We start from the raw sequence: 144,179 nt of genomic DNA, 5'->3' as shown, positions 1-144,179 counted from the left end.
AGAGAAAAGAGGAAAATTACTTAGGTTAATATACAAAGCATCTACCATTTAAAGAGAAGTATGATTTTAGGCCCTGCTAAGGCAAGTATAAAAAAGAAATTTCCTTTTTTTAGAGAGACTGCTTCATAAACAAAACATGAGCTTACGCAGAACTGCCCAGGCGCCAGACAACTGTCACTGCACAGCTGTCACCTCAGTAACTCACCCAAACAATGCTGCTCCTCTCCAGCCCACAAGCCCAGTGAGCCCACACTGATGAATCTGCCTTAGTGTCTGGGGAAAGTCTTCGCGGCCCAAAAGTCAGAACAGTAATTACAATTTACCTAAGAGTAAGTTTTTTGTTTTGTTTTTGTTTTTTGTTTTTTTCCTAACTGGCTTTTTCCATGTGCTTCCCAATGTTCCTTTATGAATTTGATATATGATTCTACAAATAATGGTTACATATTTGAGACTTCAAAAGTAAATTATGGTAGCAGAACCTGAGTGAGGTTTGTGTCGTAATACATTTGCAATTTTGTGAAACCTTTCCTTTGTCACCTTTTGGGTTCACAGGGTCATACCTCTAACATCCAAGACAATAATTAGCTACCTTTTAAATCACAAGAAGCTGAGCTAGTTAATCACGTACAAAGGAAACAATGCCCCACATCATTGTAAGTCTTTGAAGCAATGGACTTGACTCACAAAGCAAACTGAAGGCAGCATATAGGAAAAAGCAATTCAGCTCGTACAATGCTTTTCTCAGCTCATTTGTAGTTATGTCAGATACTTTTATCTTTTAGAAAAGAAAATATATTTCCATAGGTGATCCTACAGTGATAACAGTTCTCTGAATACTGCTGCCTTTTAAGTTTCTGGAAGCAAGAAGATGCAGTTGTGAGTGTAAAAGTGTGTAGCTTGATTCTCTATGCACTATAAATATTAATCGGAAATTAGATTACGAGAAAATTAAATATGAATATGTGCATGGACTCAAGTGCATAAAGAAAATGTATTTGGATAAAGATACCCGTGACTAAAAAAATATATTTCTGTCTATATATTTATAGACATGTTTTTATACGTGCATGCTATTGCCAGTTTAAGAATATGAACAAGCGTTGTAAATCTTGTTCCTTTAGGATAAACATTTGGAGCTCCAACCTCCAGACCTCAGTTCCCAGCTAGAACGGGAAATCCTGAAGGCACTGGCCAAGTTTCATCTCTTTTTGTCCCTGATGGCTATGAGTTCCCAACAATCTAGTAGGAAAGAATAAGGGACTTTCTAAAGAGCTGAGTCAGAGCAAAAGTAAAGCTTTTTCAGCTCTAATCAGTTTCTTTCTTTTTTAAAAAGATGTTTATTAAAATATAGCTAACATACAATATTATATTAGTTTCAGGTGTACTTTATAGTTATTTAACAGTACTCACTTGGCACTATCCAGAGTTATACTACATTATTGATTATATTCCTTATGCTAAAGAAGTGATCACCATGATAAGTCCAGCAACCATCTGACACTGTACATTCTATCACATTATTGATCTTCCTTTCCCTTTCTAAATTTTTCAATTAGAGTTGACATTCAATATTATTTTGTATTAATTTCAGGTGTACAGCATAGTGGTCAGACATTTATATAATTTAAGATAATTTATATAATTATAAATAATTTATATAATTTAGTCTAGTACCTACCTGGCACTACGCACAGTGATTACGATGTTATTGATTATAATCCCTACACTTTATGTTGCCATTTTGTAACTACCAATTTGTATTTCTTAATCCTTTCACTTTGTTCACACTGCCCCCCAAACCCCCCATCTATTACCCCGATAGATCTAGTACCCATCTGACACCATACCGAGGTATTACAACATTACTGACTGTAGTCTTATGCTATACCTTACCTCCCCATGACTAATGTGAAACAACCGATTTGAACTTCTTAATCCCTTTTCCCTTTTCACCCATCCCCAACCCCCTTCCATCTGGCAACCATTAAAATGTTCTGTGTATCTATGTGTTTGTTTCTGTTTCATTTGTTTGTTTATTGTGTTCTTTAGATTCCACTTATAAGTGAAATCATACGACACTTGTCTTTCACTGCCTGACTTACTGCACTCAGAACACTACCCTCTAGGTCCACCCATGTTATTGCAGATGCCAAGGTTTCGTTCTTTGTTATGGCTGAGTAATATTGCATTGTACCACCTCTTCTTTATGTACCACCTCTTCTTTATCCATTCATCCATTCATGGACATCCAGGCTGCCTTCATATCTTGGCTTGGGTAAATAATGCTGCAATGAACACATGCATGAGAACGTCCCCTGAAGTAGCGTTTTGGGTTTGTTTGGATAAATACCCAGAAGTGAAATTACTGGGCCCTTCAATGTCTCTTCTTTTAGCCTTTGTTCTAAAGTCTATTTTGTCTGGTGTAAGTATGGCTATGTCAACTTTTGGCTTTTTTTTTGTTTGTTTGTTTCCATTTTCATGTAATATCTTTTTTCATCCCTTTACTTTTAGTCTGTGTGTGTGTCTTTCAATCTGAAGTGTGTTCTCTTGTAGGCAGCTCTAACCAGTTTCTTGTATTAGACTTTTAAAACCCAAATTTACAGTTCTTCAGTTTTTACCTTGCACATTATTTTACCCAAACTAGAGAAGAGTTAGTTGGAGGTACTGAGATAGGGACCCCAGCATCCTTTACACTGTACATGTTGCCCCGCGTTTTGCAGAAGGAACTTTGTGCTGTGCCCTTGACTTGCTCTGTGTGAAGATTCTCACAGATGGTGAAGACAAGTCTGGGAGCCTGACTCATGGGCATTTAAGCAGATGAACAGGTGGTAGCTGTGTGTTTCAGACTTCCAATATATGGAGCTGCTTCGCCTTGGAATGGCTTGGTCAATTTCTTCCTTTCTTTTTGTTTCTTTTCTTTTCTTTTTTTTTTTTTTTTTAACCAGAGCTCTTAAAACCAACTATCAAACTCCCCCCAACCCAAGCAGAAATCATGTACTTATTTTCCCATGACTTCCAACTTTTCAATATTCTGGGCTGCTTGTCTTGAAAATGAGTTTACACGGTATAATAGGTATTTTACCTTTGGACATTCTCTCAGCCCTGTCCTACATATAACATGTTTAGTTATGCTTCTCTTTTGACATTATCTCAGAAAGCTGAAGAGATGATTAAGGGGTTAGAATCAAATAGAGACATAGACAGATAAATATTCATGAACATACTGGCCAAATTTTTAAATGATCATCACCTTATATAATTAATAATCCATATATGAGTAACTACAGAATTCTGTTGCAGAAAAAGGATGAGATGAGAAAAGAGGTTTCTAACAGTAAGTTTTATCATAGAAAAAACTTCCCTTTTCATGACCAATACCTACACAGATATTTTGATAAGAAATCTCCACTGGAAACTAGTAGAGACACATTGTGAATTACCCATCTGTTTCATCTTTTCAGGCCTATTAATGTGTAAGTATTATCTAATATTCACACTGTGCATACTATATGGTTAAGAGATAAAGACTAAAACTTGGGGAAAGTCCTAAATTGTAACATTTAGAAAATAATTAATAATAAATGTATTTGATTCCACCACAAATTATTTTTGGAATCATTATAAATCAATTAATCAATGCTTTTAAAACTATTATTTTATTAATATTTCTTATCAATACAGCAAGACTTGAGGTTATATATATTTAGAGAGAGGTAATTTATTTAAATCACCAAAGCATTAATAGGGTAATTATACTTACAAATAAATAAAATCTTAAAATTTCCTGGAGTGTTTGATATTTACTTACATAGGTATTCCCCACTTTTCAAAAGTTTGTTTTACACCACTTTGCTTTTATGAAAGACTTACATTTGTACCTATTTTCACTAACCCCCAAAAATAATTCTGTATATCTGTTAGCACCACATGTGCTGACATAATTGCTTCTTTGCTTTCCATCATTTGGGCTTATGAAAGTTTTCATAGGAACACTTTACTTTCGCATAGCAGGGAAACCTGTACTTGATTTCATATTAGGAACTTAAACTAAATCAGCCCTTGCTTATTATGATATGCATCAATTAAGGAATGTGATTAACTTCTCAACAGGAAATAGTTGCTTTTCTTTCTCTATTACAATTGACCCTCGAACAAAATGGGTTTGAATTATAGGAGTCCACTTCTATGTAAATTTTTTTCAACAAACACATACAGTACTGTAAATGTATTATCTCTTCCTTATGATTTTCTCGATAATATTTTATTTTCTCTAGTTTACTTTGTTGTAAGAATACAGCATATAGTACATATAACATATAAAATATGTTTTAATTGACTGTTTATGTTATTGATAAGGCTTCTAGTCAACAGTAGGCTATTAGTAGTCAAGTTTTGAGGGAGTCAAAAGTCACATGGATTTTTGATTGCGTGGGAGATGGTGCTTCTAATCCCCGTGTTATGCAAGAGTCAACTGTACTTATACATAGTCTGCCTGTTCACATTATAAATTCAATACCAACAAAATTAATTTCAAGGTAATGTCTTATTTATTGCTATATTTCTCCAATACCTAACAGAATTTTGCACACATTTTGCGCATGATATACTTTTTTCATTGAGTTAAATTATGTAGACTATATTTCTGCATTGTTCTAATCAATAGTTATTCAAGGGGAAAAACACTGAAATCATGATTTCTAATAATTATCTACTGAGTTATGGCTGTTTTTTACTTCTAGAGGGAAGTGTAGAACATCTGGTTATTGCCAGATGCGTCTGTTATAAATAGTGTTAAAGGTTTTAGGCATCTGAAAATTATGTGATTATCTCTTTGGGGAGTCTAATTTTATTGTAATCACTCCACAGTTCATTTTAATGAGTATTCATATTCACTATCAAGACTTGTTCTTTATCACTAAACAACTGTTTAGTTGTATAAATGTCCACGTAACAGAGGAATTTAGGAGAAAGTCAAGGTCCAAATCCCACATTCCTTCCCTCTCCATGTAGATATCTAGGCCAGGATGCTACAACAGGAGCACTATAAATGGCATGGTTTAAATAACAGACCTTTATTTCTCATGGTCCCGGAGGCTGAGAAATCCAAGATCAAGATTGTGGCAGATTTAGTGTCAGGTAAGGGCTCGCTTCCTGGTTTGTCGATGGTTTATCCTCTTCTTGTACCTTCACATGGTGGAGGAGAGAGAGAGCTGGCTCTCTTGCTTTTCTGATAAGGAAACTCATCTCCATCATGGAAGCTCCACTTTCATGAACTAATTACCTTACAAAGACCCAGTCTCCAAATAAATCACATTAGTGTTTCAACATACGAATTTGGGAGGAAATAATACATTCAGTCCATAGCAGTAGATTAGAAGGAGATATTTGAGCGTTTTGTCCATTTTAAAGTCTACTATCAAAAGCAAAATGTAGTACAGCTTTCTTCTAATGTTACAGTTTTTAAAATAAGCAGGAAAACTATTTTGGTAAATTATTATTTTAGAAAGGCATCTTTCATCAAGTGCCTATATGTGTCTATCAGCCTAATATATCTTATTAATCCATTTAGCCATTAAGTTTCTGTTCTTTGTTTCAGTCTTTCATGACTGATTGGCAATATCTAACTTCATTAATCAAAATGACAACTTACTGCTGATGTAATTTCAGATGATTTTAATGAAATATAAAAAATACATAGAGTCAACAAAAACAAAATCTATTCAGCTAATACCTTTGTAAAATGATATTTTGTATCATATCATTTAATTTTTAATGAAGTACTAGGAGTATTTTTAAGAAATTCATAAATTTTTTAATGCCTGCAAGGGAGTAGCTAAGTTATAATTCAACTAATTTATATATGAGGTTGGTGCAAAATTTATTGCAGTTTTTGCAATTATTTTTAACCTTTTTAAAACAGCAATTACTTTTGCACCAACCTAATAAATTACCTTATTTTAAAAATATTTTTATTCCGTCCCTTAGTTCCATTTCAAGAAACTCAGCAGCTTGATGTGACAAAATTGGAAGGAGATATTTTAGCATTTTATACATTTTAAAATCTACTATCAACAGCAAAATATAGTACAGCTTTCTTCTAATGTTACAGTTTTTAAAATAAGCAAGAAAACTATTTTGGTAAATTATTATTTTAGAAAGGTATCTTGCATCAAGGTGCCATTCCAATTTTTTCTCTGAATTAAGAAAACATTGAATCAATTTTAAAGGATTTTCCTCCAGAGACTCAGGAGAAATAATACCACCAAATTAGATAATTGCTCCTTGAAATGTTATGAGCATTATTATTATTTTTTTTTATCACTGGCATTTTTTTCTGTGTGATTAACGCATTTAACATTATCCACAGTTTGCAATACATCACTGGACAAAGAGTAAATGTAATTGACATGGAGCATCCCTACAAAATCACCTCCACATTTTGAAACACAATGGCGACAATCACCAGAGGAGACATTGGACATTCCGAAAGGCAGGCAGGCGTAACTGACTTTGGGAGCGAGTATTAAAATCGCATGTATAACTCTGACTTGCCCATTCTACGTAATTCTTATATGTCTTTCTTAGCTTAGCTGGGGTAAGGACAGGGGAGAAGATGCTCCGAGAGTTTCCCTTCTGCTTCAAATCGTGTCTTGGAAAGAACTTTCTGGCTATGGCATACCTCTCCCCAAGCATCAGGGTGCTCATCTACAAAATGGCACGAGTATCTCCCCTGCCTCGTGTGCACAAAGTTACTGTAAAGCCCCAATAAGATCTGCATCACTCACTATGTGTCAGGAGTCAGTTTAAGAGCTTTACGAACTCAGGGCCTCTGAAATGTTTACCTCTGGTGGGCTTCGGGTGTATGCAAAGACCACAATCTTCAAGCAGCCCTCAGGGTAGTCAGGGGGTCCTGGGACAATCAGAAACCTCAGGCTGGACCCTCTGGACTGGACCTACCATGAACTACCTCATCATTTCACCTCAGAGCTTAGAAATAGTGAATTATTTTCCTTATACCATAAAAGGAACTAAAATAAAAATGGGAAGCACTGATTCATTCATTTAATTCTCACAATAACCTTACAAAATGCATACGATCATTATCCATATTTTACAGACATATAACTTGAAGCTCAAGAATATATAAGGCTAAGTAAATGATAATGTTTAGAAAGACAATTTTATAAAAACATTTTGAAAAAAGGGAAATAAAGTTATTGCTATGTTCTTTTTATTAATAGATACATTATTCCAATATCAAAACTTCTTCAAAACACAAGGCAAACAAAAGTTCGGCTTACACCAATGTCTGTTAAAGCTATGTGATACATGACCACCCTTCCCAAGGGGCTAGATTTGATGACTTCTTTAATGTCTCCTTTAATCCTCTGCATTATTGAAATGTGATCTACAATAACCTAGCCAATATGGTGGTGATTCCGCCAAGTAATATAATTATGAATCCCAAGATCTATAGTTGACTGTCAACTATAGAGAACTCTGTAGATAAAATGCAAACAAGCAATTCAATTTGGGGAACTATAAGGGAATGATACTAACCTATCATTTTTCCAAGACAAGTTTACATTTTAATTATTCTTTTTCAAGTTGACAAGTTACAATTCTAGTGTTACCTGAAGAATATCTTGATGCTTCAAAACCAACCTCATTGACCTGGTTTCAAGACCTTAGATAATCTGATTACAAACTGCCTTTCTGCCTTAATTTACCTTCTCATTCTTGAGCATTCATTAAATTTAAAGAAATGATAGCACAGTGAGAGTTTTTTTTGACTTCTTGCTGAGAGGGGTAGGGAGTGTAGTTTTCTTTTCCTATTTCAATTATAAACTCCTAGAAAGGGGGCACATCCATTTAGCTTTATAGGTTTGCGCCTTATAAAACAAAATATAACAGACTTTCAATAATTTTTACATACTCAATTATGTGTTGATGCAACAAAAATGTGTGACATAGGTCCTGTGCTAGTGACTAGGGAAATAATGGTAATCGAGTCAGATAAAATCACTACTCTCATGGAGGTGAGATGAGATGAAATTCCATATAGTGTGGTATGTGTGGAAAAGTATAGCTCTCAGTTATCTCAAAAACAAGAGGGAAGAGAATTTACATGGAATGGTGTGCGGGGGAGGGAGGTGAACATGTGTCAGAAAAGCCTTTATAGCACAATGATATATTTAAGTTGAGTCATAAAATGGAAGTTAGCTAGGTAAAGCGTTTGAGGAAGAAGTAAGGGACGAGAAAATAGGAACAGTAGTCAAAATCCTGGACCTTAAAGAGGACAAAGACTTTAAATAAAGAAAATTAATTCAGTATGATTAAAAGATGAAGAATGGGGACAAGGAGAAGGGTAAATATAGCAAAAGGAAGCTTTGTAAGCCACAGACAGGAGTTTTAACACTCTCATAGTAGCACTAAGAAGACACTGAAAATTTAAAGTAAGGTATGGGCATAGTCAGACATTTAGATTTTGGAAACATTGCTAGTTGTAGCATGGAAAAATGACTGATGACAAGAAAGGCCATTGTTAAGTTTTAATGAAAGAACAATCTCACACTGAACTAGAGCTAGTGGGCAAGATTGAATGATATTCAAGAAGTAGAATCAACAGATCTTGGTAACTGATTTCTTCAGAGAGGGAGGATGAAAGAGTGCTAAGTGACTCTGGGTAGTGAACACACAATGTAATAGATAAATGATGTATTACAGAATTGTACACCTGAAACCTAGGTAATTTTACTAACAATTGTCACCCCAATAAACTTTAATTAAAAAAAAAAAAAAGAGTGCTAAGATTCCCATATTGCAGGTGTGGGCAACTTGGTGGATAGTAATCCTGTTCTCTTAAATGTATACTCCAGGGAAAGCAAGTGTTCCATAGTGGATAATAAGTTCAATTTTGGATGAATTCATTTGAAAGTACCAATACAAATTGCTATTAAAAATGTCCAATAGGTGGATGGATACACAGATCTGGAGCTCAGGAAAAAGATCTCAATCAGACGTATAGATTTGGGAGATGTCAGTATCAATTTTGTCTTTGACGCCATGGGAGTCATTAACCTCATTAGGAAAAGCAAGATGAGAAAAGGCCTAGTATTTAAGAGACAGATTACATCATTGGCACCTGCAGAGACTATGAAGGAGCAGCGAGAACAACAGGCTAAAATTCAGACAAGGATATTGCCCTAGAAATCCTGAAAAAGGAGTGTTTTAAGAAGAAAGACGTGATGAACTGTGTTAAATGTTGCCAATGGGCCCAAGTTATGACAACAGCACATTATATTATCAAAAAGATGCCACTGGTGACTGTGAGAAAAAGAAAAGTTTCAGAGAAATGATGGGAGATAAGAAAATCATCAGCAAGTGTGACATCTCTTTTATGAAATTTTCCTGTGAAGGAGGCGGATAAAGATTAAGTATAGATGAAAGAGAATATGGGGCAGAAATACTATCTTTCTAAGACAGAAGGGACTTGGAGATGCTTAAATCTCATAGAGAATGTGCAGGCCAGAGGGAACATTTCAACGTACAGAGAGAAGGAACATAATCAATAGATCAGTGTTCCAGAGAAAGCAGAATAAAATGGGATCCATAGATCAGATGGAGGCACTGGCCTGGAACAGAAGGAGGAGTAACCCTTTCCACCAGAGAAGGTGGAAAGAATGGGTACAGATATGAGTGAGCCTGTGTCTTTCACGGCAAGAGTCTGAGGGACTCCCATCAGATGTGAGTTGATGCTGGCACAGAATAGAGCACGAGGAGAGAAGTGAACACTGAAGAGGTACACGAAAAGAGAGAAAAATATATAAGAGCTAGGAACCAGGGGTTCCCAAATTATTTAAGAATAAGAGAATTGGACAAACTGAGAAAGATGTTAGGGAGGAGGCTATGGTCACAGAGTTGAATGAACGGATTTCCTATTTCAGAGTGAGATTGTGCAGGTGATATCAAGGAGCGGGATCTGACAGTGACAGTGGATTCATAAAATGACAGGGTCACTGAGGTTAGGGGAGAAGAACTGAGCATCCAGGGTTTTAGATGGTTTATTCCGTAAATGACAATACCACCCAGAATTATTGTGAGGACTGGGAGAACACACCCAGAAATTTAAGAATGCGTGTAGAAGAGAAGGTGGATGCTGTTATGCCACTGGCCAAAGATCAAGGAATTAAAGATGGGAGCCTCATTCAGTTCAGCTGGCCCTCAGGGACCACCGTTCCCTGATAGAGGAGTGTCTCTGAGAAGCAATGAGCGATGGCCACTTTGACTAGGTTTGTAAGTCCTAGCTTAATTGAGCAAAGAATTGTTCTGTCTTCAAACTAGTAGGAGCTTCTGGTGGTTAAGAGAATGCTCTAGAAAAAATCAGTTATGATCTGCTTTGATTATGTAGTGGGTTTAATACAGAATCATACTGGTTCTCTGAGAAGGTGATCCAGCCTGCAGACTCCTGGTGAAAAAGGCTGAAGCCCAGAAGGTTACCGCCTAGTCTTTTGAGGACAAAGGTTTCTACATCAAAGGGAAATACAATGGAGTTTCAGCCATGGATTTAAGAATTTTTAGCTTTTACAAATTTAAATCATTCCAAACTAGTCTATGTCTACATGTACAATGGATTTAAACCATTTGTGTTTGGACTAACGATAAATCAAGAGAGTAAACATGCTTCCAAAGGATGAGAGAAATCATTAACATGGAAGACGTCCCTCATGCATCATTCAGTATCACGTACAAACAATAATCTGATGCCACTTGGAAGAAACCCACTATTTTCTCCTTTGTCAGAAAAATAACGTTAAATTTGAATTCGAATTTTTTTTAATGTCCTTTTCTTTCCCAAAGCAAGCTAAAATACCATGAATATAATCGAATCTTGTTAGCTTTCTCAAAGTATTTGTCATTTTTTCCCCCTTTATACTGGATGTGCTAAAATATAGGGCAGAATACCTTCTTTGGTGTTTCAGAGGGGAAATCTGGTGTTAAACTGGAGAGGGCAGCTAAATTTGCTCAGTGTGAAATAAAAACGTTTTGTTTCTCGCCACATTTTTTTTTTCTTTTCTGCCCCTACTGGGTTTATCGCATAAGGATTTGTTAAGTAGAGTGTCATGTGAACATTACTTTACACTTACAGCTTCTTTGTGAATTCGTAAGTTATACACATTCTGCTTCTGACTCCAAATGAACTTACTAAACATTGAGAAAGTTATCACCTTATCTTATTTTAAGCTTTTATCTCTCCAGGCAGGAACTTTGGCTTTATAAACGTGTGATTCCTTTTTCAGCCTGAAAAATGGTCTTATAAATGCTTTGCTCAATTAAAGGAATCGGTGTCATAGTTTATATATTTAAGTGGTGTGTCTTTATTAAAAAATTACACGAGAATGTCTTGATGTTCCAAATTAAAATGCTCTTCAATTTTTATAATCTTCAGCTGTGTAATCAATGTGCATTTTCAATATCATCTGGAGAAACTCTGAAATGAAGACTGGTCCGGAATTACAAGAATTAATAAAAATAGAGTTGTTAAACTCTGCCAGTCTCCAGAAGGTTTTGCCAATCACAGATATACAGAAGTGTGATAACTTCATGCTTATCTTTGGGTTATATACTTCTCACTTCAAACTAATTTTAAGAAATGCTTCTTATTTAAAAAGTGTTCACCAAGGATACTTTCTCAAAAATCCGTTCACCCTTTGGAAGGCCATGTCTTAAAGGAAATGCCCTAGGCCATAATATGTATCCGAATCCATGCACCCAAGTCACAAACCAGAAGCATAGAAAAATTAGTGTCTTAAACGTTAGCAGAGCAAGTGGAGGTACTTCAATAGTGCCTCATATTTGGTATTCTCAGTACCCCAAAGCCAATCTGCTGAGAGGATGGAAGCATCATGGCTCTTTCAAAAGAATGCCGATCTCTATAATTCACGTTTTATAGCCCCAGAATTTGCCTGGACCAGGTAAACGGTTTTCATCTAGCAGAGTCAAGATCATTCTCTTGGAAAATAACAAAGTAGAATTTTAAAAAATATTTCTATCTATCTTTTTTTTTTTTTTTTTTTTTTTTTTTTTTTTTTTTTTTTTGAGGGGAAGGTTAAGGGGCATATTTACTCATTAGCCAGTGTCCTCTTCCTCTACTGGTAGAGTCATGTTGTATTTCCTTCCTTTTCCAAATATACATGTTACTTGTATCTGACATCAGTAGTACATATTTCAACTTGAGTTTGAGTTTATAAGTAAACTTTCCTAAGACTTTGGCAATGGAGACACAACCTCCAGATTTCTATTGTGGTCCAAAATTTACAGAATTAATACATTTTCACTTCTTTTGTGAATATTTTAAATATAATTAGCATATAACAAAAGCATACAACAGTAAAAATTAATAACTTTCCTTAGATTGCTCCCTAATATTAACAAGTAAAATTTTAGAATGTCAAGTCACATTCAGGTAAGTAGCAGGCAAGTTAGTAGATAATTCTGTCCACAGATTTCATCTAGAGGCAAAGTAATTCTTCTTAGGCAAAGCAAGACGTGGCAATCAATGGCAGGATTTCATACAGTTTTGCCATGCGATGTTTATGCTCAATAAATTGTACCATTATAATCAACATTATTATATAATATTAACATTTTCCCTAAGAAAAAAGTTGTTCCAGAAAAATGGACCATAGCAAGCAAGCATTTAATTCCTTGTGTGGTAACTTGCTTAGGAAATCTTCTTGTTTTTAGTTATTTATTTGTCCCCTCAGGCAAGAGACAGTAATTTTTTTTTAAATGAAAACTAATAACATCTCAACTTACAATTATGTATTTCTGTCCTGGTATGATTCTATTTGCATGTAAAATCGCATTTCTACAGGAGAACTGCTTAGTTCATGTCTTAGGCCTCTGATAATGCTATTCATACCTGTAGACATGTGATACAAACGGTCCTTGACTTTCCTCTGATGCCCTTAAATATATTAAACACAAATTAGCAACTGCACCTGCTAAGTCACCCATATAACCCTGGACAAGTTACGCAACCTCTTTGTGCCTCAGTTTCTTCATCTATTAAATGAAGATTATAATAAATACCCACACTACATAATCATTATAAAGGTTAAAACAGTTGCATACAAAAGGCTTAGAAAAATGCTTAGTAAATAGTTAGGCTCAATAAATATTAGTTATATAATCATAAAAAAATTATTATGCTTCTTTATTCTTCCTCTCCTTCTTTCCATCTCAAAGCTGGGAAGACTGTGAAGGTACTAGTATTAGGGTCATACAGAGGAGGACCCAGATGATGGGTGGAGAGGAAAGGACAAGTCCCTGCCACACTTACTCAAGCAGTGGGAGCTACCCCACATTCTTATTTCTCCTCTTCAGCAGCATCCCTGGCCCTGGTACTCACTCTTGTTCCTCCTTTCACTTTCTAGCCTTGGGCTAAGCTCTTTATACATTGTAGGCTGGCAGCTACAACTGGCAGAAGTAAATGACAAAAGGGAAAGGAAACCTGGTTAGCTAATTCCTCCCACATGATCTCACCACTTTTATTCCTAACATCCTGGTATTAGTTTCTTCATCTTAGCAAGGCAAGTGGGGAGAGAAGAGCAAGAGAAACCTGTCCAGAAGGCTGCTGGAACTGCTGCTTCTCTCTCTGCCCACTCCTACAAGTGCTCCCAGCCAAACAAGACTCACTGAGCAGTGGTGAAAACAAAGAAATGAGGATGAAGAAAGATGATCCACCCAGCCATTGCTCCACTGGAGTCCCCAAGCCCACTCCTCTGGTTCTCACCCCTTTCCAATTCCTGGGACTGAGTTCTCTCATTCTTATACCATCCAGGCTCCTCAGCCCCTACTCCAGAACTCTTTGTTCTTGTCCAGGAGGTGTCAGGAAAGCTGGAGCACTTAGAAGCCTTCCTATCCCCAGTAGCGAGAGCTAGAGAAAAGAGATGACCCTACCACTCTGCTTACAGGATGGAAGAGAAGCAGGTGCAGGGTAATATTCCACACTGGAACTCTAAAGTGCTTTTCTTTTATGGAAACACGGCTAATATGTGGTTTGAGCTTACAATTTATTAGCATTTTTCTCCAAAGAGATGTGAGTATGTTTGTTTGGTATTGATACATAGAAAATTATAATGGAATTAGACCACCTATGCAAAATCAATTCTTAAAGGGAAAACACATTTCATGTTCCAATCAATTGAAGTATTAGTAAACTTTGTGACAAAGCCAATTTTTGAAATGAGACTATGTATACATAATAAGATACGTCATGACCCTCTTCTTAGGGGCCATGACATAAGACTGCATAATACAAAGGCTTCTGTGACATTTGTTTTGTTTTTTATAATTTTAGTAATTATTTTTTTTGCACAGAATTCAATATGTACACACCAGCAACTGAGTTCATCAAAAATATATTGACAACTTTTTTTAAGTAATCCAATTGCCTCACAAAAATTCAAACAGTATAAATACGCATGAAATTAAAATTCTTCTTCCTCTAAAACTCTAAGCTCCCTATTTGCAGAAGTAATCTCTGCTAATAGTTGCTTTAGCAGTGGACTTCTTTAATACATTTTAGGACACATCCCTCTAATATTTTTAGTAAGGCCTTTTAGAGATGCCCAGATATACCTGCAAACTGTAGCTCCCCAAAACTCCTCCAGAAAATATAAGCTTTCCAATTTAGTTTTCTTCTCTCTTAATCAGTACATCCCTCGGCAAAATACTGCCTACTATAGAGGTTTCTCTATGAATATGGGGCTTGGTCATGTCAATTAAGGTCTTCAGCATTTCTCTCTGAGTCCCTGGTGCAGGCCTGTCCATGACCCAAATTATTGTCAGGCTTATCAGCAGTCAATAGCACAGTGCTGATACAGCAGAGCTGATACTCTCTCCATAGCTGTCTTACGGGTGTACTTCAAGCAAGTAAATCAGCACATGGAAAGGTCATCAGCACACAGCACTAGCTGAAGGACATTTGAACGTTTTCAAGACGATGGAATTAAAAGCGTTCCCATTAGGGAACAAGCATATTTAACACTGGCTGGATTTTAATCATCCCTTCGTAAGACAGCTGACAAGAAGCTAAGCCTGCTGCAGTCCGTTTGCGTTCTCCACAGTGGGGGAGTGCGTGAGATGAAGTCGGTAGATGATGCTATCACAAACTCAGAATCTAAATTCATTCCCAGCCAGAGTTGTCCAAGAGGCTCTCAACAGGCTAAGGGCAACGCAATTCCTTCACCTTCTGTATTTTCCTTCTCAGCCACTGCCCACATTTCTGAGGCATCCATGGCTTCTATACCTTGCTGGTAGTTTCCTGCCCTTCACAGATGAATCTCATTATCCATTCATTCTAGAAGTATGATTTGTTACTTACCCCATGCTAGGTGCGTTTTAAGTGTTTAGGGTACATTCCTACCCCAACTAACAAAAATCTCTGCCCTCATGGGATCCACATTCTGTTAGGAGGAAACAACAAATAAATCATACACATAATAAATAAGAAAATTGTTTAAATGGAAAAGATTTAAAAAGTAGAGCAGGGTAAGGGCCTTTCAGAGTGATAACGGTGGTTAGAATTTTAAAGAAAAAAAAAGTAGTGTGGGTAAGTCTCAGAGAGAAAGCAACATGTAAATAAAATCATAAAAGAAGCATGGAGCTAGCCATGAGGGTATCTGGAGAAACAGCAGAGAGGAAACAATGATGCTGATATCCTAAGGCATGTTTGAAAGTACGAAAGCATGGTGAGCAGGAGAAAGTATAGAAAATAAAGTCAGAAGGAGATGCAGGAGATGAAGGTTAGGAGATGAAGTCACAGGTCACACAGGGCTGTGTAGGCCATGGCACAGACTCAGGCGTTTAACATGAGGGAAATGAGGAGCCGCTGGGGACTTTGAGTAAAGACGACCCATAATTCACTGTAATTTTAAAAGGATGATGTTGGTGTTATGCTAAGAGCAGACATAAGAGTAGAAGCAGAGAACACAGTCAGAATGATAGTCCAATAATCCAGGGAGTGGATGTCTCCGGCTTGGATCAAGCAATTAACAGGAAAATGGAAAGGAACAATCTCATTAAGATGTTAGGCATGGAATGTGTTACTCTTCCGAAATGTGTTTGAACATTATAAGGTAGTATGCCACCTCCCCGCAAAAAGGGCATTTAGTGAAAAACAAAAAGGAAGAGAAGTAGGATGAGCAAGGAAAGAAAAAGACCACTAAGAGTTTAACTTTAGGCATTGTTTAAGAAGATATTCCAGAGGGCACTCTCCATGGGCCTCTCACATTGCTCCGCAAGCAAAATCTGATTCAAGCACAAAGCAATGTTTGTGTGACTTGATTCTAGACATTACGACGATAAGAAATATTAAACAAAGGAGTTTCACTAATAATTTAATGATTGAAGTAGATGAGACTATATTGCTTATAACCTTTTTATTATCATTTCTCTTGAAAATCTTATGTCTGTACCATGTTTGAAATCTCATATAATTCACTATCAAACAAAAGAGTTAATATGGCATAGTTCCTGATACAGTTGATTATAATTATTATATTTTCTTTCCTTTTTCAGTACTATATATATTTATGAAATAACTATAAAAGAATATAAATCAGAATAAATGTTCTAATTCCAAAATGATTTTCTACCTGCTTTATATCAGGCTCATTGTTACATAAATTGAAAATGTAATTAAATTGTTTTAAAACATAGAAATTGTTCCAATGACAATAAAAGAAATTATGCTACTTTTCAAAATGTGGCTTATATTGTAGTTAAGCCAGTCTGACTGGAACCTATCAGATAATTTTGTGATGAACTTCACCTTTTCAGCTGACTTTATGTGCCACCATGTTTATTATCCAGGATAATAATTATCTTTAATATGTCACAAATCTGATCCACTATGACATTTGTTCCCCAAATTTAGCAAACTATATTAACAAGGTTTAGGCTTTATGAAGAAAGAAGTTGTCTAGGTGATTATGAGAGATTTCTTTTCCATTTTTCTTAAACTAGAAATCAAATTCCAAGGTCACAAAATGCTGACCTATGACGTAGAATCTTCTTCCAGGTGAAATTGTACAGCAGAACTTTAAGAGCCGTTATTTCTCAAAACAGAAGTTTAAAAGGAAAAGTGGTGTCTATGGACAAATGAAATGAGGGACGTCGGTTTTATACACCACTGCCAGGCTCCTCTGTAAGATTTCAGAGATTTCAACTAAACGTTATCTCAGGACACTGATATAATTAGCAATACTCTTCAGCAAGCTGTTTTTCATAGGATCATTCATTTTGTAGAAAAACTTATTCCCAAGAAACAGTTCTTGGGAAAACCGTATTAAAGACCGGAAGTAGGAATAATACAGATTCATAAACACTATACCAGGTGCTAGCCACTTCGCTCACTACATTTTTATCACCTCTGTGTGTCTGTCGGAACTCCTTTGTCCGCGCGCACGGAAATCCAATTGACACTGGTTTAAGCCTCCCAAAAGAGTTCCCTGCCCAATGGAAGTGGAAGTACAGGGCTAGAACCGGCTTCAGGGTCACCGCCACACCCGTGCCTCCTCACCTGGTGGTCCTGGTTCTCGTCCTCCTTGGGCAGCTTCTCTTCAGAAGGCAGCCGCTCCGTGAACTTGGACTCCCCCCCGCACCCCCAGCCTCCTAGTTTAGCAGAAAAATACTTTTCCTCCTATGTTATTCAACGAAAGGCCTGTCTGTCTTTGCTTGGGTGAGGCGCCTATTCCGGTCAGGAGGATGGGCTTCTCTGATCCGAGTCTGAGTCCGGCATCCAACCCAGAAACAACGCGGAGGGGAAAATCAAGTTCACCGCCTCCCCGTGGTCTGACAGCAGGAAGGACAGTGCCTCAGAGTGCACTGGAAGTGGACATAAAGGACTGGCAAGGAAAAAGGAAAGAAAAGGCCACAATTTTAACTTTAATACTATCCGAGGAAGAAGGGAAAATGAACTGTACCTTTCCTAAGAAAAAGTTGATGTTTTAAAAACATTGGTTAATCCCTCACTCAGCATATAACTTTACTCGAGTATTTGATAGTCTGTACTTACCTGTGTAAGGACTCCGACACATCCCTCTGACTCAAGAGCACTATGTGGAATTGTAAGGACTACTGGCTGCTGACCATCTCTTCTATAGAGATCGCCTCAAAGAAAGGGATCTTGTCTTACTCATCTCTGAACACAGTGCCTGGCATACTGTGGGCATCAATGTCTACTGTACTAAATAGAATTCTGCAGGCAGGGAGTATGTCTTACTCACTTTTTTTCCTAGGCTGGCAAACAAATGCTAAAAAAGTAGAAGACAGTAATTTAAAAATAGTCTCAGCACTTTGGTAAATAAATTTCATTTAATATGCTCATCTGAAAACATAACTTGAGCATCATTGCAATGAGAGACCACTGCTAAGAGAGTGGGAAATCCATGACTTTTAGGTTCCCAGAAGAAACTAAATGTGAGTAATCTATTTGAAATTGTAATCTTAATTCTGCTTTGCTCAATTAAAGTGTGTGAAAGGAATAAAAGAAATAAAAATGCATTTTAATATTAGTCTAAATTTTAAAAATATACATGCAAATATATTGTAAAATGACTTGGAAAACTAAATGCCAGTGGCTCAAATGATTGTGACAACCCACCAAAGTCTATGTTCCCTTCTTCCTCAGTAATAAGAATCCCAAATTTCAGCTGGGCACATGGCAACATCAAATACAAATTATACTTTCTAGTTGATCATTCAACTAAGAATATCCCAATGACTAAGTCTGGAAAATGATGTGTACGTATATGTGGTGTACATATTCTTGGAAATCTCTTTAAAGCATGGGGCTAGGGCCCATCCATTTCCTGCTCTCTCCCATTGTCTGGGATAAACTTTACCACTGGGGTCAGAGTGGCCACATTGGACCATGCAGTGCTTGACCACACGTGGCAACGCAACAAGGCAGGAGCCCAACTCCCTGATATCAGGGACCATAATAGCCACACCAGCCCTGGACCCCACCTGTGGACTTTTATGTGGGAGGAAAATAAACTTCTATGCTCAACACACTTTTATGTTGGGTTTCTTGTCATTTTCAGCCAAACATCATAATTCTATTCCATTGAGGAGAATAAACAAAATCTCTCTATATACCAGCAAATCCCTTGGTTACTTGGTTAGCCTTTCTTTTCTTTATTCTTTTTTTTCTTTTTTTTTTTTTTTCTGGACAGTTTTCTTTCTAAGTCTTTTACTGTTGAAGCAGTAAGGTCAACAATAGTGCTTCACCCAGAGCCAAAATATTTCTCAGGGGAGTCTAGAGCAACATGGACTGGATATCAGCCTTTAGCGCCAAACCGCATGAGCCAGATTAATTGATTTTTCCTTCCTCTTACTGAAAAGATTTTAAATAGTTCTGTCACACCATTATCAACCCACCACTTTATCTGACATGTGTCTTTTCCTTGAGTCCCTGTTCAAACTCTAGCTCTCTTTTTCCTTAGCCCAGCCTGAGGTGACCCAGCCCTCCCTCATTTTCCATGCCATTTTTAAAGAGAGAAGTGGGACTGCCTCCTCCTTTCTACCGTCAACCATTTTAGAATCATAGAGTTTCACTGTTTATTTATAGTCTTCAGAATACGTTAGAAAGTGAATAAATATGAAGAGGAAGGTTTCTCAAATTACATATTTCCGCTAATTACAAAACAGAGTATTTTTAAAGCCCGTTCCTCCTTTGATGGCAGAATTGAAGTTGATTTAATCAACAGGATACTGTGTTGTAGTGTTTCGTTTTAAGAACTTACACCATTAGGTATGCACCAGACTCATTGCCTTCGCAGTAAGAACACTCCACATTCAGAATCTAGAATCTAGCATCATATCCATTCTGAGTATTTCCCCAAATATTTATTAACAATACAATGAAAGATAAATACATAATCTAGAGAAATTAGACTTAAAAGGTGCTTGAACCTCTAATCACAGGTAATAAGAATGACATCGAACAGTATTTTCAGCCATTTTCCCTTACCTCAAAAAGTGTTCTTTGAAATAGATGAAAAAATGGAGACTCATATTTTTGTCCCAATGTCTCCCTTGATAACAGCAAAGTAAAAATAATAGCTCTCATGCCATGGTTCCTGGCCAGAGTAGTCCCAGCAACAAGCCACCAAGTCCCCACAAATGCAGAGCCCTTGTCACCAATACTAATCTTCTTTCCCACCAAGGTTATGTCGGCCTCCTCTGAGAACAAAGGTCGCCCTCTGGCAGTGCCTCCACCAGGGCCCCTGAGGCAGGCACCCCAGCAGCTCCACTGTCCATGTCTGACTCGACCTGACATCTGAGGCTCTGGCTTCCCCAGCACCCACCTGGAAGGGCCAGTTAAGACGAGTCAGAAGTGGGGAGAAGAGAGTACCCCAAAGTGAGAAGTTGGGCTAATAAGAGACAGTAGGTAACAGAAAGACAGCAGTAATTGCTCCCATCCTGCGCATTACAGATTTTCCTATGATTGTGGAACCAGCTGTTTTCTTGTGAAACTGTGTTTGACTCAGAAACACACCACTTTGTATTTGTTTTTCCTCCTTTTTAGTCTCACTTTCCATTTTACTCGTGCTCCTGCCATAATAACTTTGTACCTAAGTGTGCCTTGGTCCACATAGGCTACTCATCTACCAGGCATCGAATCTGCAATCCAAGCAACAGAAGCAGGAAGAAAGAAATTCAGCCCCTCCTTTAGAAAGTCACCCAGAAATTACAAGCGGCATTTCTCCCTAATCTCATTAAGTAATTTAGATAAAGAATCATAACTAGCTGCAAAGAACGCTGCCATATTCCAGAAGACAATATGTCTAGCTAAAAATTAGAGAACTGTAACAAAAGAAAAACAAGAGTATGATTTTGTTGGTGGGCAGAGAGGTTTTATATGCTACCCACAGCTTGACTGGAGCAGACCTACTCCTATGTGACTATCTCATTTATTTTCCTCTAGTTGCAAACCTCTAATACATATACATGTAATACCGTTCCCCATACAAATTTTTCATAAATGACCTTGATTCCTTTTTCAATGAAAACTGGAATCATTCAGAAGAACAATTCCACAAGCTTTTACGGCCACATGTACTGGTCTGCTTGCAACCGTTTCCATATTCTCTCCGTATGACCTTGCCCCTAGCCAAAGCTAATCCTCCACAGGTTAGTTAAATGCTATTCCTTCTCACTTACTCAAAGACATCACTCCACCTATTTTTTCCTCTGTCTCCTGCAACATCAGTTTTTTCTGTCTTGTGGTTCATTCTCCTAAACATACTAACTTGTTGTAATTTCCTGTATCTCAGAAAAGTCTCCCTTTATCATTTTCCCATTGCAGTTAATGTCCTATATCTCTATTCTTTGAAGCAACACTCCTTAAAAGAATCATCAACATTTTGTTTCCAAGTTTTCTCATCAAATTCCTGAATTCACTGCAGTGAATATGCTCCTCCACCTCGTCACAAAAACTGCTCTTATCAAAATCATCAGTTAACTCCGTGCTGCAGAAGACAATGGTTGATTCTCATTTCTCATCTTATTTGACTTTTCAGTAGCATTTTCCTCCTCTTGGATGCAACTGCCTCTTAGCTTAGAATGAAAATACCTGACTGATTTTTCTTCTACCTTTCTGGTACCTTCTTCTCAATCTTTTTGCTGAACTATCCTCTTTCTCTTCACTTCTAAAATGTTAGAATGTTTCAGATGGTCTCAGATGTTGATTATCTTCTCTTAGACCTATACTCACTTGCTAGGTGATCTCCAACTTCATGGTTTTGAGCACCATCTATATTTTGATGGTTCCCACCTCTTTATCAGTTTTCCTGGTCCCTAACACCCACACTTGACAACCACTAACTCAGTATCTGCTTGATTTCTGGTAGGTATTTCTTAAATAACATGTCAAAAACTGAGCTCCTGACCACCATCCCTGCCAAAATCTTCTTCCGTAGTAGTCACCATTTAACAGATGTTCACACAGAAAAGCAATGGTGTCATGCCTGACTCCTCTGTTTCTTTCACACCCCATGTTAGTTCAGTCAGCAAATCTTTCCAGTTGTATTTTCAAAATAACTCAAGTATTTATTGCTTCCTACCACCCTCACTGCCATCTTTTACCTAGATCACAGCTACCACTCTTTAGTCTATTCTCAACCCAGAACCAAAAAACAAACAAACAAACAAAAAATTAAACCATATCATATCACTTCAATACTCTGCTAAAAACTCTCTTGAGACTTTCCACCTCACGTGGATTAATGATGAACCTTATTATTATAGGTAAATACAGCTTATTATATGAACTTTTTTCTTTTATTTATGATCTATTTCTCATCTTTTATTAATGCCCATCTTCTCTTTATATGGTACCCGAAACGTCAGCCCATCCCATGTTATCTTCCTTCTGTTTTATTTTTCTCCTCAGTTTTAGTACTGCATAACATGATATATATATCATGTGTGTATATATATATATATATATATATATATATATATATATATATATTTTATTTCTCTTGACTATTGTCTGTCTCTTTTACTTGAATAAAAACTAAACAAAGCCAAGGGGTTTTTGTTGTTGTTGCCATCTGTTCTCTTTACTATAGTATCCTAGAGCAGTGTCTGGCACTTAATAATAAGCATTCAGTACATTTCTGTAAAAGGACTAAATGGCAGGTTGCCCTGGCATCTCACAATGGTTCAGCACTTTCCACATTGCCCAGAACAGGTTCACCTGTTCTTGGCTGTGCTTCAAGCACATTTGGACCTAAGTCTCCTTAGAGACTTCCTAAAGATTGCTTCCTGGAGTCTATAATACCAAACTGCTGCATGTGGAAAATCTTATTGCAAAACTAATAATAGCTATATAGAATCTTGGAATGAATTCAATAACAATGACAAAAGTGAGGCATCATGAGAAAAAAACTTATCAGGTACATAAAACAAGACCTAAATAAATGGAAAGATGGTCCGTGCCCCTAAATTAGAAAATGAAATATAAATATAAATATATCAAAAGTTAATGTATAAATCTAATAAATCTTTAATCAGAATTTCAATGAAATCATTTTGGAGCTTTATAATACTATTTTTAATTTCATGTGGAAGAAGCAATCTGCCAAGATTTTCAAAGACACATGGAAACATATTAAAGAGTAGGGATAGCCAAACAAATATAAAAATGGTATGATATAAAAGTAACAATAGAAGAGAGAAATAAGAATCTAGAAACAGAAACACATACACTGAAATATATGATAATTGTGTTAGTACATATCTTTGGGCAAATAATAGATTTTAAAATAAATGGGACTGAGAACACTGGTAATCAATTTAAAAGAAAAAATATGTAGTTAAACCTCCTACTGACTTTGGTATGTAGAAAAATATAAAAATAAAAGCATAAGAAGACCTAGGAGAATAGCAGTACAATATAGGTGAAGAAAAAGCTGTCTTAAACAGGAAGAGAGAAGTCAGAATCTATAAAGGTAAATAATTAATATATAGGATTATGCTAAAATCGTACATAACAAAGTTAAAGGAATTAATTAGAAACTTCTAGTCCTAATATCATAGAAGGAGGGCAGAGATATGTTAAAGCTATAATGATAAGTACTAAATAATATAAATATAATACTTTAATTAGAATACCAATCAAACAGAATTCATGGGACATAACCAGATCTATACTGTGGGATAATTTGTTTCACGACATTTCTAATCTCACAGAAGTAGCACAAATTTCCATGTCTAGGCAGAGTCCCATTTTACACATAGAATGCCTAATCCAGTATAATAATGTTTAAGGTGTCCAACTTTTTTAAAAGGCAGTGCTTCTCCCTTTCTTTAGCTAGGGCCTGCTGCACTGGGGTTGCTGGTCTTCAGGGAGAGAATGCAGTTGGCATCTTGTTTGTCCTTGCCTATTCTCTCCCTACCATGATAATCAACTTTGTCAGATTGCCCCCACCACTTGCCAGAAGGGTATTGAAGTTAGATGAAGAAATCAGAGCTTTTCTTTTTAAAAGATACCGTGTGTGAAGTAAATGTCACACAAGCACTTCAGTGGCTTCTTTAGAGATTCCAGTCCTTGGGACCTCCTGACCTCCAGTTTCCTTGAAGTGACAGCTGCTAAGAACCCAATGATTTGATTTCAGCCACTTTTTGAGAGATTTAATGCTTACAGTCAGACCTGTCTGATAGGATCTAAGACAACACTCACAGCAGCTCCTTTTCATACATGACCTACATGTGGTTCAAAGGAAACCCACATCTCTTCTCTCCCCACACTGCCACAAGGATTGACTTCCCTCTGCCACTGGCTGCCCCACCTCTTATCCTGCACTTATCCCAAACAGAATGCAAACGACTTCCTCCTATCTCCCCTTAAATCAGAGGAACAGATCAAGCTGTATTGGTCCTGCTGAAGCTTCTCTCACTAGATTGGAAGTAAGAAGTACATTCCCCACTCCTTTGGGTGGGCATGACAGCAACAGCACACTGACAGTTCTTTCTAACACCATTCTCTTCATAAATCCTCTTCTCATTTGTCTTCAACATCCTCAATGTAGGCCTGTTTTATTTATTTTTTTTAAGTTCTGAATCAAATTGTAAGATAGTCCTTTAAAATGTGCATATTGGACTAGCACCTCCCTTTGCAATTACATTATATATTTTATTTTTGTGTTTTAGTCAACACTATCAATTAAATATACTAATAAAAAATATGTAACTTTCAACCTGATAGACAAAAGATTTTAAAATAGTAAATAACATCCAATTTATCCAATAGAAGCTAAGAAAGAGGGAAAATAAAGCCAAGGAGAAACATGATCTTAGGGACTTCCATAAACTATAGAAAAAAACAAATCCCAGCACACAGTACTAATTCTAATAATCATTTAGATTGAAGCTTTAGGACTAAACGACAAAGATTTTCAAAATAGAACAAAAATCTAGCTATGTGTTCTAAATAAATATTATTTTGATACAATATTTCCCAAATTCAGAAAAAAAATGCTACCAATTCGGATTATATGACTATTATGGCACTCATTCAAAACTATATGAAAACAGTACATGAAAGAAATATTATAAACCAATCCTACTTGTGAATATAAGTGTAACAATTCTCAATAAGTTATTACCTAAAATGTGCAGCAGTTTATATTTAATTACAACAAATAGAGATTATCGTGGGAATTCAAAACCATTTACCATTGGAAAAATCTATCAACAAATTTATCTGTGTCAACACATTATCTATGAAAAACACCATAGTATTATGTCATTAGATGTAGAAAAAAATAGATGCAACAAATCCATCATCCATGTAGGGTAAAAATTAATAGAAGAGAACTTGCTTCACTTTATAAAGGTCACATTAGAAAAAAAAAGTTCAGCAATCATATATAATAATTACATTTTAAAAGAATTCCCTTTAAATTTAGGAATAAGACATGGTTGGCCACTGTCATCATTTCTTTTCAACATTTTAGTGAAGGTTTAAGTCAGTACAATAAAGGCAATAAAAATTAAAAAGTATATAAATGTTATGTAAAAACTCTATTTAAAATTTTCAATTTCAGAAGCAAGAAAAATTTCATTATTCGTGAACTTGACAAAATCTTCAGTTTAAAATGTTGAAATATTGACTGAAAAATTGGGAGAATGGCAATAGTAATAATTTTAACCTTTGACAACCCACATTACAACAACCAAAATCATGTGCATGGTTAAGAAGTTAAGGAGCAGGATGCTTGAGAGAAGACACTTAAAAACACAGATATTAATTTTAGCACACTGGGACTCCAAATTCCTATCCAATGAAACACTAGAGTTTCAAGGCTCTTGTTCTTCCTGAAAGGGTCCTGTTCCAGCCGTGTGCCCTGCTCCATGTCTGTTATTCTCCTAGTTCATTAATTCGGTCATCGGTGCTCCCTGCACCTCTCCTGTTATTGTTGCCTCTCTCTCTGCTGCTTCTACCTACATGGAGAAAGCCTGGTTCTTGCAAACTATACAAACTTCCCTGTTGAAGATATATATCCCCTTTATGTTTCCTCTCCTTTTTTTAAATTTTTTTCCAATTACAGTTGACATTCAATATTATTTTATATTAATTTCAAGTGTACAGCATAGCAGTTAGATAGTTATATAACTTACAAAGCGCTCCCCCTGACTAGTACCCACCCTGCACTACACATAGTTATTACCATATTATTGACTACATTCCCTATGCTTCACTTTGAGGTTCAAAGTTTCAGGTATAAAACAAATGAATCTTAGGGATATAAGGTACAGCACAGAGAATATAGTCAATAATACTGTGATAGCGTGGTACAGTGTCAGATGGTTGCTGGACTTATCATGGTGATCACTTCTTTAGCATAGGAAATATAATCAAAATGTGGTAATAACTAGGTATAGTGCCAGGTGGGTACTATTGAATAACTATGGTGTACACCTGAAACTAACACAATATTGTACGTCAGTTATATTTTAATAAACATCTTTAAAAACAGAGCATAAATCCCATTCTTCAGTGCATGCATATAAACAATCTTTAAATGATGCCATGGAGCTTGCTTTCCTCTTTAAAAAACACAAATCAGCCCCTCACAAAAAAATCCTGGCACTTTATCCTCCTGTCCCCAATATGAGCTTCCTGGATTCTTGGGACATACTGATCTTCCAATATTTTTTCTCTAAAATTTGCATGTTTTTGCTAACCCAGAATGTTAGTACTAACTATAAATATATCATTATTATTTCTTCTTTCAGGTGATTTATTGGCTTCTTCTCTCACATCATGGGATTACTAAAGTGAGTTTAAAGAACTGATTTTTTTCACACTTCTCCCCAAACTTACAACCTTGCCTATTTCTTAAATACACCCAAACCAACCAATACACACACACACACATACACACACACACCACCTAAGATTTATACAGTCATGTGCTTTCTGGATCATCTCACATTGATTTGTGATAATCTATTTGACAGTGTTATACTTATTTAAAGGAATGTGGAAATATTAATGGTATAGTTATCTAAGTGATAGATGCAATAGTAATGATTGATATCATGAGGTAATTAAACATAATCATGTGGTAAACTGCCTAAGAATTTAAAAGCAGTAGAAATGTGAAACTAATGTCTTCCACTTATTTGACATGGCTCTCAATACTAACTAGCATGGATATTGGCACACCTTAGTGACTCTGTTACCAACATAGTCAGTAAGAACACAAAATATTAATATGGTAATAGTTCTTTAAAATGTTTAAAAACTAATTATAAGAAGCGAAACTTAACAAAAAGCACACACAGAAACCTTAAATTCAAATGCACATTAAATTCTTGTTTTTCAATATTATTTTATATTAATTTCAGGTGTACAGCATAGTGTTCAGATATTCATATAATTTGAAAAATGATCTCCTTGACTATATCAATACCCACCTGACACTATACATAGTTATTATCATATTATTGACTATATTCAATATGCTGTAGTTTACATCCTTATGACTATTTCGTAACTTCCAACTTGTACTTCTTAATACCTTCACCTTTTCCAACCCATCCCCCAAACTCCCTCCCATCTATCACTGGGAAAAATCTAGTACCCATCTGACACCGTACATAGTTATTACAATATTATTGAGTTTATTGTTTATGCTGTACCTTATATCCCCATGACTACTATGTACCAACCAATTTGTACTTGTAATCCCTTCCCTTTTTCCACCTCCCCAACACCGCTCCCATCTGGCAACCATAAATATGTTCTCTGTATCTATGAGTTTATTTCTGTTTTGTTTGTTCATTTTGTTCTTTAGATTCCACATATAAGTGAAATCACATTGCATCTGTCTTTCTCTGTCTGACATACTCCACTCAGCACAATTTCCTCCACGTCCATCCATGCTGCTGCAGATGGCAAGAACCCACTCCCTTCCGTGGACAAGCAATATTCCATTGTATTTATGTCCCACCTCATCTTTATCTATTATTTCATCGACAGACACCCAGGCTGCCTCCACAACTTGGCCATTGTAAACAATGCTGCAATGAACAAATGGATGCACACATTCCCTTGAAGTAGCATTTTGGGCTTCTTTGAATAAATACTGTGAATTGGAATACTAGGTCCTTCATTGTCTCTTATAGCCTTTGTTTATAAGTCTATTTTGTGGTAAAAATATTGTCCCAGCTTTTTTTGTTTGTTTCCATTTTCATGAAATATCTCTTTCTGTCCCTTTATTTTTAGTCCATCTGTGTCTTATGATCTGAAGTGAGTCTCTTGCAGGTAGCATATATAAGGTTCTTGTTTTCTTATCCATTCATCCACCATATCTTTTGATTAGAACATTTAATCCATTTACATTGAAAGTAACTGTTAACACATATGTAGTTGTTACCATTTTATTATTCATATTTTGATCCTTTCTTTCTTTCTTGTTTTTGTTTGTTTGTTTGTTTGCTTTTTTTTGCTTTTGTTTTTGATTTTTTTTTTTTTTCACCTTAATGAAGTTCCTTTAACATTCCTTGTAAAACTGTTTTGGTAGTGATGAACTCCTTTAGCTTTTCCTTATCTGAGGATCTCTTTGTCTGTCCTTCCACTTTAAATGATAGCTGTGCTGGGTAGAGTAATCTTGGTTGTAGATCCTAGCTTTTCATCTCTTTGAATATTTCATGACAATTATTCTGGCCTCCAAAGTTTCTGTTGAGAAATCAGCTGACAGTCTTAATGGGAGCTCTCTTGTAGGTAACTAACTGCTTTTCTCATGCTGCTTTTAAGATTCTTTCTTCATCATTAAACTTTGCCATTTTAATTATAATGTGTCTTGGTGTGGGCCTGTTTGGGTTCCTCTATTTTGGGACTCTGTGTTTTCTGGGCTTGTATGTTTATTTCCTTCACTAGGTTAGGAAAGTTTTCCATCACTATTTCTTGAAATAGATTTTCAATTCCTTGCTCTCTATCTTTTTTTTCTGGTACGCCTGTGATGTGAATGTTGGTAAACTTGATGTTGTCTCAGAGGTCCCTTAAACTGCCCTCATTTTTTTGGATTCTTTTTTTTTTTTTTCTGTACTGATTGGGTGTCTTCTGCTACCTTATCTTCTAAATCTCTGATTCAATCCTCTTCTTCATCTCATTTACTGTTGATTTCCTCTAATGTATTCTTCATTTCAGTTCTTGTATTCTTTATTTCTGACTGGTTCTGTTTTCTATCTCCATTTTTATGTTTCTTATCTCTTTGTTGAAGTTCTCACTGAGATCATTGAGCATCCTTATAACCAGTGTTTTCAACTCTGCATTTGGTACGTGCTTGTCTCCATTTTGTTTAGTTTATTTTCCGGAGCTTTGTTCTGTTCTTTTATTTGGGACACATTTCTTTGTCTCCCTATTTTGGCTGCCTCCCTGTGTTTCTTTCTCTGTATTAGGTTGGGCTGCTATGTACCCCAGAGTGGTCTTATTAGTAGATGTCCTATGGGGCCCACTAGCACAATCTCTTTAGTCACCTGAGCTGGGTGTTCCAGGTGTGTCCCTTGCGTGGGTTGTGTGTGCCCTCCTGTTGTAGTTGAGCCTTGATTGCTGTTTGCACATCAGTGGGAGGGATTAGACCTCGGGCTGATTTGTTGTGAGGACTATCCATAACAAAAATGGAGCAGCTGTTATGCAGAGTCTGATCCTACAGAGCAGGATTTACTTTAGCAGGGCTCTGGTGCCTGCCCAGTCTGCTCTTTGGGTGTGTCATCCTTTGAGGGAGCTCAGTGATGTCTCAGTTCAGTCAAAGCTGGCCACTAGGTGTGCAAGTCCTGAGGCCTCCTGGGAGGGGCCCTACCATAGGCCAAATTCAGCCAAAGGCTTTACCCTGCCCAGGGCCACCTGGCATGAGCCACAAAACCTGCTGTCTGCAGATGGTTGCCACCTGTTGGAGATGCCTCAAGTGGCCAAGTTGCAAACCAAGGCTGGCTGGCACTAGTGCCAGACTTGGAGCTGCTCAGCCAGAGATACAGGACACAACAAAGCCAGATGCTGCTTGTTTGAGTTTTGGAACCTTTGAGAGATAGTAGGAATGTCCTCAGCATGGACCAAGACAGGTCATTTACACAGAAAAGCCTCTAGAAGTGGCTTGGGTGTGCCCAAAATTTGGGTGGGGTGATGTCCCAGTGAATCACCAGGACAGGGCAAACTATTGGTGTTAGCCAGGTTGATGGAGAATCAGATATAGTAGCCACCTGAGTCTGCACACCTGGAAGGGGGATGGCTCAACAAAAAAAAAAATGATGGCATCCACCAGCTCCTCCCTCCTGGAGAAAGCTGTCAGTACAGCCCAAGCACTAAAGCCATACAATTTATTTCCTCTCCATATGTCCCTGTTACCTTTTGAGCTCCTGCTCCAGAGCTGCAGTTCAGAGCAAGTGAGTCCATCAGTAAGTAAGTCCATTGCTGGTCTTTTAAGAGTAATGCCTGGGAGTGCAGTCACATGTTTCTCATTCAGCCACGATCTCCAAAAGTGTACACAGCCAAAAGTTATGGGAACTTTTCTGCCTGGCTCTGGAACCATAGTTGGGAGCCTTGGAGTGGGGGGAATGTCCACAGCTGAGATATACCTTTCAATTTTTAATGGTCACATGCAGGCATAGGATTAGCCCATTCCATGCCTCTGCCCCTCCTACCAGTCTCGAGGTGGCTTCTTCTATATGTCCTCAGTTGTAAGGCTTCAGTTCAGCAAGACTTTAGGTGATTATCAGCAATGGTTCTTCTGTAGTTTAATTGTAATTTTGATGTGGTTGTGAGAAGAGGCAAACATAGCATTTACACTCCACCACCTTGACTGGAAACCACACCCTAAGCTTTTACAGTATAAAAATTAAACACTTCCTTGTATTAAACTCTTCACCTGAGTATCTTCAATTTACTTCTTTTCATTAATGTGATTGTAAATCATTTTCAGTTTGTGAAAAATCCTTTAAAAAATGTAATTCTTTAAACCCTTTATCAAGAAAATATATGAAGCCAATTTAATAAATGGCTCTGAATCCATTAAATTGGTATTGGAGCCCAGGTCTATAGTCATAGATTATAATAAATATGTATACATTATAAATGTGGATATCATTTAGTCTTCCAATTGCAACCTCCAGCTAATGGATATGCTGAGTAGTACATTGCACTGTAGAAGCTTCAAATAATTATCTGGCTCTCTTCATCTCTGTTCCACTGATGCTGAAAAATTAAGGAATTCATTTTTATGGCCTCTGCAAGGATAGTACAGATTCAAGGAAGAGGGCATTGCAACTGAGTGCTTGAGTTAAAAGAAAAAACAAAACAAAAACCTGAGATAATAAGTGGCAGAGACCAAATTAGTGTTCAAATGCCCAGTTCTCATCTCTTTCTCCCCATTGTATTTCAGATATGTCTCATTCAAGGTCAACAAGGGATTTGTGGGCAGAAAAACAAGTGGGAAAGCAAAAGAGTAACAGTCCAGGTCCCGAGTCCCCTGGGCTTCAAAATTTGACTCAACCTCTCAGAACTCACCTTTGTCATACACTGACATTGTTAAAAGGCTGTAAACACATTCAGCAGTCAATTTTAAAATCTCATTATCGAAAGCATTTAAGGAATGCCAATCATTTGTCTAGTAACTCGATGGCGATGGGGGTGGTTGTGGTGGTACATATAACAAAGCAGATATCTTCTTTAAGACACTTCTCATTCATTTTTGACACTTCAAAATCCCCACATCACTTTATTTCAAAGCAGTGTGGTCCCTCTGAGACTGAGTAACCTAGAAACTTAAGGATCTTAGCCAATTTTTATGACTGGAGCATAGGCCCTTGACATGGTTGGTATGATAAAGCAGTACTGGTGAGTAACTTAAATTAAAAACAAACAAAAAAAAAAAAAAAAAAAAACTTGTCATAACTCTGCCTCAAATTAGTAGAGCTGTCCTAATTAATTCAACTAGCAGCTCTGATTTCCAAATTTATGAGAGCCAAGTACATTTGCTCCTGAATGCTAGTTTTCTATGACAGTGCAAAAGCCTCACATGAGATCTGAATATTATTACAAAGAGAATTTTAATTTATGTTTTAAGTGACTATGAGAGCAAGAAAATCATACCCTCACATAGTTTCCTTTACCTTCTAAAACTGCAAGTAAACATTGTTGTTGCTATCTTTTTTCTATTTGAGTTTACAGTTTATAAAGCAATCTTTCCTTCTCTAGGTGATGTATAAACTTTTCAGTATAAAAATTTATGGTTTAATCAAAATGAGTTTAAAAAAAAGAGTTTAGCCAAGAATTTTCAATCTTTCATCAAAAGTAGCACTGTTGAGTTTGAAAGAAAGCACTAATAATCTAATTTTCTGTTCTCAGTCCTAAGGCTTTTTTCCCTGAAGTCTGCATGTTTATGTCGGTTTGAGCACTCTTGCAATCAAATCCCTGTGAGGGAAAGTATGATGCATCCAAGACATGGGATGGAATGACAGTCATAACTTCACAAATGGAGAGCTTGAAAGAAGTAAAGTCTGTTTCTTTTTTTGGTATATAAAAAGACCAAAAATTGTACAATAGAATTTTAAAAAGATACGCTGATATGTATATCAGATGGAAAAATGAGAAAGGTGTGTTCATGTTAAAATGCAGGTATATTTGGTACTGGCAGTTGTTTTTATTATTTTAATTTCATAAAATTTCAGATAGCAAAGTCTGTCATTTACAATCAAATTATACGAAGGTCTGACAATTAAGTTTGTGAACTTGTTGTAATGGAGTTGCTAACCTTTTTTGATATCAAAGGGATTATTCATCATGAATTTGTACCAACTGGACAAACAGTTAACAAACTTTACTATTTGGCAGTGCTGAAAAGGTTGCATGAAAAAGTTAAATGACACGAACTTTTCATCAATAATCCGTGGCTCTTGCATCACAATAATGCAGCAGCTCACAAGGCACTGTCTTTGAGGGAGTTTATAGCCAGTAAACAAATAACTGTATTGGAACACCCTCCCTAATCACCTGATCTTGTCCCCAATGACTTCTTTCTTTACCCAAAGATAAAAACAATGATTGAAAGGAAGATATTTTGATGACATTCAGGACATCAAGGGTAATATGATGACAGCTCTGATGGCCATTCCAGAAAAGGAGCTCCAAAATTGCCTTGAAGGGTGGACTAGGCACTGGCATCAGTACATAGCTTCCCAAAGGGAATACTTCGAAGGTGACCACAGTGCTATTCAGCAATAAGGTATGTAGCACTTTTTCTAGGATGAGTTTGTGAACTTAATTGTCACACCTTGTATATGGTGTTCCTGATGGTGCAACTTTGTCCAAATGTAGTAACCAGGCAGGTAGTGTCAATGCCCTCAACAATAGCCTTCTCTTATTAAGTAAAAAAAAACTTAATAAATTTGGTTGGCAATGTTTCTCAGAGTATCCTGAGTCTGCACAAGCCTTCCAGCTTGGCCATTCACTTGAAGTTATAAGATGTACTGGTGACAACCTAAATAAGATTTCTGTCTATAATTTCCTTATCCTCAACAAAGCTAGCCTAGCCCATTATCAAAAAATAAACCTTGTGTTAGAAGAAATGAAAAACGAGTTAGAGCTGGGGAAAACATAATTGAAAAGGAACTAGAAAATTATCCAAGCATTTTTGGGGAATGTACATATCAATGACAAAAGAAGGTGCCACCGAAAATAAAAAGATACCCCTTTCCAAATGGTCCTGAAAAACTCTACAGGGAGCTTTGGGTAAAACGTTTTTTATTCTTTTCCTCAAAAACATAAGTTTTTTTCACCACTTATATTGAGTAGCCTGACGTGCTAAAACCCTTTTATAAATTGTCAATATTCAATTAATGTACAGGCAAGTAGACATGGTTCCTAGATTTTACCTCCATGCCACCATTGCAGAATGGGCTCTTCTTACTGTGTCCCACTCTAAGCAAAAACATTGTTGAGAAAACTATATGCAATTTTTTCTTCCTTACTGGAAGAAAATTCAAGCTAGCTTTTAATGACTAAATTAATTTTTCCCTTTATATTTATACCCAATTTAGGATGAAATCCAAAATCGAATTCTTACTTTTTTCTTCCCTTCCTCCCTAGCTTCCTCCTTTCCTTTCTTCCTTCTTTCCTTCTTTCCTTCCATCTTCTACAAATGTTTATGGATCACTGCTATGTATAAGGTATTTTTCTAGCTGGCAGAGATTCAAAAGTGAACAAAACACAAAAATTCTTACCTTACAGGGGAAAAACAAACAAATTAAAAAAAAATGAGTAAAATGAAGTAAACATGAGGAGAAAAAGAAGGTAAATAGGAAGCATTAGATGAGAGTTGAAGTTTAAATTGAATGGCCAAAGGTTTTATTGAGTAGGTAATAGTTATATAAGAACCTATGGCATGGAAGTAGGTAAAATATATTTGAGGAAAGAATGTAGAGGTAGTAGGGGTAATAGCAAGTGGAAATGTGCCAAAGCATGGGCATGCCAAGTCTTCTTAAGGCAGACTGAGAATGTCAGACGGCTGGAACAGAATGAAAAAGGTGGAAGCAGAGGAGATAAAGTCTGAGAAATGTATGAGGAAGGCGAGATCATGTTGGCCTTCCAGGTCATTGTAGATACTGCCACTTTCCTTCTAAGTGTGGTGGGAACCACTGGACGATTGTGATCAGAGAAATGACATGATCTGATTTACAATTTAACAGGATCAATCTGACTGCTCATTGAGTACAGAAGGAAAGGGGTAACAGCAGAAGCAAGGAGACCAGTGGGGAGACTATTGAAATAGTCCAGGTGGGATACAGGTTTTGGTAAGAGAGGTAGCAATTAAGGCAACAAAAAATGTTTGAACTATGTATATAATCTGAAACATATATAGAGAATTTAACGTGATAACCTGCCTCTAGTAGAATGGAAAAGCTACTTGGAAATTTCAGTAACTGCAAAATATTGTTTTCACACGTAGGCAAAATTCTTGTACTTGCTTCAATATAGAAAAGAAAAAAATTAAAATATAGAAAGAAAAAAATAACTGTATATAAATGCAGGAATCTGAAAGACTGAGACAAAATCTCCTAAATGTGCCATTTAGGCATCATATTCTAAAGCATTGTCACTGCTTAGTCTTAGGTAGAGATGAAATTCAGTCACATACCATTACTCAATAATAGAGAGCAAATTTAGTCTATTTTCATTTACCTTCAAAGCTGGACTAAATCACATTTTCAGTCATTTTTGTCAGGGTGGCAGTCATCATCCCCCCCGTGAACTTCTACCACCCCCAAACTTCTGAGTCAAGTCACACCATAAATCGCAAAAGCACTAAGTTACAGAAAATAAAGGAATAGCAAAACTATATTTATTGCTGTTATATATAAAAATCCTCTGATTCATATGTGTGTGTGTGTGTATATATATATATATATATATATATATATATATATAGAGAGAGAGAGAGAGAGAGAGAGAGAGAGAGAGGGCATAGCTTCTAGATAATGTGATATTGAGAGTCGCACAGAAAAACAAAACAAAACAAAAAACCCTGCTCTGTGACTCCTGGATCAAGATGGCAGACCGAGCACATGCCTTTCTCACTGTTCTGGCCTAAATCAATTGAAATTAAGTAAGGAAATATGGATGGAAATAAACTTATATATATGTATATATAGTGCTGATGGTAACCCACTTTGAGCACCTCTTGTAATTGCAAAAGTCAAACGTGACTTGTATTCATCTTTTGTTATAGGTATATATTGAGTATTACAATTTTAATACAGTATTTTCTTTTCTTAAAATGTGTATACTTTTTTTGATATACACACACATATATTACATACATATATTTCTGGTGGTCACTTGCCCCTGAGCTCCTTGCAGTACTTCTGCTATTGTTGCTGCTGCTGCTTTCTGCTAAATTCTTCTTACCTCATTGGGCAGCTCTATTGGAAAGGGCTCAAGAAAACCCTACATCAGTTATTTTCCCTCATTTTTCCATTTGTCTACAGCTGGTTTATAGGAAATGCTGCATCCTTTGTTCTAGCAAAGTTTTCAAATGCATGGAGATGCATCTGAAATGTATTTCAAATGTAACAGAGCTCTCCTGTCACCTTCTGCTAAAAATAGAAAATTCTCTCTGCTTAATTTACCACCTCCACCTCATGGCCCGGGGCTGAGCAAATGCGCTGACTAGAAGAGACACACAACAAACTTCATTCATTCAAAAAGTTGACTGCAAGATACATTATCAATCTTATAAACTCAAATGTTCTTTCATTTCTACAAAAGATTTGGCCATTGGCTTATCATTAGTATAACTTATTTTCTAATAGTCAATTTTTATACTAATTAATAGTCACATTTTTAGTTGTGTGGAATGGCCATCTGTAGTTGACATTAGTTTGTGATAGGCATCTGAAATATCATTTGACATCATGTGTCAAAATGGAGCTCATTTTGGCTATTTGGAGATAAAATCCATAAACTTGATCTAATTTGAATCAAACTTTCCCACAAATTGGTCAAAGAAAATGGATAAAAAATCTTATTATTTTTATATGTTTTTCTCCCATATTTAATTCTATTTTATATCACAGTTATCTATAATTTAAAGGACTATAGAATAACGGTTCTAAAAGCTACTTAGAGAAATTAATGCCAAAAGAAATACTGGCATATAGAAAGTCAGATAGTAGTTAGTAGAAGTGGAAAAACAGCTGTTTCAACTTCAGTCCAGTTTTCTTATTACAGTGTCTCCTGATTAATATGTCAAACAAACACATACCGATATTTACTTGGAAAATTTCTCAGAAAATAAAATATAATTTTGCAACATTAATTAGATGGAAGCTAGAGGACCTCAGCAATAATTAAAGATGCCCAATTCTAGAAACCAAAAAGGACAAAGAATCCAATGGTCAAAAGCAAACAGATGATGAATCATGGTTGAGGTGGTGATCAAGAAAATAGTTGTGGATCATGGAAAAGAAATAGCTTTAAATGGAAGTCAAAAGAGAAAAGAATGGAGGATAAAAGGGTAGAGAAATCTTATAAGCTCTATCTCCAGATATTTAAACAAAGAAAGAAAACTTTGAGGGGAAAAAAAGAGTTAAGAAAGAAGATATTAGACTGTTCTAGCTCTATTTTCTGTATAATAAAATATATAAATAACTACTATACAAGTTTTTGAGTTTTTTTAACCCTTTCTAATTTTTCCCTAATATTTTATTATTTTTCTTGTTCCCTATTGCCCTACAGTAAAAGTTTAAGAATATATAGGCCTATGTGCATGTTTCAGTACCAGCAAAATAAGTCTATGCTGGGGTTTTATTCCACAGTTAACCTTGAAAAGAAGGAAACTTACAAATGTTTTAACAAGTAGGGGAGGGCTATGAAAACAATAGGAAGCAAAAACTTACTACAGAAAATCAAGGCCAGAAACTAGAAGATCTGCATTCTAATCTTAATCTGCTGATAAATATGTCTGACTTAGAGTAATTATAGCATCTCTGTTCCTCAATTTATTCAATAATAGACAAAGGTTCTGGCATAAATGAAATTTAAGGCCCCCTCTGGTTGTATCTTTCAATGGTTTTACTCATTGTAACTGAAGTAATGTATGGCATATTAGATGATGTTAAAATTTATTAACAAAAGAGTCATTCCACCTTTCTGAACGACAGTTTTATGTATATGTATTTGAAGTATTTAACACTTTTCCCCAATATATTTCCTACATTTGCAAAATTTATTGTGCTAGAAACTTCCATGTTGAAAAGAGCTCACTGTGACTTGATACGTCCGAGGTAACTTTGCCCTTTTCATTTTTAATTCTCCTTTGTTCTCACCATTCTTTACTTCATCTTCATTTGCCTTGACAAAGAGCTTAACTTCTATCTCATATAGCTGATATATTTGCTCCTTCCACAAAGATTTCCTTAATATATTTTTTTCAAAGTTCTGGTATTATTTTTAAAGTATTGAAATGTCCAGTTAAGTTTTTAAAAAGTGGAAAAAGGTCATAAATTATAAGTATCAGGAATTTAATGCCCATTTTCCAACTTGTAAAATGGCACTGGATAGGACATATATCACTGGCCAATTTTGAGGATTAAATGTATATGCATGAAAAAGAACATAGCACAATGAATAATACTCAGTAGACTTTGATTTTTCCTATTCTTTAAACAATCAGACAGAAATCCAGGTCTAAAATATGGGATTAGTCCCATATTACTGAAGTCCCAAAAATTCTGGAAGAGAGCTAATATTATATCAGTTGTTCTACAAGACGATTCACTGGACCTATTAAGTAACAATTCTCTTAACTTTTCGTATTATTATCTTTTCCGTGAGAAGTTTTCATTTGACCTTAGTCTTTCACATAAAGAAGGACTAGCAGTAGGGGGAAACAACTTGCCTGTCTCTGTGCTAATTATGAAAGAAAGTTTCTGCATTATCAATCTGGTCTTCAATAACAAAGGAAGACAAGTCTTGAGCTAATTACCAAACATCCCTTCTTTTTGCTCTTGCTCAGAGGGGAGCAGTAATCGGAACACAGGGCATTTACTTTCCCTTGGCAGCACTTCCAGCCATGCCAGCTACTAATTGACAAGCGTGAGACTGGAAGAGAAAGGATTTTACTTGACTAGTTGAGCTGAGTCTCCAGACTTCTTAAAAACAAGTTCTGATATTTAACCAAAAAGCAGGTCTGGTATTTAACGAAAATACTGGAGACTGTCACTCACAGGGACTGTAAAAAGGTTTAGAAAGCTGGGAATTTTCTACTCTGTTGCCTGTGCATGTGACAGTGTTCTGAGTTGCCTACAGCTTACCAATATTCATAATTAATATTTCAGCTATGGTTAACTTAAAAGAAATTTAAGCACAAAATGAAAAACTGATTAGCATGATACTGGGGAACCAACCTGCTCATGAGTAAAGAAAATTTCGTTCGATGTTTTTGGATAAAGAAATGAAAGCATTCCCAGCCTCCAAAATAGCACTAGAAACAGCACATGCAAATGAAGGTATAAAAGAGTCCACAGCGATAATTTGCATTTTACACACTTTCACACAAATGTCCCAAAGGCCTCCAAAAACATAAATTTAATTTCATAGATCTCCTCTGACACATTTATTATTGTTTATGAAAACATAATGGGAAATTTAGACATAAATTGGTAGTGAAAAAAAATTCGTTGAGTCGATGGGGAGCATGAAAGCTGGAATTCAGTTTTAAGCTCTAAGCACTAAACCACAAAAACATCTCACATGATAAAAAGGAAAACATATATTATAGTAGTTCAGCCTTACCCATGGGAGATATGTTCCAAGACCCCCAGTGGATGTCTGAAAGCACAGATAATGCCAAACCCTATATATACTATGATTTTTTTCCTATGCATACAGAGCTACGATAGTTTAATTCATAACTTAGGCACCGTAAAGATTAAATAAAATAACTAATAATAAAATAAAACTATTATAACAATATACTGTAATAAAAGCTATATGAATGTGGTTTCTCTCTCCCTTTCTCTGATAACTACTCTGATACCCGAGACAGCTATAAGTGACTAATGGGGAAGGAGTGTACACAGGGTGAAAGCATAGGACAAAAGGATGATTAACATCCTAGGCAGGACAGAGCAGAATGGAATGAGATACTTCACACTACTCAGAAAGGTGTGCAATTTAAAACTTAAGAATTATTTGTTTCTGAAATTTTCCATTTAATATTTTCAGTCCACAGTTGAACAAGGGTCACTGAAACTTCAGAAAGCAAAACCACACATAATGGGGGACTACTGTAAGTTCATTTGTACATTTTTATTTTAAGATGCAAGCCTACATTTCAAAGCCTGTCACGCTAAAGCTATGTAATTTATAAAACAAAATCAAACAGAAAAAAACTGGTTGTTAACAGTGTGATAATATATATTTTTTTCTATTTCTCCTACAGTTTCATTCAACAGATGGCAATTGTGCCATCACCATACATAAAACACTAAGCTATAATGATACAAAGCATAAAATCCAATACATACTCTTGAAGACTTTGCCACACATTTGTATAGAATGACACTCAAGCCTGGGAGAAAACAAAACAAAACAAAATAAAACAAACAAACAAAAAAAAAACCTTTAAGGGTGGCTGAATGGATAAGGAAACAAGAACCTTACATATGCTGCCTACAAGAGACACACTTCAGATTGAAAGACACACACAGACTGAAAGTAAAGGGTGGAAAAGTATTTCATGCAAATGGAAACTGAAAGAAAGCTGAGGTAGCAATATTTAGACAAATAACCTTTAAAACAAGGGCTATGGCAAGAGACAAAGAAAGACATTTCATAATAATAAAGAGGTCAATCCAGCAAATGGATGTACCCCTTGTAAACCTAAAATAGGAGCTCTTAAATATATAAAGCTAATATTGATGTACATAAAGAGAGAAATCAACAGTAATAGTAGGGGACTTTAACACCACCCATACATCAATGGATAGATCATCCAGACAAAAAAATTCAGCAAGGAAATAGCAGCCTTAAATGACACATTAGAGAAGATAAATTTAATTGATATTTTCACAACATTTCATACCAAGCAGCAGAATATATATTCTTTGCAAGCACACATGGAATATTTTCCATGATAGACTACTTATTAGGCCATAAAATAAGTCTGAACAACTTTAAGAAGATTGAAATCATATCGAGTATCTTCCTCAATCACAATAACATGAAAGAAGGAATAAATTACAAGAAGAAAATTTAAAAAAACCCACAAACACACAGTGGCTAACTAACATGCTACTAAACAATGATTGGGCTAATAACAAGATCACGAAGAAATCAAAAGATACCTTAAGACAAATGAAATTTCAAACACAATGATCCAAAATGACGGACACAGTGAAAGCAGTCCTCAGAGAGAAATTCATAGCAACAGGCCTACTTCAAAAAACAAGAAAAATCTCACATAAGTAATCTAACCTTACACCTAAAGGAACTAGAAAAGGAGAACGAGCAAAGGCCAAAGTGAGTAGAAGGAAGAAATAATAAAGACTGGAACAGAAATAAAAAAAATAGAGTCTAAAAAACAATACAAAAGATCTATGAAACATAGAGTTGGTTCTTTGAAAAGATAATCACAATTGATAAACCTTTAAACAGACTAATCAAGAAAAAAAGAGAACCCAAATAAATAAAATCAGAAATGAAAGAGGAGTAGTGACAACTGACACTATAGAAATACTAAGAATTATAAGGAAATGCTACAAAAAATATGTCAACAAATTGGACAATCTGGAAGAAATGGATAAATTACTAGAAACATACAATCTTCCATTATTGGGTAAAGAAGAAACATAAAATTTGAACAGTTCGATAACCATTAATAAAATGAAATCAGTAATCAAAAACCTCCCAACAAACAAAAGTCCTGGACCAGACTGCTTTACAGGTGAATTTTACTAAACATTCAAAGAAGAATTAACACCTATTCTTCTCAAAAAATTCAAGGAGGGAAAGCTTCCAAAGCTCATTTTATGAGGCCAGCATTACCCTGATTTCAAAAACAGACAAAGACCATATATATATATATATATAGTCAGCATGATATTAAAAACAAAATTCAGCAATACATTAAAAAGTTAATACAGTACCATGATATTCCTGGGATGCAAGATGCAAGTTTGGTTCAATATGCTCAAATCAATTAATGTGATACATCACTTAAAATTAAGGATAAAAATAATATGATCATATCAATAGATGCACAAAATTCATTTAACAAAACCTATCAGTCATTTATGATTAAAAAAAAATTCTCAGCAAAGTGGGAATAGAGCGAACATTTCGTAACATAATAAAGACCATATTTGACAAACCCAAGCTAACATCATACTCAATGGTGAAAAACTAAAAGCATTTTCCTTAAGATCAAGAACAAGATAAGGATGTCCAATTTCACCAGTTTTATTCAGCATAATATTTGAAGTTCTAGACACAGCAATCACACAAGAAAAAGAAATAAGAGCTATCCAAATTAGAATGGAAGAATAAAACTGTCATTATTTGCAGATGACATGATACAATATATAGAGAACCCTAAAGAGTCCACCACAAAAATTTTAGAACTGATAAATACATTCAGTAATGTAACAGATACAAAATTAATATTCAGAAATCAGTTGCGTTTTTATACACCAAAGAGAAATTAAGGAAAAAAAATCCCACTTACAATTGCATTAAAAACATAAAATATCTAGGAATAAATTTAACCAACGAGGTAAAAGGCCTAATCAGAAAATTGTAAGACATTGGAAAAAGAAACTGAAGAAGATAAAAATAAATGGAAGCATATATGTGCTCATGGGTAAGAAGAATTAACATCACTAAAATGTCCATATTACCCAAAACAATCTATGGATTGATTGCAATCCCTATGAAAATACCAAGGGAATTTTTCACAAAACTAGAAGAAATACTCTTAAAATTTATATGGAACCACAAAAAACCCCAAATAGCCACAGCAATTTTGAGAAAGAAGAACAAAGTTGGAGGTATGGTACCTGATACCAAACTATACTGCAAGGCTATAGTAATCAAAACAACATGATGCTGCCATAAAAACAGACACATAGATCAACGGAACAGAATAGAGAACCCAGATATAAATCCACACCTATATGGTCATTTAATCTATGACAAAGGAGACAAGAATATACACTGTTGTAAAGATAGCCTCTTTTACTAAATGGTATTGGGAAAACTAGACAGACTCATGCAAAAAAATGAAAATGGATCACTCTCTTATATACAAAAATAAACTCAAAATGGATGAAAGCCTTAAATCTAGGACCCAGAACCATAAAACTCCTCTAAAAAAACATAGAACGTAAACTCTGTGACATTTCTCTTAGCAATATTTTTTTGGATATGTCTCCTCTGGCAAGGGAGACAATAAATAAATAAATAAATAAATAAATAAACAAGACTACATCAAACTAAAGAGTTTTAGTGCAGTGAATGAAACTGCCAACAAGATGAAAAGGCAACATACTGAATGGGAGACGATATTAGCCAATGATATATTGATAAGGGGTTAATATGCAAAAAATATAAGGAACTCATAAAAGTTAACACCAGAAAAACAGCCTAATTAAAAAATGAGCAGAGGACATAAGTAGACATTTCTCCAAAGAGGACATACAGATGGCCAATAGACATATGAAAAGATGCTCAACAACACCAATCATCAGGGAAATGCAAATCAAAACCACAATGATAGGGGCCGACTAGGTGACTCAGGCAGTTGGAGCTCTGTGCTCCTAACCCAGGAGGCTGCCAGTTCAATTCCCACATGGGCCAGTAAGTCTCAACCACAAGGTTGACAGTTCGACTCCTCAACTCCCACAAGGGATGGTGGGCTCTGCCTCCTGCAACTAAGCTTGAACACGACACCTTGAGCTAGGCTGCTGCTGAGCTCCTGGATGGCTCAGTTGGTTGGAGCGCATCCTCTCAACCACAAGGTTGCCAGTTTGACTCCCACAAGGGATGGTGGACTGTGCCCTCTGCAACTAGCAACGGCAACTGGACCTGGAGCTGAGCTGCTCCCTCCACAACTAAGATTGAAAGGACAACAACTTGACTTGGGAAAAAAAATCCTGGAAGTACACACTATTCCCCAATAAAGTCCTGTTCCCCTTCCCCTAATAAAATCTAAAAAAAAACAAACCACAAAAACACAATGAGATATCAATGAGATTCTCACACCTGTCAGAATGGCCATCATCAATAAATCAAAAAACAAGTGTTGGTGAGGATGGACGGAAAGAGAACCCTCATGCACTGTTGTTGATAGGATTATAAACTGGTGCAGCCACTACGGAGATTCCTCAAAAATGAAGAAGAGAGCTACCGTATGACCCAGCAATCCCACTTATGGGTGGGCATTTATTTGAAGAAATCCAGAACACTAATTTGAAAAGACATGTGCACCTGTATATTTATTGTATCATTGCTTACAATAGCCAAGATATAGAAGCAGCTAAGTGTCCATCAATAGAGGAATGGATAAAGAAGTGGTACATACATGCAATGGAATATTACTCAGCCCTAAAAAAGAATGAAATCTTGCCGTGTGCAACAACATGGATGAACCTAGATGGTATTATGCTAAGTGAAATAACAGACAGAAAAAGCAAAATGCCATATGATTTAATTTATATGTAGAATCTAGAAAACCAACAAAATATGAACACGCAAAACAGAAATAAACTCATAGATGCAGAGAACATTTTGATACTTGTCAGATAAGAGGGGGTTGGGAGAATGGGTGAAAAAGGGAAAGGGATTGAAATGTATAGATTGTTATAAAAAGCAGTCATGGAATGTAAAGTACAGCACAAGGAATATAGCTTATAGCATTGTAATAACTATGCCTGGTATCAGGTGGGTAGTAGACTTATTGGGGTGATAGCTTCGCAAGTTATATAAATGTTTAATCGCTATGTTGTACACCTGAAACTAATATAATATTGTACGTCAACTGTAATTGAAAATTGGGGAAAAAAAGTGTAAAAAAATAAACAATGAAAAGAGAATCTCTATATTAGACTGTGATTAAATGTGAAATATGTATAATGATTAGTGTTTCACTTTTCAAAAGACTCCTGGGGTTGAAGGCATTTCAGAAAGGGTTCTGTGAAGTAAGGGGGATTTGAACAGGCCTTTGCTGACCATGAAAAGAGATAGAGCCAGGAGAGGGCTCCTCTTAAGTAGTAAAACCTAAGCTCAGTTAGAAATGAACAATGCAGTCTCATGAGACAAAAAGACCAGCTTGGAAGTTTTGTAAAATCAGCTTAGCCATTTAGAGTCTGATTATGCCAGGAACTTGAATTTTACATTATAAAATATAGTTTCCCAATTGCCGAAATCTCAGAGTTGTGAAACAAATCCTTGCTTTTACAAGTGTTTTTAAATCAAATAGCCTAAAGGTTCAAACTCTTCCCTTGACTGTTTTTATACAGAATACAATATTTCAAATCAATTGTTTCTTCACCTGTTTGTGGGTTTTGTAAGGAGGTCATTTCATTTCTCACCATACCTCATTCAAGAAAGTCAGGAAAACTAGTTAAATCTTAGGTGTCCTAAGATGTTAAATCCAAGAATGTACTTGAAAAGTCCATAATGCATATTTTCTGTAGGTTCTAGGCCCAAATAGGCCATAAACAAAGGCTGCCCTTCACAGTGATATGGCAGGATTCCGTAGTCACACACCTGAAGTGACTCCATACTGTCAATCATTACCTGGATGACCTCAGGCAAATCACTTAACCTTTTCCAGCCTCAGTGTCACAATCTATAAAATGGGGATATAATAGTTCTTCGTTCTTAAAGTTGTTCTTGCATTTATTATTTTCTTCAACAAATATTTATTGAACTCCTATTCTGTGTTAGGGACTCTCGTAGGTGCTGGAGATACCATAGTGAATAAGACAGACAAGGATATTTAGCTTTAAATAGGACATATTATAAATAGTTATAGTGCATTTGACAAAACACCTAGAAAATAATGAACAATCAATAAATGTTAGCTGTTAAAACTATTATGAATACTTTGCCACTCACCTGATGAATTTGAGCAAATCTTTCTGCCCCAAATCTTAGATTTCGTATTCTTAAAACAAAAAAATAGAATGTAAGACTTCTAAAACACTTGTCTAACATCCATATGCAGTGAATCTATAGCTGATAACCTCTTCTGAGTCTTCTGGGAGACACCAGAGAAAGAACAGAAAAAGAAAAAGATAAAGAAACAATCCTGCATGCATAGAGGCACGAAGTAATAAAAGTCAATGCTATGGTGTTCTATACTTATTTCATTTTATATTAAAAAAGAAAGGAGCATACTACTATTAAACAGAATATCCACAAAGATTGAGTGTGATGAATAGTGCAGGCAATGCAATCACATTTGGTAGGGATGTTTAATTATTATTTTGTTTTTGTTTAAAAATATGAGTGGACAAAAAATAATTTCTTGAAAGTATCTATGTAACAAATAAATTGTTTGTGGGACAGTTGGTCCAATGGTAGGTTCTAGAATAGCAGCAAATTCATATCATATGTATAGAAAACAGTGCCAAATGAATTCTAATGTTACCATCTTGGTGGTCTTGCACGGAGACTGTCTTCATTTGAAGTCTCAGGTACACAGGACTTCGTGGAGAGTGGTCTTTTCTTCTGCAGGTGGAGGTTTAGTGACACATTCAGAAAACCTGTTTCGACCAAAACAGTTCATTGATGCATCACTTGGTGAAAATGTCGTTATTCATTCAGCATTAGACCTTGAGTCAGTAACATAAACATTACTTTATGATCCCTCCACCCGCCAAAAAAAGAAAGAATGAATCAAGAGGACTGCATGCAAGACTCATTTTTCTTTTAAAATGCAAAGTAAGTGTGATTAAAAAAAAAAAGAGTAATAGTAGAAATTACTTTTCCCGAGGGAATGTTAAATCAGCAAATTTACTTATATGATTTCAGTTAATCCTCACAATTATCCAATGAGCTAAGTATTATTTTTTCTATATTACAGAAGAGAAAATAGCTCAGAGAATTTTAGTAACTTTCCCAAGGTCACATAGCCTGTAAGCATCAGATGGGATGTGGAAATTGTCATTCCTCTTTGTTAGTGACGGGTGCCAGATAACTACGCTGAAAGTCTTTACGTAGAAAAGCAATTCAAGAGCATATAAGTGAGTCACTCCGGACTTCTTAGCATAGAGATCTTCATTTTTTGCATTTACATTTCAAAAGACTACATGATAAAGAAATCATTTACTATTGCTAGATAAGTGCTTCTTCAGGAGGAAATTCAGAGCCCATTAAACAAAGAAAGAAAGAAAGAAAAGGCACCAGCTCTAATTTCCTCTCGTGTTAGACAGCCACCACAGACCCTTGACGTTCTGGCATAAGCAGCAGCCTGCCCAGCCTCCCTGCAATCACAGAGTTTGCATCTTAAGTGGCACAGTTGCCTCTTTCACGTAAATCAAGATAGTCCATAAATGTATACAAATGGAAGGCCTGGCTTTATTTGTGTCCATGCTGTTAATAATTTTCTGGTATATGCTAAAATGTACATATAGCTTTCTTTTCTATCCCCCCCAGCCCAGAATTTATCTCTCTTGGAGTAGAGATTTTTATCTTTTTTCTTCAGTAAAGGAAGTGCCCAGAAGACGGCTTGGCACAGTAGGTACTCACTGTATCTTTGTTAATTAATAAATAAATGAATACATTAATATGACTGAAAGTGGCTTAAAGAAAACTGCTATCCAATTTTTTTTAGTGTCTTGAAACTCACACAATTCAGTAGCCAAATTCCTCTGAACCAGTCATTTCACCCGTCTGAAGTTTATATTTTCATAATATCTAGGACAAGTGTAATAATATTTCAAATATTTAATTCATTACGAAATCAGAGGAACAAGCAGTCTGAAATGATTACTAGTAACTATATTACATCAAGAGAAAAATTCCTCCAAGTCTCATATTTCTTACTTTGAAACTTTCTTTTTATACGTTTGTATATAATATATGCTCTACCTGTTTTAAAAAACAAGTGGCAACAGCTTAGCACCCAAATAGCTTAATCAATCCCTGGGAAGATTTCTTAGTTTTCAACTTATGCTGTTGCTTTTCTTGAGAAGTCTTCAGAATAGTGTGAGAGCTGCAGGAACTCCCTTAAACTACTCTCTGAAGAGGGCTACCAAGATGATTGATGTGGCAACCTGCTTATTTGTCTTCCTGTCTTCCAAGAGGATAAACTTTAACTGCTAAAGTAACTTAGTCCCTTTGGAACTTGGGGACTTATAATAAGGGAACCTATGTTTTTCCTGTCCCCTAATATTTGCGTCTGCCTTTTTAATAAGAACTTTCAGCTTGTTAGAATTATTAGGAAAGACTATACAGTTCCTTCTCTCCCTGTTATCCTAGAAAAGAGGAGTGACTGTGCAAATGAAGGTAATGTGAGCTGCTGTAACAAACACATTCAACTGTCAGTGGCTTAGCACAACAGAAATATCTATTTCACTCCCATGACAGTTCAATGATGTTAGTTCTGGCTGGAAGGCAATTGTCTTTCATCCATTGTTTAAAGACCTATTGTCACCCCAATAAACTTTAATTAAAACACAAAAACAAAACAAAACAAGAACCCCCCAAAAAAACACCAGTAATAATAAGATAATAATCATAGAAATAAACATTCTTTGAAGGCTTAAAAAACAAAAACAATCAAACAAACAAGCAAACCAAAAAGACCTGGACTTCATGTGTGGTTCCACCATTTATTAGAATTTTGGAACCTCTGCATCCAATTAGCTCATGAACCTCTGCATCCAATTAGTCAATGAGCAAAAGAAAGAGACGGTGAGGAAGGCTCACCAGAATTGACATACATCTTTTCCACGAATATTGTATTAGTAAAAAAATAATCATATGACCACACCTGAAGGCAAGGTAGATTGAAACATATAGCCTTTGACTGGGAAACTTTAGAGTAAAAAACTCCACAATAGGGAAGGGGTACAAAATTATTCTGATTGTGTGTCTAATTTCTGGCGCATGGCATGCCCTCTACCACAGTGAAACTCCATGGGATGCTGCCTTCCTCTGTGGAGGGTGGATGGTTGGCTGTAGATGTCTGTTTGCAGCTGCCATGTCTCTCTCCCTCTTCGATATTATGTTGTTGGTACCATCCACTCTGAGTTCTCTTCTATCTGTGGTAAGCCTTCAGGGCAGACATTCCCCTGCAGGGTGGCCTACAGCTGCCTCGTCATCCTATCCATGACTGGGTGAATCAGTGCAATTCACAGGGAAGGTGGAATTGGAAGCCCATTTTGGCTGCAAATGCAAGCTCTTTCTCCCATCCAGCTTTACCAATAATACACCTGATATTTTTCTAAGTTTCTATTTGACAGATGCATAGAAAAACAGATAAATAGATGATAGAAAGATAGATAGATAAAAGACATATATCATGCATATTGGCTCAAAACTAGGAGGAGAAAAGGGGCAATAGCTCCACAAAACCTCACAATTTTGTTAAGGAATACTCAAATTTATCTTAAGGTAATTTCCTGAAAATAGCGGTTTTTGTTAGAGCTGGCTGAAATGTCTTAAAGGAATTAACCACACACACACACACACACACACACACACACACAAATTGTGAACATTTTTAAGAAAACAAAACTATTAAATCCTTAAGCTTCCAAATAACATGAATTCTTGAAATTTAAATAGGCAATCCAAGATAAACCTAAAGGCTCAAATAGAAGGTAAATATTTAATGAGCAAATATTTTGACTCCTTTGAACTTCATGCTACCCACTGCTCAGTCTGTTTGGTGGGTTTTTTAACAGGCCTCATCCCTGCTCTCCAAACTTGAAGGACCTGCCTCTCCAGAGGGCATTAGTTCCTACCTATGTGTGGATCAAGCACTCAGTTTCTCATTCTGTCATGGTTCAATATCAAAGTCAGTCCTGGGTAATCACTGAAAGTGTCCTGGGTGGGAGTTCAAAGAGAAAAAGGCAAAGCTCTCTAAGGAAACACTTGGGTGGCCTGGCATCGAAGACGGAGACAGATTGCAGAGAGAACCAAGCAACCAATATTTTCTAGTGATCCATTTAACATAGCCATAGTGTTAGTACAATCAGCCTTAGCCGCAGTGGCACAGGGAGTCGGCAGGCTGGCACACAAGCTGCTTTTAGTTGGCTGAGGAAGAGCTGGGTAGCTCCAACCCAAATATGAATGAAAGATTATGTGTGAAGTAGGAAAAGCATTTTAAGGCATGTGTGGCCTCTCCTCTCTCCTGGCTGTTGTGGAGTCAATGTTTCATTCATGGAAATAGAATCACACGTAAAATCTTACTTGCTGATTTTTAACTTCTTTGTCAATATGGAGCCGTTTTTGACATAATCATTTAGCGGCTATTTTCTGTTTTTTTTTTGTTGTTGTTGTTGTTGTTTTGCAATAACAATGCTTAAAAAATTAAAGTATAAAATACAATCCCACTCTATTTCATTCTGGCAGGAGAATCTTCAAATGTAATATAAAAGCAATATCTATACACATAAGGTTGAATAGAATGTAGTCAGTAACATTGAATTATGGGTTTTTCGAGAACATTAATTACAAACATGTACTGATAATTAGTGGTTATTTGAAGAATAGGACACTAGTGAAGAAAGATAAAAGGAGGAATATAATGTATTGCCTATATTCCAACCTAATTTTTATATTTTATAATTTGTACATTTCAAATAAAGAATCTAAACAACTCAACAACTGACTGGTTAATTGATCTCATCAAGTCTTCATATCCAAAAAATTTAGTGCATAACTGCATGAAACCTTAGTATATCATGGAGTCCTCTAAATCCCTAAATTTTTAAATGGTGGTAAGATTTTAAAGTATCTCTTTTCTGGTTTGCAAATGCCTGTGTAATACAATCATGTGAAAGGTCAAGTAAGGTTTTTCTTGTATTTCTAGAACTGATTGTGAAAGTCTACTGCTGGGAAACAAAAACTTACTATGGAACACATATTCTAAGTTTAAAGACCCTACCCTTATTGTGGTCAGCCACCTCTGGTCACAGCATACACGAGGACTGTTACAGCTGCCACACCCTGGCCCTCTGGTCTCTTGGAGAGGATGAAAGTGGGAAACTTTGAGGAATAGCAACAGTTTCTCCCCAAAACTTCCCAATGCCTGACATGGGAAAAGAGAGATAATTTTAGACTTGGGGTCCAGTACCCCATTCCTACAATATTGGAGGCCAGATCATCTGGCCTCCCATCAGAAACTCAGAAAATAGCAACTGTCTTTGGTTTAAAAGTTCCATAGTATCTAAACAAGCAGAGTCCCTACACTTGCTGGAGTTCGGGGGCAGGAGCAGGAGGGAGAGGCTGTAGCTGAGAGAAGTGCTCAGGGGTGGGAAGAAGTCAGCCTGCATCCCAACTACGTTGTTTGCTAAGAATAAATGAATGTCTCATGATGCCAGTGAACAGTGGCCGAACCTAAATCACCCTGCCATTAACTAACCCAAGAAGACTGACCACTAGACAAGATTCCATGAGCAAGAGCCTGTAGGGGTGCACAGCTAAAGCAGGGAGAGGGAAGGAAGCTGGAAAAGGCATGTGGCAGACCCTGATACCCTATTCCAGAGGTCACTGAAGAGAAGCCTTCATAGGGTCCTTGGAAGAAACTGCAATGTGCCTCCAAATAAGGAGCATTTGGATGCTGGTCACACAGGACCAAAGAGCTGTCAGTCACTGTGCAGTAACAACCAGAGTGGAGGAGGGAAGCCATCTTGTTAGGAGTAATTGCAGAGGAAGCAGTGTCTGTTTTCCTCTCATGGCTTCCCACCCTGTCTCCGGAGGAACAAGTGGAGAAGGCCGGGGTGTGAGGGAGTAGGACATGCCCTCAATCTCATTACAAGCCACTGGATCCTCTGATCCAACACCCGTGGAGTGGATCAGGGCATGAAGAAGAACTGGGGTCGACGTTAAGATGGAAATGTTAAACTGACTAGCACAAATATCACTGAAAAAGCTAACCTCTAGTATATAAAGAGCTCTTAAGAGGAAAAAAAATCTAAAAATTGAAAAAATGGGCCCTTGAACTTATGAAAAGATAAAATTATAATAAAATTTGGTTCCTTGCCCATCACATTGACAAAAATATTACAGCTAAACAATACACTCATTAGCAAGGCTATGGGAAAAGAGGCACTCTCACACATTGCTGGGGGGACTGCAGAATGGTATCACTTTTTATAGGAGGAAATTTGGGAATATCTAAAATGTCTATCTATGCTTGCCCTCAGCCCCCAGTTGTAAGAAATCACCCTAAAGATAGATACCCACGCATATTAAACAAATTATACACTAGGTTATTCACTCTGGCATTATTTATAATGGCAAAATATTGGAAGCAACCCAAACATCCATCCATAGGAAACTAGTTAAATAAACTAGTTATCTGCACAATACAGGCATAAAAAAGAATGAGGGGACAGAGATGGGACAAAATGCAAGAATGATGGCACTCCAAGGGCAGAGTCAAGGATGCAGAAGTCAGAGAAAGTAGGGCGGAAGCCAAAGGCTAAGTGGGCGGGTCCCACCCTATTAGCCCAGAGGACAGAGCATCAAGCCACATAGGATCATTCTCAGGCCCTGAAATCTAACGGGATTGGCCCTGATGGGTTGTGAATTTGCTTTAGACCAGTAGCCCTTTTAGTCCTTCCATTTCCTACCTTTCAGAATAAGAATGTCCACCCGAAGCCTGTCCCATCATTGAACTATGGAAGCGGATAACTTGTTTTCTAGTTTCATAGGTCCATAGATGGAAAGACATTTTGCTCCATGATGGATGTCTTAGTCAGTTCAAGCTGCTATAATAGAATATCACAGACATTAATTTCTCACAGTTCCAGAGGCTGAGAAGAGCAGGGTCAAGGTGCCAGCGGCTCTGATATCTGGTGAAAACCCTCCCTCAGGTTGCATACTGCCAACTTCTCCTTTTATCCTCACATGGCAGAAGGGATGAGGGAGCTCTCTGGGGTCCCTGTCATAAGGACACTAATCCTATTCATGAGGGCTCCGCTTTCGTGATCTAATTACTTCCCAAACACCCTGCCGCCTAATACCATCACATTGGCGGGCAGGATGTCAGCATATGCTGTTTGGGGACACACGTTCGGTTCACTGCAATGGGCTATACCCAGAGTCTTGCCCATACCTGACTTAGGTGATTTAAAAGATGACATTTGGAACTTTTTGAGTTGATTATGTATAAGTGAGACTGTAGACTTAGAGTGGATGCTATAATGGATTAGACATTTTGGGATATGGGATGAAGAGAATGTATTTTGCACATTGCAAGGACATGAATATTGGTGAGCTAGAGCAGATTACTGTGGGCTGAACAGTGTCAACTGAAAAGTCACGTCCAACTGAAGCCGCAGAATGAGATCTTATTTGGGAATAGGGACTTTGCAGATGTAATTAGTTCATTTAAGATGAGGCCATAATGGATTAAGGTGGGCTCCAAATCCAACATGGTGTGCAGACACAACAGGAAGAAAGTCACTTGAGGACAGTGGGAGTGATCAGAGCAATGCAGGGAATGGCAAGGATGGCTGGAAACTACCAGAAGCACAGAAGGAGCCAAGGATTATCCTCTTGATCCTTCAGAGGGAGCACGGCCCTGCTGATTCTTTGATTTCATGATTCTACCCTCCAGAACTGTGAAAAATATATATTGTTGTTGTTCTGTTTTTATAGAAAGAGGACTATCTCTATGATTGTATTTTCAAGTCAAAAAAAGCAATATGCAAAAGAATATAGTAGTTCTACCTTGGATGTTAAAAAAGGGGGGTAATTAGATATACACACACATGCTTGTGTGCACATGACCATATGTATGAAACATAAACCATAAAGTAAAGAAATTATAATCTGCACAGAGTTAGTAAAAATAAGATGGAAGGAACAGGGATGGGAGTGAGGTTTCTCTGGATATATCTTTTGATATAGTTTTGATCTTTGATCCATGTGAATGTTTTAAATATTCAATAAATAGAATTAAATAAAAAAATGAAAACAAATTTCCTAAACTTTACTTTAAATAAAATAAAGTGAATCTGACTTTTATCAAAGTGATAACCAAACCAGGAAGAAAAATAATTAACTCAAGTAACTTTTGGATACAGTATCTGGCCATGTATCAAAAAAACCACAAAACTGGCCAAGTGAGAGAGTTTAATAAGGGCTAAATATTAGACAATGTTAGAAATTATTTTTAACTTTCTGTATCTCTATTAAAAATCATAATTTCCATAAAATTTTCAAAAAATGTAATTATTCATTTTCTTAGAGTGATAATGATATGTGGTATTCTTATTTTTAAGAGATGCATTTTGTTTTTTAGGAAAACAATGGAATGATGCCTACAACTTACCTTTAAATATTCAGCCAATACACACACACACATGCATATACATATATATGTATATATATATATGTATATACATATACACATATATGACACACATGCAAAAAAGGGAATTATGTATATTTATATATAATTAGTATATATAATTAAAGGTACATGGTGGTCACTGTATTTTTTATATTTCTTTATCCTTTCTATTCTTTATAGTTTTAACATTTTCAAGATAGAGATTTGGAAAAAAATAATCGGCTAAATTTATAACCTGGAATGACACTATTTAACAATAGAACGTTTCAGAAGAATTTTGGAATCAAGCCGAAATCATCATGGAGCTAGATACTGAGAGGAAAAAACGATTCTATCAACTGGGAAGAGTTAGTGGTGGTTACCAGAAAAATAAAACTAATCCATGTACCCCAAAGAGTCAGGCTGTTCACCATATTCATTACACGTGGACTAACAACCCTTCAAAGGAACTCTTTGGCATCAATTAAAAAATGTACTAAATAATTTTTTGCTTCCAGGATCATCCTCCTCCCTGCGACTAAAGGATCCTAGAGAAGGTGAGGGTGGTGGGGTGGCGGGTGGGCTCTTCACTGTTCTCAGCAGCCAAGTCTAAGTCATCAGCAGAAGAAAAGCCGACGCAGTGTCACCAAGCAATAAAAACTGTCACCATATCTCATTCTCTGATAAAGCCAGCAGAGTGGAAATGATTATCAAGGAAAATGAGAACGAAGGAAATAGAAGGTAAAATGCTGTTCTGAGACCTGCACTCGGACCATCTTACCTTCCTCTGAGCTCTAACTCAGTGGCAGGGCTGGTGCCTGCAGGCTGCCTTTCCCAGGCTCCTACGACCATGGGTTTACTGCAGGCTTCAGCCAATGAAAGACTTTGGAAAGAAAGTAGAGAGTAGGAGAGAGGCAGGGGAAGCCTGAGTATGTATACCCTCCTTCTCTGGCTGGGTGGGTTCTTCCCCGATAGCTGAGTCTCCTCCATGGACCCAGCCTCCACCAGACAGGCATCCGTGGTTCCAGTCCCCACTGAACGAGCAGAGCCTGGGCTCTGCTCAAACCTTCTCTTCCCTTTTCCCCTGTAGCCTGGGGGAAACTTCTCCCAGTTTCAAGGCTATCTCCCCTTCCTCTTCTGGCATATCAGTTCTTTGAATTCCTGTTTTAATAATCCACTCATAAATTTCCCGTGTTTTAAATATACAAAATTATTTTTTCCTTTGTGAATCCCGATTCAGGATTTTGATAGTGTATCCATTTTTCATAAACTGTAAGTTTAATCTGAACAATTACTAATGTCATTTGTTGTTTATTTTCAATGATCCAATGTCAAAAATCAAACCACATTCGTTAATCAGGCAGCTGCGTTATACTGATTTGCCTTTTGTTACCATATTGACATAAAATATACATTAGTCTAAAAAAAGAAAAAAGATTTTGAACAATGAATTATCAGACTATCAGTCTTTTCTTATGTTTTTTTCTTGAATGACTTCTGTCATAAAAAACAAACATAAATGTGCATATATGCAAGATCAAAGGCAAAATTTGGAGATTTTTCAAACTGGACCATACGAATACAACACATTTCTTTGTTATATTTGCCCTAAATGCACCCAAATTATTAAGTGAAGGCTCTCTGAACCTTTCAGATATAGGACATCTGAAGCCTTATAAAAGCTGACATTTATGATGCGGAATAATTCATTTAGCTACTGAAGGGATTTAATGCCGGGCCAGACACCATTAAATGAATAGAAAAAGGTAAAACATACTATCTAGAAAGAAGTACATCATAAAACTGATTGCTATCAGTGGGAAAAAAGGTAGTATTAATGAGTTCAACTTAGAGAAGGAGGATATACAGACTGATGAGTGGAACTTAGCGTCACTCCATGCAACCCTGGCAGAAAAGAACTATCATACAATATCCTGCTGCATTAATGTGCAAACAGAAGTTATTCTTGAGGTTTCAAGTAATTGTCAGAAGTTTTATGATACTGGTCAAAAATAAACTTCTTTAAATTTAAGGACAGAATGTGCAAACAGCACTTTGAGAGCGTATATAGAATATACATGTGCCATGGGAATTTCCATGAATTACTAATAAGTATCCTAATGCAAGGTGATGATAATCCTAGTGAATCTCAGTGTATGATGAGGATCCTGAGTCATAGTTATACAGAATGATCAGCAGAAACTGAATGATTCAATAAGCAAAAAAAATTGCCCTGGACCAGAATAGATTACATTCTCAAACTCTCCCAGCTAAGGATTTTCACAACCCTGAGAAGTGACTTAGGGAAATATTTTCAGACCGCTGACTTTGTTGATGTCTAAATCTGTCTCTATCTATATAGCTAGATGGTTAGCTATTTTTTATTTGTTTTAAATATGCTTCATCTAACAGTACAGCAATCTAAATATCTCATTTCATCACATCTATTTCTCATTTTAGAAGACAGCCATTTCCGCGTTCAGATCAAGTTATTGTACTAAACATTCTGGAAGAGACAACTACTCATACTATGATGTTCCTGTTCTGCCTCCGCCGTGCGCAATGCCCCTGCCACCACTCTAATAACTACCTCATACCCCAGGTGGACAGACTATCCAACTGAGTGGATCCAAATGTGTTTCTCTGGATTTAAAAACCAAACCAAATTTCACATCTGGCTAATATAGAGTAACAGGGACCAGATTTACCCACCCACCTGAAACAACTAAAAATATGGAGGAAAAAAAGTTTTCAAGACATGAACATCAGGTGATAAAGGACAATGAACCCTGATTCCTAGGAAAAAATGAGGTGAGACCTACACTCAACCCTTTTTTTTTTGTTTTAATTAAAGTTCATAGGGGTGACAATGGTTAATAAAGTTACATAGGTTTCAGGTGTACAATTCTGTAATACATTATCTATATCTCACATTGTGTGTTAATCATCCAGGTCAGTTCTCCTTCCATCACCATATATTTGATCCCTTTTACCCTCATCTACCACCCCCCTGCACCCCTTCTTACTGCCTGTTGACATGCTATGCTGCGACACAGAATGAAGGAAGCTACACAGAGCACACTTAAACTCCCTGAGTTGAAAACATACAGGTGGAACTCCAGGAAGGGAGCTACAGAAAGAAATACCTGAAAGAATTAACAGGAACACTACCCGCAGTTCACACAGATCCTCAAATAGTTGCTGCTCCCATCAGACAGAGTTGAAACTTTCTAATTCATGGGGCATCAAAGTTCCTTGCCCTTCAGAATGGTTTGGCCTCAGTCGTGAGGAAAATTAACCCTAGATATTACGATTCTCTGGTCTTGTTTAGCGAAGCTTAAAAGCATGGCCCCAAAAGATCAAACGTTTTTGAGTAACTGAAATATCTCCTAGTAGAAAGCTCAAAAATATTCACAGGTTTGCAAAATTATCTAGCAGCCACCAAGGCAATTTCACAATGAATATCTGGCATATTATTAACATTTTCTATACCAGGGAACCGAAGAATATGCCTAGTGAAGAAAAAAGTAAATCAATTGAAACTGACCTAGAAATAACACAAATAATAGAATGAGTAAACAAGGACATAAAAATTTATTACAAGTATAGTTCATGTGTTTAAACAGCTAGAGGAAAGATTGAGAATGTGAAGTAGAGCCATAGAAGATTTTACATGACCATAATTTAAATTCTGGAAATGAAGACTAAAATATTAGAAGTGAAAATACCCAGGATGGAGTTAGGGGCATATTAGATATAGTAGGATATAAGATTAATAAACTTGAAGACATAACAACAAAAACTATTAAATATGAAGAATACAAAAAAAACAAAAAACAAAAAAACAACACTTACATGAGCTGGGAGACAACTAAAATGTCCTAATATTTGTGCAATTAAAGTTTCCCAAAAGGAGGATAAGATGAAAAATAGGTGACGTAAAGTAGGCAAATTTTCCAAATTTAATTAAAACTCTAATCCCACAAATCCAAGAAGTTCAACAAACCTCAATCAACCATAAGAAACATGAAGAAAATTATACCACAGCAAATTGTCTTCAAATATCTTAGAGCCAGTGATAAAAGAAAAAAAAAAAAATAAAGCAGTTAGAGAGGAAAAAAACACAGTATGTGTAGAGAAACAAAGATTGAGAGATTTTTCATTAGAAATAATCAAACCAGAAGACAGTAAAGCAACACACTGAAAGTACTGAAAGAATAGGGAAATTGTGAACCTAGATTATTTGCACAGTAAGATACTTTGCAAAAATAAAGGTTACATAATTTTTTTCAGATATATTAAAGCTAAAAGAATGTATTACCAGCAGATGCACACTACAAAAAAATGTTAAGGAAAGCCATCAGTAAGAAGGAAATAGCAAACAAGTATCTACACAAAAGGATGAAGAACACCAAAAATAATAACTACATGGACAGATATAATATAAATATTTAAATCATTTCAGTCTCTTGAAATATAATTGTGCTTAATTAACAAAATAACCCTTTACTGTGTCTATTTTATTACACAGGTAGAAGTAATAATGCCAAGACAATATGTATGACATATTATCGTGTATGTCTTGTATTGTCTAGTATGACAATAATAATGCCACGCATGGGAAGGGAAAAAGACAACTGTAGTACTGGAAGGATCTTACACTAGTCACGAAGTAGTAAACTATCACCTGAAGGCAGACTGTGATAAGGTAAAGATGAAGCACTTTAAAACACAAAGCAACTCCTAATGCACAAGCCAAGGAGGGCAGCGGGGGATGAAATCATAAAGAATAGTTAAGTGATCCAAAAGAAAACAGGGGAAAAATGAAATAAATTGAAAACAAAAAGCAAGAGTGTAAATTTAAACCAAACCGTATCAATAAACACATAAAATGTAAATAACTTATTCTATAACGTGGGTGGCCTGACTAGAACAAAAAGGCTGACCCTCCTTAAGTAAGATAGAATTACTGTTTGAAAACAACAAATGAGCTTAGCAAGTTTCCAGAATTCAAGATCAGAATACAAAAAGAAATTATATTTCTATGTACTAGAAATAACCATTTAGAACTTACATTTTAAAAATAGTATTTACAATAATATCTAGAAATATAAATTATCTATGGATATATCTAACTAAAATGTGCAAGAATTATACGTGAGCCCAATGAATAATAACATGATAAAAGAAGACTTAAGCAAATGAAAAGATGTACATGTTCATGGATTAGAAGACAATGAGATTAAAATGCCAAACATCCAAAAATTGATGTATAGATTCAATGCAATGTCAGTTAAAATTCTAACAGATTTTCTTAAAAATTGAGGATCAAATTCTAAAATTCAGATGGAAATGCAAAGTACATAGTATAGTCAAAACTCCTTTGAAAAAAAAAAAAAAACATTGGAGGACTAACCTGGTTTATGGATGTCAAGACAGTGCAGTATTAGTGCCAAAGTAGACGAGTAGATCAATGGAAGACATTAAGATGAGTCTAGAAATAGAGTCACATATATACAGTCAATTGATTTTCAAGAAAAGAGCAAAAGTATAACAATGGAAAAGAGTAGTCTTTTTTAAATATTGGTCTGTAACAATTGGATATCCATATGCAAACAAACAAACAAAACACAAAACAAAAAAAAAGAAAAACCTTCAATCCATCATCACACTAAATAAAATTATTAATATAAAATGATTCATGTTCCCAAAGGTAAACTTAAAATCATTAAAGTTTTGAAAGAAAGCATAAAGGAAAATGTTTGTGGTCTTGTGTTAGAAACAAATAATTCTTAGATAATCCAACAAAATTATGATCCACGAAGGAAAAAATGATAAACTGGACTTTATTAGAATTAAGACCATCTAATTTTTGCAAAACACAGGTAAGAGAAAGAAAAGGCAAGCCATGGAGTAGAATAAAATATTTGCAAATCATCACTCTGATAAAGAATGTGTGTAGAGACGATACAAAGAATTCTCAAAACTCAAGTTTATACAGCCACATAATAAAGGAATAAAGACTGTTACATGCTACAACTTAGATGAATTTTGAAAACATTATTCTGAGTGGAAAAAAAACACAGAAAAAAATGGCATATATGTTATGATTCCATTTATACGAACTGTCTAGAATATGTAAATCTATAGAAACACAAAGTGGATTAATGAGTGCCACAAGATGAAGGGAGGAAATTGAGAGTGACTGCTAATAGATATGGAGTTTCTTTATGGGGTAAAGAAATGTTCTGGAATAGATCATGGGAATAGTTGCACAACATTGTGAATATACTAAAAACCACTGAGTTATGCACTTTGTGTGAGTTATATCTTAGTATTATAATTTGTAAAAAAAAAAAAAAAAAAAAAAAAAAAGAACAACTCAATAATAAGAAAGCAATCGACCCAACAGGAAAAAAAATTAGACAAAAAAATTTAATAGACACTTTCCAAAGTATATGTATAGCAAATAAGCACAGGAACAGTTGCTCAACATAATAAGTAATTAGGGAACTGCAAATTAAAACCACAATGAGATACCATACATATTAGAGTGCCTAAAATAAAAAACACCTGACCTTACGAGGTCTGACAATTAAGTTTGTGAACTTGTTGCAACAATGTTGCTAACCTTGTTTGATCTCAGAGAGATTATTCCTTATGAATTTGTACCAACTGGACAAACAGTTAACCAACTTTACTATTTGGAAGTGCTGAAAAGGCTGTGTGAAAAAGTTAGATGACCTGAACCTTTCGCCAACACTTCATGGCTCTTGCATCACAAAATGAACCAGCTCACACGGCACTGTCTGTGAGGAAGTTTTTAGATAGTAGACAAATAACTGTATTGGAACACCCTCCCTACTCACCTGATCTGACACCCAATGACTTCTTTCTTTATCCGAAGATAAAGGAAATATTGAAAGGAAGACATTTTGATGACATTCAGGACATCAAGGGTAATACGATGACAGCTCAGATGGCCATTCCATAAAAAGAGTTCCAAATATCTCTGAAGGGTGGACTAGGCACTGGTATCAGTGCATAGCTTCCCAAGGAGAATACTTCGAAGTTGACCATAGTGATATTCAGCAATGAGGTATGCAGCACTTTTTCTAGGATGAGTTCGTGAACTTAATTGTCTGACCTCATACCTAATGTTGTCTCTACAAAGCAATTGAAATGCTCATACACTGCATGTGAGAATGTTAAATGCTATAGCTGCTGTGCAGAAAAGTTTAGTAATTTCTTAAAAAGTCAAATATACACATACGTAATCTTAAGTATTCCATTCTTAAGTATTTACCCAAGTCAAGTTAAAACATGTATGTCCATAAAAATACTTGTACAAAAATGTCCACAGTAACATTATTTTTAATTATCCAAAACAGAAACAGTTCAAATGCCCCAAATGTCCAACTGTCCAATGTGAGTGAATCATAAGTGGTGGTATCTATATAAAATAGAATATTACTCAATAATCAAAAAAGCATAAACTATTGATACACATGATAATATGGACAAATCTCAGAATAATTACACAAAATGAAAGAAGCCAGGCAAAAATAAGTATATTAAGAGTATATATTGTATAATTCCATTTATATAAAATTAATAGTAAATTCAGACTCATCTGTGAGTAGAGCAGATCAAGGATTGCCTGAGGACAGGGGACCGGAGAGGCGAGGTTTGAAGCAAGAGATTAAAAGGGGTATGAGAAAACTTTTAAGGGTAATGTATAGGTTCATCATCTTGAGTGTGGTGGTAATTTTATTGATGTACAAATATATCAAATTCTATCAAATTGTTCTCTATAAATATAGACAGTTTATATGTACTCAAAAACTGTTATTAATAAAATAAATTAACTGACCCAATAGATTAATTTAGTCTCTGGAGATAATAATATCATGGATGCTTGGGGCCAGAGTTGGTGTCATCTCAATCAAGTACCATGTATAAACAAGCATTAAGCGGGGGCCGATTCTCAGATTCTCGTTTTTGAAGTCAAGCTGCAGCAAAGAAAATGGGAGCAATTTGCAAAAATAAATGAAAGTCGACTCAGTCATAAAAGAGCACAGAATGCAAGATAAGATATTGAGTGATTTGAGTTTAAGAGTGGCCCAGCTAAATTTGGTTTCCCAAGATTCTGTCTTTTTGCTTGAGCTCCTCTGGGTGGGTCTTATCCCTTGAAACAAAACTATCCATGATGGAAACGGTCATTTTCTACTGATCATTTATTCTTTCAAGTCTGGAAGAAAATAACAAACAAAACTGTTCTTGGTATTGCTATAGATAAATAAGTAGGTAACAGGACTAGTAGATAACTTTGACTAGTTTGGCCAAGATTTTACTAACCAATGCCTTATTTTGAGTTTGTTAAGAGAGACCCTGAGACTACAATTCAAGTAAAAGTGATTTATTTAATAGGTCATCCTAGGAAAGGGACTCTAGGTATGGGAAGAGGGGAGTGAGATAGAGAAGAAAATGTAGCTAACAAAGGATGTTATCAAGACAGTTACCTCAGTGACACTAGGACTCAATACCTCTAACAAATTCTCGGTGTTAGAGTAGAACATGAACCTCAGTAACAGCCCAATCCAGGGGCAAGAGAACTGGGGGACTTATGGACTGACTCCCACTGGTAATTGGTTGAAAAATGCTTAGGGGCGAGTACCACTGTTTTTTCTGACACCCCTTCATTATGATCATAGATAGAATGGTCTCTGGCTCCAAGAGATAAACCTCATATAATCAAAAGGAGGGTCGGAGTGCCTTACAATGACAAGGTGCAAGGTTATAGTCAAAGCACAAATGTCATCTGCCACGCTCACGTAGGTCGAAGCAGGCAAATATCACACTTACAGAGTTTTGCTTGAAGAAAACACATTCTCATTTAGCTCTGTTGTATGTTACACCTTCCCTAGCTCCATCCACTGAACAAATCTGGCTCTGTATTGCTTGTAGGGTAAGATCCAAAGTGTCTGGTATGGCACAGCAGGACACTAATTAGATAATCATTGCCTCCTTCATCAGTCATCTCCATGGTTCTGCCATATATAACATATTGAACCACTTGCAGTGCCACAAATACACCATAAATTTGCCTAACAATATGACTTTAAATATGCTATTCCCAGCAACTAGAAATAACCTTTGCTCTGTGGTGACCTCTTATATTTCAACATGCAATATAAGCATTGTCTTCTCTATACAACTATTACTTGAAGACTCCAAATGTCTGCCTCCTCTGTGTGTCTGTGCATATTCCTGAGATAGCACTTACAGTGTACTATGATTATGGATTCATTGCTCTATTACACTAGATCGTGAGCAACCTGGAGGCAGATTATTGTATTCATCACCTTAGCTCCAGTGGTTGGCATAACGCTGTGCATAGTGCAAATGTTCCATAACTTTTATTAAATTTTTATGATTCCAATAATTGGAAATAACACCAACTAGTTAAATAAATGGCAATACACTTAAAGAGTAGAATATTTTGCAGTTTTTAAATAGAATCAACTAGTGTTATGAGTACTAGTATACAAGGATAACCAAAATATATAACAAATGTTTAAACATAATGTTAAGTGAAAATAGCAAGTTAGAGAATGCTATATATTATAGTGTGATCCATTTTTGTAATATTTAGGTATATATATAGATATATAGATATATCACTAAATGTACAAGGAAAACATACACTTATGTAAGAGCCAAGAGAAACAACAGACAGCAGCAGAATCAGATCAACAATACTTTGTATACTAGAATTGTGAGGTATGGAACATGAAATAAGTACAATAAGTATATATACATATATATATATATGTGTATATATATATATATACCAAAAAATATATACACATTTTTAAAAAGGAAAAAAAAAGTATTAAAATTATGCTTTAACCACTTTGAGCACCTCTTATAATTGCAGAAGTCAAACGTGACTTGTATTCATCTTTTGTCATCAGTATATATTGAGTATTACACTTTCAATAGTTTTTTCCTTTCTTAAAATGTGTATATATATTTTGGCACCTCCTGTATATATATGAATATATATATATATATATATATATATATATATATATATATATATAACATATATATATACACATATATATTGCATATTATATAAATACTAAAAATATTCTGAAAACCATATATACTAAACTGTTAGAAATGATTATCCCCGAAGGTTACGGAAAAGGTAATTAGTTTTATAAAAAGAAAATAGCAATAAGGATAAACATATGCAAAAATTGATATTCATCAAAATGTTTAGAAACAATAATGTGAGAGTCCACTCAATTTTTCAAATCAGTCTTAGAAGCAAGAGTTCCACTTAATAGAGTATCCTTATAGATGAAAAAAGAAAGATGGTGGTGAAAAACATATTAAGTGGCATGTAACTCTCACCTGAAAGCATTTTTCATATTTTAAGCTGAAATAGGGAAGATTTGGGTGGGGAGCATAAGCTGCCTTCAAATTCTTGAAGGGCTATTTTATGGAAGATGTATTAAATATGTGTTTTGTTTTTTTTTTGCCCTTGGGGTGCTACTAAGGTCAGTGTGTGAAACTTGTAGAGAGAGAAATTTAGATATGCTATAAAAGGAGACCTTTTCTATGGTCATAATTCTGCAAAATAGAAAGAACCGGCTCCATGGTTTCCTCAGTTTCACAATTGCTGAAGTTATTCAAATACAATCTGGAAAAACACATGTTAGGGAATTTGTGCAGAAACTCATGGTCAGCTTGGAAGGCAGGTTAAATACCCTCTAGGCTGCCTTCCAGCACTGAGGTTATGATATTGCGAAATCAGAAGTTTCCAAGAGTTTAAAATTATTAGGACATGAAAAGCATTTCTCCAAAAAGTTATTCTTTTTATGAAATTTGGTTCAGATTACACAGCAAACAGCAAATTGAAAGGAAGTCTGGAGACATAGTTCTGTTCCAAAATTTCCAAAAAATTAATTGATTCATAAATTTAAAATTTATTGAGTGTCTGCTATGTGTCAAGAACTTACATGAGAATAAAAAGGGCATAGTTCAAGTAGTTTGTACTCTGATGAGGGAAAAACTTAACTATTATAATAAAATGCAACATGTAAATTGATAGAGGCACATATTCGATTCAGTGTAATACAGAGGAAAGGAAAGAGCCTGTCAAGGAGGTACATGGGCAGAGGTAAACAGAGGCGTGCAAGTGTGTGAAAAAACATGGATTTGAGGAATTGTAAATAGTTTAATTTGCTAAAACTTAGAATCCTTGTAGTAGAAGACACAACTGAACAAGTCAAAGAGATATTGAAGAGGATTTTGAGTACCATCCTAAGAAATGAGGGCTTTTCTTTGAAGATGTTTGGGAACCATAGAAAGGACTATAATCAAGGGAATAATATCAGGTTTGCATTTTAGAAACTATCACCCATCAGCTACACGAAGGAAGAGATCCTGGAAATTTAGATTAAAAAAGAAAGCCAGCTGAGAGAAATTAAATGGTTTTCCAAGGAGTGGCCAAGGGATGGAGACAAAAGAACAAAAAGGAGAATCCATAAGAAAATAGAATTAACAGGATTTAGTGATTAATTTAATGTTGCATGGAGGAAAGTATTAAAATGAAATAGGATTACAACAAGTCTTGATTTTACAACTGGTTAGGTTATCCAAGATAAGGAAGGCAGAAAGAAAAGCTCTTTCTCAGGGAAAAATTTAAAAATAAATACAAAACTGAAAATATTAACACAAAAACTTCCATTGGCATTATTAAAAGAACTAATAAAGATGTCCTGGACAGACTGAGAGAGATGGTTCCGGAACTCGATTTAAAGATCTGAGCTGGAGGCACATCCCTGGTAGTCTACAGAACATAGATGTTAGAGGAATCTATGAATATGAATAATATTGCCAGAAAAGGAAAATGTAATTAAAAAAAGGAGGAAGAATTAAAACCTGTAGACTTCATATCTTTTGGAGAAAGCAGCAAAGTCAACATAATGGCGAATAGGTCCGACTAAACCTAGAACTGAAAGTAATCTGCAAGGCTAGTAAATCATAAACAGCACATTTTTTTAAGAACTTCCATGAGATAGAAAGAAGCATTCATTAGCTAAAATGAAGCAAAAATGGGAATCTAAATGGTACATAGAAGACTGAAGTTATCTGCACTCCAAGAGTATTTGCTTAATGCAGATGATATGGCACTTATTTTTGACATCCTCGCAAGAGTTAGGGGACAAAAGACAAAACGTAGGGATAGCCCAATTTGGGCATTCTAGTAGACACCCATATAAAGCTGAATTCTCTAAAGTATTCCAATCCTCAGAATAAGGATAGACAAAAATAATTTATCTCCTTCTGTAGAAGGAGGAAAAAAGGAAATTTGCCCCCTCAAACATGGATACTAAGTGGAGAGAGAAAAATCAAAAACGAAAAGACTCCCTTAAAAATTCAAAAGCACTAGATAAGGCAGACTCATAATACCTAGGTGTTCCAGAAAGCCTCATGCTGAAAATTTAGTTTCAAGTGGTTCCCACCCCCAGTGGATCAGGAGATGCAAGCACAATCCTCTCTGGTGGAATCCACTCATCTGGGCCTTAAAGGAACCCTACTGATAAATTCCAAGAGATATAAGATTACCAACAAAAACCACAAAATCAGATCAACAATATTTTGTATATTAGAATTGCGAGGCTTGGAGTAGAAAATAAGTACAATGAAATGTTTAAATAAATAAAACAGGAATTTTTAAATACAATAAAAGAATAAAACATAATTAAAATATTTAACAAAATAGGGTCAAATAGACCTTCCAGAAGTTAAAGACTTAATAAAATAAAAAAATCAATGGACAACTTCAAATAAAGTCAGCAGATTGAATAAATGCATCTAATATCTCTCCCTTCTGAAACTCTGAGACAAGGTCAAAAAACTGACAAGGAGGGTACAAGAGCAGAAATGGTATCAAGATTTTGGAAAATAGCGAGACAAGTCGTAACAGCTGAGCCAAGAGAGCTGACTCCTAAACTGGACGTGGGAAGAGAGGAGAACTAATTAATCCATTTTATACTTCAGAATTCCCCAAAGGCTCAAAGAACTGGCTATACTAGTTACCCATGGAAGTGGGGTGTTGGTGGGGAAATAAAACAAGGAGGATTTGTTGACATGTGTTAATTAAATTCTCCGGATTCTCTTTCCTATTCCATGTAGTGCCTTCCTGTATGAGACTGCTGAGCCTGTTATCTTAGGATATTAGACACTATTGAAGGTAAGCAGTATTTTTTTTTCAATCAAAACAAAAACTCAGAGAAATTAAAAGTGAATTTAAACATAGCATTTATCAAGAGACAGCTCTCCTCCCAAACCCTATACCTCTTACCCCACCTGGCTCCCAGAATGCTGGTAATTAGGTCTTCATCATCCAGAGAAATCTGGAAAAATCTAACAGCCTCCAATGAAAGACGTAAGATTCTGATATCAGAAGTCCCCCAAATGAAATTCTCAACAACACCATCCTCCAATGAAGCTTGTAGTCAGAGGTACTCAGAGACTTTTCACTGTTTTTAGCCCTGTGCAAACAACCAAAACTTAGCACACATCCTGGGAAAGCCACTAACACAAGAGGTAGCGACAAAAGCATGCATACAGGAAAGAGTGTCCCGATGGAACAGAGAGGATGCATGGAAAGAAAACTCTTTAGTATAATAATTAATATCCTTAAATAAATAGGAAAGATGATAAAACATAAGATAAAAATACAATGCTATAAAAAAGAGTGGTCAGGGGAATAAAAAGAGAAGCTCTTGGTGAGTAAACATATAATAGCAAAAATGAACAATTTTATAGAATTGCTGAAAGATGGAGTCAAAGAAATGTCCGAACAAAAAGGAAAAGATAAAGAATATTAGAAGACCAATCCACAAAATGTAACTTCCAGAGAATGGAAGTTCCAAAACGAGAGAACAGAGAAAACTGAGGAGAGGTAAGCATCAAAGAATTAAATTCCAAAATATTTCCCAAAACTGCAATATAAGAGCTTATACATGGAAAGGACCCTTTATCAGCTAATTCTCAACTTTTATCATAAGAAGCCAATAAATTCTTCCTAAATTGACTGATGATAAAGATGCATGATAATCCTATTATTTAGAAATACAGGGACAAATGATAAAGAATCAGATAAAAGAATAAAAACAATTGTTTTGAGAATAAGGAAATGAAAAGAAAGAGAACCCAGGGGTTGCTATTTTCCATAGTTTGTAGAATTATTAGATTCTTTATGCACACTTATTAATTAGATGAAATAAAAATGTAAAATAATCCTGAAAGGGTAGGTTTAATAGCAGATTCAACCAATACAGATGAAAAAAGAACTAATTAACAAGAAAAAATTATTAGAACATAACGCAGAGAGATAAAGAGCTAGAAAATAAGAGAGGGAGGTTAAGAGACAAGAATGACATAAGCAAAGGTCTATCGTATACCTGATTGGAGCCCCAGAAATCGAACAGATTGTAAGGAAGAAGCAATATGTGAAGCAGTAATGACTGAGTTTTCTAAAAGTAATGGAAGACTCCAATGCTTGGCTTTAGTAATCTCAAAGAAAGTTCAGAGATAAACCAAGAGGTGAAGGTGTCATGGAATCTAAAGAATTACATATTAGGATAAGCCCTTGATCCAAAATTCTGGTTATTTGTCTATCCTGTCAGTGTTTCTTGACTAAAACGTATAAATGTATTTGGTCAGACTTTTAAAAAATATTTGGTCTGGGCAAAATATCTCACTGTTGGTAAATAATATACTCTTTGTAGACTATTTTGAGAGCTAATGTTACTGGTAAACTCAACCAGAATGACCAAATTATTTTCTGAATGTAGACATTTCTTCACAGCTTAAGAGAAAAATACTTTCCCTTTTAGCAGTCTCCCTAGGAAATGTTGCCTGAAATACAAAGACAAAGCAGCTTGAAGCAAATTTCGATTATGTCTATATAATGCCACCATAACTAATTGAAAAATGAAAGCATGAGGGAATCAGTCCTTTGTTTTGCTTACATGATAAAAACCAGTCCAACTCACTCAATGTATCAAATTAGTTACTATAGCATTATATACACAAAAAATCTTGGTAATCTAATTAAGGAGTTAATTTCTTTTTCTCTTTCCTTAGCAACCAGGTTGCTGTCTGTTTATTATCCAATCATTATTAGTTTTTTTTGTTTGTTTGTTTATTTTTTTCATTTTTAGTTTCTACTTGGAAAACCAGGTATAATTTAGGCAGTTATAAGTGTCATTTCAAAGTGGTTAACCCTGCATCATACTGTAATGAAATTCTTTTGCCCTCAAAATTTTATGTAACTTAAAATGTTAATGGGCATGGCAATTGGAATTGCATAAAAGCCACAGGCCTTGAAGAAGCCTGGATTTAAAAAAAAAAAAAAAAAAACACTGATTTTTTTTTTTTGTTAGTTAATTTAAAGCAGTTCTCTGGTGGTTGCCACATGTGAATAAAACAGTGCTTTAATTGATAGCAAATGCTGCTTGTTAAAACTAACATAAACCAAAGTGAAATGTAAAACATAATAATACCTTTAACTAATACATTGGATGTAGGGTGGGGATGGGAAGTGGGAATAAGACCTGTGAACAAGTGACAAGGCTTTCTTGGAAGGAAGCTGCTAATTAAACACTGTGACACTGTTACTTGACAATATGTTAGTACAGCTAACACTTACTTAGAGGACATTCTATAAGGGGCAAGAGCTGATACACTGCCATTATTTCACAACTTTTGGATCATCAAATCTAGGCGGATCATTGGCAGAACAGTATTGTAATCAACTTTCTCTTGTACAGTTTCTTCCAGGCTGACCTCAGTATTACCTTGGATAATGCAAATATGTCTCGTGACTCTTTTAGTACAGCATTTGGTGATTGCTTTTCTTCTCAGATGTTGAAAAAGGCACACAATTTCCTTCTGGTGTCTCTTTGCTTATTTCTCCTTCTTCAAATTAACATTTTAAGTGTGAATGGAAAAAGAAAACCACCTTATTTCTTTCTGCCTCAGCCAGGTTCCTCCATGATGCAGAAGAGATGGCTAAATTGCTCTAAAGTTAAAGTGACGAAGCACACAGCACTCTGTCCGAGGAAAGCCACACGATATTCCCTGAGGACTTGGCAATAGACATGAATAATGTCCATTCATTCGGAAGCTGCAGTTAAAGTTAATGGATTGTTAATGAATTTTGCTATTACCTTTGTTTTGTTTTAGCCTAAATCGATGAAGATAAGCAGTCAAGATGATGAGCAGTGGGTCTTGGCTGATTCTATTGAAAATCTAATTAAAAGGTTCTTCTCATCTTAGATTATATTGGAATTCTAAAACATAAGAATACTCCCATTAGTTAGGACAACCACACTTCAAAGCAGTGCTGGGAAAAGAAGTGATGTTTAATTGCTTGTCAATAGGCTACTGTTAATGCTATTCACCTCGAATCAAACTTGCTCAAAGACAAATGTTCTTGCTTTTATTAGCTGTACTCTGTGACATGGTATTCAAATAAACTAAGAGCTAATAAATCAAAGTGAAAGGATTTCAACCACAACATCTCCTCTTTCTAGGCATCCGTGATTTGCAAATGAATACTTTATATTAAAATCCTCAATAAATAAAATAGCATTGCTTGAAGGCATGAAAATAAATTGTTTGCAATTACTCTGAATACACCACCATTTTTAGTATTATTTTGCATGTGGAAAACAAGAACTCCTTTTTACTTTCATAATTTCCAGCATTTATACGTTATATCAGGTGTGTTATAATTAGCAGGCATCTTTTATACAAATCCACTCCCTTAGACAGAAATTATGTTTATTTATTTTTTTATTTCCATTCAAAACTAAGTGTTACATAAAGCAGTTACTTCCTAATGTGTGGAGACTGAGTGAACGAATGAACAAGTAGGTCAGTGGAAATGTGTTATCAGAGTGGACCCTTCTCGATGAGAAGTCTAGGCTTCTACACCCAGGGGGGTCGAACCTGGACCTTAGGGCAGAGCACTGGGAAGCTTAGCCTCTACGTTACCGGAGGGTGGGCCCACCTTGATGCAGTGTCCAGGTTCTTAGCATCTCGAGCAAAGAATTGAATGAAATACTGAGGTAAAATAGTGAAAGAGCAGTTTATTAGAAGAAAAAAGTACACTTCAGAGAAATAGAAACAGGTCCCGGCAGAAAGCAGTGGCTCAAGAGCCATTATTAAAAGGGACAGTACAGTCCAAAGAGTTTGGAGTGAGCCCCAAGGAAAGACAAGGCAAAAAGGGGGCAAAGGCCAAAAGGCCCAAAGGTGGCATTATTAGGAGAAAAAAGTACACTCCAAAGGGTTTGGAGCAGGCCTCCAAGCAAAAGCAAGGCTCAAAAAGGCGTGGCTCTCTCAGGAGCCTGTGGGTTTTATCTGGGATGGGCCGCTCCTCTCCAGGTGTGGGACCATTTGATTGACACTTGTGATTGACAAGGGGCTATTACCTTATCTCTTCTGACTGCGCATGTTCTCTGCAGTTTGAAATTGTTAATTACAAGCTTATTGGTCCTTCCCTATACCTGGGCAGTTAATCTTGGCAGGCTCTATAACTTGAATGGCTTTGTTACAAACTAAATAGCCCTTCCCTGCTACACCTGAGCCAATTGCTCTGGCTGGTCCTGCAGTTTGAATTAAGTTATTTCCTCTGGCTTTGTTATGGTCTCAGCCTTAATTCCTTCCACTGTGGCCGTGTCCCTGACTGCCTATGATTTTTCTGTCTCAGTTGGAGGTTTGCCTCTCACTGTCAGAAAAAGTCTGGCTGGATATATCAGCAGTAGTTCCTGGCTACTGACACAGCACCTCACTTTAATTCTTACTGTCCCTCTTATTTTGATGCCCCATTCGCCTCCTCCTTGTTTCCTCAGGAAACAAATTAGGGAGCACCAATTCTGTGTCTAGCAATTTAGGGATGCACTAATTGTACTCACGGTTTCTCCCCTCAATAAATCGCCTGTCTGGTGTAGAAGATAAGACAATAAAAACATGAATAATTTAAAGTTAAAAAGTTGTATCATAAGAATGATGCAAACAAAGTTGTAAGGCAGCCTCTATCTTTTCAATGATGCCATTAATTTACCATATTTCCTTAATCCTAAAACAGTGTTGATTTTTACAACATATCAATTTAGGAATAGCACAGTGAGAAAAGACATTATATTAAAATGTAAACATTTTTAAAACTACACACTTATCGGTAAAATTCCATGTCGCATTGTCCATCAATATCAGCATTTAAGACATAACACATATCAAGTTCAGAGCTTGATCTAATTTATTTTGACCATCAGTGGTTAAGCATAGCATCACAGTGATAGCCAGTGCACATGATACTAATTTCTTTAGCAATTTTAGGAACAGTATAATTTTAAAACAGATAATCCTAGAGTTTCTTCTCCATTCACTACTTGGCTAAACTCATAGTTGCTTGATTTATTTATTTTTTTTTTTTTGTATGACTTAATTAAAACAGGACTCAAAAATTGGTTCCAGAAACCTCCTCTAGTTCTGAAAAGTCTATGATGAGTTCCTGGAGTCTTGGCAGTGCTATTGTCCTGAATTATACTGGATGGCAAAGACAAGTGATCATGGTAAGTAGGTTCATGGTAACTTTTCATTCCAATGCTCCCTGAGGGTATAATCTCTTTTGAGGACATTTTAAATAACAAATGCAGATCAAAATTTAAAATTCAACCAGCTCTGGTGGTACGGAGGCAAATAACTTCTCATGTGGTGGTCTGATGAAACAGCAATCAGATGAGAAGATGCTTTTAGTTCTTGGCTACGTTACCATGAGTGCAGAAATGACAATGACTTTATAACTTACTTAACTGCCCAGCAGGATATGAGCTTCTTTTGACATCAATTATGTTTCCCAATTTCAGAATTAAAAGTAAAATTAAAAGTACTTTTAAATTAAAATTAAAAGTAAATCGAATGTTTTAGAGTTGAAAAAATATAGCCCATAACTTGGATTACCCTCCTACTCCTCTCTGATTTTTTTCTGACCACCCCAAAGTAGAATATGAAATTATACTGCATTTTAAACTAATCAATTATTAACTGATTATTATAGGTTGGAAAAAGGGGAAAATATATACATGTGGAATATATATGTATGTGTGTGTAGATATATACATATATATAAAGGATGAATACAAGTCACGTTTGACTTCTGCAATTACAAGAGGTGCGTCAATGTAATTTTAATACAGTTTTTCCCTTTCTCAAAATGTATATACAATTTTGTGTGTGTGTATATATATATATATATATATATATATATATATATATATATATTTACAAGTCAAACATGACTTGTATTCATCTTTTGTCATTGGTATATATTGAGTATTACAATTTTAATATAGTTCTTTTCTGTTCTTAAACTGTGTATACTTTTTTTGGCACCCTCTGTCTATAAGATCAATCACTTGAATGGTCTTGAAGTTAAGTTTCAGGGGAAAGGCCTACAATTGAGTACAAAGAAAAATTTCATCCACATGAAAAGAATATAAAAGAAATGTATCGGAAATAGACCAAAGGGTAGATAAGATTATAGCAGGCCAAAAACGATGGAATATCATGCTTATCAGAGGGAACAACAGAAATAAGGAGGCTTATGTTTAGGAAATAGCCATTTAGCCCTCCACAATGTTTGAGAATTGCATGCCAGATACAGCCAATATTCTATAGTTAGATGTAATAACTGTCTAACTTCCCAATAAGATTATGAGAATATTAGTATTAACATCACCACCATTTTAACAGGTGAAGAAATTAAGGCACAAAGTGTTCCCATGACTTACCTCAGACAGTACAACTAACAAACATAGGAGTTAGAATTTGGACTGAGGTAGAGTGATTGTCAAGCCCACATTCCTAACCACCGTTTGTACTATCTATTGAGCAAACAGAACTTAAACCCACTACATAGATTAAGGCTATTTTGTGGGGTCCTTCCTTACCTCCTAGACTGAAGAATTTGTACAAGCATTTCTCTTACTGTGTAAGCTTTCAAAATATGAATTGGAAAAAACATAACGCAATAATTAAGGAGCAAGACAAGCACTACTACAGCAGCTGTTAGATAAAATGTCACTGTGAGTGGGATGAAGCACCTCGCTCAGTGGGCAAATGCTACTGGGATTGAGTAAACCATGTAGGAGCCACAGCTGCTTGGAGTGTAGTGAGTGGATGCTCAGCTGGCACTCTTTCTTCTGTTTCCTGCTGGAGGTTATACACAGCACTAGTACTCATTTTGGATGTACAGAGTTTATTGATTCTTGTCTGATCTTACATGCTCTTCAGAATTTTCCCAGGGATGATTCGGTTTATTTTTGACAGTTTGATTAATCAGTTTATTATTTTCAGTTTTCACCAAATATTACTATGGTCATTCTAAAGATTTTCAATATTTAAATTCCTGACGAAAATATTTGGTTATTGCCGCTATTACTTACTTCCTCCCTTACCTGCCCTCACATCCCATTCACACCCATTTAAACCACTGGTTTTATGACACAATTTTTGAAAATGTGAATTTTCTTACTGATATTACTGTCATGTAATAGCAAAAGAGGTTTAATTCAAAACTCAGTGTGCGATGTGGAAACCTTAATGATATCTGAGCAGGTAAGTGTTACATTAGAAACCATGAATTAGAAAGATTAAAAATACTGTGTAGATGAGATGTTTTTCAGTGGGGAAAAGAGAAAAAAAATGAAGGAAAATAAGATTGAGTCAAACATGCCTGCATTTGGAGTCTATGTGTCTGCAGAATAACATTAATAACCCCAGTAACATTAATAACCCCAGTGACTAAGACGTAAGGAAAAATGTGATAAAAGCAATATCTCAACTGACCATTTTTTTAGAAATACACGTAATTCTCCTGTCATGAAATGTAGTCGTGTATAACAAATTCAAATGTCACATCGTTTCCCCAAAGTGACACCTAGCTTAAGGAATTAGTTATAAGGAACAATTAAAATCAGCCTTTTAATAATTTAGCTTTTTCCATATGCACCCGGATTGCAGTTGGCAGGAGAGTAGTAGAGAAGTGGATGGCGGGTTTCGGATAGTGTGACTCCTGCTTCCTGTGTCTCCAACCCAGCCGCCAGCGAGAATATAGTGGTGTGACTCCCCTACCTATGGCTCCGTGGGTGTTCCTTTTTGGCCTCACCATATCCTGTGTTCTTATGTGGGGAGTGGGACTAGAGACCCCGCGTGACACCCTGCATGACAAAATGATGCAGCGAGCAGGATCTCCTGCACGACACATGGCGCAGCGAGCAGGGTACGGTGCCGGCCAAAGCTCTCCAAAGGACAGTGGAGCAGTTTGTGCCTATGAACACTCAGTCTCAGGAAGACCAGGAGCAGTAGCTGCAGGAGAGCTGGACCCCCGTGGAGGGGTGGGAAGACGTGGACGGTTCCCCAACCAGCAGAGGCCAGAGGAAGCGAAGGTCTTTGTGGCCCTGTGGGTTGGGAAGTGCTTGCTGAGGCCCTCACCCCCAGGTTGGGGAGGACTTGGAACCCTCACACTGCAGAGAGGGCACACATTGTGAGGCTAACTCACAGCCCTGGCGAGTGACGGTGGACTATGGGGAATTGCCTTCCATCCCTAATTTAATGGACCACTTGACTGTTTATTTGGGAACATACCACCATGTAGTGGAACCGGTGGATGTTTGCTTTTGTGTCTTGACCGGCCACCATTGAGAATATGTAAGCACCTTGACTGTGAGCCGCTGTTGTTCCAGCACGGTACCCTGAGAGGCCCAGAGAGAGTGGCAATGCCCTGAGAGCCCTGGCTGTGTCCAGGAAGTCTGGCTGAGCCCAGAGAGAGTGGCAGTGCCCTGAGAGCCCTCGCTGAGCCCAGGAAGTCGGGCTGTGCCCAGAAAGAGTGGCAGTGCCCTGAGAGCCCTGGCTGAGCCCAGGAAGTCTAGTTGTGCCCAGAGAGAGTGGCAGTGCCCTGAGAGGCCCTGGCTGAGCCCAGGAAGTCTGGCTGTGCCCAGAGAGAGTGGCAGTGCCCTGAGAGGCCCTGGCTGAGCCCAGGAAGTCTGGCTGTGCCCAGAGAGAGTGGCAGTGCCCTGAGAACCCTGGCTGAGCCCAGGAAGTCGGGCTGTGCCCAGAGAGAGTGGCAGTGCCCTGAGAACCTTGGCTGAGTCCAGGAAGTCTGGTTGTGCCCAAAGAGAGTGGCAGTGCCCTGAGAGGCCCTGGCTGTGTCCAGGAAGTCTGGCTGTGCCCAGAGAGAGTGGCAATGCCCTGAGAGGCCCAAGCTGTGTCCAGGAAGTCTGGCTGAGCCCAGAGAGAGTGGCAGTGCCCTGAGAGCCCTCGCTGAGCCCAGGAAGTCGGGCTGTGCCCAGAAAGAGTGGCAGTGCCCTGAGAACCCTGGCTGAGCCCAGAAAGTCTAGTTGTACCCAGAGAGAGTGGCAGTGCCCTGAGAGGCCCTGGCTGAGCCCAGGAAGTCTGGCTGTGCCCAGAGAGAGTGGCAGTGCCCTGAGAGGCCCTGGCTGAGCCCAGGAAGTCTGGCTGTGCCCAGAGAGAGTGGCAGTGCCCTGAGAACCCTGGCTGAGCCCAGGAAGTCGGGCTGTGCCCAGAGAGAGTGGCAGTGCCCTGAGAACCTTGGCTGAGTCCAGGAAGTCTGGTTGTGCCCAGAGGGAGTGGCAGTGCCCTGAGAGGCCCTGGCTGTGTCCAGGAAGTCTGGCTGCGCCCAGAGGGAGTGGCAGTGCCCTGACAGGCCCTGGCTGTGTCCAGGAAGTCTGGCTGCGCCCAGAGGGAGTGGCAGTGCCCTGAGAGGCCCTGGCTGTGCCCAGGAAGTCTGGCTGTGCCCAGAGAGAGTGGCAGTGCCTTGAGAACCCTGGCTGAGCCCAGGAAGTCGGGCTGTGCCCAGGAAGTCTGGCTGTGCCCAGAGAGAGTAGCAATGCCCTGAGAGGCCCTGGCTGTGTTCAGGAAGTCTGGCTGTGCCCAGAGAGAGTGGCAGTGCCCTGAGAGGCCCTGGCTGAGCCCAGGAAGTCTGGCTGTGCCCAGAGAGAGTAGCAATGCCCTGAGAGGCCCTGGCTGTGTTCAGGAAGTCTGGCTGTGCCCAGAGAGAGTGGCAGTGCCCTGAGAGGCCCTGGCTGAGCCCAGGAAGTCTGGCTGTGCCCAGAGAGAGTGGCAGTGCCCTGAGAACCCTGGCTGAGCCCAGGAAGTCGGGCTGTGCCCAGAGAGAGTGGCAGTGCCCTGAGAACCTTGGCTGAGTCCAGGAAGTCTGGTTGTGCCCAGAGAGAGTGGCAGTGCCCTGAGAGGCCCTGGCTGTGTCCAGGAAGTCTGGCTGTGCCCAGAGAGAGTGGCAATGCCCTGAGAGGCCCTGGCTGTGTCCAGGAAGTCTGGCTGTGCCCAGAGAGAGTGGCAGTGCCCTGAGAGGCCCTGGCTGAGCCCAGGAAGTCTGGCTGTGCCCAGAGAGAGTGGCAGTGCCTTGAGAACCCTGGCTGAGCCCAGGAAGTCAGGCTGTGCCCAGGAAGTCTGGCTGTGCCCAGAGTGAGTGGCAGTGCCCTGAGAGGCCCTGGCTGAGCCCAGGAAGTCTGGCTGTGCCCAGAGAGAGTGGCAGTGCCCTGAGAGGCCCTGGCTGAGCCCAGGAAGTCTGGCTGTGCCCAGAGAGAGTGGCAGTGCCCTGAGAACCCTGGCTGAGCCCAGGAAGTCGGGCTGTGCCCAGAGAGAGTGGCAGTGCCCTGAGAACCTTGGCTGAGTCCAGGAAGTCTGGTTGTGCCCAAAGAGAGTGGCAGTGCCCTGAGAGGCCCTGGCTGTGTCCAGGAAGTCTGGCTGTGCCCAGAGAGAGTGGCAATGCCCTGAGAGGCCCTGGCTGTGTCCAGGAAGTCTGGCTGAGCCCAGAGAGAGTGGCAGTGCCCTGAGAGCCCTCGCTGAGCCCAGGAAGTCGGGCTGTGCCCAGAAAGAGTGGCAGTGCCCTGAGAACCCTGGCTGAGCCCAGGAAGTCTAGTTGTACCCAGAGAGAGTGGCAGTGCCCTGAGAGGCCCTGGCTGAGCCCAGGAAGTCTGGCTGTGCCCAGAGAGAGTGGCAGTGCCCTGAGAGGCCCTGGCTGAGCCCAGGAAGTCTGGCTGTGCCCAGAGAGAGTGGCAGTGCCCTGAGAACCCTGGCTGAGCCCAGGAAGTCGGGCTGTGCCCAGAGAGAGTGGCAGTGCCCTGAGAACCTTGGCTGAGTCCAGGAAGTCTGGTTGGGCCCAGAGAGAGTGGCAGTGCCCTGAGAGGCCCTGGCTGTGTCCAGGAAGTCTGGCTGTGCCCAGAGAGAGTGGCAATGCCCTGAGAGGCCCTGGCTGTGTCCAGGAAGTCTGGCTGTGCCCAGAGAGAGTGGCAGTGCCCTGAGAGGCCCTGGCTGAGCCCAGGAAGTCTGGCTGTGCCCAGAGAGAGTGGCAGTGCCTTGAGAACCCTGGCTGAGCCCAGGAAGTCGGGCTGTGCCCAGGAAGTCTGGCTGTGCCCAGAGAGAGTAGCAATGCCCTGAGAGGCCCTGGCTGTGTTCAGGAAGTCTGGCTGTGCCCAGAGAGAGTGGCAGTGCCCTGAGAGGCCCTGGCTGAGCCCAGGAAGTCTGGCTGTGCCCAGAGAGAGTAGCAATGCCCTGAGAGGCCCTGGCTGTGTTCAGGAGGTCTGGCTGTGCCCAGAGAGAGTGGCAGTGCCCTGAGAGGCCCTGGCTGAGCCCAGGAAGTCTGGCTGTGCCCAGAGAGAGTGGCAGTGCCCTGAGAACCCTGGCTGAGCCCAGGAAGTCGGGCTGTGCCCAGAGAGAGTGGCAGTGCCCTGAGAACCTTGGCTGAGTCCAGGAAGTCTGGCTGCGCCCAGAGGGAGTGGCAGTGCCCTGACAGGCCCTGGCTGTGTCCAGGAAGTCTGGCTGCGCCCAGAGGGAGTGGCAGTGCCCTGAGAGGCCCTGGCTGTGTCCAGGAAGTCTGGCTGCGCCCAGAGGGAGTGGCAGTGCCCTGAGAGGCCCTGGCTGAGCCCAGGAAGTCTGGCTGTGCCCAGAGAGAGTGGCAGTGCCTTGAGAACCCTGGCTGAGCCCAGGAAGTCGGGCTGTGCCCAGGAAGTCTGGCTGTGCCCAGAGAGAGTAGCAATGCCCTGAGAGGCCCTGGCTGTGTTCAGGAAGTCTGGCTGTGCCCAGAGAGAGTGGCAGTGCCCTGAGAGGCCCTGGCTGAGCCCAGGAAGTCTGGCTGTGCCCAGAGAGGGTAGCAATGCCCTGAGAGGCCCTGGCTGTGTTCAGGAAGTCTGGCTGTGCCCAGAGAGAGTGGCAGTGCCCTGAGAGGCCCTGGCTGAGCCCAGGAAGTCTGGCTGTGCCCAGAGAGAGTGGCAGTGCCCTGAGAACCCTGGCTGAGCCCAGGAAGTCGGGCTGTGCCCAGAGAGAGTGGCAGTGCCCTGAGAACCTTGGCTGAGTCCAGGAAGTCTGGTTGTGCCCAGAGAGAGTGGCAGTGCCCTGAGAGGCCCTGGCTGTGTCCAGGAAGTCTGGCTGTGCCCAGAGAGAGTGGCAATGCCCTGAGAGGCCCTGGCTGTGTCCAGGAAGTCTGGCTGTGCCCAGAGAGAGTGGCAGTGCCCTGAGAGGCCCTGGCTGAGCCCAGGAAGTCTGGCTGTGCCCAGAGAGAGTGGCAGTGCCTTGAGAACCCTGGCTGAGCCCAGGAAGTCGGGCTGTGCCCAGGAAGTCTGGCTGTGCCCAGAGAGAGTAGCAATGCCCTGAGAGGCCCTGGCTGTGTTCAGGAAGTCTGGCTGTGCCCAGAGAGAGTGGCAGTGCCCTGAGAGGCCCTGGCTGAGCCCAGGAAGTCTGGCTGTGCCCAGAGAGAGTGGCAGTGCCCTGAGAGGCCCTGGCTGAGCCCAGGAAGTCTGGCTGTGCCCAGAGAGAGTGGCAGTGCCCTGAGAACCCTGGCTGAGCCCAGGAAGTCGGGCTGTGCCCAGAGAGAGTGGCAGTGCCCTGAGAGCCCTCGCTGAGCCCAGGAAGTCGGGCTGTGCCCAGAAAGAGTGGCAGTGCCCTGAGAACCCTGGCTGAGCCCAGGAAGTCTAGTTGTACCCAGAGAGAGTGGCAGTGCCCTGAGAGGCCCTGGCTGAGCCCAGGAAGTCTGGCTGTGCCCAGAGAGGGTGGCAGTGCCCTGAGAGGCCCTGGCTGAGCCCAGGAAGTCTGGCTGTGCCCAGAGAGAGTGGCAGTGCCCTGAGAACCCTGGCTGAGCCCAGGAAGTCGGGCTGTGCCCAGAGAGAGTGGCAGTGCCCTGAGAACCTTGGCTGAGTCCAGGAAGTCTGGTTGTGCCCAGAGAGAGTGGCAGTGCCCTGAGAGGCCCTGGCTGTGTCCAGGAAGTCTGGCTGTGCCCAGAGAGAGTGGCAATGCCCTGAGAGGCCCTGGCTGTGTCCAGGAAGTCTGGCTGCGCCCAGAGGGAGTGGCAGTGCCCTGAGAGGCCCTGGCTGAGCCCAGGAAGTCTGGCTGTGCCCAGAGAGAGTGGCAGTGCCTTGAGAACCCTGGCTGAGCCCAGGAAGTCGGGCTGTGCCCAGGAAGTCTGGCTGTGCCCAGAGAGAGTAGCAATGCCCTGAGAGGCCCTGGCTGTGTTCAGGAAGTCTGGCTGTGCCCAGAGAGAGTGGCAGTGCCCTGAGAGGCCCTGGCTGGGCCCAGGAAGTCTGGCTGTGCCCAGAGAGAGTAGCAATGCCCTGAGAGGCCCTGGCTGTGTTCAGGAAGTCTGGCTGTGCCCAGAGAGAGTGGCAGTGCCCTGAGAGGCCCTGGCTGAGCCCAGGAAGTCTGGCTGTGCCCAGAGAGAGTGGCAGTGCCCTGAGAACCCTGGCTGAGCCCAGGAAGTCGGGCTGTGCCCAGAGAGAGTGGCAGTGCCCTGAGAACCTTGGCTGAGTCCAGGAAGTCTGGTTGTGCCCAGAGAGAGTGGCAGTGCCCTGAGAGGCCCTGGCTGTGTCCAGGAAGTCTGGCTGTGCCCAGAGAGAGTAGCAATGCCCTGAGAGGCCCTGGCTGTGTTCAGGAAGTCTGGCTGTGCCCAGAGAGAGTGGCAGTGCCCTGAGAGGCCCTGGCTGAGCCCAGGAAGTCTGGCTGTGCCCAGAGAGAGTGGCAGTGCCCTTAGAACCCTGGCTGTGTCCAGGAAGTCGGGCTGTGCCCAGAAGTACTGGTGGTGCCCTGAGAAACCCTGGCTGTGCCAGAGAGCCTGTCTGTGTCCAGGATATTGCATTCACCTCCAGGCTCCTCGCACAGGGCCCCTTGCAGAAGACGCTTGTTGTGTAGATTGTGACATGAGACCCTGTAGGTGTGGAGTGTGGGGACAGAGCCAGTAGTGCAGTTTCCAGGCTCTCGGCCTCACGTGGAAAGGTGCTGGCTCAGGTAGTAAATGGCCATCAACTGTGATTGGATGGCCATCAGCTGTGACTAGTTGGCCATCAGCTGTAACCAGTGAGCCATTGGCCACGAATATAACTGCTGTGGCTACGCTAGCAGAAAATGGGAGCTAGCAAGAAGATGGTGGCTGAGCTAGCAAGAGCGGATTGCAGTTAGCACGGCGGATTGCAGCTAGCAAGTGAGGTTGATTGGCAGAGAAGCAGACGGCAGGTTGCGAATAGTGTGCCTTCTGTTTCCTATGTCTCCTATCCAGCTGCCAGTGAGAATATAGTGGTATGACTCCCCTATCTGTAGCTCCGTGGGTGTTCCTTTTTGGCCTAGCCACATTCTGCGTTCTTATGTGAGGAGCGGGAGCAGAGACCCCGCAGGCCACCCTGCATGACATATGGCGCAGAGAGCAGGGTCCCCCGCATGACAGCTAGCAAGTGGAATTAGTTGGTTGGCAGAGAGAAGTGGACAGAGAGTTGCGGATAGTGTGGCTCCTGCCTCCTGTGTCTCCAACCCAGCTGTCAGCGAGAATATAGTGGTATGACTCCCCTATCCATGGCTCCATTGGTGTTCCTTTTTGGCCTCACCATATCCTGCATTCTTATATGGGGAGCGGGACTAGAGACCCCAGAAGAGACCCCACCTGTCACCAGGCATGACACATACGCTTTTGAAAATTAAAATTAATTATCTGTTTACATCAGCAACAAATCAGACGTAAAGTTTTACATTATCAAAAGAGGGTCTTTGGAGAGATCCAAGATGACAAGGTGTCATGTCCAGCGCAACACAGGCCGTGAGAGAACGAGAAAGGGCTGCGTAGGGTTAGGAAAGAAACAGAAATTAAGAAAGTTATGAAATAGGGGGCCAAGGGTCTCCCAGCCTCAAAGGACTGAGAGCCCCGAATCGGGTCGCCTTCTGGCTTTTATTGATATACACACAAGGAAGTAGCATTGTTTTCTCCACGGTCTGTGAGTCTCATACATTGTACCAGAAAATGGATTCAAATCAATCACATTTGCCTGCAAACAGCTGGAATCAAAAGTCCCATGATATTTTAACAATTATGATATGTGCCTCCCCAGGAACAAATCCTTTATACTAAAACTTATTGTTAAGAATGGAAGGAGAACTGATGTTATTCACTTCCCAAGCAGGTTGTGGAAAGGAATATAGCCACATAGCCAGAAGCTCTCCTTAGCCGGGGGAAGGTGGGGGCTGTGCCCACCTCTATCGACCCCGTGAGTTCTCCTGGTGGTCCCCACACGGTTCTGCCTGTCTTGGGTTGTTCCTCCCATGAGGAATCGTACCCGTCATTGGCTGACCAACCATCTTTTGGGGGCCAAACAGAGAGACTTAAAGTGTAAGCACAAAGGTGAAGCTAAGTCCCTGAAAGGAACAGTCTCACAGACTCTTCTTTCTTTAGGGGTAGGCACAAGGGTCAGACAATTAGGCTGCTGCGTGACAACAGCAAGGTAGATAAACACTGTGCTTACATCCTTCTGTAAACACATTAAAATTACAACTACATTATAGAACAGTCAACCTGGAGAACCATCTGAAGTCTAGCTGAATGGAAGTCCTATGACTAAAAATATAAAGGAGAAGCCACATGGAGACTGGTAGGAGGGGTAGAAACACAGAACAGGCTCCAAACATCAAGGTGATAGTTGAGAACAGGCAGAGTTATCTCAACCAAGGAGGTTCCCCCTAGAGGAGCAACGGATCCCACCACCCCACAGCAAGTTCCCCAGCCTGGAGTACTAGTGCCGGGAAGAGGAGAACTGCAACATCTGGCTGTGAAAAACAGTGGGAATTCCAACCCTTCTAATAGCCCGGAAGGCTGCGGAAAACCCAGGTGTTCTCTTAAACGGCCCACGCACAGACTCACTGGCTTGCAGGCACTCACCTTGGGATCCAGAGGAGAGACGGTGACTCAGAGGTTGTGGGAGACATACGGGGGGTGGACTGAAGTGTGTGGCTTCACAGGGGAGAACTAGAGGACAGTCAAAAGTTTCCCTCTAAAGAGAGGGTCTTCTTTTCCTGCAGCCAGCAGGAAGGTGTTGTCTTTAAGGTGTTGAGCCCGGACTGACAGGCCAAATCAGGATTTTATTGGCCTGGTGAGCTCTGCTGCTCCACTGGACTGAGTCACTGGGACCCTGCTACACCTGATTCCCCAATGCTGGAGGTACTTTCTCTGCAGCCAACCCTGACACATTGTGTTCTTCCTTGGAATCTTCAGGTCCCAGGCAGGTGGTGACTGGCCTCGGTGTCCTCTGAGACTTTTGCTGAGTAGCTCCAGGCTCAGCACTGGCAATAAACAAGAATTTACATTAACCTGGTGACCAGAACTCTTCTCACTCTAGTGACTCCCTGAGACCCTGCCTCGCCCAACTCATGTACCGCATGAGGCTCTATCACTGGCTGAACCTTAAGGGAGCTGGCACGTGGCATCAGTCCTTAGGGTGTCCTAGCTTTCTGTGGAACTACCCCAGTCCCAGTATTGGTGGCAGACATCCTCAGTTTGTATCGTGCCCTCTCCCACGTGCCTACAGGTTTAGCAAAGGCAGCAAACAACATTGGATTGCTTTGTAGCTCCTACCAGATAGTCCCTAATGGGTCACAGACAGAGGGTGACCCTGGCCTGCACTGGAGTCCGTCCCAAGAGGCCTCAGGACAAACATACTTGGAGGTTGGCTTCAGACCACAGCACAGCACTGCCAATTAGCTCCAAAAGTGGCACATACAAAGGGTGGTCTCAACAGGCACCTAAGACTGCTGGGGTGAAACCACTCAGTGGTATAAGCTCTCTGCAGCCTGTAAGCTGTGGATGTGGCCAAACCCCACAGTAAGTCAACCTAAAGGTCAATCGCACCCATTAATGTGCCAACAGCAGTCGAGGCTCAATTATAACAGGAGTGCAAATAAAACCCATGCAAGGGACACTCCTGAAACACCCAGAGCAGGTGACCAGGAAGATTGTGCCACTGGACCCCATAGGACACCTACTACATAGGCCACCCAGCCAAGACCTGGAGACATTGCAGCCCTACCTAATACACAGAAACAAGCACAGAGAAGCAGCCAAAATGAGGAAACAAAGAAATGCATCCCAAATGAAGAAATAGGAGAAAAATCCAGAAAAAGAACTAAATGTAATGGAGCTAAACAACCTACCAGAGAGAGAGTTCAAAGCAATGGTTATAAGGATTCTCAAGGAACTTAGTGAGAACTTCAACAAACAGATAGCAGGCATAAAAAGGACATAGACACCATAAAAAAAAGAACCAGTCAGATGTGAAGAATACAATAACTGAAACGAAGAATGCACTAGAAGGAATCACCAGCAGACTAGATGAAAGCAGAGGATCAAATCAGGGATTGGAAGATGATGTAGTAGATAACACTCAATTGGAACAGATAAAAGAAAAAAGAATCCAAAAATGGGGATAGTTTAAGAGACCTTTGGACAACGTCAAGTGTAACAACATTCGCATCATAGGGGTACCCGAAGGAGAAGAGAGACAGCAAAGTATTGAAAACCTATTTGAAGAAATAATGATGGAAAATTTCCCTAACCTGGCAAAGGAAATAGACATACAAGTCCAGGAAACACAGAGAGTCCCAAACAGGATGAATCCGTAGAGGCCCACACATAGACACATTATAATTAAAGTGGCAAAAGTTAAAGACAAAGAGAGAATCCTAAAAGCAGCAAGAGAAAGGCAACTAGTATCTTATAAAGGAGCTCGCATAAAAGTGTCAGCTGATTTCTCAACAGAAATTTTGCAGGCCAGAACGGATTGTCACAAAATATTCAACGTGATCAAAAGCAAGGACCTACAACCAAGTCTAATCTACCCAGCAAGGCTATCATTTAAAATCTAAGGTCAAATAAAGAACCTCTCAGACAAGAAAAAGCTAAAGTAGTTCACCACCACCAAACCAGTATTACAAGGAATGTTAGAGGGTCTTCTTTAAGATGGAAAAAAAATAAAATAAAATTATGAATAACAAAATGGCAAAAGCTATATGTCTCTCAACAATTACTTTCAGTGTAAATAGATTAAACCCCCTCCTGAAAAGACATAAGAAGGCTGAATGGATAGGAAAGCAAAATCTTTACATATGCTGTCTACAAGAGAATCACTTCAGATCATAAAATGTACACAGATGGAAAGTAAAGGGATGGAAAAATATGTTTCATGGGAACAGAAAAAACAACAACAACAAAATAAAAACAGTAAAAGCTGTGGAGCAATACTTATACCAGATGAAATAGACTTTCAGAAAAAGTCTATAAAGGACCCAGTAATCCCACTTCAGGGTATTTTTTGGAAGAAACACAAAAATGCTCTTTTAGGGTGACATGTGCATTCCTACTATGTTCACTGCAGCATTGTTTACGATGGCCAAGATGTGGAGGCAGCCTGGGTGTCTGTTGATGGATGAATGGATAAAGAGGAGGTGGTACATATATACAAAGGAATATTGCTCAGCCATGGAACGGAATGGGTTCTTGCCATCTGTGGCAGCATGGATGGACCTGGAGGGTGTGCACTGAGTAGAGTATATCAGAAAGAGAAAGACACATGCAATGTGATTTCACTTATATGTGGAATCTAAGAACAAGATTAACAAACAAAACAGAAGCAAACTCGTAGATATAGAAAACATTTTGATTGTTGCCAGAAGGGAGGGGGTTTGGGGATGAGTGAAAAATAGGAAGGGGCTAAGAAGTTGTTACAAATTGGTTGTTACAAAGTAGTTATGGAGATGTAGGGTATAGCATAAGAAATATTGTCAGTAACATTTAATAATTATGTATGGTGTCAGATGGCCACTAGATTTGTTGGGGTAATAGATGGGAGGGGGTTGGAGGGCAGGGTGAAAAGTGGAAATGTTGAAGAAGTACAAATGGCTAGTTACAAAATAGGCATGGGGATGCAAAGTAAAGCATAGGGAACATATTCAATAATATGGTAATAACTATGTTAGTGCCAGGTGGGTACTAGACTAGTCAGGGGGATCACTTCTTAAATTATATAAATGTCTAACTACTATGTTGTACACCTGAAATTAATATAAAATAATATTGAATGTCAACTGTAATTGAAAAATTTTCAAAGTGGGGGAAAGGTGAAGGAGAATAAGAGGTCCAAATTCCAGGTATAAAACAAATAAGTCATGAGGATGTAGTGCACAGCATGGGGAATATAGTCAATAATATTGTGATAACATGGTACAGTGTCAGATGGTTGCTAGACTTATCATGGTGATCACTTCTTTAGGTTTATAAATATTGAGTAACTATGGTATACCCCTGAAACTAATATAGCATTGTATGTTAGCTATATTTTTAATACAAATGTTAAAAACAAACAAAAACAGGGGCCTTTGGAGTTAAGATCGAATTAATAATATGTTTTCTACTGCTATAAAAGCAAACTTAGTTATGTATAAATGTCCTTCTGAATATTTTTCAGTGGCATTGAGAAAGTATAGATTAGCCTCAACTCACGTTCCTTGGATCAACAAATGTCTAGAAATCCTCCAAATGCAATAATCAATTGGAATATGTCTGAGCAGTCCGACATTATCTCTTGACAAATTCCTTTGTTCTCTTCTGTCAGTATGAAGTATGCAGCTTCGGTTTGTCTATTGCCGAGATTTCCTATGAGGTGACAATAGATTGCAGCATAAATGCATTATCCAAGTTTATTTGAATTCTGCATCATAATTCTTAACAAAGGTGTTACATTTGGTAAGGTTAATTTTATTATTTTCCAAGGAAGAAATAAATTGGTTTACTCTGATAAATCTCAACTGAGAGACAACACAGATTTGTCTGGTTCTCTTGGCTGCCACTGAGCTTACTTTTGGAAACAACACTTGATAAATAAGCAGGAATCTACCTGTTATGCCTCTTTGCCTTAAACAGAACTTAACTTTCTAAGACAATGATTTTCTACATTAGATGCATATTAAATACCTAGGGAGATTTAAAGGTGTATTTTGGTCTCAGATGTATCCCAAACCAATCTTAGATTGGGAGTTGGAGCAGAATTTGGTGTTTTGTAGGAGCTCTCTGTGGTTGAGAATCACTGCCCTAAGACATGTGGTCACATGCATTCCCTTCTCCTGCTCCTACTCACTTCACAAGTCTCAACCCTGCTTCAGTGGCATGCCCACGGCCAGCCCAAATCACCTGCTGCCTGAAGCCCACGTCTCAAGCTCCACCCCTACTGTGGCCTGCTGTTCCCAAGATAAGGTTGTGTTTTGATACATGCTTGTTAAACTCAAAAATGGAGAATTTAGGGGAAGAATGAAAGCATAGCCACAGCATAGGAGGACTAAAAATAGTTCATTCTGAAACAAAGAAAGCAAACAAATGGTGAATAGTTCTTACATAATGTTGTACAAAAGAGTAGAAATAAGGCTTATTAAAGCAACATATACAGAGTATAGAAACCAAAATCTTTACCCAACTGTGAGGCTCCCCAGAACCACATATCCAACTTTAAAAATCCCTGAAGAGGTTATTTAATACAAAAATTTATAAAGACAGATATTGATTGACAGTGACTGAATGTGTTCAGTGGGATGAGCATAATAGTCTGCTCCAAGTAAGCACACACAATCTACTCGTGCGATACAATTTTGCTAGTAACTCTTAGTTTCTCTAATTAGTGAACCCCTTAACCTCATGAAAGTAAAGTAGTTGCCTCTCATGGGCCAGCATTCATAGGTAGATCAGAAATGGCAACCTCGAGCGTAGCTGAGAAGGATTGTTGAGGCGCACTGGTGCTCAGCAGGAAACAAATGCCCTGTTCTATCAGCAGTGCTGGTTGTGGGCGCGGGAGGCTGGCCGCATGCTGGCACACATAACGTGCTTGCTAGCCCTGTTACCCTCAGCCATGTGTGGGTAGCCGCCAGCCTTGTTCCAGACCTCATCCTGCTGCACTGACCTCTCTTCCCCCCTTTATTGGGTTCTGCATAATTTGCTGATCCTTCTTCTGTATTCAAGAGTTCCGATACTGTACAACATTGTCTTTTATACTAATTGAAAAATTCATAGTTTCTCTTTCTTATTGCTAAGATTTTAGATATTAAGTAGAGTCCTTAATGACTTTTGTTTCCTCTGATGGCAGGGGGGATGACCTGTAGGGGAGGCTGAGTTGTAAGCATTTCTAATCCTAATTTTAAAGACCTGAAGAGTTTCTGTTTCTCTCTTGTCCTAATATATTCTGGAAAATGGCATCAATAACACATTTTCCAGAAATAACCTTGTTTTTCTTTTAGCAAAGTGCTGTCTCTCTCTTTTTATCTCTCTACTTGGAGCTGATCTGCAGTGGTGGGGAGGGATTTCTCTTCTGCCCTGGGTCTGAGTGAGAAAAAGCAACCTCCAATTCAAGACTAAGTGACAAACATGCCTGCACCAGAAGCCATGGACCCCATGCAGCTTTATGTCTAAAGCAAATTACTTTAACTTTAATGCTTTCATGCCACTTTTATTTAGACTACACTAAAATTATTGTAGAAATTATGACCTAAATTCCTCCAACATGTTTATTCAGCTATTTCATAAGTAGTAGTTTCATACAACATAATTTCTTGTCAGTATTAGCATATTTCTCGGCACCACACATAAAACCTATAAGATGGAAAAGCTGATTAAATATAGAACAAAATGGTTGAATTTCAGAAAATGTTTGTAAATTCAGTATAGAAACCTAAAATGAGAAACCAGGGCATACTCTTTGGTATTTAAAAATTCTGGTTCCTATTTCATATGAGCCCAGTGTTATGAGACTCATACAAACATACTGTCTAAGTAGAGAATTTCAGTCTTCCATATTCTGGGTAAAATTTAGAATAGTTTTAAGTAAATTTATGATGTGACATGAAGTCTATCTTGATTAATTAAGATAGTACAATGATGTAAATGTTTTACAGATGTGAATTTATTTCAAAAACAGACAAAAGTGTGACAGTGTTTAGCAAGGAAGAAAGACAGAATAGTTACAATTAAACAGTATTAAAAATAAAAGGGCTCATAACTATAGATTAAGTAGTTTTTCAAAAGATATAAATAGTAGTAAAAGCAACTTTATGTCAATGAATTTGAAAAATTAAACTATAGAAACAATTTCCTGATAAATTATAACTTACCATAATAGACTCAAGAAGAAAGAGAAAATTTTAATTGACAGAGAATCATTTGTTGGTTAAAAATGTGTTCATCATGATTTTCTGTTTAATAAAACGCACCATTAAGAGACAAAAAGACAATGTATAAATGTCTAATCACTATGTTGTATACCTGAAACTAGTATAATATTGTATGTCAACTATAACTGAAAAATAAAAAAGAAAAGGACAAGGCATGAAAAAAGCAAAAGAATGAAAATGCAAGCCATCAAATAGACAATATAAATATAAATATGCAGACTTTAAACTAGGAACATATATGTGTATATATGTACATGTGTATATGTATGTATATATATGTGTGTACAGTGTTGTATATGCCTGTAATTTTTTGAGGGAAATAGAAACACCTGATAAGAAATAGACAAAACATTTGAACAAGTATCTCACAAAAGAGGATATCCAAATGATCAATAAACATACTTATAAATATTTAATAAACATATTTATAAATGTTCATTTTTACTAACTATAAGGGAAATGCAAACTAAAACTTCCATAAGATAACACTACACATTCATTGAGATAGCTAAAATTAAGACTGATCATACTAAGTGTTTCCAAGGTTGTAAAGCAACCGTAAAGCATCCTTTACTGCTGATGGGACTGTAAATTAATTCAACTTCTATGAAAACTGTCAGTGTCCACTAAAGTTGCCGTACATATTCCCCATGACTCAGAAATTCTACTCCTGGGCAAATGCCCAACTGAAGTGTGTGTATTTGTGTGTGTGTGTGTGTGTGTGTGTATGTGTGTGTGTGTGTGTGTGATATGCATAAAAATATTAGAAGAAAGTTCATAGTAGACAATTTGTAAGAACCAGACACTGGAACAATCAAAATATCCATTAACAATAAAATAGATGAATACATTATAATAAATTCACATACGAGAATATATACAATCATGAGAATGAATGAACTAAGTCACTCATGCTATAACATGGATGAATCACATAAATGCAACATTGAACCAAAAACAAACAAACACAAAAGAGTACAAACTATATGGATTCACTTCTATAAAGTTCTATAAAACTAATCAACAGTGTTTAAAGAAAATTTTTGTTCAACTTTGAGCGAACACACACAGTGCATATGATGAGCAGCCTTATTCTTTGGAATTTACACAACCCATTCTGGTCTTGTTAAAACCAAGCTTCCAATTAGCAGGAAAGTGAAACTCCATAGTGACAACTCACAAATAACAGTTTCCAGTACACCCTTATGAGCCCCCCAGAGACATGAACTCAGAAATTTGCCTAGTTTTGTGCACTTTCTCCTTTGTGAATCTACATTGAGCTCTTTCCGTGTATGCAAAAAGAGAAACCGAATTTGTATTTCAATGATGCTGTGCTTCCTTGCCAGGCAAGCAAGGAAATTCAGCTTTATTTTAGATTGTTATTTAGTCGTCTTTATTTCTTTTCACTTAACAGTTGGTAGAAGTCAGGATACTGAGGGCACTGAAAAGGAAGATATAAGGTGTGTTTGTGGGGTGCTGGTAATATTCTGTTTCTCCATGTGTGCTGGTTACATAGCTGGGTTAATTCTGTGTAAATTTGTTGAGCTTGACTTTTATGATTTTAGTATATCCTATAATTTAACAAAATTCACCTTAAGAAATTCAAAATTGTGTTGCAGTTAAAAAAAAAAAAACTACCCTTCAAAAGCACATTAGGCTGAGATGATTTTACAGATGAGTTCTACTAAATTTTAAAGAACAGATAGCTCATCCTAAAGAATAGAACTGTAAATACTGTGTCCCTATTGCTTTTTTTAGATTTCCTTGGGAGCACAAACTAGATTGTGTAAGAAGGAAGGTTATACACAGATCTCGCATATGAATATGACATCAAAATCCTTTGTAAAAATTTAACTTTAGCAGAGAAATTAACAAACAAGGAATACAGAGATATTAGAGAAGCAAAACAAACAGTAAATAAAATTCATATAGCCCAAATCAGAATTTTGGTTCAGTACATTTCATGGATGGGCCCTGTGTAGCCTTGTATAATTTAGATATTCATGCTGATAATATTTGAATCCGAGAAATATCTAAAGGTACATGTAAGTCTTACACAACACATTTTTTAAAAAAAGATCTGACTTCTCCATTACCCAATTAATCATTTTCCTAAGAAGCAATAAGGATAAAAAGCATGGAGAGGGTGGGCAGTTTGGGTTATGCTCTGTTTTATCTGTTCACCATACTTCTGAAGAGAGCAGAGCGTGCTGATGGGATTGAGGCCGATCGCTCCAAATGAGGCTCCAAATCAGAGAAAATACATGCTTATGCCCAGGCACAGTGGTTGTCAGGATGTGGCTCCCAGACCAGCAATATCTGGACCTCCTGGGAATGTGTTAGAAATGGATATTTTCAGGCCCTAATTAAGACTTACTATTATATATAAGGATCTCCAGTAGTGGATCCCAAAGTTGTGTTTTAAGAAGCCCTCCAGGTGACTCTGATGCATTTTAAAGTCTGAGAACTGCCATCCTAGGGTAACAGTCTCTCTTACAAAGAGGCATACTCTATATCTGCTGTCATATCTTTCTGTTTAGTCCATCAGACGAAGCAACCATGGAGGAAGAAAGTGGTGAAAGGAGGTATAACCCCTGCCAAAGCAAGATAACTTTTAAACAGAAATGGAGAGACCTGAACCCCACGTTTCACTTTTCTAAATATGACAGAATACTGTGAGATATAAAAACAACTTACGAAAACATATTCTGAGTTACTTGGGTTGAGACTTTTTGAATATTAACTTTTAATATCTTTAATTACACAATAATTTATAGTCATTGTAGAAAATAAGATAATACAGATAAGCAAACAAGTGAAACAATAAATTTGTAATACCATCATCCACAGATACTCTTTTTGAAAAGATTTATAAATTAATTTAATATGTTTTAAGAACTGTTAGGGCAAGGACTATGCCATTACTCTGGCTTCATAACTCCACAACTAACTATAATTATTATAATATTTTGGTGCACATTTTTTCCAGATTTTAAATAAAAAATGGTATGTCATGCAGGGACTCTGGTCCCATTCCCTGCACCAGAATGCAGGACATGGTGAGGCCAAAAAGGAACAGCAACGGAGCCATAGATAGGGGAGTCATACCACTATATTCTCTCTGACAGCTGGTGGAGACACAAAAGCAAACATCCACCAGTACCCCAACGAGGGGTCTTCCTGTACCCAGTCTTGCTGGCAGCCGGGCGAGACGATCCTCAATCTGCCATGCGTGCTTGCTAATCCCACTTGCTAGCCCCAATCCACCATCTGCTTCTCTGCCAACCAACCAACCCCCTAACGAAGCCACGAAAGTTATATTAGTGGCTAGTGGCTAACTGGTTACAGCTGATGGCCATCTGATTACAGCTGACGGCCATCTACTACCCGAGCCAGCACCTTTCCACGTGAGGCCGAGAGCCTGGAAACTGCTTTCTGTGATTCTGTCCCCACATGGTATCATACAGTATACATAATTTTGTAATCTGTATTTTATGTAAAAAACATGATGACATCTACATCTCTTTCTATAACAATACGTTTTCTTCTACAGCATTTTCATTGTTACATATCATTGTACTGCTTAAATTTGTCACAATTTACTCAGTCTATTGTCAAACATAAATATTCCCAATCGTTTTATACTATAATAAACATCCTTGTAGTAAATATGCGCTCATATACTAAAAGTAAAATGTTAATGAAGATTTTTGTTTCTTTGTTATTGTACTTCTCCCTCTTCTCTCTCTCTCTCTCTCTCTCTCTCCCTCTCTCTCTCTTCCCCCCCCCCCCACACACAGGACAACAGAATCGTTGTATTTTTATTTTATTTTACACTTTATCAGCATTATATGTGTCTTTTTATCATTCAACAATGGATATTATCTCCTTTGAGCTTTTCCAAGTTGATATGAAATAAAATGTGATAAAATTTTTGTTCTATTTATTTAAATATAAGTACGGTTGAGGAACTGTAATGTATTTATTGAATGTTTTTCTTCTTTTGTGAATGATTTATTCATATACTCTGCTCATTTTCCTATCTTTCAAAAGTTGTGTTTTTTTACATCATAAAAATAATAAACACATATGTTTCTACTTGTTTTTAAAAAGTCAAACTAATAGTAGATGTAAAATAAAATAGTAGCCTCCTTTATGTTCCCACACCACCTCCAATCCCATCCTTTTCCCCAGAGATACCGTTGTTTGCAATTCGGTATACATCTTTTAATCACTTATTCTAGGCATTTACACATATACTTACATGTAACCCCTTTTCTATAAAATTTGTATCATATATACAGAGTTCTCTAACTGTTTTTTGTTTTTGGTTTTTCTTTCTCAATCTGTCATGGGACTTTTTCCCCATATCAGTGCATAGTAGAATGTACATACCATAATTTTAAAAATCGTTCTCCTATAGCTGAATGTTTCAGTTGTTTTCAAAGTTTTAACGTTGTAAACATCCCAATGCTTTACATATAATCTTGTGCATATAACCAGAATATTGCGTGACTCGCTAGAGTAAAAAAAAAAAAAAAATCTGTCAGATACCTAGCTATTCAAACCTCTTCTAAGGGGCAAAATTTTACCCTACCCCTGGATAAAATCTCCATAAGGTCTTTAATGTTATCTCTTGGACATTTAGTGAGTCTTCTGTTCACTTTATAGTTATAATAATGCCCATTAATATGCAACATGTGAAGCACTTTCTAGGTATATTCTTTGAATCTTTGTAATAACCCTAGGAAACAGACATGAAAACAATATGGATATTTTAAAGTAGGAAACTCAGGAAAGAGGGCTTACAAAGGGGTCATATAGTTAGTAAACAGTGGAGTCAGGATTTGAACTTTTGAAGATTTACCTTAAATCCCACACTCTTAACAACCATGCCTAACTCAAAGTTGTCAAACTGTTCTAATTTTCTTCTAAAAACTATTGTTTTTGCCTTTCACATCTACTCCTATAATTTACCTGGAATTGAATTTTGCATAAAGAGTGTTAGAAGACTGTAATGGGTTTAAAAATGTCCTCTAAAATCTATATCCACCTAAAAATTCAGAATGCGACCTTATTAGGAAAGAGGGTCCTTGCAGATGTAGTTAAGGTGAAGATCAAGATGAGATTATACGAGAGAGTTCTTATGAAAGAGACAGAATGGACAAGATGGACACCCAGAGAAGAAAGCCATGTGAAGACAGCAGGAGAGATTTGAGTGATGTGTCTGCAAGCCAAGCAACACCACGGATTGCTGGCAATGATCAGAAGCTAGAAGGGCACAGGATAGTTCATCCCTTCGAGCCTCTAGAAGGAAACAACACTTCGGTTTCTGACTTCTGGACTCCTGAATTGAGTAATAAATACATTTGCCCTTTTAAGTCACCCAATTTGTAGTAAGTTGTCATGACGGCCCTAAAAATTAATACAGGGACAATATTATTTTGTTTTTCAAATGGGCATCAAATCGACTCAGCACCATTTATTAAAAAGCCATACTTTACCCACAAAACTGCATTATCTTTATCATAAATCAGGTGACTAAGTTTGGGTGTCCTTCTGGATTCTCTATTCTTTGTCATTGATCTGTACCATATCATCTTAATTAGTATGGTTTTATACTATTTTTTTTTTCTGGAAATCTAGGTCCTTTCACTTTGTAGTTCTCCTAGAATTCTTTGGTTTTCCTTATTTTGTTTATTTCAATATAAATTTTAGAATCAACTTAATTTTTTGTTAAAATTCTTAGTTGAGAGAAGATTGGCATCTTTACAATACTGAATCTTTCAACTCATAAACATGATTTATACTTTCATTAATTTATATGTTCATTATTTTCTCTTAATGTTTTGTGGATTTCAGTATAACAGCTTGCACATATTTTATTTGACTATTATTTATTTGATCTTTTTCTGATATTGTCATAAATGTGTCATTTTTAGAAATGCTCATCCTCTACTTACTTATTGTTTATATATATACTGAAACATAAACTATTTCATATCCAGTGATATTTGTAAGTTCTTTATGTGATTCTCATAGCTTATCTTGTATTCTCTTGAATTTTCTGTGACGACGATCATGCCATCAACAAACACTGACAGTTTTATTTCCTCATTCTCGATCCTTATAGATTCCTTTTTTTTTCTTGTCTTATTGTCCTGGCCAGAACTCCATTAAAATGATAAATAAACGTGGTAATAATGGGCAAACTTATTTTGTTTCAGCCCCTTGCCCAGCTCAGGCTGGTTGTGGATTGAACGCCTGCTTGCTAGGTTCCTCTGTCTTCCAAATTGAAACAGAAAGCAATAGACAAGGTGCAGCACAGGTCTGGCTTAGACTCTACCATTGCATTGCTTTCATCTGGTCAGAACAGATAATCAAATAAGACTCGGGGCTCCTTAGAGACTCACCAACATTCGCTGTAGATTCTTGAGGCAAGCAATGCCTCCTCCAATCAACACCTGGAGTTCCGATAATTACATACAGATTTCCTGTTTTGCTCTCATCCTCATCCATCTTCCAAGAAGCCCTCTTGGGACCAACCCTTCTAAGATGATTCTAGGCCAGCTCTCCTCCTGTGCATGCTCCATAGAAAACCCCCTTGCAGCCTTTGTACCTTTAAACCATGAAAAGGCGAAAGGAGACATCTTTTCCTACTCTTCCATGAAAATCACCAGGCAGCCTGTCTCTCACTGTAGGCTTTTCTGGTTACTACCTAAACCTCCCCAACTCCCGAGGACACAGGTCAACAGTCTGAGTGGTTTCCTTAAAGTATCTCTTATTGGGTGTGAATTAAAATGGATGCATAGTTGACACTGAAACAATGTGGGTGTTTGAGGCATGACCCCCTGTGCAGTCGAAACTCCATGTATAACTTTTTACTTCCCAGAAACTTAATTATTTATAGTCTACTGTTGGCTGGAAGCCTTACTGATTACATATGCAATTGATCAACACATATTTTGTGTTACATGCATTATATACTGTATTCTTACAGAAAAGTAATGTAAAAGAACACATTAAGAAAAATCATAAGGAAGAGAAAATACATTTACAGTACTGTATGTATTCATTGGAAAGAATCTGCATATAAGTGGACTTGCACAGTTCAAACTTTTATTCCAGCATCAACTGTATCTGTCCCCCTCACCCACAGCATCAAGGGAACAGAAGGCACCTCAGTACTCCAAACACTTTCTAAAGACATTCTCTCTCCTCACTTTATTTAAAGTGAGTGTTGAGGATAACAAACCAATTCCCAGCCCTCCACTACAGAAATCTCATATCTTCCCTTGGAATACTTGTGACATTTTTTTTTTTTTAATCTAGCAGAAATGAAGACAATAGAAATCCATTTTGAGTACATACAAACTTTTGCCCATTTATACATTGAGAAGTTTGTCTTTGGGGTTTTCATTTTATAAAAATTTCTAATAATTAAGAATATCTAAGCACTTATGTTATAATTGTCAATATATTCCTAGTTCAATGTCCTCTATTTTTGTTAGCTGAGTTATGAAAAGCTCATAGAGTAATTTAGATATAAACTTTGTAGATAAAACTATGTTTATAATTAATAAACATTTTGTTAGTTACATAACTAATGAAAAATTTATAGGAGAATTTATAAAATAAATGTCTAGTGTCATAGGTTGCTTTGTCTAAAGATAAATACCATCATATTAAACCACTGTATCTTGACCTTTAACTCTTCACTCCAAGCACCCCGGACCTTATGCGCATTTCTGAAGACTTGTGAATTTCCTGTCCTGCTGTGGTTGCAGAAAGCTTCAGCATGAAGCCCTGGCTTTTTAACTTAAAGCATTGCCATTAGTGCTTTCATTCTTAGCCTTTAATTACAATGCTTGGACTTTACACTGGCATAGCATTCATTAGAAATACTATATGGGGCAGGTCAAGACAAAAACAAAACATCTTCTCTGTACACTAGCTTCTCTTGGTTAACTGAAAAGGGATGTTTCCATTTCGTGGTAGTTATGCAAACATCATCTCTCTTGCATAATAATGTCCTTACTCTGAAGAGGCTTAGTTGACTCACATGCCTAGTCCACATGAAGACACCTAATTAGCCCTTCTAATACTGCAATTCAAAGGAACTCTGCATGTTCTTCACCACTAGAACTAATACTATTCTATAAATTAGTTCTTCACCTTACAGCAAGGTCCAAGTTGAAACATTACTTCAAAAGTCCTCTGAAGGGGGAGGGGAATCAAATCTTCTGGCCTTTGCTTATTAACTTTTTAAATATACATTAAAGTAACAGAATGAACTATTAAATAGTCTTCTTTTATTCATTTGGTTTCCTCATACCCTAATTAGGTCAATCCTCTGATGGTAGAAAACTTTAAAATACTTCCTCACTTTTGTCAATCCACTATTATTTTTAGAAAAGGTCATTTGCTAAATTGCATTGCTGTATACATTGGGAATAATTTATTCATTATTACTTAATTATCCATATTGCTCATTTTAAACAATCATATCTTTTGGGTCAGGAAAAAAATGAAAGATAAATATTTCCTCTGTTGACACTGTACATTCAAAAATATACAATCATGTCTCCAACACAAATACAACTGTACCCACATTCAGACTTTGTATCTCTCCTGCCTTTCTGGCTCTTACCGTTTTCCATTCTCTCTTCGGTCTTTAAACATCAGTTTCTACAGCCCAAACACACCCCTTTTCCTACTCTATGTCCTCAGTTTCTATTGTTTTGTCTTTGGATATCCCTGGTCATTGCAGAATGTGAAAGAACTCACAAGTTAGAAAGTTTATTCAAGAAGAAAGGCTCCAGCAGAGAAGTAGCTGGGAGCAGACAACTGCACCAAACTTTAGGTTAGCTTTTTCTTGTATAGGAAATGTAGGTAAATGTCCTTATAGCAGGGGATGTAATGTATAGAACCCAGAATGCATACAGGAAAACCCTTAGGAGGGGGACAGCCATATTGTTCATTTTATTTTAATTGTATGATAATGAGGCTAGAGTTCAGATAGCAGCCAGGCTCCAGCAGTTTGTGCAGGCATTAAAAACTAGATTTTTTTGTAACTGAAACTAAAACAAACAAATAAAACAAAAAACAAAAAACTAGATTTTTCAGGTTGGGCCTTATCTCCTTTTTCTAAGGATGTTTCAACAGGAAAATTTACCTCCAGAGGCTGAGTCTGGGCACTCCCGAGGGAGGGGTTGCAGGCCTGAGCGGTCCCCCTTCGGATTCACTTTTATTAACTCTTTTTCTGCCTCATCATCTATGTGACTTCATCCATAGATTCAATTAATCTCCCACATTTATATCTCCACGCCATATGCCTCATCTGAGTTTCACAGAAACATATACAATCACAACCTGTCCTTTGAAGCTTCCCAGAAATCTCAATTGCTTCATTCCCAAAATTGAACCCCTCTTTTAGCCATACTAAGCTGGTCTTTCTCAAAGGTTCTCTGTTTCAGCAAGAAACTTGTATGTTAGTTTGTTTGCTCTAACAAATACTACAGACTGGGTGGCTTAAACAACAAACATTTATTTCTCACAGTTCTGGAGACTGGTAAGCCCAAGATCAAAATGCTGAAAGATTTGCTGTCTGGTGAGGGCCCACATCCTTGCTTGCAGATGGCAGCCTTCTTGCTATATACTTACTTGATGGAGAGAGAGAACATCTCTCTCATGTCTCTTCTTATAAGGGCATTAATTCTATTCATTAGGCTCTATCCCGCTGCTCTAATGACCTCCCAAGGCCCCAGCTCCTAACACCATAACATTGGAGTTGGGACTTCACCATATGAATTTGTGGAGGACATAGACACTCAATCCATAGCAAATTTGGAGTCATCCTGGAAACCTCTCATCTTTCCGTGTAGATTCAGTCGCCTGCTTAAAAGCTCTCAAGTCTCTCCACTTCTCTTCAACAAACATTGCCACCTCAGCCTAAGTGATTCTTGTCTCTTACTGGGAGACTTATAGAGTGACACCTTCGTAGCTGTCATGTTGACTACACATTGCAGCCACTCGTCAGTGTTGGTATTCTTAAATGTGAACCTAATCGTGTCAGTTCCAGCCTTACCTATATGTCTTTGTGGCTTCCCATTTTTCTTAGAATAAAGGTAGAATGTTCTTAGCCTCTCCGTGAACAAACCTCTAGTCTCTCTCACTGGTCTTACCATGAGCCACTTTCCTTTCTTACTATCTGTGCTATCTTTCCTTTCATTTCGGAGAATATTTTAATCACCATCCCACCTCAGGAAGGGAGCTGCATATTAGTTTTCTAAAGCTGCCAAAACGAATACCCACAAACTTGGTGACGTATAATAACAGACATTTATTCTCTCACACTTCTGGAGACTAGAACTATGAAATCAAGGTGTTGATTAAACCATCTTCTCTCTGAATGTTCTAGGGAATAATCCTTCCCTGCCTCATATAGCTTCTGGTAGGAGCTATAAACCCTTCTCATTCCTTGGCTTGTCGATCACTCCAATCTCTGTCTCCATCTTCACCTGGCCTTCGCCCCTTTGTATTTGTGTCTCTGTGTCCATCTTTCTCTCTTCTTATAAGGACACCAGTCATATTGGATTTACAGCCCATCCTAATCCAGTACGACCTCATCTTAACTTTATTACATTTGCAAAGACTATTTCTAAATAACAGAGGTTCCAGGAGTTATGACTCCAACTTAATCTTTTTCTGGGACACAATTCAACCCACAAGCTGTATTACTGAGGGCATTTTGATGTAAATAACATAAATTGTAGTAGGTATTTGTCATTCTTTCTAGTGACCGAACAACTTACAGCATTTTCCTGCTGTTTAGGGTATTTTCCTAAAATACCCTGAATAAAAAGCCCAACATCTTTTTTCCCAGACTCCTTTGCAGTAAGGAGGGAGGCATGTAACCTGTCACCAGAGGCGTTCCTGCCAAACACAGAATTGGAAGTCAATGATGCAAAGAAGTACTCTCTGTGAATAATCTGTTTGGGCAAAGAAGGTGACAGAGACATCCTGTTTCCAGAGGCAGGAGCGTCAGGGTTTAGTTACTATCGACTGCAAACTCACAGTGTGTGACCCAAGGACAGCAGCTGAGGTGTCTTCAGTGAACCAGTTTGGACACTGATGTGAGTTTGCACATTGATCCTGGATGGATAGTTTCTGAACATGGCTCTCTGGCCAGTCCAGAGATTTGGTAAGGTTTATAATATCCTTTGAAATTGTCTTACTTAATAAATTGGTCAGAGTTGGTATGCATGATCTGTAACTAAGCCCCTAACTAATATAGATATCCAACTTGAGTTCGTTTAGATAAAAGAAGAAAAGAAGGTGATAACATAGTGGTTCAAACCTCTCTAAGGATTTAGGGGTAGAGTTAGAGTCTGAGACTCAGAACTTTCTATTTAGTTCATGTCCTCTTATCTCTGCTTTTCTTTGTGTGACAAATTTATTCTTTCAGGCAAATTATCCCCACTGAAACTGAGGCCACCAGCGGCCCCTACACTCACATCCTGAGCTTTGAGATCAGAGAGAAAAGGGCTTCCCCCTGCCAATTCCTGTTTTATAGATCGAGCTAAATCCTTTGATCACCCAACGTGAGTGGTATGCTCACTGTGATTCACTGTGGTGACAAAACAGTTACTATGAATTCATTCCAACTACCGGGAGACACGTCATCCAAATGCCTCTGAGAGCACATGCCAGAGTAGAAAATGGGGAAAAGGGGCAGATTGCCCCAAGGGGGGTCCATGTTTTCGAGTGGGGAGAGAGAAGGGATGGTATAAATATTTCCACTGAAAAATCATGATGATCCTGGCAATTATCTCAATTTACAGCTACTGTAAATGTTTTCAGTGCTTACAGATAAAAAATTATCTGTGCTTACAAATCATAACAAGTACTACCCCTTTAGGACTTAATTGTAGTTAAATATGTCATTCAATATATTAATTAGAAAATGGGCTCCACTATACACAAAACTTTCTGCCATGACCTGCTATATTCCCAGTGTCTTAGGGATGTAGCAAATAGGATATAGAGAGATATTGGCATTTATTATTAAATAATCAAATAAACAAATGACTCTCTGACTCAGTAAATGAATCCAGGACATAATCTTAGAATAACCAAGAGGTAACAAGAATTTATAAAAAGAATCTGTGACTCCTCATCCAACCTACTTTATATTTTATTTGATTTCATTAGAGCTAATATAGTGATAAAAACAAGCTTTAATTAATTAAGCTCATTCTACCTCTTACTACCATGTTTCCTCAAAAATAAGACCTAGACGAACAATCGGCTCTAATATGCCTTTTGGAGCAAAAATTAATATAAGACCCAGTCTTATTTAACTATAATTTATGACCGGGTCTGTAATATAACATAATATAATTAATATAATATAATATATAATATAATATAATATAATACCAGGTATAATATAATACCAGGTATAATACAATATAATGTAATACCAGGTCTTATATATATTTTGCTCCAAAAGATGCATGAGGGCTGATTGTCTCCCTAGGTCTTATTTTCGGGGAAACATGGTAGTTACCTGGATTTAACTAACTTACTTCTCTATGATCTAAGTTCTTCATTTACACACAGAGAATAACATTAGTATCAATGTCACAAGATCCTTGTAATAAGTAAGTGTGATATTAAGTGGCATATAGTTTTTTCCAAATAAATATTTACTTTTATTATTAGATTAACTGAGTTCAAGTCTAATAGGTGATTTTACAATCTGAATACCCTGATGACATCAACATGTCTCCACCAGTGCTCTTATGTTCCAGGATATCTACATTTTTTTCAAAGTATCTTTGTCTCACTCTTAAAAGACAAAAAAGAAAGTAAATCTTCTATAAACAAAGACAAATAAACAAACAAAAAAATTGTACCACCATTCAATGAGGGGCTTGACAGTAGAACATGATCAAAGGGTTTCTTAAATAAAGAACAAGTTATTTTGACTTATTAATGTCATTTCCTTCCTTATAGCTTTAGTCCACTGATTTTCAAGGGGTGCTTTCATCGCTATGAAAAGTAGAAGACTATTAGTAATTGAGAAAAATTTATTGAAAAAAAATAGTCATAGGCTTCCTTTGCCCTTTCTAAAAGTGAGAAAGCAGTAATACACAATTTTAAATTGGAATCCCCAAAATAGTTCCAAAACAACCAAGTTTCATATACAATTAGCCTATACATGATCATCATTTATCAATTTGTCTGATAATCAGAGCAGAACTCTTACCAAACTAAAGTGTCCTCATTCCTAGAGAGGTAACTAACAATGAATTAAAAGGTTGATTACTCGTTTCACATTTGAAGATATGATTAATATGAATAAATCAGTGAGTTTCTCAAGCCTAACAAAATTGATCTCTGGATAGATTCATTTTTTTCCCCTTCTGCTTTGAGGGAAGAAAACAAACAAGAAAATTTCCAGACTCCCTGCTCAGAACTTTCCTCTTTAATTTGAAAAGGAATAGATTGGTAAACCTAGGTATATTTGTATAAGGAATAAATGTACAGAGAATGTGTAATTAATTTGTAATTTTGTAATTAGTGTGTTTGTGATATTGTCCATCTGAAAGACATACAAAAAATACAGACTTGCAAGGTTAGATTTGTTCAAGTTACTGTTTTTTGAATTGTCATTTTAGGAATCTAAAAGGGACTTGAGGATTCTCTTACAATGCTACCATCTGTTCCTACGATCATTTCTCTCCACCAAATATATTGTTTTATATGAAAGTAAAATCTTATCAGAAAATGAGTTATAAAATGTTAATTTCTGATTCTAACTCCCATCTTATTATATAACTCTATCTCTAAGTCAAAAATATAACTAACAAATAACTTCACAAAATGAAAACATTTCCTTGTCCAATTACTATTTTAAGAGAATTAAAAAGAAAAGCAGATTGCATTTCTTTTGTTGAATACATTGTAAGAGTAATAATTCCAAATACTTCTTTGAAAACAAGAAAAACATTCTTATCTACCCTATAATTTGAATGTATACTTAATTGTTATTGCAACATCTTCAAATTCATAATCATAAAATAATTTTATTCTTGTTTTTAGAGACTATAGCTCTGCCATGTGACAAAGTCATTCATTCATCCATATATTCTTTCATTTATTCAGCAATATAATTTTTAGCACCAGCACTACTATGTACCAAGAATCAACATGGTCATTGATGAAAAAGCACTTACCTGGACCCTACCCTCGCTGATACCTGTATGCCTCACCTGTTCTCACCATATAGTTCTCAACTCAAATGTAATCTCTTCAAAAATATTAAATTGGTTACTAAATCAAAAATGGTATGTTTGTAGTTTGTCATACTAACTTGCTTTATTGATTTCAATAAGCAAATTATCATCAGAATATGCAATGTCCATTTATTTGTTTATATAATTATCAATATTTCTGAACTACAATATAACTTCCATGAGAGCAAGTAGCCTGCCCTATCTCATTCTTTGCTGGGTCCCCAATATCTTGAAGAAAAAAATAGCATATAGTGGACGCAGTAAATATCTAGTGGACAAATGAATAAATTCTGGTTGGGAAGATAGGCATTTACCAAATAATAACACATATAACACAAAAGTTCAACTGTGATAAGTGTTACAAAACAGTTGAACATGGTTTTGTGAGTATATGCTGTAGGAAGGTTTCACCTTGTCTAAAATGAAAACTATCTTAGTAAAATCATGACTGAATCAGGGTTTCAGATAAGTTAAATTCAGCTAGGTAAAGAGAGAAACATATATCTCTTCAAGCTTGGAGAATGTACAAAGACCCTATTACAGAATTTGGAAGGTGACCAGTGCAGCTGGAATGAAGAGTAATATATGAGGCGTGGGAGTAAACTAGCTCAGTTGCTTTTCATTTTTTGTGACTGACCCACAGTGCATTTTACATCAAGAACCAGTGCACATACCCACACATACTTACATATATAAATATAGAAATAATTAAAACCATTATCTACTAAATAATTTTATGACCCATGAATGTGTCACATGCTCAGTTTGATAAATATTAATAGTAGACTGGACTAGACATATGAAGGGACATTTGCATTTATCCGAAAAGGCCAAGGAGACTTGTGGAGATATGCATTTTTTTAAACATTACTTTGTTACAGTGTGTAAACTAGATCAGGAGATAGATTTCTGGAGACTGGTAAACACTTCACACAAGAGAAAATGGCAAAAGAGATCAGGGGATAGCAGCACAAAAGGAGAACAGAAGAACAAATTTCATAATTATTCAGGAGATTAAAAGTCAGCTAGACTTGGCCATGCATTGTGTATGAAGAAGGGAGGGTATCGAGGACAACTCAGATTTTTGTCCTATATATAGTTGCATGGATGGCGATGTCACTCGGTGAAGGTGGAAACTCTGGAAGAAGAAGACAAAGGTTTGTGGGTAAAAAGATATGTTCTATTTTTCCTGTCTTGTGTTTGAGGTATTTTTGAAATATCCAAATGGTGATTTTGAACAGTTGGGTATACAAGTCTACAGTTCAAAGCGAAGTTTAGACTCTAGTCTTTTCGGTTATCTAAAATTGAAATCACAGATGTGGATGATATCACTTAGAGAAGTGAGTCAGGAGAGGAGAGAACTAAGGACAGAGCCTTGTGAAGTGTCAACATTTGAAATTTAAATGCTAACTGGAGGAAGATGAACTTGTGAAGAAGAATGAGGAGTCACTACACAGGTAAGAAGAAAAAAATAAGAGAAGTAGAGTCATGGAAGCCAAGGAAAGAACTTATTTCAAGAAGAGAATGTTCAGCTCTATATTTACTACACTGAGAACTTACACCCTGGCTGATTAATTTGCATTATTCCTAATATGCTGTTGTTGTTATTGTTGTGTTGTTTAGGAGACAGGGTTAATATCCATGCATATTGATCTCCTACTTTATTTCTTGTCATCTCCTTCCTGATTTTGCTCCCTTTATTATCCAATTTAAATAGCATCCTCCATCATTATAACTATTTTCTTGCCAATTTCTTTAACTTTCCTGTTTCTCTATCCTTTGACACCTTCTCCCAGGGAGCCTGCAATCCTGGATAAATTCATCTGTTTCATTTGTTTGCTCCTAGATAATATTGGAAGAAACCAACAACCATCCAGATTATTGCCTTTATAAATTCATGGATATTTAATATCAATGAGTCTATTGACTTTAAAATGCTAAACAGCAATTCTTCCTTTTGCTCTACTCAAGCATTTATTCAATTCTCTGCAGAAACTATATTAAACTCTGTTAACATTTTATGCGAACCCAATCACCTGCCCCTCTCATTCTCAGGAAGTGACTCTCGTTCTTGAGTTTAAAGGGAAAACAATCATGAAATCATTGAACAGAAAATTGTACAACATCTCACCACCAATTTTACAAACAACTATTAGAAATGCCATAAGATAGGACTTAAAAGTATGGGCTTTGGATCCAGACACCTGATGACTTTTGGCAAATTACTTCAATTTTCTACACCTCAGCTTTCTCACCTGTGAAATGGGCATAATCCTAACATCTAACCTAAAGGATATAGTATTTATTGCTAAATGATCTAGTGCAGTGGTTCTCAAACCTGGACAAGCATCAGAATCATCCGGAAGGCTTGTTATAACACAAGTGGAGCCCCACTCCCAGACTTTTTGATTCAGTAGGCCTTGGGTCAAGCCCCAGAATTTGCATTTCTAATAATTTTCAAGGTGACGCTTATTTTGTAGCAATCACACAATCAGGAACCATACTTTGGGAACCGCTGACCCAGTACGTGAGAAGCACTTAGAAACATGACTGGAACATAATAAACACTCACAAGCTTTTTGTCATTTACTCGTGTCATTTTCTCCCTTTATCTTGAGACAGTGGGAAAAGTCTCTCTCCTGCAGACAGCTCATCTCTCAGCCTATTCTCTGGGACCCATGACATTTTGCTTTCTCAGGCAATTTGATTAATTGACTATTCCTTAGAAGTCGTTTATCTTCATCTTCTTCTTCCATTGTCGTGGTAAGAACATCCAAACTTACAGAAAATTTTCATAAAAATTTATTTGAGACAAAGAAAGTGTACACCTAGGAGCAAGATCTGAACAGAGTGAGATAAATGCTTCTGAGAAAAACAGTTTGCAGTTTCTTTGCACTTGAGATTAAGGAAGTAATATGAGGAAGATTACATGAAGGTGCAAGAAAACAAGGCAGAGGCTGGATTACAGGTGGTGTCTTAGACATGGTATCAGAAGGAGACTTCTGAAAGGGGGCATTTCAAGGTGTGTTAACCTAGATTCACAGAAATAAAGGACAAAACTGGCTTAAGACACAGATAAGCCTTTTAGTAAAAAGTTATAGGCCTGGGACAGGACAACCCACCATGACCTGCCCAGTTAGGAATTTATTATCAGATCACCCTGTGAGGTTACTTTCCATAGAACATTTTTCTTCCCTCTACAACATAGCTCTCATTTGAATTAGTAAACTGTAATTTAAGCATGTTTCTTCTACACTAAAAAAAAGTCCTGTCAACACCATGGTTCCTTTTTTTAAAGATTTGTATTAAAATATGCATATGACTAACATACAGTATCATATTAGTTTCTGGTGCACACCGTAGTCATTTAGCACTTATATACCTAAAGAAGTGATCACCATAGGTCTAGCGACCATCTGACACTGTACCACACTGTCATATTATTAACTATACTCCCTATGCTGTAAATTACATCCCCATGGCTTATTCGTTTCGTACCCAAAATTTGAAACACTTCTTCCCCTTACCTTTTGCCTCTACTTTTAAATTTTTCAATTACAGTTGATTTTCAATATTATTTTATATTAATTTCAGGTGTACAGCATAATGGTTAAACATTTGTATAATTTAAGAAGGGATCTCCCTGACTAGTCTAGTACCCACCTGGCACTATACATAGTTATTACCATATTATTGACTACATCCCCCGTGCTTTACTTTACATCCCTATGACTATTTTGTAACTACCAGTTTGTTCTTCTCAATCCCTTCACCTTTTCACCCTGTCCCCCAACCACCTTCCCATTTATCACCCCAATAAATCTAGTACCCATCTGACACCATACATAGTTATTACAATATTATTGGCTATATTCCTTAAGTTATACCCTACATCCCCATGGCTACTTTGTAACAACAAATTTGTCTTTTTAATTTTTTCCCCTTTTACGCCCACACTCCCAACACCCCTCCCCTCTGGCAACCATCAAAATGCCCTCTGTATCAATGAGTTTGTTCCTTTTTTGTTTCTTTGTTTTGTTCTTTAGATTCCACATATAACTGAAATCATATTGCATCTATCTTTCTCTGTCTGAAATACTTAACTCAGCATAGTACCCTCCACGTCCATCCATGCCACCACAGATGGCAAGAACCCATTCCCTTCCATGGCCAAGCAATATTCCATTGTATATATGTACCACCTCCTCTTTATCCATTTGTCCATCAGCAAACACCCAGGCTGCCCCCACATCTTGGCCATTGTAAACAGTGCTGCCATGCACATATGAATGTAAATGTCCCCTTGAAGTAGCATTTTGGGTTCCTTCAAACACATACTAGGAAGTGGGATTACTAGATCCTTCTTTGTCTCTTGTTATATAGCCTTTGTTTTTAGTCTATTTGGTATAAGTCTATTGGTATTTAGTCTATTGTTATTTAGTCTATTGGTATATGTATTGTTGTCTTATGATCTGAAGTGAGTGTTTTGTAGGCAGAATATATAAGGGTCTTTTTTTCTTATCCATTCAGCCACCATATCTTTTGATTGGAACATTTCTTCCACTTACATTTAAAATAATTTTGACAGACATGTAGTTATTGCCATTTTATTATTCATATTTTTTATCTTCTCTTCTGTTTTTTTTCATCATAAAGACATCCCTCCCTTGTAACACTGACTTGGTGGTGAACTTCTTCAGCATTTTCGTGTCTGGAAAGTTCTTTATCTGTCTTCAATTCTAAATGATAGCTTTGCTTGGTAGAGTAATCTTTGTTGTAAGTCTTTCCTTTTTGTCACTTTGGATATTCATGCCGATCCCTCCTGGTCTACAAAGATTCTGTGGAGAAATCAGCTGATAATCTTATGGGAGTTCCCTGGTAGTTAACTAACAGTTTTTCTCTTGCTGTTTTTAAGATTCTCTCTTTGTCTTTAACCTTTGCCATTTTAATTATGAGGTGGGCTTTTTGGGGTTCATCTTGTTTTGGACTCTCTGCTCTTCCTGCTTGTATGTCTAGCTCCTTCATCAAATTAGGGCAGTTTTTACATCATTGTTTGTTCAATTAGTTTTCAATTCCTTGCTCTCTCTCTTCTCCTTCTGGTACCCCTATGATGTGAATGTTGGTAAAAGGCCTCTGTTGTCCCAGAGGCCTTTAAACTATCCTCATTTGGGGGGGATACTTTTTTCTTTTGCTGTTCTGATTGACTGTTTTCTGCCACCTTTTCTTCTAATTTGGTGATTCAGTCCTCTGCTACATCTAATCTGCTGTTGATTCCCTCTAATGTATTCTTCACTTCAGTTATTGTATACTTTATTTTTGACTGGTTCTTATAAATCATTTCTATCTCCATTTTCATGCTTGTTATCACTTTGTTGAAGTTCTCACTGAGATCACTGAGCATTCTTATAATCAGTATTTTGAACTCTGCATCTAGTAGATTGCTTGTCTCTATTTTGTTTAGTTCATTTTCTGGAGCTTTGTTACATTCAGTCATTTAGGACATGTTTCTTTGTATCCCCATTTTGGCTGCATCACTGTGTTTCTATGTATTAGGTAGGGCTCTTATGGCTCCTGGTCTTATTAGAGTGGCCTTATCTAGTAGGTGTGTTGTGAGGCCCTGTGGCATGGTCACCCTACTTACCTGAGCCTGTCATCCAGGAGTGTCCCTGTCTGGGTTGTGTGTGCCCTTCTGTCATAGTTGAGCCTTGGTTATTGCTTGTACATCAATGAGAGGGATTGACTGTCAGGCTGATTGATTTTGAGGACTGGCCATGAACACTGGAGTAGTTGTGGTACAGGGGCTGACCCTATGGAGCAGGATTTGTTTTAGCAGGTCTCTGGTGCCTGGCCAGTCTGCCATTTGAGTGTGTCATCCTCAGAGGCAGCTGGGTGATACTCCAGCATGGTCCAAAATGACACCTTGCGTGCAAGCCCTGGGGCCTCCTGGGAGGGGCCCCACAGCAAGTCAATTTCAGCTGCAGTTTGTGTCCCTACATGGGACCACCTGTCATGAGCCACAAAGCAATCTGTAGGTGGCCAACACCCATGTTGTGTTTGGAGGTGTCTGAGAGAGGTTTAGCTGTGAAATGAGGCCAGTTGCCACTGGATCTGTGCTTGGGGCTGCTCAACAAGTGGTACAGGACACATTGAGGTTGCTTATTTGGGTTTTGTGAACCTTTCTAGAGATTTTAGGAAGTCTACTGTATGAGCCAAGATAGGCCATTTGTATGAAAAAGCCATTGGAAGCAGCTTGGGTGTGTCCAAATGTTGGGTGGGGAAGCATGTCCTTGAATCACCAGGGTGGGGCAAACAAACTGATGTGAGCTGGGTTGATAGAGACTCAGATATGGAGGCTGCCTACTTCTGCACACCAGGAGTGGGATTAGCTCAACAAAGAAACAATGGATTCTGCAAAACAACTTCTGTCTGGGAGAAAGCTAATCTTCCAGCCTTCTCCAGCAAGCCAGACAACTCAGTTTCTCCTCGTATGTCCCTGGATCCTTTCAAGCTTCTGCCCCAGCTCTGGAGCTCAGAGCAAGGGAGTCTGTCATCGAGTAAGTCCATGCATGGGCCCTTTAAGAGGAGTGCCTTGAACTCCAGCCACCCTCTTTCTCACTCAGCCACAATCTCCACTGATTTTCACAGACAGAAGTTATGGGGACTTTTCTTCCTGGCACTGGAACCCTGGGTTGGGGAGCCTGGTGTGGGGTTGGGATGCCATGCTCCTCCAGGGGGACCTCTGCAGCTAAGATATCCCTCCTGAGTTTTAAAGGTCACACGTGGGTATGGGACCAGCCTGTTCCACATCTCCACCTCTCCAACAAATCTTGAGGTGGCTACTTCTGTATATCCTTAGTTATAGGACTTCTGTTCAGCTAGACTTCAGGCAATTCTCAATGCTGGTTGTTCTGTAGTCTAGTTGTAATCTTGATGTGGTCATGAAAGGAGGTAAGCACAATGTTCACCTACTCCACCATCTTGACCAGAAATCAACACCATAATTCCTTCTAACAACCTCCTTAACCCTTCTCCCGCTGCTGAGTCAAACATTTCAAGAGGTTTTTTTTCCCACTCATTTTCTCCAGTTTCTGAATTCTTACTAGTTCCCCTGCCAACTGCTTTCTGACTTACTTTCATGCCACTCCCTTGATATTGCTCAAAAACTACCAGCACTACCGTTGCTATAGCTAAAGGCTATAGATGCGCGTCTTCTCCTTCTCAGGAAGCAATTGACATTGCTGACCACCCCTCCTTCTGAAACCTCCTCTTCTCTTTTCATTTTAAATCCACATTGTCCTGTGGTTCCCCATATGGCTCAGCCACTACTTTTCCATCTTTTTAAAGAGTTTTTCTTTTTGTGCTTCTCTTTTAAATGCTGGTTTGTTTGATTCCGTTTATTTGTTTGCTTCTTTGACTTAAATCTCATTTGGGGAGTTTTTCTCTTCTGACTCTTCTCTCTCCCTGAGCAAACTCTATTGAGGAACTAAGATTGATCTGAAGGTATAATCCATTCTATAAAATAAGGAAAATGTATCAGAGATAGTAAGTAGAAATAAAATACCCGAAGTCAGTGCATTTAAAGGAATAAATATGTTATCACCATCTTATGAAGAAACAGATGGGGAAACACAGGATATTTATTGTATTTTGACTGTTGTCAACACAAGAATGTTCAAACCTATGGAAAAATTTTTATAAGAGACTGTTTGAGCCAATCTGAAGACATTCCAGGAAGCAAGATCTTAAACGCTCTGGGAATGGAATGACAGTTTTGTACTTCTTTATATACATTTGAAATTAAAGAAGGAACCTAAGAAAAATTAAATGAAAGTGGGAGAAAGCAAGGTTGGGAAATCTCCATGATTGGATTACAGGATAGTTTAAAAAGACTATGTGCTCCCTTGAGGGTGGTTTACACCTCACCTCCAAGGGGTCTGGAAAGGATTACTTCTGGCATTTCAAAGTTCTGTTAACCTAGATACACAAGAACAATGGACAGGGCTTGCTTAAGCTAAAATAAACCTTTTATATGTCTGGGATGTGACTACCCACCATGACCTGCCCAGTTAGGAATTTATAATCAGATCACCTTGTGAGGTAACTTTTGGTCACTGATTTATCACAAAGCTTTTTTGTTGTTGCTTTTTTGTTCGTACTATAGAAAAAAGATGAGACAACAAGTTGTTTGCAAGTGAAATTCACCTGAATACTTGCTACACCCTGGATTTCCGTTGAAATAGAAACTATCCTTTATGCTAATAATGTGTAATAGGAAAAAAAAACGAAAAAAGCTCCATATTAATGAAATTATAACAGAAATGAAGAAATTCAAGGTCAAATTAGCTCCATCTTGAGAGAAAGTCGCAGGACAAACAGATCATGTAACAATGAGTTAAATTGACTCAGAGCACTTGGGAGCTTCCAGAGACTGCATATCTATTGTTTCTGACAAAATTTATTTTTAACCAGTGCCAGTGATCATATACTTGCATATTGGCCTTGTGTATCATATTCTCCCAGTAAACATGACTACCTTGGTGAAATCTGGGATTACACAAATTCATTGGCTGGGTGATTGCATAATTTGAGGCTATCTGCTGCTTTGTCGGTCTACCTAAGAAGGTTTGTTCCCATTGCTCATTCACAGTATATATCCTGCATGGTTTCATACTTGCATATGTATTTCACTGCTAATAAACTTTGCTTAAGCATTTCAGACACTTCAAGCTCAATATTTACAAAGCTGAATTCATTGCCTTTTTTTACACCTGCTTTCTACCTTGCTTTCTATCTTAGTGGATAGAAACTCTCCCAACCAGGTGCCAGTAACAGAAAGTGTGATTTTGCTTTCTTTCTTCTCCCTTGATCTCCTCATTATTGATCATTGTTGCATCTACAATCTATACATTTCTTAATCCAGCATTGTTTCCAACTTATTTATTGGGGCTACCTTTGTCCTTCTTATAAAAATGGGAGATGTGTTACATGATACTGACTTGTTTGGACTGACCAAAGCCAAGTTGGTCCTGTGTGATACTTAGATTCTTTTAGTAGATAATAATAGCTGTCAAAAAATTCAGCTAGCAAGGATTAACTACTCCCTCATTTTCTGCTATTAACTTTTAATAAGAATAAAGTTCCGGCCCAATCCTGACATACAGATTTAGAGACAGTCTTTGATGAAATTCCATCCTTGCCTCCAATTGGCATCATGCAATCAGAAGACTCTTCTAAACTAATGCTGCCTGTAGGGTCCATTAGAGTTCAAATTTCAGGCCTCATCCTTCAGAGACGCAGCTCTCAGTCCTCAGTAAATTCTTATATTCTATTCAGATAATGTTTGATAATATCTAAAGTATTTTAACTATTCTACATGTCTTAAATACTATTAATTTAACTGATGACAATTTCTATCATTTGTCATGCTAATTAACAGGCTTCCAGTTACAATAAACCTATTTCTACATTTAGTATGCCAGTTAGCAAAGAATTGGTTGATGACAGAAATTGGATTAGAGTAACGTTTCTGGTAGTTTCCCCTGAGTGTGGCCCTTCCTGATAGAATGCAGGCTGTCCTCCCTGACTGTGCTGCCTCAATAGTGTGTTGAATAACCAGATCCACAATTAGAGCCTACACTAATCGGAACACATATATCATACTGATTGTTCTAAGATATTTGAAAGTAATTGTATTTAGATATTTTAATAAGTTTTTTCAGTCTTTTCCCTCTCCACAACCTTAAGGTACTCCTTAAAAGCAAACCATGAAAATATTGTTTCTTAAAACTTACAATTTCTTCCCAGTACTCTAACATAAAATTAAAATTTCCTAAAATCTGTCAACTTTCTATCCTCATATGTCACTCCATTACCTTCACTATTTGTGATTCAACTATCCTGAACCTCTCTTAAATATACCATACTTTATTCAACTTTAGGCCTCCTCACATAATCTTCCATTTACCTGGGAAACTTTTCTTCTCCTTTATCTGGCCAGCTCCTGTACATCCTTTAAGAGATGGGTTAAATACCCCTTTCTTCAGAAGTCTTTATTGACCACAATTTCCAACAAAATTATGGTAAGGAGAGGAGGATGGTAGAAAGAGGGAAAGGAGTCAAATAGATGGTGATGGGGAGAACTGACTCTGGATGGTGAGCACACAGTGTGATAGGTAGATGATGTGTTACAGAATTGTACACTTGAAACCTATATAACTTTACTAACAAATGTTACCCCCAATAAATTTAATAAATTTAAAAAAAGAAAGAAATTATGTTCCCACATAAGTCTGTGAAACATCTATCATAGTACTAATCACACAAACTTAAACTTTTTATCTTCACTTTGATTTGCTTACTTGTATCATTCGTTAGATGAAGTAGGATAACTCTTAAAACTCTTTAGTACAGTGTCTAGCACAAAGTAGTTTCCAACAGATACAATTTCCCTTGTCTTTCATGCCCCATAACTCCATTAGTGTTTAGAGTCTGAGTATAGAATGGTTTATTACTAGAAGATTAATGAGTGGAAGAGTTTTAGTTTTATAAGTCAACTTACTTAGGAAATGATCACAGGCAAAATTCTACTATATTTAAAACTTTTAATTCAAAATATGAGGAGAACAATGCAAATTGGTCCTAATTTAGTGTTTGTATATTTTCTTTTTCAAATTTATAATCATGCTCTCATTCTTAGGGACCTCACAAAACCCTGGTTTATAAAGGCTAAAAAAAATACATATGACTGTAAAACATAGTGTTGAACTGTTGTACAATCTGACACTCCAAAGAACATTTGATTTCTTTTCCCCTCAATCACCATTTGATTTGGGATATTTGTATATAGTTTTATTTAAGATTTCATTGTACCAATAGCAGCTTAGCCTTCAGAGCCTAAAATCTTTAAGACTCAAGAATTTAGCTGTGGAAAAAGGAGAGGGATTCACACATTATGTCATTATCAACTATCTCTTCACTGTTGGCTGACTCCTTAAGAACAATAGGTCAGGGGCATTTGAGTAATGATACTGGAAAAGATGAGGAAAACATCAATTGTGCTTACAATTACTTGGCCCCTACTGCTCTACCTGCTGAAGTGAAAACTTTTAGTTGTTGAGCCTCATTCTCTTTGGTTCTCTTTGGTTCCACATATAAACTGGCTCAACTATGGCGCCAAGCTGTGTGACCATGTGACAGCAGTGATTAGCACTACAGAGAAAGTATCCTTAGGCTTCACTTCCCTCTGTCAACCCAGCATATTGAAGGCCAACTACAACGCTCCGGGTCTCACAGAAACAAAAATGCCCCTTCAGAGAGCTTGGGCCCAGCTGGTGTGCCTGCATTCTGTGTTTTGTTAGGGTGGCTGTTTACCTGATGGCCATTCAGGCTGCTAGGGTTGCCAACTGAGGACATGCTTCTACAGTTGTGGAAAGAGTACATCATCTTATCTATCTATGGAAAGAGAGGTAATGTGACTTAAGAATTATGTGCAAACAGGTATTCACACCAGCCATAAAAAAATTAAAAATCTAGGTTTTATAGTGCCATATTATTGCCAAAGAGCTGAAACTTTTTTTTTTTCCCACTGCTTATGCAAAAGCTGGAGCCAGTAGAAAAAAATAAAGTTTATCAAGCGGGGTCCATATTTTGGGTGGCAGCCCAGAATATCAGAGGAGGCACATTTAGAAACACAGCAAACAGAGACACAGAAGAAAAATCATCAGCATGGCAGATGCAGACTTATCCTGAAAATCATGATGCTTAAACTTTGGAGCCCTTCTATCTCTGACCATTGGGAGTTGCGGGTTGTTCTGGAAGGTGCTAGGTGGGCAGAGAAACCTGGGAGGCAATCGGGAGGCAATTCTGATAAATTGCTTTGAGAGATATCAGTTGAAATGGATCTGAATCTCCACAGCTCCAGCAATTGTTCATTCTAACTATTTACCTTGGAACCTAATTTTGAATTTGTACTTTAATATTTTTTTTCTAAGAGAACCATCACCTTAAATTACATAATTTTCAGGCCTCACAGAATTTATATCTGGTCTGAGCATAAGTAATGACCACATTTCTCTACCACACAGAAAAGACTAAAGAAGTTTCATTTCACTTGTTTTGGGCTCCCATTACTCATTTTTCCACTTCTAGCATGGGGCTCATGGTCCAGCTTTGGAGACTACGCCTAGTTATGTGGACTTTCTCCGCTAATTCACTGGCATTTCTTTACAAAAATTAATAGTAAGGTAAAATTAATGTAACCTTACTGAGGTAGTGGACCTTTTATTGATGACTTGACTTTCCTGTGATTGGTCCTACAATGTCATTGTAAAAAACATAATTATTTTCACATTTTATTAATGTAATAGATGAGATGTGAAAAGAGCTTCATGGATGAAAAACATCCCAATGGCTACTAAGTTTTACAATATATAAACAAGAATTGAGCTGCTGCTACCCAAAATTAACAATAAAATTTTAGTGTTAATGATGGATATAAAGACAATAACGTATCCTGAGTTAAAGAAGGTCATTAGTCCTAGAATGCGATAGAAACATTATACGTATTTATATACCTGTGAACAAAAGAGAAAATGAGCTTATTTCCACACACAATTAGAGCTATATGCTAAATGTTTATTTAAATGTTAAGATCATTATCCTTCGGGAAAAACAAATTAAGGTGTCATAATTATAAAAACAAAGGGCGTCATAATTATAAACAATTTTATGAAATGTTTGTGGAATACATAACCACGGTCATCACTGCATTTTCCAAGTTGTGAAAAATACAAAATAGACACTAATGAACCTCATAAGATATAGAGGCAAGGATCTATTGTGATTTTGCACATTTTAAAAACAAAAAGAAATGTGTTTGAAAATAGTTCTACACAGGAAAGGCCCTGATTAAAAAAAAAAAAAAAACAAAAAAAAAAAAACCATAATAGTTCTAAAGTGTTTTATTAGAGAGTAATTAACTTCAGTAGGAAAATAAACTTTAACCCTGCAAAGAGCAACAAGGGATTATAGAACAAAATTATCAAAAACAACGACAAAAAAAATAAATAAAAAAAAACAAAAAGAAAACCAAAACTGATTTATTTTTGTGCAGCCAAGAACAATGTATATTAGCATTCATCTTCCTTGATCATGTTGACCACACTCTTCTTATATATTAAGAAATCCCAGAAGATAGAAGCAAAATGTAAAGAGCATTTGCAATGTTTTTATTGTAGATGTGTTTGCTGAGACTGGTAAAGAGTGCAGTATTTTTTAATAAATAATCTGCCATCCCCCGTCCATCACCGGGATAAAGTGTGTCTTAATAAGAAACTTTAAAATGTATTAATTTGAATGTATGATAGAGCATCTTCATTTTGCCTGAAGGTTTTCACTTCTGTTCTTTCCGTTCTGATTTTATAAGATAACTTGTGCGAGATGGAGATACTGATTATGGATAAATCACAAGATGTTAGCTATAATCTTCATTCAGTTATCCAATTAATAACTGAACTGTAGTTTCTCCAAATAAAATGCTCATGTTCATGTGTATCTGGACAGCACTCAGCCTGTCTCCAGAGTGCTGGGTTTAAAATATATACCAAAAACCAATTATATAGGTGTTTTTGTTTTAAAAAAAACAAAAAAAAAAAAAAAAAAAGTACTAATACTCTTTAAAAGCCATGTCCCTGAAAATCATTTCCTAACACCTAACACGGGGAAATGTATCATGTTCCCTGAGGAGTTTATGTCGCCAACCTGATAGTGCATCAGAGGCAGGGAAAAAAGCCTTCCATGTCTGGGTCTTTTTTTAAGGTCTTCCGTGACCCAATATTATCATTTAAAATTGTTCTGCTTCCTTTTACTACTTTTTCTTTAGTTAGACACAGTGTGTGTGGGGGGAAGCAGCTCCGTCTTAATTTCAAAATAGGAGCATTTACTTATTTTGTTAACGAAAGTAATATTGTTATTTCCCCTACTTGCTGCCACTGGAAATAGAACTCACATTTATTTGGCTTTTATACTGAAAGACAATTAACGCCTGCTGCTACTTGTTCACCCTCTTAACCACATGCCCACCATCCAGACGGGAAATTGGCCACAGGATATAAAAGGGAAGTCAAACTTTCCTTCATATAATTTGTCTTAACATGAGCCAATTTTATGAGCTAAGCCTACATTTTTTATTTTTTAAATATACTTTTATTTTAGAAGAGTTTTAGATTTCCAGAAAGTTTTCTAAAATTGTGCAGAGATAATGCTTCCATTTCCCCCTACATTACATCACATTACATTAATACATTATAATTAATGAACCAATATTGATATTTTATTATTAACAAGATACTTTACTCAGCTTTATATAGGTTTTCTTCTTTTTAACCTAATGTCACTTTTTTTTTTTTTCTAAGATACCACATTACATTTAATCATTAAGTCTCTTAAGTTCCTTTTGGTAGTGACAGCCTCTGGGACTTTCTTTGTTTTGATGACCTTGACAGTTTTGAAGAAGTCAGTTAGTTGTAGAAAGTTTCTTAGTTGGGATTTGTTTTTTTTTTTTTTTTTTTTTTTTAACAATTAGTCAGGTGCTAATGGGTTTTGGGGAGGAAGAGCACAATATAAGGTCCCGTCCATCTCATCGTATCAAGATTTCATACTATCAATATGATTTATCACTACCTAAGGTCCTACATTAATTATATTTTAATAATTTTCCACACTTCATTCTATCAGTTTGTAGGGAGTGTGAATAACAGCAAAGTGAAAACTATTCAGTTAGCTTTACTCTATTCCTTGAATCAACTCAATCAGTTGTTTTTCAAGTATTTGAATCTTTTTTTTTTTTTTTTAATTTGAGTCAAACAACATTCTTTAAATAATCTGGACACTTGGACACTGTTCTCAGGATCATCGTCATTGATTTTTTGCCCTCTGTGTGTGTGCGTGTGCATGTTTTCTTCTCTATGAGAAAAAATATGAGTGGACATAAATAACAAAATTTGCAGTTGTGTTAAAGTGGTGATTCTTAAATTAACTAAATAAAAAGTACCAAGAAGTCATAGAAGATTTTTAAGAAACAATAATAATCATGGGTAGGGAAGAACTTTAAAAAGACCTAGTTTAGAATTAATAAATAAAGCACTTATAGCTTTATTTAAATGTGAAAATTTTCTGAGAACAACAACAACAAAACCCTGCTATAAAGAAAGTTAAAAATCAAATCACAAACAGGGAGAAAATAATATGTGTAAAAATATAATAAGAATAATATTTTAAAGTATTTCTACACATTAAAAAGACAAAATCTCAATTAAAAAATGAATAAAGGCTATATTCAAAGGCAATTACCAAATGGCAAAATATAAATGACAAATATACATATGTAAAAATGTTTCAAAAACAGATCAAAATGGCGTCGTGAGGTGAGCCTCTGTAAAGCTCCCCTGGAATTTACAACTAATTGAACAACAACAACTCCACAAAGGACTCCTTGCACAGCAGACAGTCAAGACGAAGAGGCTCATTACTGAATTCACCTAAAGGTGGGCGAATTGCACGAGTGGGGGAGGAGGGAAGGGAGAAGTGCTGAGACGGAGCTGCGCGGGAGAGCGCAGACCTAGCTCAGTGCTCCGAGCTCACTGCATCCCGAAACTACTACAGCTACGGGAGAGGGAAGAACTCAGACTACTAGGGCTCCACTTATGGCCCACAGGGCTGAGGGGGCAGCATATAACACGGCTGAATCCAATGCTCACGGCAGAGACCTCAGAGAAAAGACTGAGGGAAGAAGGCTGAAAACGGTCGTTTAAGCCCTTACTGCCGAACAGAGAACGGAAGCCTTAGGCACTGAGACCAGTTGCCTCCTCCCTACCCTCCCAGAGCTCGCCCCGCCCCCACCTGCCCAGTACTGGAAGCGGAACAGTAGCAGTGTCAGATAAAAAAAAAACAGAATATTTGCTGTTCTGAGAAATGTGGATTGTAGACACGGATTCTCAGCCCAACTACATCCGGCAAAGGGGAGGGAGCTATGGAAGCAGGACCAGCTGTGGTGGTGGTCACCACCATTGTTCTGGGCAACCTCTCACAACTCACCCCACCCTGGCCCCACCTATCTGGGTGGATCCCTGCAGGAATAAACAGAAATGCTGAAACATACAGGCTCTGAATATGGTGCAGGAAGAGATTTGGAACTTCAAAAGCTCTCCGCATACCCACACGGACACTGCGCCCTGTTACCCAGGTGAATTATTAACAGAGGAGAAGCCTGTCTCCCAGGGAATCCTCCCATTGTATGAGAAGCTGGAATAGTGCAGAGAAAACATAACACTACCGTGTGAGAGAGAAAAACAAGGCTGCAGTCGGAGAGAAAATAAAACATTCTACCAACAAGTACTGGAAAACAAAAGAAACACCTCTCCCTATCAACCTGTTGCAGAAGCCACTCCTGTAGATGTCTAGGAAGAGAAATAATAAATCAGTAATTGCCATGAATAACCAAGGCAACAAGACAGCTCAAAAAGAAAGTGAAAAGTCTCCAGAAAAGGAACTTAAAGATATGAAAACATGTGACTTAATGACAGAATTCAAGATTGCAGTTCTGAAAAAACTCAACGAGATGCAAGAAAACACAAAAAGGGAGTTTAACGAACTCAGAAACACAATTAAAGAACAACATGAGCATGTTACGAAAGAGATTGAAATTTTAAAAAAGAACCAAAAAGAATTTCTGGAGATTAAGAACTCAATAGAGGAAATTAAGAATGAAATAACCAGCTTAGGTAGTAGAGTTGACAAGATGGAGGAAAGAATCAGTGACATCGAAGATAGAAACCTGGAAATTACACAGATGGAAGAAGAAACAGACTTGAGATGTAAAAAAAAAATGAAAGAACTCTACAAGAACTTTCTGACTCCATCAGAAAGGGCAATATAAGAATAATGGGCATACCAGAAGGAGAAGAAAGAGAGAAGGGAACAGAGAATATATTCAAACAAATTGTTGATGAGAACTTCCCAAACTTGGATCCTCGAATCTATGAAGCAAATAGAACACCTAATTACCTCAATCCCAAAAGGTTTCTCCAAGGCACATTGTATTGAAGCTGTTTAAAATCAACGACAAAGAAAGAATCCTCAAGGCAGCCAGGGAAAAGAAGACGGTAACCTACAAAGGAAAGCCCATTAGATTATCATCAGATTTTTCAGCAGAAACTCTACAAGCCAGAAGGGAGTGGAACCAAATATTCAAACTACTGAAAGAGAGAAATTACATGAGCCAAGAATAATATATCCAGCAAAGATATCCGTTAGATATGAAGGAGGAATAAAGACCTTTCCAGACATACAGAAGCTGCGGGAATTTTCTAATACACGACCTGCACTACAAGAAATACTGAAGGAAGCTATTCGACCACCATCAACAGGGACAATTTGTGGCAACCAAAACATAAAAAGGAGGCGAGTAAAGGTCTGAACTGGAATATGGAAATGGAGAAAGTAAGCGTGCTGAAGAAAATGGAATACTCTAAATATCAAACTTTCTTTTACATAAACTTAAGGGTAATCACTCAAAAAAAATCCAGAACTGAAATATATACTGTAATAAAACAAGAAACAGAGGGAAACATCATGGAATATCACCACACAGAAATAATAGACAAAACAACAAAAAGGCAAAGAAACAATGGAGACACAGCCTTACCAGAAAACTGAAGAGAGAATGACAGGAAATCCTCACATATCAATAATCACCCTAAATGTAAATGGACTGAACTCACCAATAAAAAGGCACAGAGTAGCAGATTGGATCACAAAACTAAACCCAACCATATGCTTTCTCCAAGAGACACATCTCAGCTCAAGGACAAGCATAGATTCAAAGTAAAGGAGTGGAAATTGACATTCCAAGCAAATGGTACCCAGAGAAAATCAGGTGTAGCCATAATGATATCAGATGAAACAGACTTCAGGGTGATAAAGATAACAAGAGACAAAGATGGAAATTTCATAATGGTAAAGGGAATTATACAATAAGAAGACATAACAGTCATCAATATTTATGCCCCCAATCAGGGAGCACTGAAATATGCCAAGCAACTACTAACAGAACTAAAGGGAGAAATTGACCAAAACACAATTATACTAAGAGACTTAAATACTTCAATGACAGCTATGGATAGATCATCCAAACAGAAAATAAATAACGAAATAGCAGTCCTAAATGACACATTAGATGAAATGGACATAATTGACATATATAGAGCACTTCATCCTAAAACATCAGACTATATATTCTTTTCTAGTGTACATGAAACATTCTCAAGGATAGACCATATATTGGGACAGAAAATCAGCCTAAGCAAATTTAAGAAGATTGAAATCATATCAAGCATATTCTCTGATCACAAGGTTTTGAAACTGGATACTAACTGCAAAAAGAAAGCAGGAAAAAAACATAAATACATGGAGATTAAACAACATACTTTTAAAGAACGACTGGGTCAAAGAAGAAATTAGAAGAGAGATCAAAAGATACATAGAGACAAATGAGAATGAAAATACATCCTACCAAAATTTTGGGGATGCAGCGAAAGCAGTTTTAAGAGGGAAATTTATATCATTACAGGCCTATGCCAAGAAACAAGAAAAATCCCAAATAAATAACCTCATGTTACACCTTAAAAAACTAGAAAAAGAAGAACAAGTGAAACCCAAGGTCAGCAAAAGAAAGGAAATAACAAAAATCAGAGCAGAACTAAATGAAATAGAGAACAAAAAGACAATAGAAAAAATTAATGTGACAAAGAGCTGGTTCTTTGAAAAGATTAACAAAATTGACAAACCCTTGGCAAGACTCACTCAGATAAAAAGAGAGAAGACACTAATTAACAAAATCAGAAATGAAAAAGAGGAAGTTATCACGGACACCACAGAAATCCAAAGGATCATCCAAGAATACTATGAAGGACTATAAGCCACCAAATTCAATAACCTGGAAGAAATGGACAAGTTGTTAAAAACATATAGCCTTCCAAGGCTGACCCATGAAGAACTAGAAAATCCAAACAGAACGATCACCAGTAACGAAATTGAATCAGTCATCCAAAACCTTCCCAAAAGCAAAAGTCTGGGACCAGATGGCTTCACTAGTGAATTCTACCAAACCTTCAAAGAGGATCTAATACCAATCCTGTTCAAACTCTTCCAAAAAATTGAAGAAGAGACAGTACTCCCTAACTCATTTTATGAGGCCAACATTACCCTGATACCAAAACCTGGTAAGGACAACACAAAAAAAGAAAACTACAGACCAATATCTCTGATGAATACAGATGCAAAAATCCTAAACAAAATTCTAGCAAATCGAATACAACAATGCATTAAAAAGATCGTTCATCACGACCAAGTGGGGTTCATCCCCGGGGCACAAGGATGGTTCAACATCCGCAAATCCATCAATGTGATACATCACATAAACAAAATAAAGGACAAAAATCATATGATTATATCAATTGATGCAGAAAAAGCATTTGAGGAGATACAACATCCATTTATGATTAAAACGCTTAATAAAATAGGTATAGAAGGAAAATACCTTAACATAATAAAGGTCATACATGACAAACCCTCAGCTAATCTCATAATTAACTGTGAAAAACTGAAGCCCTTTGCTCTACATTCAGTAACATGACAGGGCTGTCCCCTATCACCTCTGCTTTTCAACATAGTTTTGGAAGTCCTTGCCAGAGCAATCAGGGAAGAGAAAGAAATAAAGGCATCCAAATTGGGAATCAAGAAGTTAAACTATCACTCTTTGCAAATGACATGATGCTATGTATAGAAAACCCTAAAGACTCCACCAAAAAGCTATTAGAAACAATCAACGGGTACAGTAATGTGGCCAGCTACAAAATCAATGTACAAAAGTCCATTGCATTCCTATATACTAACAATGAAATCTCAGGAAGGAAATAAAAAAAAAACAATTCCTTTTGCAATTGCAGCAAAAAGAATAAAATGCCTAGCAATAAACTAAACCAAGGATGTGAAGGACCTATATGATGAAAACTATAAAACATTTTTGAAAGAAATTGAAGAAGACACAAAGAAATGGAAAGACATTCGTGCTCATGGATTGGAAGAATCAACAAGTTAAAATGTCTATATTACCCAAAGCAATATACAGATTTAATGCAATCTCCATCAAAATCCCAATGGCCTTTTTTATAGAAACAGAACAAAAAATCATCAGATTTGTTTGGAACCACAAGAGACCCTGAATAGCCAAAGCAATCTTAAGAAAAAAGAACAATACTGGAGGTATCACACTCATTGACTTTAGCTTGTACTACAGGGCTACAATAATCAAAACAGCATGGTATTGGCAGAAAAATGGACACATAGACCAATGGAATAGAATTGAGAACCCAGAAATAAAACCACATAAATATGGACAGATAATTTTTGACAAAGAAGCTAAAACATACAATGGAGGAAAGACAGCCTCTTCAATAAATGGTGCTGGGAGAATTGGATAGCCACGTGTAAAAGAATGAAACTGGACTGCTATCTGTAACCATGTACCAAAATTAATTCAAAATGGATCAAAGACTTAAACATAAGACCTGACACAATAAACTGTATAGAAGAAAACATAGGTACTAAACTTATGGACCTTGGGTTCAAAGAGCATTTTATCAATTTGATTCCAAAGGCAATGGAAGTAAAAGCTAAAATAAACGAATGGGACTATATGAAACTTAAAAGCTTCTGCACAGCAAAAGAAACCATTGACAAAATAAAGAGGCAACCAAGTGAATGGGAGAAGACTTTTGCAAACAGTTCCTCCGATAAGGGGCTAATATCCAAAATATACAAGGAACTCATGAAACTCAACAACAACAAAACAAACAACCCAATTGAAAAATGGGCAGAGGACCTGAAGAGACATTTCTCCAAAGAGGACATACAAATGGCAAATAGACATATGAACAAATGCTCAACATCACTAATCATCAGAGAAATGCAAATAAAAACCAAATGAGATATCACCTCACCCCAGTCAGAATGGCTATCATCAACAAGACAAATAGTAACAAGTGTTGGAGAGGCTGTGGAGAAAAAGGTAACCTCATACACTGTTGGTGGGAATGCAGACTGGTGCAGCCATAATGGAAGGCAGTGTGGAGGTTCCTCAAAAAATTACGAATAGAATTACCTTATGACCCAGCAATCCCTCTCCTGGGTATCTACCCAAAAAATCTGAAAATATTTATACATAAAGACACATGTGCTCCAATGTTCATTGCAGCTTTGTTTACAGTGGCCAAGACATGGAAACAACCAAATTGTCCTTCGATAGATGAATGGATAAAGAAGTTGTGGTATATATACACAATGGAATACTATTCGGAGGTAAAAAAAAATGATATAGGAACATTTGTAACAACATGGATGGATCCTGAGAGTATGATGCTAAGCGAAATAAGTCAGACAGAAAAAGCAGAGTGCCATATGATTTCACTGATATGTGGTATGTAAACCAAAAACAACAAAAGAACAAGACAAACAAATGAGACACAAAAACTCATAGACACAGACAATAGTTTAGTGGTTACCAGAGGGTAAGGGGTGAAGGGGGTAGGAGATGAGGGTAAAGGGGATCAAATATATGGTGATGGAAGGAGAACTGACTCTGGGTGGTGAACACACAATGGGATTTATAGATGATGTAATACAGAATTGTACACCTGAAATCTATGTAATTTTACTAACAATTGTCACCCCAATAAATTAAAAACATAGTTTCCTTGTAATACGAAAAATGAAAATTAGACTAACAATGAGATATCATTTTCATCCATTAAATTGGTGAAAACATAAATATCAAGTGAAGAAATGGTTATTCTAAAGCATGCTTTGTAAAAATAGAAATTAATACAGTTGTATATTTGATACGAAGCATTCTCATCTATATCACTTTTTAGATCAGTTGCCATTTCTATTTTATTTCCTTTATGACTGAATATTATTCATGAAATTTGTTAATTTTACATCAGGTAAGGTGTATTTTGCTTTGTTTTAAAAGAGTCATCTTTTAATAATTTATTTTCAATTATTTATTGTGAGTATATAGAGAGATTAGATTACATATGATATAGAATTACCTTTTGTTGTATATAACTTTGTCTCCTTTCTATTTAGATTGATATTCCATGCATACATTTCTCAAATTTGTTTATATATTGCTTAGTTGTTCTATGTGTTTATCTATGTTTTGCTTCGGCCATTTACCTAATACTGAAAGAAACGATATTTAAATTCCATTTTATTATTTTTCGTCCTCTTGCATTACTAATAGTTTTTTTGCTTTGCGTTATGCGCCTCTACATAGTTTGATGAACAGTTTTTGACTAGTGTTGCTCTTTTAATTTGGCTTTTTCATTAAATTCTGCTCCTCATGTTTTGGCCATTACCCAAATTCCCCCTTTATAATATAATATTCCATTTTTCTTTCACTTCCTTGGGCTGGTCTCTCTTAACCATCTCTTTCCCTTTCAACATGTCATTTTAAGAGTGTTTCTTATAAATAGTTTAACTAGGGTGTGAGGTTTTAGTCTAATCTTATTGTCTCCATCTTCTAAAAAAATCATTTAGCATGTGCACATTCATGTAAAATCTTACTTATTGTCTTGCTGTTTTCATCTTATTTAATTTCTGCAATTTATTTTACTTTCATCTTTCTCCTGTGTGTGTGTGTGTGTGTGTGTGTGTGTGTGTGTGTGTGTGTAGATACTTATGTTTTTACCCCTTGTAATTTGGATGTTCTTATATATATAGTTATCTTTCCTTTCCCCAAATTCATATATTTCCGCTATCGAAAGGCTCTATTTCCTTACCTTTCAGACTTCTCCCCATAAGATGAAATCTTTAGGGTACATGTTCCCCTATCACATCCTTTCGTTGAGATAATTTAGATGTTTAGTTCCAGTTTTTTTTTCTATGTAGTACATCTCATCTGTTTCAATCTTTATTTAACTCTTAACTTTCACATTCACAGTTATTCTATCATTTTCCATTTAGAATTAACTATATATATTGCAAGATTAATTGTTCACCACAACACAGTTTTCTTTCCACTTCATCTTCTGCAATCGGAGGTCCTGTTCAGATTCATTTGTCTTGCAGATTTTTCTCTAATATTTTACTTAGAGGTGGTTCTTAGTAATATAGTTTCAGAAACTGTGCGTAACTTCAAATGCCTTTTTTCTTTCACCATGACAGATAAAGGGTATCTTGGAAGGATACCAGATCTTTACGTTGCAATGTTTTCCTCTCAGTAGTCTACATTCCACACCTTCTAGCTTGAATAAATCCCAAACCAGCAATCACACTTTGTGAATTATAGCATAAAAAACAACAGAGCATGAAGATATATGTTTAAGGATGTCTATTGTGAGATTGTTTATGAAGGCAGGGAAGAAATTGGGGGCGAAAAGAATATAGAATAATAGAAATTTGGTGAATAATATGGTATATTTATACTATGAAATGTTAATCTGACTTTTAAAATGAATAAATTAAGGCTCTTGTGGTTAACTGGAAACATTTCAAATATGCATGAATTAAACTTCAAAAGCCAGAGAAGAGGAGTAGTACATTTTATTTTTTGTGTAACGATGACAAAAATGTCTGTGTATGACTGTATGTTTTGTGATTAAATGGTTAAATAAATAGAGAAGTATGAAAGAATATACACTAAGCTATTAATATTGTTTTGGTGGAGTGAGAAAAATTTGGATGAGAGAAGAAATGATTTACTAAGTAAAAAAAAGAATGAAAGAAAGAAAAGATGTTACGATAAAAGCAGCATTTGTGATATGATCATGTATGTGTAAATTTTCATGTTCATGCTATATGTCAGTAATATAGGTGTCTGCAAGCTTGTACATGAATAAAGCTAAGTCACCACAATGTTCATAGTAGTTTCCACAGTGTTGCAATTTCAGGTGACTTGTACCTCTTCTTCATAATGGTAAATTCTGTTTGGTGTATATAATGAGCATTATGTATACAATAAAGCACTTTTATTTTTGTTGAAAATAAAAATCACATCTTATACATATATATTTATTATTGTATTTAAATTATATAAAGCAACACCTAAGATCATAAGAAGTATAAAACGGGGTTAACATAACGGTCCATCCATCAGTGATTTGGTTCCAATGAACAATTCAGAGCTAGAGAAAATAATTTGTATAGTATCACCTTCATAAAGTTAGATATCCATCCCATGCATATATATTTTCCTTTGGTATTTTATGAATCTATACATGTACCCAAGCATTGCTATAATAGTTATATTTTATTCCAATTGTTTTATAAGCATATTTCTTCTGCTTTAATATATTTCCATTTAAATATTCTAAAATTACCTCTTTCAACATCCCAGCTACACTCTTCATAAAGTGGTCTAGAACTCTGTTATTATAATTTATACAGGCTGTTAATATTCATGGTTTTGTGTGTCTTCATTCTCATTTTCCAGAATAATGGCTGTTTGAATTCTACATCTATAAATCTAGTTCCACTATGATTTTCTAGGTGGCAATATCCTAGAATAGTCAGATAAATTGGTAGATTGTAGAATGGAAAGTCACTTGGTGTCACTGGATTGGAGTAAAGAAGAGAAAAATAAAAGGACATGAAGCAGAGAAGTAATGGGAAATCAGATCATAGAGGAATTTGCAGGTAATTTTCAGGATTTTGTTTTTTGCCTGATTGGAATGAGGAGTCATCACCTTTTTTTTTTTTTTTTTTTTTTTTGTAGAATGGTGACGTGACGTGGCAGATTTTAAAGGCTCACTCTTGTCTAGAGTGAAAACTGCTGGGAGCAAAGACAGAGCAGGGAGACTATGAGGCCGTGCAATGATGGTAAGAGGGGTAAATGGTGGTTCAAACAAGCTTAGTGGCTGAAGAGGGACGAGGAAGTGCTCTGAATGTAATTTGAAGGAAGAGCTAAAGAGATTTCTGACAAACTGAATCTGGGACGTAACAGAAAGAGAGAAGTCATAGATAAATCCCAGGTTTGGAGCCTAAGCCGATGAGAAAGGAAAACTGTGGGGAAAGCATGTTTGTGGCGGGCAGTGGGGAATCAGGATTTTAGTTTGTGACCCGTTATGTTTGAGACTTTTGAATTTTGTGCACAAGTGTTTTTAATAACTGCAAGAATTCCTAGACACTCTGAAGTGTTTAATGCTAGGTTGGACTCTAGCTTAATATCTCAGAAATCACCTGAAGGAATTATCATCCAGGCAAATTTCAGTGTGACCACTTAAAAGTTACTTTCTATTTTTCTTCTGCAGTAGCTACTAAATCAACACAATATACCCTACACTCTCATCACAAAGCTGGAAAATATTTCACTCTTTCAACATTTTTATTCTAATTTTGCACAGTTGCCTGCAACAAAAAGTCTCAGTTTTATTATGATTAGGCATTGTATTAGGTTGGTGCAAAAGTAATTGCAGTTTTTGCAATTATTTTTAGCCTTTTAAACCACAATTACTTTGGCATCAACCTAATAACAGTATATTTCATTATATTTTCAAATTATATCAGATTCGTAGTGTCACATACACAAGTTCTGTCTCACCCTAATTTTCTTCAATGTCTCATCTCCTGCTTTACAGAAAGAATGGACACAGTGACCTGCTCTTCTCTGAAAGCTTTTCCCCTAAATATAATTTCCAATTTTTTTTTCTTTTGAAATGTTTTCAGGTTGTTGCAGGGACAAGACAGGCAGACTCTTGCAGGGAGAAGTCAGCATTTTCTAAATAATCCCAGAAAAAAAATATAGTCCTGGAAACAAGATGGAAGATTCTCCTCATCAGAATGAGTGCTGCTGTAGTGATAGGGACAATTACCAAAATTTACAGGTAGTGTAAATTCACCTTCAGTAAGGTAATGCCATCATGTGATTCACTGTACCAAGACAACCTCTCAGCCGTACTGTCTGTGAACCTATTATCTCATTGTGATCCTAAAACTATAGCAAAGACAAATTACGGACCCATTATTGATCACTGTGGATGCACATACGAGTGAATACATTCCCTTTTTAATTTCTCTAACCAAAATTTGTTTCAGTTTTCTAGTAAATAAATGCTATATGTGGATTCCCAAGATAAGGTTCATTTAGGTTATTCACATATGGATGTATATAATAAGTGTATATTGCCTGATATAATTCATAAGCCTGATATAATTCAATTCTTATTCATATTTGTTTATTGAGTTAGATATATTGCTCCATATCATGGAACATGTTTTCTGCTTGGTGATTAGCTGTGGCATATACTACTATTTTTTTTTCCCTATTTTGTTCTGAAAATCCAGAGAAAATGAGCATCCTGTCTGGCTACCATTGCCTTCCTGGCAATATAGCACAACTATATGTATGTTTTTTTCAAATAGAATAGGTTCTAGCACAAGGCAATACATTTCCTTAGGACTGGATTAATAGGAATGCAAAACTCTATGCCCACTTGTTCCAAATTGTAAAGTAGGAAATGATTAAACTTTAATCAAAAGAAATATCAATCAGTGTAATTATTAGGTGAAATAATTCCATTCTGCATTTGCTGGTGCTTCCTTTATAAAACAAGCAAATGTTAATTTGATGCTCCGCTGAGTGTTTTAAATAATCTAAAATATTTGCCAAGCTCATCTTTCAGGGGGAAATTTATTAATACACTGAATATTTTTCTCCCTAACTAAGGTTATACTTACAGAAAGATAACATTCAAATTGCAAACTGGAAAGACCAATTCATTACAAGTATATATAAGAGTATCATCTCGTACTTTCTTGAGCTTGTTTTTCTTAAATTCTTATTAGGATGAGGTGCTACATATCAATGGTAACGTACCAAATATGGTATCAAATCTTATATTATCTAATGAAGCCATTGTGACTTCTAAAATAATGAAGAAAAACTCCTTAATGTGTTCAAAAAATATGCTTTTTAAGAATGATTGCAAGTATATTAAGAGTAGCTTATATCAAGACACATAGTTCACTGTAACAGGTGAAATTTTAACTAGACAAAAAATGAGGAAAACCGATTTGATGTAGGTATAAGAAATCTGAAAGAAACAATAAAACACAATTATCTAAAACTCTAAATTCCTTCTCTCCCCTCTGCAAAGTTTAGAATAGACATATATTACAGAAAACGATGGACTAAAAAAAATAATTGCAAGAAAATAATAAAGAGCAAATTATAAAGCAGAAAAATGTCAAAGCTTCCCTGTTGGTCAGTGTGGGCCTATTCCAAACATTCAAGTGTGAGGAGTTCCTGTGTACACAGGCATCCGTGGTGCTGTGCCTATGTAGACCTCCATGTCATTCAATTCAAATACTGTTTCGTTTTGTAAACACCAATACTTCTGAAAAAAGCTTCTACATTGGGCTTTCCATTCCTCTAGTCCTTGAGACATTTTGCTATGGCAGTGTCAATGAGGATAATAGCTGGCAGATGAGATTCTTTTTATCCTACGTGTAAGGAAAGTCACAATGTTGGGCACGTCAACTCGTAAAGCCTTCTTAGGAATCAGTATGTGAAGTGGTACCTCTAGCTTCTAACAGAAAGCAATTCACCCACCAGATAAAGCCTGGTTTTGAAAGTGCAGACACTCTCTGCCCACTTCTCAGGAATTTCACGTTGTGGACTATAAACCGGCTCCCTTAGGAAATTCTCCCCATTGCTCGTGCATTCAGATTCCTCAGCACCCCCTGAAGACACTGCAGTTTGCCAATGCCTTCCTCACAGTGGGGCCCTGCCATCTGACCCAGGCTCCAGGCATCTATGAGCCCTTTGGACAGTGACCGGTGTGCTCAATCAGCGCAGTCCAAAGTGCATTTGCCTGGACAGCCACATCATATCCCTGACTCCTGGTTATCTGATTGTCAGGTGAACTTTCCAGGTCTTATTAGTGTGAATCACTACTAAGCCAGTGAAATCCATTTTCACCTACTTTAGGGAAATAAATAAAACTGTGAACTGCCCATCGTCCATCAGTGTTATTAATGCTTTGAAAATCCAACCACCCTGAGTGGAGAAGGGTTACTTCCCCCAGAAATGTGAATTCCCAGGATAGTCATTATGAGTAAATGCACGCTGAAGCTGCAGTCTCACTGGGTTTATGCCTGAGTGCCAATATTAAAGTTAACCGTGATGGCTACAATAAGCTGCTTTCAGAGATGAAAGACCTGCCAATAGAAGTTCCCGCTATCGTTACATGGTTGACTACCATTTAGCACATAAACACGCAGAACACACAAAAGCGGGGATCTTTTCTTCTGTTTGCTTTTGTTCAAGGAAGTGGTTGAAGGTAAAAGAAGAGAAGGGAGACCTGGAATGTTTCAGTGAGACAGGGGGAAAAAAGAGGAATGTTTTTTGTGTTAACACATTGCAATTTAATTATTTCAAGATAATTATGTCACTTTCATATAATGGAAGTGTCTTGATTATCTGTGTGAATGAAAAGGGGCAAAGATAATTATTCAAAACACTGGGCAGTGTTTGGAAACTTGTATTCAATATTCACACATTTATTTCACTCTTTATTTGGCCCAGATCCTCTTCTGCTTTGTTTATAAAAGTTGGACAGTTTAAAGCTTGGCCCGGTATGATCCTCAGTGATAATATGCTTATGAAAAATTTTAAAGGATAAAATTTAATTGAGGTAAAACAATTCAAGTATATATTCTTTTTTATTGAATTATCAACTGAAGGACCTTTTGTAATCTGAAGCTCTATCAATCTGGAGAAAAGAGATCTATATGCTTTGTTATTTCTGAAATGTTAGAGTTCCAAGAATCAAGAAAAAGGACAAAAAATAATTAAAATTTAACTCAACTGTGAATAACAGTGACGGAGTTAAGAAGCAAATCAAAATTTCTCTACCTATAAAATTTGGCACAGCAAAAGTCATTCGTTCTATAATTTTCCATCTAATGTTTCCTAAGCAACACCTAAAACAAAAACACGTTCTTATTGGGTATATTGACAGCCCCTTCTAATAAGCAGAATATGACACATAAGTCCATTTATTCCTTAGAAACAATGCTAGAAATAAATGGTTAGGTTTCTTGGCAATCACACAAAATAAGTTTAAGCAAGTAGCTGAATTATTGCAGCTTTCCAATTTTAAAATAAATTCATATACAATTGTAATAATCAAGCTAAATGAAGTCAAAATGTATTTAATAATTTTAACAACGTATGTTTAATTCCACTGCTAGCAGAGAAGTTTAATGAAAAGAAGAGGAGGTGTTTAAATGGAACATCTCTGGAAAGTCTAAAGTGTAATCCAGTGACTTTCAAAGGTGTTTGAAGATAGTGGCACAGCTGCCTATTATATATAATATCATTCCACGATATTCTAGTCAATCTCTGATATACTATTATTTCATTCTAAAACATCATCAGGGCATTTTATTTTGGGTGACTTTCTTTTTTTTTGGGGGGGGGAGTTGGTGGTGGCAGGGAGGTGCATTAGGTTTCAGCTAACAAATTGAGTGATGTAAAGGGGAAGAGACCTAAAAAAAATAAATTAAAAATGATAGTAAATAACAGGCAGTTTTTTGAAAGTTTCTAAGAAAAAGAAGAAAGAGAAAAGAACCAGGTAAAAACTGTAGACAAACTTAACTGATTCCTAAAAGAGAGTCTTAAGTCCAGCTACCACCAGTTGGACCCATTTTTCTTGCTATTGATGCCATGTTATGAACTCAGGTTCAATTTCTGAAAAGCCATTCCTTATCAAACCAAGAAATACCAAAAAATGATTACCAAATTAATGGAACAAAAACTGAAACAGACATATATTTTATAGGCATGCAATCACTTGACACACTATAAAAGCTATTTTATGATTTGTTTGTTTTTTAGCATGTACAGAACTAGCTGAGGCTTCTTCAAATACATTATTTAACAAGTACTTACTGAGCACCTGCTGGTGCTAAGAATTGTCTCGGGAACTTGGGGCACATGAGTGAACAAAAATGACATCTCTTCACGGAGCCTTTTTTTTTTTCCTGATCCCACACTTTTCCTTTCAATGAGGCATTCATTGGTAAGCTCCTGTAAAGTAGGTCTGTATATCTTCTCTGTACTCAACAGTACTCTTTTCTTTTCTTGAGTATATAATTTTGCCAGGGTCCTGGCTTTCCTAAAAGTCCTGTTTCATCAGCTTTAAATATGAATTCCAAATATTTGCCTTCCCTTTCAATGATATAAACAAATTTTCTGAAACTATCTTGGCTTCTTCCATAGCCGTGCTTGAAATTTTTCCTTAAATGCTGATTCTGGGCCAACATTTTCTCTTCTGGAAGTAATCACACCATTCCTTTGATTTAAGCATCTATGCTAAAATTTATTAATTCTTTTAGACATTAAACCTCAGAGGCAAGATGTATTCTCTGACCAGGCATCCACAGAGTGGCACATGTTTCCACCTTGCGGTTCAGCCAATGCATTTTTATGCCACCATCCATTGAGCTGATTTAGCATTTTCTTCTTCCTTCAAATACTTTCTCTTGTTTCAAAAAATTATACTCATACCCAGTGAGACAATTTGGACTTAGCGGTGACTGTATTCACTTTTACTCCAGCCTGCATTTCTGAAGTAAGGTTTTTCGTCATTTTTGTATTGATTTGCCATCGGGCACATCAGATCTCCTTTTTTAAGACACAGATTGGAGGAGCTTTATTTTAAAAATTGAGGAAGATGTAGAAGTGAAGAGCAGTGCAAAAGACACATACCTGCTCTAAGTTTAATAGCACACCTAACCGGTGGCCTCCGCACTGCCAGCAGCGAGCCTAACTGTGTCTCCACGGTACCCCCAAGGGTCTGGGGCCAGGAGCCGGGACTCAGTGCGGTGGGCACTAACCATCTGCCCTGGGGGTACGGGGGAAGAGAAGTGGTTTGGTTGTGTTCCAGGTCATTTATATTCAAAGCAAAACACTGACTTTTACAATGGTATTAACTGTTGTAAGAAGTGAAAGGGGAAATAAAGAGGTGAGATAAAGAGAGGCAAAGATGACCTTTGGAAGTGAGGTTTTTATACCTCTGGCCCGATTGACTGGCTACCTGGGTTTCTTTGTCATCAATTCTCCAGAATTACTAAACAATGTTCTATTAGTAGCAGCTCTCTAAACACAAATGAGGCTAACATCATAGTAAGAGAACACAACCGGAGGTCCACCAGCTTGGAATAGTTCAGACCACCTGTTCTATAAATCCAAGAGTGGTTACTACAGACTATTTTCACTATTTTTGAAATGCATTTGGAACTCTGTAAGTGTAGCGATTCAAATTTGCAAAAGAGATGTGTCAGTTAAAAGCATATTACTATATTTACTTTTATAAGTACCAGGCATATGGATTGCACTTAGAGGTGATATATTTTATGTTTCACAAGTTACTTGCAGTGGTAAAAGCTGCTTCTTTCCTTTTAGCTCCTATCTCTCTTCTCATTTTTTTTTGTTCATTTCTTATAAATTTCCTAATCTCTCAGAAGACAGTAATTCAGCAAAACCTATTGCATAATTGCAATTGCTCCAGATATTTCAACTTAAATATGTTTTTGCTATTAAGTGTGTTTTAAGATACTAGCATTAGTTTGCAAAACAGATGTCCAAAACCTTTCAAGATAATTGAAATTTGGACCTATTGTCATTATCTTATCCCTCACAAACCCATTTATCTTACCTAGGAGGTGCCAGGATATTAGAAATGCATAAGTTCAAAAGGAAAAATGCTGACTTAAGCTAAATGTATTCTTGCAATTCAGAAAAAGATCAGGAAACTTGGGAATTCAGTCCAATCATTGCCCCACATAAACGAAACCTCTGGGTTGTAATACAGCTTTTCCTAAAGCATCAATGCAAATTGTAGAATTATTTTCATTTAAAGGTGGAAATTACTTAAGAAGTATTTTAAATTCCAGAAAAATGGAAACATTTCCAATTTTATTTATTTATTTTTATTTTATTTCACTTATTATTATTATTATATTTATTTATTTATTTATTTATTTATTTATTTATTTATTTATTTATTTATTTTTTTTTTTAAGGAGGGTGCAGCTCACCGTGGCCCATGTGGGGATCGAACTGGCAACGTTGGTATTATTAGCACCATGCCCTAACCAACTGAGCTAATAGGCCACCCTTTTTTTTTTTAAGATTTCGAATTTTAGATATAGCTACATTGCTAGCATTTTGCCACCCATACATACTTTCAATAAGACCAACCCATCTATTGCATCTCGTCTTCAAATGTAACCCCAAAAGAAGTTTCAAATGATATACGACACTCAAAGACATAGTGTAAAGTCTCCTCTGATTTGCCTCTTAGCTCAGTTTTACCAATTCTGGCTTCCCTGATTCCAATCCTTTAGTTCTAAACCCTATTGTCACCTCAGTCCTGCTTCCCTCCCTTAACTCCCTTACTCAATTTGATAGTTAGCACTCTGCATGATTCTCTCCCTAGGAATAAATAAGTTTTAACTAACCATTCGAGATTTTTAACAACTGATACAGCAAGAGCCCCAGCCTATCAGGACAGACACTGGTCATAAACATCAGGCACTTTTCATACTGGTTTGCATCTGTTCTATATTGCCCTAGCTCCTCCATGTTTGGATCTAATCTCTTCAGTAGGGGTTCTGTTTTTCTCACTCCCTGGTGCTTGCAGTTTTCATCCCATGATCAGGTCGCTTCCACTTGAATTAACCTTCCCCCTCCCTTTTAAAAGACAAGGAGTAGAAGGGTGCAGCAGGAATTGGAAAGCAAAGAGTCAAAACATACTTCCTTTTTATTATTTATGAGGTTCTTCATTTAAGTGTCTCGTACATGATTGGTTTTCAATCTGATAGCCTTTCAATCTCTGTGGAGCAGCTGTGTGACGTGCAAATGCTAAAAGCTGTTCTTGGGCATTACAGGTCCTTTATGCAACCCAATACTGAGAATAAGCACACACCTGCTTGTAGTTATGATGCTTGCTAAGAAAAAGACATTTCTGTCATATTTTCTGTTCTTGAACAGATCTAATTCAAAATAATTTAGCATGATGAGTGTGATTCATCTAATAATCATATCTCATCAACATGTACCATTTTGATTAAATTAAAAAGAAAACAAATTATTTACCCCACTGGCTATCCTATTAAATTATTGAAAGTGATTATATTCAGACTTTATAGAAAAGAGAAATAAGACCCTTCTACCAACTAAGAAAGAGAAAGGAAGGAAATTAACATTTATTTAGTGAGTAAAGTATGCCATAAAACATAACCAAGTACTTTAATTACACATTATCTCATGAAATTTTCATACAAATTCTGCATGTAGGTGTTATTAACTCCTTGAGTTGTATTCTCTGTTGTAGCCACAGATACTTTGCAGTCCAGTGCTAAGAGTCAGATAAATATCTATTGATTGAATAGATACCTGATTTAGATTAGAAAACTGAGGCTCAGAGTTAAGAAATCTTAGTCAAGTTACATACAATCAAGGTAAATCTTAGTCAATTTGTAATAATTACTAATATTTATTGAGTACTTACTATGTGCTAAGTAATTTACACGAATCCTCTCATTAATTTTTACATCGGTCTTCACAATTGTTACTTACTTTACCTATAGAAGAATTGAGGCTCAGAGAGGGTAAGTAACCACCCAGGTTTGCATCGCCAGGAAGCAGCAGAAATTTCAGTCTCTAAACCAGCGGTTACAAGCTAGAGGTACACACTTAACCAAAGAGAGACCTATTGTCTCCTTAAGAAAAGGTGATTTGACATCAGCTACTGCAATGCCCGAACTAAGGATTTTAAATATCTTTAAGTCCACTTTGAAAGGCATAAGCAACCTCGGCCTTTTAGTGACCACATCTCCAAGGCTGACAATGTTTTGATCACCTAAATATACCCATTTTGCTCACCTAAAAATGCCCATTTTTCTAGGCAGAAGTGATAATTCTCAATTATCCTTGTAATCTGCAAAGAAAGCTTGAAATTCCCCCCCTCGAAACTTTACATATAAACTCATTTAATACTCACAAAAGCCCTATTAGTATAGGCATTAGTTCTCCAGCGAGTTTAAGTGACATGATCAAAGTCATAGCTAGAAGATGGTAGAACAGAGCCCACTCTCCTTACCACTACATGTGTTTTTGTGTAATCACAAACTGATAAGAGGTTCCAAAGAGAAATTGAGGGTTCTGAAGAGTTTGACTGGGGAACTATCTTTGAAATCAAAGGAGTTGACTAGTCATATTGAGCTAAAAGTTCCAGGCAGAGAGAAGGCTGTATTTGAAGTTTCTAAGGTAAGAAAGCACTGGCTTAATAGAGGACCTGCAAGCGAGGCCCATGTGACCACTGTGCAGTGAGCAGGGGAGGGCAGACAGCTGGAGAGGAAGGTGGGCAGCATGGCAAGCTCTGTTTGGATTTTGGGTTTCTTCCTAATGTGGCAGAAAATCATTAGGGTTCTGAGCAAATTGATGTAATCCAATTTAAGTCTTAAGACAAGCACTAGCTGGTGTGTGAAGAGTACACTGGAATGAAGTAAAAGGGTTGGAGGAACCCAATTCACGCAGAAGTCCAGGCAAGAGGTGAGGCTTACTAAGCAAGAGTGGCACTCATCATGGAGAAGAGCAGACAATCGAGTGAAGGTGGGGCACGGAATTAGTAGGGAACTGAGCATGGATTGAAAGGATCCATAAAGTTGGAAGGCAAGAAAGTACCATATAGGACTACAGATGAGGGTGTAAACTCCACCCCAAAGTGTAGACTCCACCCCTGCCATTACTCATGGCAGGCCATCATCACCTCCATTTCTCAGTGAAACTCTGAGGACATTCACTTCCCTTCTCTAAAATCTCTTAGTAAATGGATGGGCCCACACCATCCCACTGTCACTTTTCTTCTCCTCAGATGGCACGCTGTTTTATCAAGTCAAGCAACCCATTTATTTTTCACAGACGAGGCTGGCATATATTTCTATCCCAGGTAGATAGAAGAGGGACTATAGATAACTTTCCCAATCCTTCCCACTCTCAGTTTTAACCTTCTCCAAGACAACTGCAATTTACTTTGTGAAGTGTGAGCAAGCATAATCGTTGTTATAGTAATGCTCTGTTCTGTCGCTTTTTCATTTTGAGACACGCATCCAAGTCCCTTTCTGTTTTTGGTGTATGGAGTATGTGCCAAGTCCACGTTTTCTTATTAAAAATATGGATTACTCATGTTTTTGTATTATTCTATAGAGTTTTAGTGTCCACAAATAAAAATAAATATGTTGTATTCCCCAAAAAACACGCAACAGAGAAACCTAGAATTTGTTGTTGAAATACACATGTCAAAAGAAATATTGTAGTGTGGAAGGCTGCATAATGGTTCCCCAGAGATAGCCACATACTAATCCCTGGAACCCATGGATATGTTGCCTTCCATGCCAAAAAAAAAAAAAAAAAAAAAAAAAAAAGACTTTAAGTTAAGTATTTTTAGATGAGGAGGTTTTCCTGAATTATCCAGATAAACCCAATATAATCACAAAGGTCCTTCTAACAGAGAGGCAGGAGGCTGAGTGAGGGAGAAACATTGAAAAACACTGTTAAACTGCTGGACTGAAAGATGGAGCATGGGTCAAGAGCCAAGGAATGTGGGTAGCCTTCAGAAGCTAGGAAAGATAACAAAATGGATTCTCCCCTCGAGCCTCCAGAAGAGAAGAAGCTCTGCCACCACCTTGATTTTAGCCCACTGAAAGTGGTTTTGAACTTCTGACCTCTAGAAATTTGTAGGGATTTAAGCCACTAAGACTGTGATAATTTGTTACAGCAGCAACTAGAAACAAATATGTGCAAACTCAAGCCAAGTCATTTACATTGATGGTAAAGCATGAGTACTTAGAGGAAATTTCAAGGTTGCCACCTATTTTGTGTGATCCTAGCTAAGTGATTTATCCTCTCTGAACCATAGATTTTCTCATTCATTAAAAAAATAAAATAATAACTACTCCCAAAGATGATAAATACTTTGGTCTGGAAGTACCAGACACTCCTCTTTAGTGTTCTGCATGATAGCATATTCACAAAAGGATCTGTAGTCAAATGAGAAAAACATGCAAGTACATATTCTAGTTCAAAATATTAATTATCCTAAATTCCTACTGTGAAATGTGACAGAGGAAATTATTTATCGGTAGGCTCTCAGTTCTACACTTGCCAGTGTCTAATCTCCTCCGTTTCAGTGGTACTTAAATTGTGCTCCATGAATTATTGCTAGTCAGAAGACTGTTACTGATCTCCAGTGAGGTAAATACAGAAATTAAGCATAAAGTGCTATATGTTATGTTTGTAATAATGACATGCATTTTGTTCCTTGGGCATTATCATCATTAAATAAAATATTCAGTTCTGTTTTCAGTTTTCAGTTCTTTACCTACCAACTAGAGCTGATGTCCAGCTTGGTCTTGAAAATCAGTTCACTTTGGTTTATCCTAGAGCTTAAATCATGAAAGCTCGGGAGAAGCAGCAGTCATGAGTAAGAAATATTAATCTGCTAATAAAATCCAGATTCCATGCCTGCTTTGACTCAAGAGCGGAATTTAAACCTACCACATGAGTCCAACATAGTTTACTTCTGGAGGAGAACCCTCTTATATTCCAAGGTGCTGCTCACTTGTGATATATTTTGTGATTCTGCAATATAACTAACTATTGAATGTGATGGCATAACATTTATCTAATTGAGATCCCAAGTTCTAAATATCTAAGAATAGCTTTCAAAAGCAGCAAAATTAGGTAAAACAGCATTATAACTAGATTATTTGAATGACCTTAGTGTACTAATGAAAACACTACTTAAGTAACAGTGTGACCTGAATAAGTGGCCTGACCTCCGTAGCATTAACTTCGTTATTTATGAAATTAGGGAGCTCTTTTCCCAAGTCCCTTATATCTCTAAAACTCAAACTTAGAATTAGCTTTTGCAACAGAGATAGTGCTAAAAACCAAATATTCCGTGTGTTTTCCACGTTTCTTCACCTTCTTGAATTTAGACAGGACTACGTGACTTGTTCTGATCAATGTGCTGTGAGCAGAGATTCACCAAGCATTCAAGAGCAGGTATAAGGTCTTATTCACAGGAAGTGTGAAAATCGAAATAATGCCATTTGCGACAACATGGATGGATCTTGAGATTATTATGCTAAGCGAAATAAATCAGACAGAAAAAGTAGAAAACCATATGACTTCACACATATGCAGGATATAAAACTGAAAACAACAAAGGAACAAGACCAACAAATGAAGAAACAAAAACAAATAGACACAGACAATAGTTTAGTGGATACCAGAGGGTAAGGGGGGAGGGAGGTGGTAGATGAGGGTAAAGGGGATCAAATATGTGGTGATGGAAGGAGAACTGACTCTGGGTGGTGAACACACAATGTGAGATATAGATGATGTAATACAGAATTGTACACCTGATGCCTATGTAACTTTACTAACAATTGTCACCCCAATAAACTTTCATTAAAAAAAAAAAATCAACAGTTGAGATGACTGAGCCATAGGTCAGAGGAGACTGGGCTGCAGAGGCCCCGCCTGGGAGACAGAGTGCTAGAGTTATTTGCCTGACAACCATCTTTATAGCAGAAAAAGAAAATTCCTCAGTGTTAGTCACTGAGATTCTATGCATGTCTGGCACTGAAGAATAGTCTATCCTAATCTTTCTGCTGAATAATTAGCCATCAAGAAGAAATAGTTACGAAAATCATAAGTAAAATGGGAAAACACACTTAGCCAAATGTAGAACTTGTTAAAATTCCTAAATTTTAGAGTCATCAAAATCTTTTAAGTTTCATTTATTCATCACAAAACACAGCTTTATGTTCTATGTAAAAGACTGCAAAATCTCACAAAAAAAAAAATCTCTTGAGATTTCTCAAACATCAAAAAGATCTTTAAGCAACATTTTGAAAAATTGACTGAAAATTAATTTTAAACACGCAGCATTTTGCACTCTTTTAAAGTGAGTTTAAACCTGAAGTGAAAATGTGCTGACAAATGCATTTGGAAGGACTATAACAGTATATAGCAAAAACAAATCTTGATTTAAAGGGACACAATAAGACATTGGGTAAAAATTGGAATGCAAGTGTATTTTTAAACATGTATATCACTACTTTGGAAAGTCTTTCTTAACCTTTTTTTTTTTTTTAATTTTCACATGTCAATTCAGTTAAATATAGAAGGTGCCAAAAAAATGTATACACATTTTAAGAAAGGAAAACTGTATTAAAATTGTAATACTCAATTACCATTTGCAACAACATGGATGGACCTAGAGAACATTATGCTAAGTGAAATAAGTCAGACAGAGAAAGATAAGTACCATATGATCTCACTTATTTGCGGAATCTAAAGAAAAGAATAAGTGAATGAACTAATCAGAAACAGTTTTGGAGACAAAGAGGAAAAACTGAGGGTTGCTAGATGGGCGGGAGGGGTTGGGGGTGGGGGGGAGGGTGAGGGGATTGGAGGGCAGTCGGTGACCACAGGATGGCCACGGGTTTGAAAATTAATCTGGGGAACGTAATTTGGTGGTTACCAGAGGGTAAGGGGGTTGAGGGGTGGGGGATGAGGGTGAGGGGGATCAAATGTATGGTGATGGAAGGGGAGCTGACTCTGGGTGGTGAACACACAGTGTGATTTATGGATGATGTGATACAGAATTGCACACCTGAAATCTATGTAATTTTACTAACAATTGTCACCCCAATAAATTAAAAAATAAAATAAAATAAATTGTAATACTCAATATATACCGATAACAAAAGATGAATACAAATCATGTGTATATGTTTTTTTGGCACCCCCTTCCTCCCCCCGTATACCTAGATGCCAGAGATATTTTAAAGGTGCTGTCTCTTGTGAAAACTATGCTGACAATTCATAGTCTTTGCTGTTGATGACTATTACTCCTTATTTTTAAATGTAAGTACTATTTTTCTTTAGAAAAAAAAAATATGCTCTTTTTAATGAATTAAGCACCATGATGGCAGTGGAATTTATTGAGAACTAGGTCACAAAAAACAGACCTGTTTTACTGAGGACATCATGCCCCAGATGTTGAAGTGACACTTCTATCCCAATGTGACCTTTTTGAAAACCAGGAAGCACCCTGAGGGCCTGGAGCAAGGGAAAGAGAGAAGAAATTTTTAAGATGAGTCAAAAATACCTAACAGTATTCAAGGCTGCATAGCCACATTGAATAATCTATTTCATGGCCAAAGCTTCACTGACAATCACTGTGCGCTGGTAGTGCCTTCTCTGTTGGACTTGATTGATAATACGAGATTCTCTGCCTACTTCTGACGATGTCTCCAGAATTAATTAATGGGTAATAGACAGAATGAACACCATATGTTAGCAACGTAAGGGTAAATGAAAGGGGGCGTGCTACATGTGTAAACAATGACCAGTGAAGAGGAGAAGAGGCAGCAGATGGGCAAGATCAAGATTAGCACAAAGGAATATAAATGATAAATGTCTATTACATTGTTTTGTGCACCTGAAACTAATAAAAAAAATGTTAAAAAAAAAGATTAGCACAAAGATAAGGAGAGAGCAAGCACAGTGTAGGGAAGGCAGGATAAATAATAAGCTTATAGCTTCATCCATTCCTGTTTATTAATGTGAAAGAGCCTAGTCAGATCCTGGAGCAGGTGTTCTTAACCTGGGGTGTCCTGCGGGCATCCATAGGAGATTCAGGGGACATGAAAACTTCCAAATTTGACGATAAATACTGAATGCATATGTGCATTTTTCTAGGTAGAGGAACATAATTTCAATCAGTTTTTTTACAATGTTTAAAATTCATTGAATTTAAACAGGACAATCTGTTATAGTCTGACATAAAGTTCAAAGGAAGCATAACAATTGTGGCAATTGCATCTGAAAGTGGCCCATTATCCAGAGCCAGCAGGGTCAGTGCAGGGTCAGCTGCACTGCCAGAAGGAGTGAGGTTCTACAGCCCCATGCCACCAGATGAAATATCAGTTGTCC

The sequence above is a fragment of the Rhinolophus ferrumequinum genome, chromosome 2 (genome assembly GCF_004115265.2).
Source record: "Rhinolophus ferrumequinum isolate MPI-CBG mRhiFer1 chromosome 2, mRhiFer1_v1.p, whole genome shotgun sequence".
Lineage (NCBI taxonomy): Eukaryota > Metazoa > Chordata > Mammalia > Chiroptera > Rhinolophidae > Rhinolophus > Rhinolophus ferrumequinum.
The sequence above is the reverse complement of the archived record's forward strand: the minus strand, read 5'-3'. Positions refer to the sequence as shown.